At 43.9% G+C, this 121,896-nt stretch overlaps 1 protein-coding gene across 3 annotated transcripts; it reads right to left on the bottom strand.

The window, feature by feature from the left end:
• Positions 1-1,421: 1,421 nt before the first annotated feature.
• Positions 1,422-62,612, bottom strand: PPP2R2A (protein phosphatase 2 regulatory subunit Balpha). 3 transcript variants are annotated; one of them, XM_073622242.1, is made up of 10 exons: positions 62,438-62,612; positions 37,814-37,888; positions 22,897-22,988; positions 14,312-14,474; positions 12,863-12,975; positions 12,526-12,703; positions 9,876-10,040; positions 4,951-5,120; positions 4,477-4,568; positions 1,422-2,490 (listed from the first exon to the last, which is right to left on the bottom strand). In XM_073622242.1, the coding sequence occupies exons 1-10, from the start codon at positions 62,442-62,444 to the stop codon at positions 2,211-2,213; spliced, it is 1,335 nt and encodes a 444-aa protein (XP_073478343.1). In that variant the 5' UTR covers positions 62,445-62,612; the 3' UTR covers positions 1,422-2,210. The 3 variants fall into 3 exon arrangements, with proteins under 3 accessions (XP_073478343.1, XP_073478340.1, XP_073478342.1); XM_073622239.1 differs by lacking the exon at positions 62,438-62,612 and adding an exon at positions 45,401-45,553; XM_073622241.1 differs by lacking the exon at positions 62,438-62,612 and adding an exon at positions 45,425-45,538.
• Between the last annotated feature and the right edge of the window lie 59,284 nt (positions 62,613-121,896).

The following is a 121,896-nucleotide window of genomic DNA, read 5'->3' as shown; positions in this document are numbered from 1 at the left end:
AACCTGTGAAGCTCTGGTGAACTCCATACCCAAGAGGGTTAAGGCAGTGCTGGAAAATAATGGTGGCCACACAACATATTGACGCTTTGGGTCCAATTTGGACATTTTCACTTAAAGGTGTACTCACTTTTGTTGCCAGCAGTTTAGATATTAATGGCTGTGTTGAGTTATTTTGAGGGGGCAGCAAAATTTGCAATGTTATACAAGCTGTACACTCACTACTACTTGTAGCAAAGTGTCATTTCTTCAGTGTTGTCACGTGAAAGGATGTAATAAAATATTTACAATGTTTATGCTGTAAATTGATGGCTATACATTATTGAAGTGTCCCTTTTTCCAAAAATTTGCGTTTAAAACACCGCTGCACAAATACCGCGTGATATAAAATATTGCAACAATCTCCATTTTATTCTCTAGATTCTCTTCTAAAAAAATATATATAATGTTTGGGGGTTCTAAGTAATCATCTAGCAAAAAATACGGATTTTAACTTGTAAACACCAAATTTCAAAAATAGGCTTAGTCATAAAAGGGTTAAATATTTGGAAAAAAAATTGGATTTAGAACCACTTTAAAGAGAAGGTATAGTGTTTTTTTTTTCTTCCTTTAAACCATTCCTTTATTTGGTTTATTCAAAAAGAATAACATTTCTTAAATTTGGAATTCATTAACAAGCGCATTTGATCTGCCTCAAGAAGCTTGCATGAGCGGGAGAAGTGACATAAGCAAAACCCCTTTGAAACGGGCTCTCATATTTTCCACATGTAGAAGCCCATTGTTTACAAAACTCAAATTGAGCTGGAATTTATATAAATCATTACAGTGAGCTATTCCCAATCCAACAGCTCAGGCTAAAGTTTCAGTCAGAGCTCTAAACCTGGCAGCGTCTGCTGGGCTGTCTTTTTAGCCATTTCATAGTGCTTTAGGAATCCTGTATCGTGTAGACTCTGGGTGCTTCATTTGTAAAGGCCATTTTCAGCCTTGAAGTCAAAACTCCATTACCCCTTAAAACATTTTTTGAGGCCATGTATTATGCTTCTCTACCACTGTGGAGGCGACACAACCAAGATTTCAGAACTACAAAGTTAGTAATTGCATATTGAGTACCACGGTTCTAGAGCTCCCTAGGTATGTGCAGGTACCTCTGGGTTTTAAAGGGTCACGTACATTTTCTCACTTTAGGCATACAAGTATTACAAAAGGTAAAATTAAACTGTAAAAATGTATTGGATATGAGAAGTGGGCCACAATTATCAATAAGAACTTAAGGAACTGTATTACTGTGAGTGCCTTATACACTGAAGTAGAGAATTGGAAAGTAAGATTATAAATCGTGAGATACACAGCCAAAACACTTAAAACACTTATAATAACGTCTGTTACACACAAAGCATTTTTTTCACTTGTCTTTTATTCAGTAGTTTTTATCCTTTTTTGGCTTTTTTATTTTTTAAGTCCTTTTTTCCCCCTTTTCAGCGCCAGACAAGGCAAGAAGTGAATACAGTCAGGTCGTCATTATAAATGAGAGACCAGGACACAACTCTCAGTAATAGCCTTGTTCCCCCCCATGCCACCAACCCTGCCGTGGTTAACCCATCTCCCTGTGTGCTTTCTAGCAGTCGGATTTGCACCAGCGCAGGGCAGGATGAGGAAGAGCAGGAGTTGGGAGAGGAAGTAGGGAGGGATGGATACCAAGAAAGAGAGTAAAGAAAAGGAAGGGGGCTAGGAGAAAAAAAAAAAAACAGAAAGAAGCCATGAGAAAAAAAATATGGAGTGAATAAAAAAAAGTAACAAAGATGACTGACTTTGGAAGGGGAAAAATGATTACACCATGAACCCAGCATGATCATTCTCCACCAGAAAGGGCCCCATGGGGTATAGGCTGGCAATGCCATTGACATCACAAAATAAAATAGACAAAGTTAATCTACATATTAGGCAAGATGGTTAAAAAGAAAAACAAAACAAAAAAAAAAGTACAGTAAACCCTGTCGTTAGAAAACGGCAGGAGCAGGGCCCACCCCTGCGCAGCTATAAAAAGGACATTTGATGGCACCTTAAACACTGGAAAAGTCAGACGGGGAGGGACTGGCAAAGTTCCCGCACTGTCAGAAGTTTTTCTTCAGTTTTGGAACAGGGAATTTACGAATTCTAGGCTTGACTATTGGAACTAGGTGGACTAAGGACTGTCCCACTCAGAAAGGCCAGTACTAATTCACTCGGTCCTGGAATATATACAGGTTATTGGTTGTGGCCACAGCAATGATGTTCTCCTTAGGATGCCAGGCTGTGTGCAGGATCTTCTTGTTGAAGTCCAGACTGTCTACCGTAATCTCATCCTTCTTTCGCTTGCCGCTGGCGCACACTTTTCGTGGCTTCAGCACCATGCGTGGCTTGCTGTTTTCCCGCGAGGCTTCCAGAGTAATGTCGCGCTTGGTATTGCGGTCAAACATTCGGAAAAAGTTGTTGTAGGACCCGGTCATAACAACACTGCAGATAAAAAGTAATAGTTTAAAACAAACTTATACATCACTCCAGGTCAGTCCACCCAACTTAATGTGGATGTAAACCCACTCTCCTCATTTCTAAATTACTTCCATGGTGCTGCTCTATAAGGATACACATGCCTCCTGCATGTATCCTTACCTGTCAAATATCTCCCCTTTTGCTGTTTGGCGCCCTATAATACTCCGGATTCCGTGGGCAGGTCTGTTGTCCAGGGCCACCTATATACTCCCCTTCGCCAGGCATCGATATTTCATACAATGAACTTCTGCTGGTCCGTGGATTATGCCCCATGATCACTAACATCCAGTCAAAACCCGGGAAAGTCACCACATGACTTCAGCATGCCCAATTCATGCTCAGGTGCGGAGCAGCCAATCATGGGAGAGCTGGAGAAGGAGGGGGGATGTGAAGTACACAGAATGCCTCTCTCACACACTTGTGCATGAGAAAAGGAAATCACCTATGGCTTACAGCAAGGGGGAAGAAACAGACACCTATTTTTCTGTTTTTATCTTACTGAATAAAGATAAGGAGGATTGCTCAGAGCTGGATTAACTCTTCGTGGCAAGACTGGGCACAGATTAAATGACATCCTCTGTTGTAACAGATATGAGTTTGATTTGATGAGTCAGTCCACTGTAAGCCCCAGGAATAGTTAGGTGTGAGTCCAGCTTGCAACCGCAGAACTTTAGAAAGCAAATATGGATGACTGCACGCCGATGCCCATAAAACGGCAACTCCTTTTTTGTAAATGTTTAAAACATCCACAACATCACAGCAATACAGAATAAGAGAAACGGTTTACGTGTTTCATTCCAAGAGGCAACTAATCATTGAGATTTACAGGCATCAGTGTGCGGTTATCCACATTTGATTTTTGTAGTAGTTTAATACACCTTCTATTCCACACCAAAAATGAAAGTCTTACTATTGGGTCTCTAAACCTGTGTAAAAAGTTAGTCCATTCTTTTCTATTTTTTGAAGGATTTAGATGCAATTAGAAAGGGAAAAGAAAGTTCAGCTATGAACTGCCTACATATTTAGACATTTCGTTCTTGGCATGCACAGGAGTTTAATTATGAAAAGGAAAAAAAAAAAAATGTATGTTCCCCAGAGCAATCAAAACATACACAGTTCTTTCAGGTGACCCCAATTGCTTCCTACTAAACCATGTAGTGTTTAAGTGATCATCTAAATTACCAGCCTCCACATGGACAGAACTGACCATTTACCCGACCTGCTGCTGTTGTCCCAGAGGAAATCTTAATTAAAAGGAGAAGTACAGCCAAAGCACTTTTGGGCCTACTTCTCCTGTGGGTCACAGGAGTGCACTTAGTTCTGCTCTCCTGTGATCCATATTTAGCCAACAGCAGGCTAATGTCCACTGTCAGCTGACATCATCCAGCCAGTCCAGACGCTGAAGGGATTCTGACTTTAATGTCGGGATCCACCCAGATCACATGCCTTATCAACAGCTGGCTCAGCCTCTCAGTGCGCTGCTGTAAGCCTGAGCCAGCCGCTATCACCCCTCCACAGTCTGGTCTTCCAGTGATCACCGGAGGAGCAGAGTAGAGGGGCGGTGTCCGACAATCACTGAAGATCGAAAACTGATCAGTAGTCTTTGATTGCTCAGTTCTCACACTTAAAGCTGGCGGTGAACAGATGCCGCATCCACCTGAGTACGATTGTTTCTCTTTTGTAAATCCCACACTTCTTTTAAATACTCACCTTCCAAAGTCAATAACTGCAGTGGGCAATGTTCCTCCCATGGCTTCCCAATTGACAGTGCTTGGGCCTGGAGACTGGTTCAGACAACGTTCAGTGCATTGCCCTTGGGGACCATGTAGATATGTCCCACGTTAATCTATTGGTTAGAAGTCATTCACTTCCCGGTAGTAGTGTAAAACAGACCCTAGCTTGGGAACTGCTAGGCCAAGCAAATACAAGATTCACTGTCACAAAACTTACTTGTCAGGTCCATTCCAGCAGCACTCAAACTTGTCGAAGATGCAGTCATTTTCATATAAGGAGCACAATTTACTCCTGAGGTATTCATGTACCTGTGGAGGAGACACAGCCACATCACTAATCGTAATGTATACATATTTCTTCTAGATTACAGATCATTCTCAACAACAAATGTCCAAGTCAGAGCTCATATTTTGATACCCCGATTTCCAAATCTAAGACAGAGGTTTCCATACTTGACAGATCTTTGTGACTGATCCAAAAAAATTCTGGAACCCAAAACAGGTAAAAAAAAAAAAAAAAAAAAAAACCAGGAGGAAAGCAGAAACGGTTTTTATCCACAGAAACCAAAATTTTACACTCTCACTGTTCCACCATGCACTAGATAAATAGCTGCCAACTGCTTGTAATGGACACAACCCACATTTTCTTTAAATCTGGGCAGTCCTGTAGCCCAGGTCACATCCAAACTACCTGATATGTTTCCACGGGACGGCTTTCCATGTTTAGGTCCCAGATTTTGACGGACAAGTAATCCCTGGTCATCATATATCGGCCATTGTGGCTGAACTTCACATCTGATATGGAAGAGATGATCTCTGAGAAGAATGACCTATTGCTGGGATCTTCTGGTTCCTCAAACACTAAGGGGATAAAAAATTTAAAAAAAAGGTAAATGAAAGAGTTCAAACAGTACAATGCAAATTAAAGTGGAACTTTAGTTAAAAAAAAAAATCTTGCTAGATCACTTCAGGCTGGCCCCTTTTGCAGGCATAGCTATGTAAAAATAAAAATGACAGTTACAGATCATCTGATAGGATAAAACTAGTAAAGTAATATCTTAAATCTGGGTTACACCACTGGCATCCGTGCAGTTGCTAAGCATTTGCATGCAAATGCTCCGATACCTGAAATCGATACTTTCAGGCTCGGTTCTTTCAGCTGGGCAATGTTTATTAACAACATTGCTCAGCCACTGAAGCCGAAAGATAAAAAGAAACAATTGCTTATTTTTGTATCTTTCGGTTTATTCATCTACAGATGAAAGGGATGAACTTTGATCTGCACATGAAGTTAGTTTAAAGCAACCTGAATCAAAAAAAATTTTGTTTTTTTATTAACCCCTTGGTGCCAACTGCTACCGATGCTTTAAGGGATTTTCTATGTCGGGAGATGGGGTGGGGCTTATGGCCACTGTGATTGGCTGCCACATGATCTGAAAAATCCCGATTGCAAATGGCGATCAGGGACTTGCTGTAAGGCGGCAGGGGCACGCAAAGCGCACACTCTCAGCACATCACTGTCGGCACCAATGCCCTCAAATGTGCGGCCGCTCGGCGCCAAGAGGCCACATATTTGCCTCCGATCGGTTGCGAAGGGGTTAAATGTTCCTCTGCTTAACCCCTTATTAACTCCTAATTTACTCTAATCAGCCTTAAAGAGGAAGTAAAGTCTTCCTGTTTAATTGTACCTACAGGTAAGCCTATAATAAGGCTTACCTGTAGGTACTGTAAATATCCTCTAATCTTGCACCGTCCAGGAGATATTTAGTATATACGCCGCCATCGGTGCATGCGCACTGAAGGAACGCCCAATCGCGCCGTTTCTTCAGGGCCCTGTGCCGTGACTGGCGGCACCCATGCGAGAGTGACGTCATCGCGGGCCCCGGCCAATCACAGCACCGGAGCCCATGAACCTGGAAGAAACTCCGGGGAAAACATAAGCTAGCTCAGCGGTGTGCGGGCGCCGCTGCGAGAGCTTCGTTCTAAGGTATTTGCATACTAGCTCATTATGCCTTTGTCTTAGTTTTTTAAAGATAAGTTGTGCCAATATTCTATACGTAGAAAAAAAAAAATTTACACTTTTTTTTTTTAATCACGGTTATTGCTGTCACAAGGAATGTAAACATGTGACAGTAATAGGCAGTTACCGGTACTCTTTATGGAGAAATCAGGGGTCTATAAGACCCCAAACCCCTCCTCTGCACTTGAAAGTATTAAACGTCAAGATCAGCGTTTTTATATTTTTTAAAACTGGCGCCTTTAAGATGCCAGTAATCAGGGAAATGTCATCATTCCGGGTTACTAGATCCGAGACCTGAACGAAGCATCAGCTTTGTTCGCGTCTTCGGCAAGCCCGCCCGGTGGGACGGAAGAGCCCGGGCGAGCGGCGGAAGGGGGGGATACTAGTGCTGCGGTGTTAACAGGGCACATGGAGGACAATTTTTTTTTTTGTGCCCTTGCAGATTGCATGCAGAAAAAGGGACGTATTTGCACATGGTGTGAAAGAGGCCTAAAAGCTTTGAAGACAATACCCAGGGAAGTTGTTTTTCTTTTTGTTTTTTAACTTCAACTGTTGGGAAAAAAAAAAAAATCAGTAAAACTAAAGTGAAGGTCTCATCAACGCAAGACTTTTTTTTTCTAAGGCTCCATTCACATTTGGTGTTTTGAGATCTTGGGCAGAATCACTGTAATTCTGCCCGCAATCTCTAATCGCACTACAAATCGTAAAACGCATGTTTGGGTGCCATTTTCAATGGCACCTAAATGCAGTGTGGTTTTGCTGCAACTATGGTGCTGCAACCAAAGCAAATTGCATTACGTGAAGTTTGTTGCCCAAAAGAAGCTCCTGCTCTTCTTTTTGGGGTGACACGCTTCACGTGATTTGCTGCAATTTATCACGTGACAAGACTGCAGTGTTTATGCATCACTGAAAACGAATGCCACCCAAACAAGCACGCTGTGTTTTGTCAGCATTGCAGTGCTATTTGGAATTGCAGCGATTCTAAAAGTCGCTCAAGCTATCAAATGCTTGGAATTAAAGGGGTTGTAAACCTTCGTGTTTTTTCACCTTAATGCATCCTATGCATTAAGGTGAAAAAACACCTGGCAGTGACCAGCCCCCAGTTTTATTTACCTGAGCCCTGGAACTTGACCCGCCAGGGACGCGCTGTCTCTCTGCCCGGGGTTCTCGGCTCTTGAATGGATAGATTGGTAGCAACGCAAACATTGACTCCCGCTGCTGTCAATCAAATCCAACAATTTGATTGAAATCCTATGGACGCCGAATGCTGAACTCGGGAGCACCCCCAAAAGGTAACACCCTTGGGGAAGCGCTTCCCCTAGGGGGTTATCTGATGCGGGGAGGACCTGTGACAGCCGGCGGGGGACCCCATAAGAACAGGTTTGGCGACTGTGCAAAACAAGCTGCACGTATGATATGTTTGTTATTTTAAATTAAAAAAAAAAAAAATGAACCCTTACAATCACTTTAAGTTCTCTGCCAGCAGCCTAGACCATTTAGTCATCTGCTCTATGCTGAAGGGAGGGTTGGGTGGATGGAAGGATCAGCCAATATAAACCAGGATTCTTCCCTTCAGCTGAAATTGTGTTTAAATACCTGGCTGCCCTGGGATCTAGCAATAGTGGGATCTTCATAGATTCAGAAATTTTTGAATCTTATGTCTGTGGAATGTCTATGCTGCTGAAGAGAACTCTGCAAGACAGAACATTCATTGGCTGCTCTGGCTCACACAAAAAAAAGGTAGGTGGAAATAGCAGGGAATCAGCATGACAACTGTAGACAGTAAGCAAGTGTTAAGGCACTCTTAGTAGACTGTCCAATCAATATTTGATTACTTTATGTACTTTAGATATTAATGTTAATAATATGTGTATTTTAAAGCGGTATTAAACTCCAAAAAAAAAGTATAATGTATTGCAGCTCACCAATCAGATGTGGTGACTGCATTGGTTTTTATTCCGCTCCATTTCCACCTGGTGATCCGGCCAGTAACACACCTCCTGTATTAGAGCACCTCCACTCTGGATGAAGTAGCACAGGGGGCACTATTGGACAGCAGCATTGTCAGTTTGGGGGGGGGGGGGGGGGGGCAGAGTATTAGATGTTCTAGCAGATTTAGACACACTAACAAATTGTAGCCACTCTAGTAAACGGTTTGCCTCCCAGACTTGTGACTTACTGGCCAGATCACCAGATAAAAATAGAAGAAAGTCGACTGAAAGTAGTTGAAGTAGGCGTCCTAGTGTACCCGTTAGGGGATCTCATCTTGGGAACTTAGTATGGGAGCTGGGGAGGCACATTATTCGGAGCCTTCTCTAGTGATCTCCTCAAGGTTATGACTACTATATAGGTTCAGGCGATTGAACACCGGTTTTCGGGGGGAAAATTCATGATTGTAAGTTCTGAAACATCTACTTTCTTTGATTAAAATAAGTCTTAATTCTGTATCAGGGAATACAATCCCCCCCATATGTCCAACTTGGTTTTCTCCCCCTTCTTACAAGCATACTCCGTATATATTTTCAGATTGTAATTTATTATAATCTGTTGTATGATGTTGTTGACCTCTTTTGTTGGTCTTTATGTATTACATTTTCATAACAATAAAAACATTGAAAGAAAAAATAGAAGAAAGTCTAAAAAAACGAATGTAGCTATCACATCTAAGAATTGGTAAACTGCAATATAATGAATGTTTACTTTTGGGTTCAAGGCCCCTTTCACACAAAGCAGACAGATCGGGTCCATCTGTTTTTAAGGAAGATCCATCCATCGCCCTCTATGAAGCTGAGGGTGTCAACAGACATGTCCGTAGACACCTGCCGACGTCCGATCTGCCAAAAAAAAAAAAAACAAACAGATGGATGGGGGATCCGTTCCCCATCCATCTGGCAGATCGTATAGCAGTCGGTGTAACGGAAAGGGGGTCTGTTCACATCTGACCCCCCCCCCTATAGAGGACAGCGAGCTGTGTGTCCTCTCTACATAAGCGGAGCGGACAAGCTATCCGCCTGCTCAGCAGGGATCAGCGGACAGATTCCCCACTGAGCAGGCGGAGTCTGCCCCATGTGAAAGGGGCCTGACACTCTTATTTAAACTCCAATAACAATTTACCAACCAAACAAGGACGATCCAACCACATCAAGGAACTAAAGCTGTTCTCCCTGTCCACTTATGACATGAAAAGGGGTGAAATGATCTTCCATGTTCTTGAAGCACACACTTTGGCCTCAGTCACACCCATAACGTATATATAAAAACTCATGGAGGGGGGGGGGGGGGGGGGGAATCGCATTTTTATGCAGGCCAACAGGTCTTTTTCCTGTGTCATTTCATTACTTTTCACTTGTGTTTCTGTTGTGCGCATTTATATGCTTTTTACATGTGTTTATGTACATTGCAGTGTAGAAAAATGCAGACACAAAGCACAACTCTGCACCACAAATGACACCAGCATTTTTGGTGTGAACAGGGCTTATAGAAAACAATTGTTGTCTATGTGTCCTTGCAGATACCTGCAGATTATTACTGTCAAAAAATGCAGGTCTATGCACATAGTTTTATCATCCCCTAGAACATGATAGTATATGACTTACATTTAGAATGGCGATCACACAGTGCAGACTCTCGCATGTCACACAGACGGATGGTGCCTTTGCTGCTGCTGTATACAAAAGTATTGCAATGATGTGGGTGGAATTCTGCTGCTGTGATCACCTCTGTCAGCTCTTCCATGTTGGCAGGTTTAATATCTACGATGTCTGGTAGTAGGTAGGTGAAGGAAACCTATTATAATTTTCACCTCCCAGAACAGAGATAAAAACAAATGTAACTAACCGCTGGGATTACACAAGTGCAGGAAGGAAATCATCATCCCCTCAGCACTGCAGACATGGAATTAAAATAGAAGTATTGTAGATGCCTCCTTTTATTCTCAGTCCTGGGTACATGTCACTCTTACAAAGCTCAATTAAGACAAGCTGAAGGTATACAAATCAATTCCAATGTGAGAAGCAGATATGTATGAAAAGGCATCCTGAGAGTACAAGTGAAAACCAAAGAATCCATCTTTACTGTATTAGTAAATCAATCATGCATTAACCAATAAGTCTTTCAGAGTCCCATTGGTAAAACAAAAACAAAAACACAAAAAGAAGATATTAAATATGTTTTTTTGCCAACTCTGGGCAAAGTGAAACAGCCTTTTTCTAGCTCACTGCCCAACACGCCTATACACACCTACATCCACATGACTTCCAGAGTGTTTATCCCCATTCATGACCAGGCCATTTTTTGCTATTCCACACTGAACTACATTAACTGGTAAATGTTGCAACACTGTACCCAAACTAAGTGTATATAATTTGCTCACACAAATCGAGCCTTCTTTTAGTGGTATTTGATCACCACTTTTTTTTTTTTTTTTTTTTTGCTATATAAACAAAAGACCAAAAAAAAAAAATTATATTTTTTTACTTTGTTATAAAACATGTCCAATAAAAATCAAATTTCTTCATAAATTTAGGCCAAAATGTATTCTGCTAGATGTCTTTGGAAAAAAAAAATCTCAATAAGTGTATATTAATTGGTTTGTGTGAAAGTTATAGTGTCTACAAACTATGGTATATATTTTTGAAAAGCGATCAATCTCGATGTACTGACGGCCTAATTTCTTGAGGCCTGAAAATGCCAGGAGAGTACAAATACCCCCCAAATGACCCCTTTTTGGAAAGTAGACAGTCTAAGGTATTTAATAAGAGGCATGAGAAGTTTTTTGAAGAAATTTTTTGTCAAGTATTTGGAAAATGAAGAAATGAAATACATTTTTCTCACTTTATTTTTTTTATTTTACATATTGTCACCAGTGCAGCACGGTGTCGTCATATCACTAGTGTGGCAGAGATCAGAGATACTGACAGTATGATAAAAAAAATAAATTTTTTATTAAATTTTTTTTTTTTTTTACATCCTGTCAGAGTGGTTCAGTGTGATCATAGTGACTACACTGGAGGGGAGATCAGATTTTTTTTTTATTTCACATTTTGATTGCTCTTATAGCGAAGATCACTTTAACAGCAATGTTTTGAACGGTCATGATTGGGTTTCATTCTTAACAGCTGTAATTGGCCCACAGCTTTCAAATGGTACAGGGTGCTTTGATTGTCCCAGGTACCATGCGAAAGCTGTGGGCCAATCACAGCATCACAACACTAAGAAAAGCTGTAATGAATGAAACCTATAACAGTTGCGTTTACATTGTGATCATGTGATCGCACAGCAATCTCGCGATAGCCCGACTACGGGAGCTGAAATTTGCGGTGATCAGTGTACACAACAGTCATGGGAGCGGTGCGCCAGTGCTGGGCGATGACCATGTATGTCACCTGACCTGTAGCAGCCGCTCGCTGTAAAACTTGTGTGGGTGGGCGTATGGGAAGTGGTTAGTGCACACCCCCAGCTCTGATGCTCCCTCCTAAATCATCACAAGTAAGGGGAATAGAAGAGCATGTGACCTCAGATATGGGTAAAAAAAAAAAAAAAAACAAGGCTGGGATGGTGGCTCTGGGTGCTCTCATATGCCACCAGGAGCAGGTTATAGTAGAGAAAATGAACTCAAAAGGAAATCATAACATGGCTCTACACCACCACAAAGTAATGAACAAAATCAACATTGTACTGCAAACATGCAAATATAACACTCAAAATAAGAGCTCTGTGTATTAATAAATGCCAATATAGAAGAACCTCAGGGTTTTTACATTTTTACTGCACTAATCCAGCTTCAGCATAAGTTACCAGGTTTAGAAAGTTGGACCCGTTTTCTACAATGATGTATTACATCAACAGGCTTCTGTTTACAGTATCCAGATAGAATGAAACCTGAAACAGGTATAATAGCAATCAGATAATCACTAAATGGACAAAAAATAAATCCCTGGATGGACTTGCATCTTTATTCAACCTTATAAACGAAATACGTAATAATATCCTTTTTAGGATAACACAATATCAGTTTCTGCTTCTTAACACCTGAATAAATGTAAGGCTGCATCCACTGGACAAAGAAATCAGGTGGATTCCAGGAGAGGATCATTTCATGTTACTAGACAGTGGGGTCTCAAATATAGGCCATCTGAAAAAAAATGTTCTGTTTGAAAATCCAGTCATCTCGCTTTTTTTTTTTTTTAATGAGTTTACACTCATTAAAAAAAAACCCAAGAAAAGCAATTCTGAGTTAAAGGATACTAAAGCTCCTGTCTGTAATTTCCAAGTGCCAAAGGTTGACCCGAAGGTCGTCTGCTGACAAGTACGTCTCATAGTCACTGTTGACTGAGATGGAATTGATGTGATATGTGTGAGCATTGGCAAAAATCCTACGAGGACTTGCTTCAACCATCAGGTCCATGGGGCGGAATACTGGCACCTACAGTGGAACGGAACATATGGTGAGCATTTGCAAAAAGAACAGTCATCCATCTATTTGTGGAACACTGGGTCAAGCCTCATCACCTCTAGGAGACACACACACAGAATTGTTATCTGGTGATAGAAACCTAGAGTACAGCAGTGCAGGAACACTTACCCTGAGTGTGGTCACAGTGGTTGGATCCCTATACCTTCCATTCTCTTCCTTCAGGTTGTAACCTTCTGGTCTCTTGTCACGTTCACTGATTTTCCACAGCTTGATAGTTTTATCTGTGAGAAAAATATGGTCACATTAAAGATGACGTAAACTCTGGTGGGTTTTACTTCCTCTTTATTTCCCTGCAAAGGTAAAGCATAATGGGCTATTATGTATCACATAGTAGCCCATTATGTGTCACTTACCTGAAACCGAAGCCTGCTATGTCACTGCTGTCCCCACTAGCAGCGAGCGTCCATCTTCACCCCTCTTCCTTCCGGGGCTGCAAACTCCGGCTCTGTGACTAGCCGGAGTCGTGTGACGTCACTCCCGAGCATGTGCGCGGGAGCCGGCAGTCACGGCATGACTCCTATTGGAAACGCCACGATGTGCCCTTTCTAAAGTGCGGATGCGCGGCAGACATCGGGCGCATGCGCCATAGTCATCGGCTTTTTTGTAAATATCTCCTAAACCGTGCAGGTTTAAGAGATATTTCACGCACCTACAGGTAAGCCTTAATGTAGGCTTACCTGTAGATAAAAGTGGTTGTACAGGGTATACAACCACTTTAAGGAGTTGCATATAATGGTGTGCGAGACTTGTCACAGAAAATATCTAATGCATTAGAGGAGTTTGGCTGGCTTCACACCGAGGCGGTTTTTATGGCGTTTTAGCGTTAGAAATAGCCTCTAAATTATGCCTGAAAACTGCCTCCCATTCATTTCAGTGTGACTTTTCACACTGGGGCGGTGCGTTTGCGGGACTTTCTTAAAAGTCCTGCAAGCAGCATATTTGGGGCGCTCCCAAAGCACCCTGCCCATTGAAATGAATGGCCAGCGCTTCCAAAGCTCCTGAAAAGCGATACGAAGGTGCAGAACACAGGCGCTTTTAACCCCTTCTTTGGCTGCTAGCGGGGCGCTAAAGCGCGGCGGCCCCAGTGTGAAAGTAGTCTGACGGCTGGTTCACACCACACAGCGTGCGTTATTGTGCATGTATTGCATGTCCTGAACACATGCTGCAATGGGTTGTTGCAAGGCATCGCAATGCTCATTTATTTTTCTCAATCTTGTTAATCCTATGTAATTTTATGTACAGCTGCACACGGCAATGCATTACAGCGGGTCTGAACACGCTGCTCAAAAATAAATCATGCCCAATTTCTTTTTCCAGCACACACCAATGTGCTGCTGGGCAACCCCCTCCTAAATCCAGGGTCTGGTGTGATCGAGCCCTAGGGTCAGATCAACTCTTTAGGAGCCGGTAAGGCTGGGGAACTCAGATCCAGAGATCTCCCCATCAGAGTGAAATGTTACATATGGTTGGACTGGCCCCTTACAACATCCAAAACATCATTTTACATGTGATATTATGTACCTGCTCTTATTCAGAAAAAAAAAAAAGATGACTCACCATTTGTAGACAACAGGAACTGTGCTGCATTTTTCTGTGGTAACCATCGGATCTTGTTGATTTTCTCTTCAATTTCTAAACTCTTCAAGTAGTCAAACTCTGGTTCATGACTTTGGAAAGTGCTATACACACTGTATTCCCCTCTATGATACGGACTCTTACTCTGCAATAAAATTGACTTTGCTTTACAAGAAATTCAGACATAAAATGAAATGCTAAGATCGAACATGCAGGGGTAAAAAAAAAAAAAAAAAAACAGTTCTGTGGGCAGAAAAAAATACTTGAATATGTCATTTTTGTACAGGCGTTTAGTGTTTTTTTTTTTTCTTCCAGAAAACTCCTCAAAAAACGCAAACCAGAACGTTTTTTTTTTTTGCCTCTGAACATCTTAATGTGCATGGACAATTAGAATAACATTAGCTGTTTCTACAGGCAAAATGCACAACTACTGTGGAAGCAGTGATTTTTTTAAGCCCAGTGTGCATGGATCCTCAACTATGTTTCCACCATAGATTGTCCAGAGGGGAATCGAGATCTTTTACAGTTTTGCAGGAGAAAGTTGTGTACAGAAATGATGGTGGAAATCTCATCATTCAATACTCCAAAAGAGGCGATACTCCGATTTGTTATTGAGATCTTCTAAGACTATATTTACATTTTCAAACAGGAGCCACCACTAGATGGCGATGGCAATAGCTGATTTGGACACAACAGTACTGTACATGCTTTTTAAAAGGAGTAAAAGGAAAACTACCAGCAGCGAGACTAAGAAAGCCTCCTGACTGCCACAGTTCATTGCAGAAGAAATCCCAAAGATACAAGGGCTGATCAAGTAATCACAGTGACTGCAATGCCTGATGGAAAAGGGAACCAGTCATAAATGTCAATCTTTAATCAGTATGTCCTCTCCTAAATAGTACCCTTACCTCTCAGAATCACTTGACATTTTAATATTTGTATGTATGTTTGCTATCAGAGCAGAGGTTTTGACTTTAGCTGGCCATTTACAGATTGAAATTCAGGCGGTTTAGCAGGAACTAGCTGAATTTCGATCCATGTATTGGTAGGCTGGTTGTTCTCAAGTAGATAAAGCGATCAACCTTAGTACAACCAGCCAGTCAGCTTTTTGTTTTTTTAATCCGATAACTGCAGACAGCTAAACCCGCAAGCAGTGATCATTGTAGTTGGACGGCTGGGAAACCTCCCGCTGTGAGAATACAATAGCTCCATGCTGTAGTTTAAGGAGTTTATGGGGACATTGAAAGTAAGATAATTGGTAAATGCACGGCCTGCCTAGTGTAAGGCCATCTTTTCCTGTGCCTGAGCTCAGAGCCGATATCACACACTGTTCTAAGGGGCTGTTTGGAATCCATGAAAAAACAAAAGCCTTTGTTAATTGACAGTTTGAGAATATCTGAACAATTTGTAAAATGTGCAGGCATACTATGAGTTAAGTTCAACAAAGTGCATGTCACCTCCCAGACATCTCTCATTTATATCTGGACAATTCTATGGAGCTCCTCTCACTCCAGGGCTCTGAGAGGAGAGAAGCCGTCTCAGAAGTTCTGCCTGCCCCTTTCCTTTGCCGCCCATTCTCAGAAGCCTCTTTTATGAATGAGTTCAGAGGCAGCTGCAAGCAGGTCTGCAGCTGAATGAGCAGAGACCAGAAGGTCCAGCATCGGAGTTCCAGAAATGTAGCAATAGCTATCCTTTCAGAGCTCCATAGACTCTCAAATGGAAATTAAAGAGATAAGTCCATTAGGTGATATACACCTCATTTGACTTGACTTATAGTATGCCTGCACATTTTACAAAGTTGCTGAATTCCTGGAGTTCAGCTTTTAAGCGCAAGTTACCCTAACATTTTAAAAATTACTCATATCTGTGGTACCATATACTTTTATTAAAAAATCTGCTGTTCTCTTTGCATTGCTTCCTTTGTATGAAATACCTGGTGACCCTGTCAGTACACTTGCTTTCCTATTTCAAACTGACCACACCAGGTCATGGAAGCACATCAATCTCAGGATGGCCAGTTGGCCTCTTTGCATTCTCTTTGGGAAGCAGAGCCTGCCTGTAACTTATGGTCAGACTTGAGCAGACTGTCCCACTGCACAGCTCTTCACTGGGAAGTAATGCAGTTTCTCTGCTTCTGCTGACACAACCCCACCAAAAGAAATATTACATATAGATACGCACAGGCAAGTATGTTAACCCCTTGAAACGAACTTTTTCTGCAGTAAGTCACAATAGATGAACACAATGTGCTTAACCTGATCAATTGTAATTTCTCATGTCTTTATTGAGCCCGCCCATTAAACATTCACTGTGCTGGAAGGAAAAGTAACCCTTGGAGTTAACAGCTTGTTGAACCTCCTTTGGCAGCAATGATTTCAATAAGGAGCTTTCAGTAGCTGCACAACATTCAGGAGGAATTTTTGACCATTCCTCTGTACAAAACAGCTACAGCTCATTTGTAGGATGACTGGTGTGCATGGCTCTCTTAAGGTCATTTGACAGCACCTCTATGGGATTAAGGTCTGGGCTCCAGCCGGGTCACTTCAAAAAGGTGCATTTTCTTTTTCTAAAGCCAGTCTGGGGTGAAATTACTTTAATGCTTAGGGTTATTGTTCTGCTGCATCATCCAACCTCTACTAAGCTTTTTGCTGGCAGCCACCCCAACAGTATCCTGAAGAATATTTTGGTAAACTTGAGAATTCAATTTCCTCTCAATGATGGCAAGTGGTCCAGGCCCAGAGGCAGCAAAGCAGGACCAAATTTTGACCTTCTGTCCACCATACTCCACTGTTGGGATGTTTTGAGGTTGGCAAGCTGTACCCTTTTTGCACCATACATAGTGCTGAGTATTCTCCTGGAACAGTTCAACTTTTGTTTCAGCAGGCCACAAAACATTTTCCCAGCAACGTTGCAGTTTGTCAAGGAACTTGTTGGCAAACTTCAGGCGTGCAGCAATGTTTTTTTGGACAGGCTCAGCTTCCTCCACGGTGTTCTGCTTAATGGACACCCTGTCTGTTCATATATTTACGTAATGTAGACTCATGAAAAGGGATGTTTGCCTGTTCCAGTGATGTCTTCAAGCCTTTAGCTGTTACACGTGGGTTGTTCTTTACCTTATTGAGGATTTTGCATTGTGCCCTGGGAGTCATGGCTGGGCACCCACTGCAAGGAAGGGTAGCCACAGTACTAAACGGTCTCCATTTATAGACAATATGTCTTTTGATTGATGGATGCCTGAACACTTTTGAGATTCCTTGGTTTCCCTCTCCAGCCTTATGCAGATCAACTACTCTTGATCGAATGTCACCAGAGAGCTCCTTTTTTGCAAGTCATGGTTCACAACAGCTAATGCTTCTTATGAACAGTAATCTTAAACAGTTTGAGCGTCTTATCAAAGTAGCTCTAAGCCACACCCCCAAACTCATTTCATTAACTACTTCCCGCCCAGCCCATAGCAGATGACAGCCGGGCGGTGGTTCAGTTATCCTGACTAGGCGTCATATGACGTCCAGCAGGATAACATGCCGCTGCGCGCCCGTGGGGGCGCGCATCGCGGCGACCGGTGTGTCAGTCTGACACACCGCTACACCGATCTTGGTAAAGAGCCTCCGCCGGAGGCTCTTTTCCTACTTGATCAGCCGTGTCCAATCACGGCTGATCACGCTGTCAATAGGAAGAGCCGTTGATCGGCTCTTCCTCACTCGCGTCTGACAGACGCGAGTAGAGGAGAGCTGATCGGCGGCTCTCCTGGCAGGGGGGGTCTGCGCTGATTGTTTATCAGCGCAGCCCCCCCTCAGATCACCACACTGGACCACCAGGGATCGCCACTAGGACCACCAGGGAAGGGGCAACATGTGGATGGCCAGGTATGTACCCCATGGCCATCCACATGTGCCCAGTCAGTGCCACTCAGTGCCCACAAACGGGCACTGATTGGCACCATTATGTTGCAGTGATGCCCAGCAATGCCACCCTTAGGGGCATCAGTGCAAACAATCAGTATCAGTGCCACCCATCAGTGTCACCTGTCAGTGCCCATCCGTGCCAACTATCAGTGCCACCCATAAGTGCCCATCGGTGCCACCTATGAGTGCCCATCGGTGCCCAATGCCACCTATCAGTGCCACCTCATCGGTGCCCATCAGTGCCGCCGGTTATTCACTCTCCTCCCTCTTTTTCTCTCTCATCATTTGAAGCCCACTGTATACGTCTATTCTCTCCTACTTCCCTAAGAATTGCTGTGATCTACCGGCCCCTTGGACCATTATCAACTTTCCTTGATGAGTTTTCTGCCTGGCTACCCTACTTCCTCTCTTCAGAAATTCCCACAATCCTTCTCGGTGATTTCAACATCCCTGCTAATACAAACACTCCTGCTACTTCTAAACTTCTTAGTCTAACCTCTTCATTTGACCTAAAACAATGGGTACAGGCTTCTACTCACTCTGATGGCAACACCCTTGACCTTGTATTCTCCTACCTATGCACTCCATGCAACTTCTCAAACAATCCTTTTCCTCTCTCCAATCATCACCTTATTAGTTTCTCCCTCCCCCTGTCTTCCACCACCTTTCCCTCCAATCGCCTAACCATCACCCGTAGAAATTTTCGCAACTTCAACTCCTCTCTCCTCTATTCTGCTACTGACCACCTCTATGACAAAATCTCTCCTCTGTCCTGCCCCAACCAAGCCACGTCCATCTACAATAAATCTCTGTCCTCCACCCTGGACAAGCTCGCTCCCCTCACTACACGCAGAATCAGGCCTCGACCCCTACAACCCTGGCAAACAGATGACACTAAAATTCTCAAAAAACAGTCACGCTCTTGAGCGCCTGTGGCACAAGACTAAGTCTCTCAAAGACTTCAACCAATACAAATCTGCCCTCCAAAAATACTATTCTTTCCTCCACACTGCCAAGCAAACCTATTTTACAGCTCTTATTAACACCTTCTCATCCAATCCCCGTAAACTCTTCTTCACCTTCAACTCTCTACTTTGTCCTCCACCGCCTCCACCCACTGACTCACTCACTGCCCAGGAGATCGCTAATCACTTCAAAAACAAGATACAATCCGCGATGAAATCTCCGCTCTACAGGTATCTCCCCCAGTTAAGACCCCATGTCAACAGGTACAACTGACACTCCCCCTATTCAAATCTGCTACTACAGACGACGTTGCTAAATTCCTTTCTATCGCCCACCTAACCACCTGTCCCCTGGACCCTATTCCCTCTCATATGCTACGGTCGCCCTCTGACTCCATCCTACACTCTCTAACCCACATCTTCAATCTCTCCCTCACCTCTGGCGTCTTCCTCAATGCTCTAAAACATGCACTGGGCACCCCCATACTTAAAAAGCCGTCCTTGGACCCTACCAATCTTAACAACCTACGCCCTATCTCCTTGCTCCCCTTTTCCTCTAAACTCCTTGAACGCCTGGTTTACAACCGAGTGACCACCTCATTAAAAACAACCTTCTTGATCCCCTTCAATCTGGATTTCGCCCTCAACACTCCACAGAAACTGCTCTTTTAAAACTCACAAATGACCTACTAACTGCAAAAATCAATGGACACTATTCTGTACTCCTACTTCTGGATCTTTCAGTTGCCCTTGACACGGTTGACCACCCCCTCCTCCTCAAAAAACTTTACTCCCTCGGTCTCCGTGACGGTGCTCTTCAGTGGCTCTCATCCTACCTATCCCAACGCACCTTCAGTGTCACTTACAATTCTACTTCCTCCACTCCTCTTCCCTTCACTGTCGGGGTCCCCCAAGGTTCTGTTCTTGGACCTCATTTTCAATCTACACCTCTTCCCTGGGTCAGCCGATAGCCTCTCACGGCTTTCAATATCATTTCTACGCTGACAACACACAAATCTATCTCTCCACCCCTCAACTCACTCCATCAGTCTCCTCACGCATCACTAACTTACTAACCGACATATCTGTATGGATGTCACACCACTTCCTCAAACTCAACTTGTCCAAAACCGAGCTTATATTTCCTCCCCCACGTGCCTCTTCCCCTGACTTGTCTGTCAAGAGCAATGGCACAACCATCCACCTGTCCCCACATGTCAGGGTGCTAGGTGTTATCCTGGATTCTGAACTCTCCTTTCGGGCCCCACATCCAATCACTTTCCAAAGCTTGCCGCCTCAACCTCCGCAACATCTCCAAACTACGTCCCTTTCTAACCAACGAAACCACAAAGCTCCTGATTCACTCCCTGGTTATCTCTCGCCTCGACTACTGCAAATCCCTCCTCATTGGCTTACCTTTAAATAGACTATCCCCCCCCTTCAGTCCATCATAAATGCTGCTGCCAGACTCATCCACCTTACAAACCGCTCAGTGTCTGCTACCCCTCTCTGCCAATCCCTCCATTGGCTGCCACTCGCCCAACAAATTAAATTCAAAATACTAACAAGTTACAAAGCCATCCACAACTCTGCCCCCAGCTACATCACTAGCCTAGTCTCAAAATACCAACCTAATCGCCCTCTCCGTTCCTCCCAGGACCTCCTGCTCTCTAGCTCCCTCATCACCTCCTCCCATATCCGCCTCCAGGACTTCTCCTGAGCCTCGCCCATCCTCCGGAATTCCCTACCCCAATCTGTCAGACTGTCTCCAAATTTATCCACCTTTAGGCAATCCCTGAAAACTTTCCTCTTCAGAGAAGCCTATCCTGCCTCCATCTAACAACTGCACTATTTTCTCCATTAGCTCATCCCCCACAGCTATTACCCTTTTGTATAACTTGACCCTTCCTCCTAGATTGTAAGCTCTAACGAGCAGGGCCCTCTGATTCCTCCTGTATTGAATTGTATTGTACTTTAACTGTCCTCCCTAATGTTGTAAAGCTCTGCGTAAACTGTTTGCGCTGTATAAATCCTGTATAATAATAAATAATAATAATAACCAAAAAAGTAAACTTATTTATTGGGATTTTATGTGATAGACCAACACAAAGTGGCACATAACTGAAGTGGAAGGAAAATTATAAATTGTTTTAAAATTTTTTTTTACAATTTTTTTTTTCCCCTTGAGATGTTCAAAGCTTGGGATTTTTTTTTTTTTTTAAATAACCTAACCCTGCTTTAAACTTTAACTTTATCCCTGACCAGTCTGGTGTGTTCCTTGGCCTTCATGATGCTGTTTGTTCACCAAGGTTCTCTAACAAACCTCTGAGGGCTTCACAGAACAGCTGTATTTACACAGATATTAAATTACACACAGGTGGACTCTATTTACTAATTAATTGACTTTTGAAGGCAATTGGTTCCACTTGATTGTAGTTCGGGGTATCAGAGTAAAGGGGGCTGAATACAAATACACGCCACACTTTTCAGATATTTGTAAAAATTGTTGAAAACCATTTGTCATTTTCCTTCCACTTAACAATTATGTGGCACTTTGTATTGGTCTGTCACATAAAATCCCAATATACAACATTTACGTTTTTGGCTGTAACATGACAAAATGTGGAAAGGGACATGAATACTTTTTCAAAACACTGTGTGCACACATTTTGACTTGCACTTCAATTTTAAACTCAATGGGTTGTTTTATAAGGTAAGGTTTCACAAATAGTTTAAAGTGGCGCTCCACCCAAAAGGGGAAGCTCCCCGCTACTGCCGCATTTGTCACTTTTTGGGGGGGTTGACAGGTACCTGCTCTCACTTCCTGGTAAGATGGCCACACGCTGATCTATGTCATGTCCAGTCCCTCCTCCTTCCCCTGGTGCCTTCTGGGACCTGCGTATGTCCCAGAAGACGAGGGGGGGGGGACCATTGAAAAAGTGCAGCGTGACTCGCGCCCCAAAGCCTTCACTGCCCGTTTTCCTTATTTACAATGCCGGCGCCTGCACCCCAAGCCGATGGCCGAATTGCAGTGTTTGGGTGAGGGATGCTTTTGGCCAAGGACATGAAAAACAAGAGACAAATGCACCAATTGTCTCAGATTAAGGGGGACCATCCGATAAGCAGATTTACAAAGTCCACTTCCTCCATTAGACAATTTCAAAGTGGGCAAACCTCACCTACAAGTGAGAAGCTGACCAAAGAATTGATGGAATAATCCAAAGAAAAATAGAGCAAAATAAGCCGAGAGTGATTTCTCTATAAGGGAGAAGAGGTCCATCACCTTGGGACTCTAGCACAAAACTGAGGACTGAGTGGGGTAAGATAAAGGGGGGATGCTAGGGGACTAGTGCTCCAACACTTTCACAGCATCCTGTTACATGATACCAGCCTATAAACCCAGGGTCTATGAATATCAAGCCTATGTCCTGTATTGTATGATAAAAATATGTCAATTGTCTGGCTGTTATTCCTTTTGCGTTATCAACCTAGCACAAGCCTACAGATTAGGTGATGCAGATTCTGCATTTTTAAGGTTAGTAATCAAAAATGTTGAAATTCAGGGATTGCATGACTGGCAGGCAACTAGCATGCTCATCTATAGTGAGTGATCAGCAGTATTACCCCTGTAATTTTTTCACCTGTTCCCCCTTAAATCCTGAATTAGGAATATTTGCAGCACAGTAATAGTACTAACCTCCTGCTGGAAAATGACCACACGTCCTCCCTTATCTCCTGTGGCTAATAACTCTCCAGAATGGTTAAATTCTACTGTAGATATAATATCAGCTGTAATGAAAAGAAAGCACAGGTTACAATCACATACATTGCCCAGCACCACAACAGCAGTGTTTACAGTAATAGACAAGCCATCTCCTTCATCACTGTACCGTATTAACAATGGCCAATATTATTCCAAGGTCTTCAGACTTAGACATAAAGAATGCAAACTTCAATGTGCATCATAAAATGGTAAAAAAACAAAAAACAAATGATGCTTTCATTGTTGAGTATTCCTGCAGCCTGTGGAGGTCACATTCTTTTCTGGCAAAGCCTTTAATCAGTCAGAATAGCAGTGGTGAATTTTTATCCCATCGTAAGAAAATCAACTCTCTGGTACACAATGGCTGGATTGAAAAACTGCTATGGTTTCTCACAGTGTGAACGAGAGCTGAAGGTTGAATAGCCCCTTCAGAGCAGCTGATGGTTAACGTCCTCTACTCAGTATATGGAGGAGGATTAAAACTGATCATATACTAGTTCAGCGGGCTGTAAAGAGAAAAAAAAAAAAAAAAAAAAAAAACAACCCTAACAGATTCCTCCATCCACAAAAACAAGGTGGATGGGGAAACCCCAAACCTCCCCCCACCCCTCACTGGGACAATGTATTCTGACAGCGGCACCCACCGCTGTCAACATACACTGATTGTTGCCTACAGCCGCTGATCAACAGAAGTTTCCCAGCACGACACTTGACAGCAGGGACGGTCACACACTGATCACAATTTGGCCAGTCCCTGCAGAACTGGCTGAATCCTAGGATTGTAAGATTTAATGGAGCAGAGCCCTCCAATTCCCCCTGTACGAAATTGTAATGTAAGACCCCATTCATAATGAGGCAGTTTTCAGGCATTTTAGCGCTAAAAATAGCGCCTGTAAAGCACCTGAAAACTGCCGCTCAAGCCACCCCAGTGTGAAAGCCAGAATGCTTTCATACTGGGGCGGTGCGCTTGCAGGATGGGAAAAAAAGCCTGCAAGCAGCATCTTTGGGGTGATGTGGGAGCGGTGTATAGGCAGCACTTCAGAAACATTGCATCACGGGCGATTATAACTCCTCGTTGGAGGTTAAAAGCGCCCTGCTACAGCCTGAAAAGCCTGACACTAAGCGATTATAATAAAAATACGGATACGTCATTACTTGATTGATTTTAAGAAGCTATAGACAAATGCAATAGGTATGCTGCAGTCAAAAGATCAAAACATTGCAACCATAAGCAAATACATGACACATAAACAGCTTTTACCTTTATGTATTAATGACTATAGTATTGTGGTAGGTGTTAAAGCCACTTTCATCCACTTGTTTGTGGTATACACGTTAAACAGATTGATCATACTACACCAATACATCTTAGCTGCGAGAGAACAGTCTACTGGGACCTTCACAATGGCTCTGGTCCTGACCCATTCCTACTGGATGTGATTGCATGGAGATGGAAGAGTAGGATAACCTGACATGACTGCAAACGCATATTTTCAGTAAAAAAACCCAAAAAACCCCACCATACTAAAATGTATTTGAAATGCTTACATGGTTGTATCAAGTTAATAGATATCAAATGTGTCAAGCCTGAAAACGGTATGCACATGAAACGGGCATAAACTATGAAACCCAAAACTGTCCAGAGAGATAATGCCTTAAAAGCCTTTACAGCTCAATTTAGAGTGAATTGTGAATGATAGCCCTAGCATTACTTCTTGCACACCAATGTTCTCTGTGACACCTCATACGCGGTGTAATAGCCATTTACACAAAGGTGCATGCCCTACACACAAGTTTGCATTCACACTTATGCGCAGAAAGATGAGGCCGTTTTTTTTTTTTTTTTTTAATAATAATTTACATTTTTGAAAAGTTAATTTAACTTTATAGTCATCACAAGGGGGCCAAACAAGTACCTTTTATGATATCATAGGCAGGTCACAGGCTCTATGAATGCACCAGGGATCTTTTAGACACCTAATGTTTCCACTGCAGCTAATGAAGCACAGATTGTGTTTGATTAGCTGCTTCCCTGGCCTCTGCAGCTGGAGGTTGACCGCTTTAAACTCAAGTAATGAAATGCCTATTGTTTTCAGACTTAGTTACAAAGGAGATTAGGGAATGGATGTTACGTGCTACTCCTCTACGGAATCCTGACACTGCTTACAGTGGTTGCAGTCTCCATGAAGGCATGGGAGAGACCACAAAACATGGCAGGTAGAAGGTGGTACTTGAAAACGTAGTAAAAAAAGTAATTTGGCAGCTCTACAGCTACCCAGACCACTTTTACTGAAATGTTGGTCAGCAGCTGGTTATAAACGGCTTATGGACAGCAAATGGTTAATGTAAACATACATGTGTGTAACACAGCTGCATACTGTACAACACACAGCCCAGCCTGCCTTTAATGAAGGTGAGCATTTAAACTTGTGGCGGCAGGTCTCAGAAAACAGGTCTGGGAGTTCCCAAATGTGTGGAAACTAGTGGCTTATGCAGCAAAGTTTCAAAGTAATAGCCAGCTGAGATGATGAAACTGCACACATCAAATGTGATCATTTACACCAGAGGTTCTCAACTCCAGTCCTCAGGACCCACCAACAGGCCAGGTTTCAAGATAGCTGAAATCCATCACAGGTGATATCACTTGCTGCTCAGTGATTGCAGTATTCTAGTCTGCAACTCCTCAAGGTAATACTTAAAATCTGGCCTGTTGGTGGGTCCCGAGGACAGGAGTTGAGAACCACTTATTTACACCGGCAAACAAATACAAGATCCACTAGATGTAATGCCCTGGGTGATGCCAATGGCTGCTGGATAAAGAGGTAGCATCCAGTGCCCTTGTACAATCTCAGTATTGTCAGGAATGGACTGTGGGCACAGTTCAAAAGAGTGTCAAAACAGACAGATAATACAATCTACACAAAACACAGGGAACCAGAGACTTTGCTGGGTACTGCTCTGTACCGTATACTACTATTATTCTGCCACGTTTATCGGGAGCACTTCACGGATGTTAATGGTAGGACTAGGATTCAAGTTTAATCAGTAGTCTTTGTCTCCTTGGTTAAATAAAATGCCCACCCCTATTCAATCCTTTATAACGGATTACTACTTTGTGTAATCAGTAAACTCCTTTTGCTTTACATTAAACTTAGGCAATGCTAAAGTTGGAGACTCCACTGAATTTACTGAACCCAGGCCCTCCATAGACGTCTAATAAAAAAGCTACACATGGGCAGTATGACGACTCTGGAGGGCAGAAGTGGTTCTTGGCCCAGCAGTAGTTCTGACTCTTCTTAGTGTGTCATCTAAGGTCACCAATAGTATGTTGGCAGGTATTCAAGAAAGCAACGTGGCATTTCCCAGATTGCTTGAAAATGCAGTAATCTAAATTTAGTGTAATCTCCTGCAGACACAATTCAAGTACCACTGGGTACAGCAATCAGCCCCATCCAGCTGCAGCATATTTCAGCCTGCCATAAACTGACAGGCTGCAGGGCTGGACACTCCATCTCTGCCTCCCAAGCACACCGAAACACTGAGATTGGACACACTCGGGCTAAATGCCTAATGTGCATGTGGCCTTAAGGATGCATGAACTATAGCTTTTCTCATTAGGACAATAGGAATTGCTCAGGTGGTTAGAATAGTAGGCTGAAATATGCTGCAGCTGGACAGGGCTGAACACTGTATAGAGCGGTCCTCTTTTTTAGAGCCATAAGCATTTAGGGACATGAATGTCGGGCCCCAAAAGCAAGTTCCAAAAGGTACAGCGGTCAGCCCCGTCCAGTCACAGCATATTTCAGCGGGTCATAGACTGACAGGCTGCGGGGCTGGCTGCTGTACCTGTGGCCCCTGGGAGCAGCCCAACGAAAGGACTGGGTGCACATGCTCTAAACATCTAGTGTGCATGTGGCCTTAGGGTGCTTTAACATGAGTGTCTAATGTTTAATCCAAAAAAAAAAACAAAGCGCATGAACGCTGAATCCCTTTAGATCATTTTACACCAATGTATACATCTGTCTTTAGTTCAGTTAAAGTCTGTCTGTCTTTAGTTAAATTGTTACTAGACCAACAATAAAAACTAGTGTGTATTTGCAGTAAAGCATGTTTGACTCACTGTGGAACCTAAGGGGTTAATCCTCTGCATTGTGCAAAAAGGCCGTTTGATCCTGTCTTCTGATTCTCCCCTTCTTCCACTGTCCCCAATCCATCTCCTGATAGTACAGAGGCTTAGGGGTACTATGCAATGTTTGGTGTGTATTGCTAGGGTTTTTTTTTTTTGTTTTTTTCTCTGGAGGGTGCATGTGATCGGCACAGGGCCAATCAGCACTGTCCAGACAGATGGTCAGGGGTCCTGCAGCCTCATAGGACAGTTAGAGGCGAATGAAAACTCATCCTACAAGCTTTAACCAGCCACTGATAGAACTCACAAGACTGCTATATACTGCTGAAGAGAAAAGGTATTTAGCCGTTTATATTTCCTAAAATAATTGCATTTCCACGTACTGTGAAAGACAAGACATAGTGAATACAGGGTCCTGGGTTTAGTAACACTAAGTTTAGTTTACAACAGTATACCTCTGTTTTTCAATTGTTGAAGAGTCAGTGGACAAAGTATAGACAATGTCGTCCCCCCCCCCCCCCCCCGAAAAAGAAGACCCCCAAAATATAATCTTCACCTCAGTGCAGACATCTGAGAAAAGCAGTGAGCCACCCACATAAGCAATGTCCAGGGACATTTTGGACACCAAATGGTACACAAGCGCCATGGTTTATTTTTTTTTCTACAATACAATTTAACTCCAAATTGGCTTGTGTAGAAATTATATAGGTTTTTCATTTTACCAAAGGACAGAGTTTTCCTCTGAACTTCCATGGCAGGCTTTAATCTGACTGATGGCTAAGCAATGACACATCAGCATTTATCCTCTTCAGCATAATGATGAGTCCCACGTTAAGTTGGTTACTGACAAAAGAGAACTGAACTACTGAAGTGAACTAGCACACTATATCAATTCTTGGATGGAAACCTGAAATGTTGAGAATGTAGTCTATGCCATCAAATGCTTCAGTGATTGTAAGCGTGCCATGTGCGATCAAGGTGTTTCAATACATTAAAAATATAGAACCTAGGCCGACTGAAATGAAATGTTAAATAAATGAGGGGAAAAAAACACTAGGTTCTGCTAACAGAAATCATGTACAGAGGCATGAACAGGTTGTTTAATTAATTTGGAAAAAAAAATAAAAATGGGTGGATTTTGGAACAAAATTTGCAATCACATGCAAAGGGCTTTGCTATGATTAATCTCTGTGCCACTCTGTACTCGGCACAAACAGTGAAAATGACATCACTTGCAGCCTTGCTTGTTCCAGAAGAAATTACCAGAAGAGACTCAGGTCACCTCCATCACTTCCTCTCTATGCCTACATCTTTTCAAGCCGCTATCCCAGTGGATATCCTAGTTTAATGCTCAGTCTATAGGGAATTAAATATGTACAGTAAGCCACAAGAGATCAATGCTTCATTCACACTCTTAGGTCTCATGCACACAAACTTTTTTTTAAACCTCTTGGAAGCCAGCAGCGTTTTTGCAGAAAAAATGCCTGATGCTTTTACAGGGGTCAAGAGCTTGGGCGTTAATTTCATTGGCCAGAAAGGATTAGTGTATAAACACACACCTTAATTTTAAGAGGGAAGTTTCAGGGAAAAAAAAAAATGAAAACTACTTACATTTTAAACAAAGAACTTCCAAGCAAAATAAGAGTCAGTGCCTATGAATGCAGTTTCACTATTGCAGCCTGATGCCCATCTGCAGCCTCACCATTGCAAGGAAAATAGACGTCAGATTACACAGAGCGGGGACCTCCCATTTAGTCAGCAAACTCTGTAATACGAAGTCCCGCCTTCTCTAGGACAGGTGCCGTTTATCATAGGAGCCGGTCCAGAAGGCGGGACTTCGTAATACAGCAAACGGGAGATCCCTGCTCTGCTACCTGGCGGTTCCCCCCTCCCTTCCGAGGCAGTCCAAAGAAAACACCCCCCCCCCCCCACACACACACACACACACACACACACACATTATTTGCACCAAAGTTTCAGGGAGGGAAAAAATACATGTTATACCCAAATATGGTAATTTATTCTGGCCATTAAGAAGAAATTAATGAATGAATGCTCAAGCACTAGTTTTTAGGGGCATTTGTCAGCTTCTAGTAGCATCAAGCATTTTTCTGCCCTATTGCTCCTGGATGCACTGTCTTTTTCCTGCTGCTAAAAGCTTATGTGTGCATGGACACAGAGGTGAACATGGAGAGGTATTTAGACGCAGGAAAAATAAAAAGCCAGACGCCCCTAGAAGCATCTGTAAAAACATCCAGTGTGCACAAGGCCTTATGGTTGCACCTCACAGCTCAACTGCAGCACATGGCTTGAGGAATGTCACCTCAGCTAGTAAATCCTATTATATTATGCAGAGACCGTACAATATCAGTTTTAATATGTCTATAGTCAAGCATATAAAAATGAACTGGATAAAAGTCATAGACACACTTTGCTTTAAACGCTTTGAGACTTTGTAGTTAAAAAGAAACTTGTGAGGGGGCGGGAACTGCTGCAGATATAAAGTGCACTGAGAGGTGCCGACAGATACCCGCAGCAGCCTACCAACCCCTATCATGGTTAAATCTCAGGCCATTCTGACACAAACTCCAACACTTCCTGGCAGGGTCTGGGCTTGCTGCTAAGCCTGCTCCTCCCCTCCTTCAGAGGCCAAATGGAATGCATAAGAAACTTTTCCTGTCGCCACTGCATGAGACTCAGCCCTAATGCTTCCTCCTCTATTGGGACAGCGATTATTTTACTATTGGTACCTTGCCAGCAACATGACTGCTGAAACACTGCTCACCTGCAAATATGGCATCACCTCCTTTCTAGCTAAAACGCCACAGAATTTCACTTGTCAGCTAGGAAGAAGTGAGTGTGACAACTCACTGGCTAAATCAGGTGTTTTCATAAACATTCAAAAACCTGAAAAAACAAAACAAAACAAAACAAAACAAAAACACACACACACACACACACACACACACACACACACACACACACAATGCGAAATTTCTATATCCAATTAGAAGACAGGTCCTAGCAAGCTAGCTGCCAGAATCCATGACCGTGGACACTTTTCTCACCGTGCTACATTCCTTGTGCGTTTGCTGCCACAGCTTGCAAAGCTGTCAACCCAAAGTGACGAGCTAAATCTCTGCACAAGCCAAGCAAAAGAGCCCTAAGGAGGTTACTGTAAATATACAGAACCCAGAAGCAGAGGCAAAGGCAATGGTGGGGACCAGAGTGACTGAACCTGTCATCGCAGGAAGAAGGCATTGTGTGAGGCAAGTGTGCATTATTGTGCAAGAATGCGGTACACTAGTTTGCGGATTTCTTGCAGTATCATCTGGTAATTTTCTACAGAGATGTACTGCATTTGTTGTTTTGCCTTTTTTTGTGCCTAGACATTACCTACGGAAAAGATGCACCTGCTCCTCAATGTCAGGTCTTTGGTAGCCATGCCGTTACAGTCAGGGACTAAGAAACAAGATGGCAAACTCACTCGGGACAGCAGATCTGGACGGTCTGGTAGGGTCCAGAGTGCATCTGCTAGAAAGCGTAGTAGGTCAGCTTACCACATCCGCCTGGGCTAATGAGGATTACTGTAAACGCACTTCATATCGGTCTTGTGGAACAGGCAAGGAAGAAGTTTCAGGGGAAATGCATAAACCAGGGTGTCCTGAACCAGCTGAGCAACAGGAGCACCAAGCACTTCTGCCAGCAGATGCCTGCACCTGTATACAATCCTGTCCAGTTTGATTATGATCTTGGAGATCGGGAGGTCCACATTCAGCATACCCCCACCTGTAACACATGCCCTGTAAACCCTCAGGGTAAAAAGACCACTTTCCTGGGTCCAAATGTTGCCGGCAGAACATTTGCCTGCCAATTGTTTACACCTGAAACATACACGATTTACAAGGCAGCAACATGTAGTTCTCCCCAGGACAGGATCCAGTCTACCTCTTACTGCAGTCAGACTTATGGTTCCTCACAGATGGTTAATGTACATCACTACCATGGTATTGTCCAACTCTATCCAGATCCGATGGCCTCCAAGGCAGTTGGCCCAATGCGGGAGACACACCCGTCTCGCTCAAAGCACCAAGATGTTTAATGCACAAAAAACACACACAAGAAGAAAGGGGCTCCTAGCCACCAAAACAGGGGAAGTAATGCTCCAGCCTTAGACATGTACAGCACCAGACCCAGATACTGCAAGCGATGAGATCTAACGTCCATTTCTAAAAGTTCAGGATCTGTTTTTCAACATAGCTTTTGTCTTCTGTTACCGCAAAGGAGGTCGTCTAAGGATCTCACAATGGGGATGCCACAAAAGCACAACAGGGCCAACACTAGAGCCAGCACCTTGGTGAAAATCTTAGATGCCAAAGACAGGCTGAATGGCAGGGCCAAAAACCTGTAGCGCAGAGGCCCTACAGCAAACTTTAGAAAAAACTGCTATGCTGAAAAGATGGGTAGATGCGAGCAATAATCTTATGTCCACAGCAAGTAGAAAATCATCATGGTGAGTAAAGGTAATATAAGATCCGGTTGATTCCATCCCAAATTCGTGGACCCGACAGTACACTGGAGCTCAAAATTAGAGAACAATTTATGAACACTTGATTTTTTTCAGAAATGTAGTAATCTTCATTGCTCAATATTTGATGGAATTTTTGTTGTGGCTATACAATGCTAATAGAACAAATTCTCCCCATCATCCTGTCCTCTCTTGCATTTGTCTTTCGTGGACAAACAGCCTTCTTGGGGGACTTGAATGAGTTTGTGACATTGTAAAAAGAGGCAATATTCTAGAACTCACAGATTTGGAGGGACAAACTTCAATTGCTATGGGTGAAAGGGTCATCCCTTTGACCTTCATCTGGACAACCTACTGCCGGAGGGGTTCACTTTAGAACAGCTCACCATCAGTGAAAACTGGAAAGTTAAGCTGCCAGTTAAAGTTTAAGTTCACCTTTACAGAAAATCTGCAAGGTGAACTTACACTGGACCCTGTCCCCATCGCACCCGATCCCGCTAACCTGGAGTCCGGCAAGCGTCCGTTCTGACACGTTAGATCACCACTTTATCAGTCAGGTGACAGGATGGGCTACGCGGGTTCCGATTGGTCGGTGCCGCCCAATTAGAATGCTCCTAAAAACATACCTCCTGACGAGGTACGTTTAGGACCGATGTGAGTGTGCGATGTATGTGTGGAGCGCTGCATAAATTGACGGCGCTATATTGGTACCTTATATAAAAATAGGGATAATTGTAGACACGCACCACACTCACTCAGGTTGAACTGGATGGACTGGTGTCTTTATTCAACCTTACTAACTATATAACTATATTCTCCAATTCTGATCTCCAGTGTAGATATTAATGGTTTTGAGGTCTAGGATGAGGTGAATATCCCCATTGGGTTCTGGGTCAGTGAACAGGTTGGATCAAAGTCCCTATAACTGTTTTACAACAGAGACCATAGCTACAGAATCTTGTTAACCTGATAAAGATCTGCCAGTTTGTGTGGAGACGAGTACAAAAAGGCAAAGAAAAGAGTTTAATGGGAAATGCTTTGCTGCTTCAGAGACACTATATGACCCTAGGCTGAAAACGGCAGAAGCAACAGGCCAATCCACTAGTTTCAGGGTGGTGCATGCAGCATTAGTTAGGGCTAAAATGATCTCTTAACTTGGGAGCAATAGAAGTACTCTGTGGTGGATACCTCAGTAGCTAAGGCTGCAATTAAATCAGGTACAGAACTGCACAGGGGCATGCATATGGCCTTGTGATCGGAGTCAACAAATAATTTGGAGAGGGGAAAGACTTCAACAGTAGGAGGACAACATGACTCCAGGCTGCATACATAGGCACCATCTGTAGACGCGCTGCGAGCAACAATCAATGTTATTAGAAAAAAAGCTGGGGGGCCCCGATATAGCGAGCTACCAGAAAGATTTCTGAAACTATTGCTGCCATTTTCAAAGAACACACATAATACAGTTAACAGACAAAGCTACTGAAAAACATGAAAAGCCTCAAAGCATAACTTTAGGGTAATTTTGTCTACAAGCCTAAAGAAGTCTCTGTAATGCAAAAACAAGTTCTAATATGATTATACTATAAATCTTGTTTTGCAAATCTCAAAACAGAACTAAACAGCAAATATTTTTTCTGTAGACAAATTCAGCGTGACTAACGCAGAACCCCGCCCATTCATTGCCCTGGGAAGCGGGCATAGAGAAACATTCCCAATATAAATGGGCTTGCACAATGTATGAGAGGAAATGTCACCTAACAAGTTTAAATAAACACCATAGTTCACTTTATAGTTACACCCATGGGCAATCTGTCAGGATAGAAATATAGGAACAGCAACTGCTGACTTTATTTTGAAGGTGCAAACTCCAGGCTGTCATCCTGAACCTTTTTTTTTTTTTTTCTTCAATAACAGCTGCTGACCCTAAACAAATTTGTGCATACCAAGTGTCCTAACATTTGACAATCACATTCTTATTACAGGCCAATAACCCACCAAGGACGAGGAGGGCAGTCTTGGAGCTTCCACCAGCAATAATAAGTCTGAGTATAGTCTAGTGCAAAAATTTGAAGTGATCACCAAAAAAAAAAAAAAAAATGAAGTGTTTGTCTGGATTCAAACATAGGCGCAGCTTTGGTTTTAACAAAAAACAAGATCCATGGTGAAACCCCTTTATCCTTGATTACCAGAGGCCATTGATCTTATATTAAAGGAGGAAGTTTACCTTAAAAAAAAAAAAAAAAAAAAAATTTATTAAAAGCCAGCAGCTACAAATTCTGCAGCTGCAGACTTTTATAAATGGACACTTACCTGTTGTGGTGCCCGCAATGTCGGCAGCAGATGACGAGCAATCGCTCGGTTCTCAGCTGCTCCCACCGCCATCCTCGGTCAGGGAATCAGGAAGTGAAGCGTTGCAGCTTCACTGCCCGGTTCCCTATTGCGCATGCGCAAATCGCGCTGCGCGTCTTTACTGGTCCCTGTTGTGTTCTGGGAACTGTGTTTCCCAGAACACAACAGGGGTAGGGGCGGGCATCTGCGGCTAGCTATTCCCGGAAGTGGGTGCAAATACCTGTATTATACAGGTATTTGCACCCCCCTCCCCCCTGAAAGGTGTCAATTGTGGCACCGGAGGGGGGGGGGGAATCCGATGAGCGGAAGTTCCACTTTAGTTTGGAGCTCCGCTTTAAGCATACAGCCAGCAAATTGTTGGGAATACACACATGCTCTCCCTAGATTAAGGACACGCATGGTATTAATGAAGGAATAAGGATGACAAAGCGGTAGAAAAACGCTGGATTTTTTTTTTAAAACCTGCAAGGCAATGTCATAATGTGCTAGTATGCATCACATACTAGCACATATGAAACCTACCGTGGAACAAAGCCCTCCAGCGGCGCACTATCACCACTGAAGGCGCTTCCATTTTCACAGACTCTGGCTGTGTGAGTGGCCTGAGCCACAATGAGGTCACTCCCGCGCATGCGTGCGGGAGCCACCGTTCATGGCAAAGGGAATGCCGTTCCTTCAGAGCACATGTGCCCATGACATCACCAGCTGCATCCAAAGTAAATCTCTGCACGTTTAGGAGATATTTACAGTACCTTATAGGTAAGCTTTAGTATAGGCTTACCTATAGGTAAAAATCCTAGATGGGATATTTGAACAAAAAAATAGTTGAGTTGACAGAAAGAAGCCTTTACTGCGCCAATGCCACTAAAAAGTGCAGATTATAATATGCCTGGCAACACCTCACAGCTTCTGGCACACTGTAATCTGGAGTAAAGGCTTCTTTCTGGTAACTAGACCATGCAGCTTATTTTTGTTCCAAGTATTGTCGTATCGTGCTCCTTGAAACAACCATGCCGTCTTTTTCCAGAGCAGCCTGTATTTCTCCTGAGGTTACCCATGGGTTTTTCTTTGTATCCCGAACAATTCAGTTGTGGCTGCAATCTTTCCTGGTCTGCCTGACTTTGGCTTGGAATCAATCCCCAAACGTTTCACTTCTTAATAAGCGATTGAACTGGCATATGCAAGGTTTTGGATATGTTTCTATATCCTTTTCTATCTTTATAAAATTCGATTACCTTGTTTCACAGGTCTTTTGATAGTTCTTTTTTTCTACTCCCCATGGCTCAGTATCTAGTCTGCTCAGTGCATCCACACGAGAGCTAACAAACTTATTGGACTATATATACACAGACACTAATTCCAATTTAAAAAGCCACAAATGTGGGAAGTTAACCTTTAACCACTTACGGACCGTCCACTGTGGATATACGTTGCTACTTTGACGTTAAATACCATTGTTATGGCAGCGGATAGATGCCATAACCCCGGTATTTTTCTCCACAGCGAGCGGTCCCCTTTCACATAAAAGTGGTCTCAGCGGCAGTTTCACGACAATATCATTTTTCTGGGCAACGGGAGAGGTGCCCCTCCAGGTCCGAGGTCACTGCCATTTACCAGAGACGCTTGAAGCAACGGAGACGATCCGATCTTGTGGCCTGATGAGCAGGAATTCGAGTGAGGGCATGATAGCCCCCACTCGATTCTATGCCCTTGGAGGACCAGAGCTATGTCAAAACGTCACTTCAGCCCAACAGCCTTAAAGGGACAATTTCATTTTTTTTTTTGCTTTTAAAGTGGATGTAAACCCACTCTAATCATTTCTAAATTACTTCCATAGTGTTCATCTATTAGGATATACATGCCTCCTGCATGTATCCTTGCCTGTCAAATATCTTCCCTTTAGCTGTTTGGAGCCCTGTAATACTCCGGATTCTGTGGGCAGGTCTGTTGTCTGGAGCTTGGTGGGTGAAGTCGTGATGTCAGACTCCCCGCCCACCTCTACACTCCCCTTGGCCAGGCATCGATATTTCTTACACTGAACTTCTGCTGGTCTCGTGGATTATGCCCCATGATCACTAACATCCAGTCAAAACCCAGGAAAGTCACCACATGACTTCAGCGTGCCCAATCATGCTGAGGTGTGAAGCAGACAATCCTGGGAGAGCTGGAGAAGAAAGGAGGGATGATGTGCAGTACACAGAATGTCTAACACTTTGTGCATGAGATAAGAAAATCACCTGTCACTCACAGCAAGGGGGAAGAACAGACACCTATTTCTCTGTGTGTCCCTTTTCATCTTACTGAAACAAATATAAGGATTGCTCAGAGCTGGATTAACTCTTTGTGGCAAGACTGGGCACAGATGAAATGACATCCTCTGCAGTAACAGATATAATTCTTAATTAAAAAAAAAAATTGGGGGGGGGGGGGGGGGGGTTTACATCCACTTTAGGTGTAAAATGTGAAATCTGAGGTCTTTTTGACCCCAGATCTCACATTAAAGAGGTCCTGTCATGTCTTTTTTCTATTACAAGGGATTTTTACATTCTTTGTTATAGGAATAAAAGTGATCCAAAAATTATTTTTTAAAAAGGGACAGTGTAAAAATAAAATTAAAGCGCCCCGTCCCTCCGTGCTCGTGCGCAGAAGCAAACGCATAAGTAAGTCGCGCCCACATATGTAAACTGTGTTCAAACCACACGTGAGGTTATCGCCGCGATCGGTAGAGCGAGAGCAATAATTCTACCAAAGGACCTACCCTAACTCAAAACTGGTAACCTGTAGAAATTTTTGTGGAGATTTTGAAGATTTTTTCAGGAACGTCCCTCAGAAGGAGGGGGATCGCGCGCACACGCAGCCCCAATGTGTTCGTGTCACCCGGACATGGCGCATCTCCGATCAGCAGGAGGACTCTGTGATTGGCCTTCCTGATCACATGACTGTTGTGTACAATCACAGCCGTCATGTGATGTAAATAGAGAGCCGGTTGCTAGGCGATAGGCTCTCCTCCTCCTGCAGCCGGCCGGTGATCAGTGAGTGTGAGCTGTTTTTTTTTTTTTTTTACACACTGATCACCGACCCAGTGTCCCTACACAATTTAAAAACACACAAGTCCCCAAAACAGGTCCACACACACACACACACGTCCCCCACACAGTAAAAACACCTGTCCCACATATGTAACAGTAAAATCACATGTCCCAATGATCATCTGCACGCATATGTCCGTGATCACCTGCGCACATCTGTACATGATCATCTGCGTACATATGTCCGTGATCACACCAACTAACCAAACTAACATCAACCAATTATTGTACACTTAATGGGATTTTTTTTTTTTTTACCAAAGACATGTAGCAGAATACATTTTGTTTTAAATTTATGACAAAATTTGATTTTATTGGATTTCTTTTAAAATAGAAAAAAGAAAATTTTTTTTTTTTCTGCTCCTTTTTCGCTTATATCGCAAAAATACAAAAAACGGATTCGTGAATAAAGTTGTGGGAACAAAATGATAAAAATTTAATTTGGGTACAGTGTAGCATGACCGCGTAATTCTAATTGAAACTGCGAGAGCGCTGAAAGCTGGTCTGGGAAGGAAGGGGGCAAAAGTGCCCGGTATTGAAGTGGTTAAAACAGCTCCCATCCCCCTTGCAACACCTATACTAGCTACCCTGTAGAGAAAAGGAAAAAAAAAAAAACCCACACAATTTTTGAAGATTCTGTTGACAAGGACACAAAATGAATTTAGATGGGATAGTCATTTTTCAATTAACCTTCTCAGAAATCTAAGCAACTGCACTTCATAATTACTTTGTAATTGGAAGAGGAGGAGAACCTACCTTCTGAAACATCATCCTCTACTGCTCCTTTCACCTGAGAAAAACACCACTGAATATCATTGCCTCCACCAGCTCCTGAAAAGCAAATATTAAAAAACAGTTAATACAAGATCAAAAAACAAAACATTTAGGCTAGGTTCACACTGTGAACTGCATGTGAATAGCACAAGGATCTTACCGCATTCCCACTCAATTCACATAAGATTTGGTGCACTCATTTTAAATGGGCTCAATTTGCATCGCACCAAAGACATGCATGCAGCAATTTTGGAACCGTACTGCAACCAAATTGCATTTTCTTTATTATGCGTTCCAGTGCCAGCAAATGCACTGCATTTGTGGTATCGTTACAATTGCACTGACACCCACTGCAGATCGTAAAGGCAGTGCAAATTCAATAAGGTGCGGGAAATGCGCACAGGTCGCAGCATTTCCCGTAGCGCATTAGTGTGAATCTAGCCTTAGAGCATTTGAATGCATTTTTTTTTTCTCTTATTGATAGGGCCCTAAAGCTGCACAAAGCGCATCAAAAGCTCATCAGTGTGAAAGGGTCCCAATTGCTTTGTTGGAGTTAGATGGCGTTAATTACAGCCAGCCTTAAATAAAGTGTTTCCCCATTAAGGTCAGACCTGAAGACCTGCACCGAGACAAAGTGGCAATACACAACCACTGTGCAGTACTACTAAATAGGAAGCCAAAACATTATGTGTAATGACCAAATATAGTTGGCATCATGCACATATATATGTTTGTAAGCTATACATACAAGGTTTTCAAGAACACGTTTCATCGAGACTAATTACATGGACTGGTCACACTCACACATCCATACACATTGTAAAAGGGCTATTATATAACTTCAAAATACATTTTTGACTATAAGCAATCAGAACGTCAGCAGATACTTCATTGATAGAAGATCATAGAAAACTAAAGCAATAAAACTCCTATAAATCCTGGAGTTCTACAATGACCTACAGTTGATTTTTTTGGAATTTGCTATAGGCAGAGTTGAACTTTTCTTGAGAAAAAAAAAAAAAAACACATTCCCCTCTGGGTTATCTATGTGCATTACAAGGATTTTAACAAATTTTGTTGCAGATTCCTACCTTTTGTTTTTGAAGAAATCACTGTGTGTTTCTCTGTGCCCATGTGCAAAGTGAGTCTAATGGGAGTGGATTCATAATTATCACCTGCAGGGCACCAATGAGGAAAGCTGCTGGGCCTTCATCCTTAATGCTGGCCATACACTATACGAAAAATCGGCCGAAAAATCGTTCGTATGGACACTTCGTTCGTTTTTCGGCAAGTTAGTGGGTACAAATCGATAATCGTTTGTGACGTTTTTGTGGAAAAAAAAACGAACGGCATGTTTGGAAAATTTCTGCCGAACGTACGATAAATTGCAAGGTTAATGTGTTTCCCGTCCGAACTGCCTGCACTAGGTATATGTAAAAAAACGAACACAAAATTATTTATTCATGTCCACTGAACAGATTATCGGACATTATATGATGGCACGATCGTTTGCGGTCACGGTCGAACGTTCGTTTTTCGAAAATGGGTTCGGCCGATTTTCTGTATAGTGTATGGCCAGCATTAGATGTGATTTCCTATAGGAAGTATCTCATCAAAAAGGACATTTTTGTTGCAGGGGATGCCTGAAATCTGACTTGTATCTTAGGCAGACTTCTGGGAAAATGAGTGAGCCAATCACACAAGCAGGAAATAAATCTGGGGGGTATTCTGTGTACAGAACACCCCCGGGTAGCAATATTGTATTTTCAGGAAAATTTTACAGCAGGTGCATATTGAAAAGGAAAGATAATTTTTAACACTCAATTACAATCTGTATGGGGTTGCAATTGTATAACCTATATTATTTTTTCTTTATTAGCTCTTTTTTTCCCCCCTCGAAAGTGGCATTACCCTTTAATGACCTTATGAAGATTTGATATTATGCGAGAACACATATGGAATATAATGGCATGAACATTTTGCTGTGGCGCTATAGTATGAATTCTAATTCACACTCCCACCTACAAGGAAAAAATATTTAGTAGGGGAATTTCTGACACCTGGCTGGCACAATGAATAAGCTGCTTGGCCTAAATTTCATGACACCCCCTACCTCATGTCTGAGACTATTTTCCTAATAAAAGGTCTAGTCTGCCTAAGGCCCCTTTCACACTTGTGCGACTTCAAAGTCACACGATTTTACAGCAATTTTGTGGCCGTGATCTTGCCGCTATTTTACTGCGATTTTGCCGTGATTTGGGATCAGTACTACTTTGTGCGACTTTGCCACAATTTTGGCATTAACCAATGAAAACATACATGTTGTGAGGCAATTCCTTTTCCTGCCATTCCTGTAAGCACAGCTTGTGCTTACAAAGTCGTAACATTGAGGTCTATGGACATCAACTCACATGGAAGTTGGACCAAAGTAGTGCAGGGACTTCTTTGAAGTTGGCACGTCTTAAAGTCGTGCCAATATGAATGGTAGTCATTGAAAATCATGGAGAATGACTTGTCATGCGATTTTGCAGTACAAAATCGTGGGACAAGTCATATAAGTTTGAAAGGGGCCTAAAACAGATTTCAGTTTTGGAAGGACATTTGTAGGCCAAATCAGCATTAGGCTTCTTCACCATTGAAGTTCATAGGTATAAGCCCTTCCCACCTGTGTTCTGCCCTCATCGCCCTGCTACAGCTGGAGTTGCGAGATACAAAAAGCCAAAAGTGTAATTCAAGCCCCATTCACACTTTAGCGCTGCGCTACGTTACCATGTGTTGTATGTTAACTTGCACTTAACTTGAGTTAAAGTGAAACTTTAGTCAGAAAATTAGATCACATCATGCTGGCCCCTTTTGTAGGTATAGCTATGCAACATTAACAATAAGTGCCTATCTTGTTTAAAATCCAGTGATGCACGGTCTCACACTGCTCTGCACATGCTCAGTTGCACTGTGCCGAAAATGTTGAGTCCAATCTGCTGACAGGCTAAAGATTTACTGCTGCTCAGGGGCTCTGGGCTTCAGCAAAATGATATCCTCCAGCAAGAAGAAACAGGAGCAATGTTGGAGGCAATTTACAGCACACACACTAATTTGGGTAGCATAATTATTAAATGTACGCTTCTTGCTAAAAAAAAAAAAAAAAAAAAAATTTCCCCCTACCAAAGTGGTTATGGGTAAACTTCCGCTATAAGCAGACAACACACAATTGATCAGACATGACCAATTTTTTCTGACACAGGGCACCACAACACACAGCATGTGGTATGCTGCAGTGTGGGTGTGTTGCCCAGTTTTAGCACATTAATAGTGGTAGTAAACTCTAGAAACCAACTCAGTGCAATTTCAAGTACAGTAGTAGCTGGCTATACCATTATATAATTGTCCTCTTCATTTTCCTTTAGATTTACCTTAAACTATGTAGTACAAGGGCCTGCCTAATTGCATACAAATTGAAAGTGTTTAGGTCTGACCTCATATTATAGGGTTTTGGTAAATCTAAAGGAAAATTGTATAAGAAAATTGTATAATGTACGGCCAGCCTTACTAGTAGGGTCTTCAAGATGCACTGATGAGATATTGCCCTCTCCTTCTGTCCATTATGTCAAACATGCAGACTGTAAATCTACTGAGTATGCCATCTATCAGCACATCACGTGCCGTGTTTATGTCATTGTAATTCCTCGGCACAGTGTAAACCAGCGAAGTGCCGAGAATGATCAGTTCCTGAAACCCCACATGAAACCGATGGCTTGGCATGCACGAGATTCCCAAAAGTGTTGCATGCGTATGGGTGGAAGTACTGTTGGGGAAGGCATTAGGAAGCTTCTGCAAAAATGGCAGCTGCTTAGGTAAAAGAATAGACCAATATAACAATAACCTGCAAAAATAGCAAGATCATTGACATGACACTCTAGCCTATCCCTTTGTGTTTATAACTGCATTATATTGTGGTATTACGTTTACTGTAGATTTGTTGTATTGAGTTTACTACTGCTTTAAGGGGCCATTAAAAATAAAATGCAATGTCTCACGTGTTACCACAACGCAAATGTGAATAGGCACCTAAAGTGGTAAAAAAGGTTAAATTTAGTTTTTTAATAAAATAAACATGTTATACCTACCTGCTCTGTGCAATGGTGTTGCACAGAACAACCCTGAACCTCCTTTTCTGGGATCCCCCACCCGTGCTCTCAGCTCCTCCTCTTCTCTGTGATGCCCCCATAGCAACTGCTTGCTCCTGAGCCAGGCTGTGTGCATCTACAGACACGCAGAGCAGCTTGGCCTCGCCCCTACTCAGAGGATTTGATTGACAGCAGCAGGAGCCAAGTAAGGAGAGGAATGGAGAGCAATGCTGCTACAGACGGGCACAGTGCTGGATCGAGACTGGATGCATTGAAGGTATAAAATGTTCTGCCTTTAGAACCACCACAAAATATCAATATTACCCAGATATCAATGTTGGGCCGGTTAACCCACTAAGAAAGTCAGTTCTGTAAGTGGACACATTTTAAATGAACGCAATCCTTACTCACAGCAGCAATACAGCAAATGGCCAATGACAATGGAAACAAATTTTATTCCCAATTTTTGCAAGTTAAAAAAAAAAAAAAAAACACACACAACACACACTCTGTGTACAGCAGGTTAACATTTGATAATCACCCAACAGCTTCCAAAAATTTCCAAAGCTTCGGAACTTTGGGTGAACTTTTTTTTTTGCACTCATGCAACTGTAAGTGCAGATGCACTAATAATGAAGGGCTGCCGCAAGTTTTTAATGGGACCGCAAGTTTTACTTTAAATTACAATTGACACTACCATCCGCTGTTCTCATTCATGCTCCCCTCCCCCCATTGCCCAGAATATCACCAGCACATCCAAACTGAACCAGATATGGTTGGTATTTGAATACCCTTTACCCCAATGTAGTATTGCTCATGACAAAGCTGTATTGTGGGAGGGCAGGGAAAGTTTCAATTGTCCCCTGATCCATAGGGATCAGGATGTTAACCCTTTACCTGCCATCGTTGTAAAGCTTACATCAGAAGCAGCACCAACCTATAATTAGGCTCCTGACTGCTTTAGCAACCAGCCTTTTGTTTCCGTTTTCTCAGTGGACTGTCTGCTTTCTTCAGGAAGTGAACCATGCTGCAGTTCCTCCTTGGTATCCGGAACCATCATGCCAGAGCATCAGCAGACCAGCTGTGAGAGATGATACCAGAAGCAATCAGCCCTGATCACATCCAGATTCAGTCACCATGGAAGGGAAGGCCAGGGAAGAAGCTAATTAAGCACAATCTGTGCTTAATTAGCTAATTAGATACACTTTTTTTATGAAGCAGCAACTGTGCCACGCATTATAGGTATTGCTGCACACGCTGGAATATTAGTGATACTTTTAAGGCCAGTCACTATTAACTAAATTTACTCAACACAACTTCATTTTTTTTGTAATGTATAAAAAAAAAAGGATTAAATTGCGTTTGCAAGCACTAAAAATATTTCAGTGTATATTTTTTTTTACCCATACTATGGGTTTGATAAACAATTCCACCAATCTAATAAGACATAAAAAAAATATTACTGCCACCATTTTATTCTACAGGGTCTCTGTTTTCAGAAAATATATAAATATTTTGTCAAGTAATGAGGCCTAAAATGTACATTTTACTGTGTGCAAAAATAATTAAAACATCAAAAGGCAGCACAAGGGTAAAACACAGCAGACAGAATTGGGCCAGTAAGCAGCTGTGCCAAGGGTCATTTAAGGTATTGGAGGGCGTTAAGCACACCTTGGGGGGGGGGGGGGGGAGAAGGGAAAGGGAAAGGGAGGGAGGGGAAGGGAGGGGGAGGGAGGGGAAGGGAGGGGGAGGGAGGGGAAGGGAGGGGGAGGGAGGGGAAGGGAAGGGAAAGGGAGGGGGGGGAAGGGAAAGGGAGGGGGGGGAAGGGAAAGGGAGGGGGGGAAGGGAAAGGGAGGGGGGGAAGGGAAAGGGAGGGGGGGAAGGGAAAGGGAGGGGGGGAAGGGAAAGGGAGGGGGGAAAGGGAGGGGGGGAAGGGAAAGGGAGGGGGGGGGAGGGAAAGGGAGGGGGGGAAGGGAAAGGGAAAGGGAGGGGGGGGGGGAAAGGGAAAGGGAGGGGGGGGGGGAAAGGGAAAGGGAGGGGGGGGGGAGAGGGAGGGGGGGGGGGAGAGGGAAAGGGAAAGGGGGGGGGGGGGGAAGGGAAAGGGAGGGGGGGGGGAAGGGAAAGGGAGGGGGGGGGAGGGAAAGGGAGGGGGGGGGATGGGAAAGGGAGGGGGGGGGGGAAGGGAAAGGGAGAGGGGGGGAGGGAAGGGAAAGGGAGAGGGGGGAGGGAAAGGGAGAGGGGGGAGGGAAAGGGAGAGGGAGAGGGGGGGAGGGAAAGGGAGAGGGGGGAGGGAAAGGGAGAGGGAGAGGGGGGAGGGAAAGGGAGAGGGGGGGAGGGAAAGGGGGAGGGGGGGAGGGAAAGGGAGAGGGGGGAGAGGGGGGGGGAGGGAAAGGGAGAGGGGGGGAGGGGGGAAAGGGAGAGGGGGGGAGGGGGGAAAGAGAGAGGGGGGGAGGGGGGAAAGGGAGGGGGGGAGGGGGAGGTTTTTTCTGTTCCTCAAAAGACAAGTTTGCTTTAACTTGTGTTTTAGGTTTGTTTCTTTTCCCAGCTACACACAAAAATCATAAGTTCTCTGCCTCTGGGAAGTAGTAAAAATACAAGCAAAAAGGGCTCCCACAACTCTTACTACATGGGAAAAAAAAAAAAAAAAAAAGTATGTTTTTCAGACAAAAAAAATGTAAAAACATCTTATAGATCAACGTAGACTCACTTGAGAATGCCACTTGGTACATACAAAAAAAAAAAAAAAAACACAACATCCTTTGTCTCCACTAAACATTGAACACTTTCACCTGCGCCTTGCTGGCCTTATTAGCCATGAAAAGCAGAAGACTAGCAGACCTTTCATTGTCCATTCCCTACAAACCAGACATTTGTGTTGATGGGAGAATTCCCGGCACATTCCATGAATAAGAAAGAAAAAAAAAAAATAGAAAAAAGTTCCATAAATCGCAACAACCAGCTTGGAGTTTTACCAGCACCTGACCAGTGAAAGATGAATTCTGATCGATTGCTCTTTACCTCACTGAATGCCTGATGGACACAGGCCTAACCAGGGAGGAAAGGTCCAAGAAACCAGAAAATGCTTAAGGACACCCAGATGACATGATCTTCATGGCTTTTTGCGATTGTTAACTAGAGTCAAATTATCCCAAAATGCCACAAAGTACACTGCAGCAAATGACATGTACAGAAAAAGAATTTATAACTATTTTCTTCAAATATCTCTTTCCTCCAACACAACAGATCTGACAGGTTCTAAAGACAAGCCTGGATGACAAAAGGCCAAGAACAATGCGTCAACCCCAGTCACCACAATACTACAACTGAAGATCTCCAACACATGTAGCTAGACGTCTTCCTATCAAAAACAGATGCTTGTGAAAAGATACACAGATGTAAAAGGTTTACAACAAACATTAGGAGTGAAATACATCATAGCAAGCACCTGACTTCATGTGAGAAAAGCTACCCAGAAAAACAGCTCTCGGAGAAAACTTCAGGAACATCGACTGCGTGCGTCAACACAGCTGCCATTCACCGAAATCCTGCACCGCCCTCCCAGAGTTCCTAGTTCCGCTGAAACAGGAAGGAGCCGTGTCTCAATCTTCTCACCCCTGGGCACGATCTGAAATCAACCACGTAACAACATGCCCGGGACAACTTCTTCATCTCTCAGATGATCACACAACAATTTGAAGGATCGAGAAGAGCGTTGCATTTACTGCACCGCACATCAGGCAGGCACCGTCTGGTCCATGAAAGGGTTAAGCCTTGGTGACCGATGTGCTTTGTCAGATCCTTCACAAGGAGAGGATGTGCTGAAAGGATGCAGTGATGCTACTGGATGGGGGTGGGGTAGAGGGGTAAAGATTCAAGCACAATGTACATGCTAATAAGGAGGACCTCCCCCCAGGAAGAAATTGCTGGGGGTGGTGGAAGCACGCATCCGCTCCACAGACGGCTTTCTGCTTTTTCTCATACTTGGATGGGATAGAAATCCCTAGATTTGTCTGGGAGGTCACAGAGGATGTGAGAATCCCTGACTAGTCACACAGATGGGGAAAGGACTATGTGTATTAATAGGAGGAAAGTCACATTACACATATTACGTGAGAAGGGCTCGCTCTCTCTCTACAACACAAAGGGGTATTGGCAAGTACCAGGCCTCATGTACAGACCTTTATTACCTGAATACTCCTCAAATGTTAAATCCCTGATGCTTCTCTGTGCCCAGGAACCCGCAGGTGCAGTGGTCAATACAAGTGACCGCCCGTCGTCAGTTTACCCACATATGTGTGTGCGGCAAATTTCCCCAAACACACCATTTGTACTGATGGCCATACGCAGCATCCTGGGCATGGGAAAGTGCCAGGGGATTTTATGATTGAGTTTTTAGCAATGATCTATGTACATGAGGCCTTAGCCTAGGTTTACATCGGTGTCTAAATTGCTGCTCCTCTGAAAAATGATTTGCACTCAGATCTCTTTTCAGAGCCATTTGCCAGGGGGAGAAGCCTACTGTCTGTTTTAATCCCATATTTGTCATACAAATGCACTGCAATCATGTGCATTGCACATATCTATGGGACGTTGACAGCGAGCGGGGGATTTCCCCCACCTCCTGCTTTCCCTATTTGAAAATAATGGCCATGCAGGGCTCTGCCCACACAGCCGTGTCATTCATCCACAAACTACAACTACCTTCATCCATTGCAGCTGACAGCTTGTAGTTTTGAATAGACTGCTGATGAGCGGCCTCGTAGTTCACACAAAAGCCCTGTAGCTTGTAAACAGACAGGCCATATGAAGGTACAGGCTGAAAGCTGTAGAGCTTGTCTGCAGGAGGCTGGCATTGCGTCCCGATCCACTGATCACAGATGCAATGCTTTCCAAGCTTCTTAGGAAAAACATAATAAAATGTATTTGTTTTGCTGCAAGGTGCATTTATATTCCCCCCCCCCCCCCAAAAGGTGTAATTATCCTTTAAAAGACAGATGCAAAAATGCATTGCTTTCTATCCACCTTCAACAGTAAGGCCTCATGCACTTGGGCTTATGAAACTAGTTTCAGAATTTGGCAGAAAAAACGGCTATAATGTTACAATAAGTACACACGTTTATGCACATATGGCGTTTGTATTATATTGGCCAGAATATTTTTTTTTTTCTGGCCATATGAATACACTTACACACACACACGTTTGGACGTTTATGCACGTACATGCGTTTTTTCTGTTCAAAAGCTGCTCCAAGAACACGCCTTTGGTGCTTTATTTTCCCCTGCCTGTAAACGCACCTCTTTGAATACACCTGTAAATGTCTATGCGAATGGCCACATAAGCTAACAGAAGAGCTTTGAGTGCCGGTTCACACAGGGGCGGCTTCAAAGTCGTCCGACTCTGAAACCGCCCCGCACAGCATGGCTTGCTTAAATAGAAGTCAATGCAAGCTGCTCCAAAGTCGCCCCAAAGTAGTGCAGGAACCTGCGTCTTGAGTCACTCCAATTAGAACGGTTCCATTGCACTGCATGGAGCGTGACTTGTCAGGCAGCTAGGTCGCCTGACGTGTCGCCCCTGTGTGAACTGGAACTTACAGGCATAAAAAAATAAACACGTTGAACACCTATATAATTAGTTTTTTTTTTCAAGCTCCATGTGCATGAAGTCTAAAACAGAACACAGCTGCACAGACCACCAATTCTCTGAATCCTTATGCACAAAGCTGAGTGACTGAAGGTCAATCTATGAAAGTGCAACTTCATTCAGAGAGATGTAAACATCAATAGTGTGTAAACAGCAGCGTGCTGACTTCATAGTGTTATGTGGATCATGAGGAGCAGCAGTGCATGAAAACAGCACAAAAGGGTTACACGTGTACAGTCTAAATTACAATCTAAATATAGACTGTGAGCAAAGTTTTTTTTTTTTTTTTTTTTTGTTTGTTTATTGCTGCTCAATGTAGCTGGGTGAATGGGCTCATAGCCTTCTATACTGCTGCATACAAATCTATACACATCTGCATGCCTTTGTAAAGGAGCCCTTTTGCTATACGGTTTCTAACCACTGCAAAGACTTCATATATCTCACACCATTTACAAATCTTAAGTGTAAAAAGACAGAATTTTACAAAAAAAAAAAAAAAAAAAAAAAAAAAAAAAAAAAAAAAAAAAAAGGATCTGTTTATTAAACAGATACAAATTTCATATTTACTACAGTTAGGGGCTTATACCTTTAGCCCAACTTTCAAAAGAGGCCTTCCCTATATCTGGCTGATTCTGAGCAAGCATTGGGCTAGTTTTAAATTTTAAAAGGCAACCATTACTACAGGATGCTTTACTATCCTTAATACCAAATTTTGAGGGAGAACCCAGCATGAACATGACATGCAACCAACCTCATGTATTGATAACATTATTACACTATATTATTCAAATGGTGAAATCCTCATCACACTCCATAAAAGTAAATACCAAAACTAGGATCAGCAGCCTGGAAAATTCCACTGCAAAATAAAAAAAGGCCAAGGCACATTATTACTGTGGTACTATGAACCCAACAACAACTGTCCCTTCTTACACAGGATGCAATGTGGTATTTTTTCCAGGTCTGTTGCTGAGCAGCTATAAACAAATACATGTTTGGAGAGAAGGGATGAGCGCTATGAGCCAGGAAAGCATTAATGCCGCATTTGCATTGTATGCTATAAAAATCTTGATAGATGTGTGGACCTGTGTGAACAAGAAGCCATGCATCAACCCAAAAGAGAGAAGAAAAAAAAAAAAAAAAAAAAAAAAAGACTGAAGTATTTTTTGCCTATTTACTTGGACTGTCATACTGAATGTCCACTACTGTAGAGGGACGGATCCACTACACAGGAAGAGGAGGGGAAGCAAGATCCATGGAGCATACACCTCCACTCTACAGAAGTGACAATGCATCAGAGATTGCTAACTCTACATAGTGATGTACACATGACCCATTCCACACAGGTAGCATTAGGCTGCACAGACGATTGGCTGGTAGCAAGAGTCCCTGTAAAGCATCTGAACTCACCCGCTTATGTCTGTATGAGCTGAGATTCATACATTCTATGCCAGAATGGCTGAAGGTCAAGGTCGTTCTGCACCTGCACTGCTGCCTTCATATTTATATGTTGATTCTGAATTATTATTACTATACATGATTTATATAGCGCCAATAGTTTACGCAGCGCTTTACAGTGTGTGAGTGTGTGTGTGTGTGTGTGTGTGTGTGGCGCAGCATGATTCAATACAGAAGGGACAGGGCCCCGCTCGTAGAGCTTACATTATATAGGAAGGGGGTGGTGGTACAAAAAGGTAGTGGCTGCGGGGGATGATTTGATGGGGGTGGCTCTGGGACAGTTCTTAGGTGTGGGATAGGCTTCCCTGAATAAATGAGTTTTCAGGCATATCCTAAAAGTTGGACAGGTTAGAGGGCTGAACTCACTAGGCCATAGCACAAAGTCTTTGCATGCAAGCATTAGCACAAACGTTTACACGCATAAAACAGAGAACACAATCAAAATCAGACTTAGAATGCAAATTTGTATAGTTCTAGTTTAGGCAGCTAAACACTAAGCAGCATGAATAAGACAACATGCAATACTGCTGCTTTCAGGTCTGTATAAATTATCAACTGAATGCAGGTGTTTGTGAGCCAATGTGCATGAGCCATTTACCTGTCCTAGACTAAATGATCATAATTTTAAAGTAGAATTCTAGCTTACATCATTTTACTTGAAATGGATTGCTTGGATCAAGTCAGACCAAATGAACCATTTCCATTACATAACTATGGCCACCGTGTGGGCTGCAGGGTACTTTAGTAGCATTAGCACAATGCAGTACAGATGACTTCCCTTCTGCTGATGGTATGAAAGGGAGACAGCTGAGTTCTTTCCCCCCCATTCAAAAGAAGCATTGTATTTTTACCCAAGAATACAAGGTGAAGTGACAGACGGGTGAGATCACAGTTTCCATCTCAGCCAACCAGAAAAAGCCTGGTCTATATTGATAAAAATACAAGTCTCCTGAATGGCAGAGAAGCACTCAGGCCAACTCACACCTGGCGTTCCCTTGCCCTGCCCTGTTGGTATGATGCTTCAGTTAACGCTCCTGCTGTTAATACTTTGCCTCCACCATCGCAAGAGCATGAGCTCCCAAATTCAAAACCCCACGAATGCGCTTACTCTTCTGTCATTGTAGCGCTGAGCCCAGTGTTGCAGCAAAGGGGCAGATAGCATAATTCACATGCACAGCATTTGAATCAATTCGCTTTCTATGTGCCCTGTATAAACCTTATCAATGAGATGAGGTCCGTTGCAACAAGCTATGGTGCATAGAGTGGAATGAAGTGCCATATTGTGACACTTCAATAAAAGATTAAAAAAAAAAAAAAAGTGGTAAGCAGACTTAGTGCCGAGCTTTATTATTTTCTATTTCAGCAAGTCCATGCAGAATTTAGTAAGTATAAATTCATATAATTCTAGGGGCTAGGAGGCCTCTGCTTCCACTGACAGTAGAGCCGCACGATTCTGGCTAAAATGAGAATCATGATTTTTTTGCTTAGAATAAAGATCACGATTCTCTCGGTGTAACATCTTCTTTCACATTATATCAAAAAATTTGCCCAACTTTACAGTTTAGTTTTTATTTGAATTCATTAAAGTGTTTTTTTTTTTTTTTAAATTGCTGCGCAAATACAGTGTGACATAAAAATATTGCAACCACCATTTTATTCTCTAGGGTCTCTGCAAAAAAAAAAAAAAAAATATCATGTTTGGGTGTTCCAGGTAATTTTCTAGCAGAAAATAATGATTTTTACTTGTAAGCAACAAATGTCAGAAAAGGTTTGGTCTTTAAATGGTTAAACTTGCCTCATTTATATGCCAGAGTTCTTTCCTTTGATAAAAGAACTAAAGTGTTGTGATAAAACTTGGCAGGCTGCCTGGATTTTTTAGTATTTTCTTTTCCCAGCTGCGAGAATCCGGACATGCTGTTTTGAGGATCGGGAAGGGAAAAAGATCACAATTTTGATTCTTCTTATTATTTGTGCAGCTCTAACTGACAGCAATAGAAAACGGCTCAGAAACATTAGATCCAAACAAACAAGTTCAAACCACTAGCTACCTAGTTAAAGCAGAGTTCCACCCAAAAAGTGAAACTTCTGCTTATATATCATCCCCCCTCCCCCCCGTGTCACATTTGGCCCCTTTCAGGTGGGGGGGGTGGGGAGCGAGCAGGTACCTGTTTTTGACAAATACCCTGTTCCCCACTTCCGTCCATCAGAAGGTCGACCCCCCTCCTCCTCCTCCTCCTCTCCCTGCTCCAGGCCAGTAAGAGAGCGCAGCACGCTTCTTTGCAGTAGGGACCCAGCTGTGAAGCCGCAAGGCTGCAGTGCCGACATCGCTTGATTCCAAGACAAGTAAGCGTCCTAATATTAAAAGTCAGCAGCTACAGTATGTGCAGCTGCTGACTTAATTTTTGGAGGGGGAGGCAGGAACACTGCTGTAAGGGGATTTGTTCAGCCTTGCTTGTGTAATATTTTGAAATGAGGCAATGACGGTGGAACTATAAGTCTAAGCACACTACCTGAAAAAAAAAAAAAAAAAAAGGAGGCCTGTGAGAGCAATGTAATTTTACAACTGCAGCTCGGAATTACATAGCTGGCCTCATTTCAGCAATGCACGTCATCTGACAGAACCAGAAGTACACGTTGTACTTCGCACTTAAATATGTCACGTCATTAAAATGGAACTAGGAGACTAGCAGGTATTGCACTATGATGGTAGTAAAACTTCCTATTCAATTTTGCGTTGTACTTCTGCAGAGAAGTCGGGAAATACAGCAACCATTTTATTTCCAAAGGGGATGTTCTCCTTCTCTCTGCCGAGATGCAGGATGGTATCTCTATCTCTGAAGTTGAGGAGCTTCCCAATGAAGGTGCGGGGGGGGGGGGGGGGGTGTGCTCCGATCGGTGGTAATCTTCCCGACATACAATGCACTCGTTCGACGAGGAACGTGGGGAGAAAGCCTCCTTCCCATAAGTGTCACTCCACCCCCTCTAGCAAACCAATGAACATGAGGTTACAGCGGCTGAGTCTGTACTGGATGTCACCTTGTTTCTGTAGAAGCTGGTTCACTTGCAGCTGCATGGCGTCCATGGAGTTCTGAAGGGGAGGAAGAGAATCCTCCATGCTGCTGAGGCGGCCTCTGCAACTCTCTCCCTCAGCTTTTGAAAGTCCTGTCTCACCAAGGATATATCGACTTTTACCTCTTCAATCCTGGCTGTGAGGTTTGTCTGGCAAGTTGTAACTGCCTCCTGGCAGGCTGTGATGGCCTCTAGCACTTTCGCTGTGTCCGCCCTCATGAATGTGTCCTCCTCTGTTGGATCACCGCCATCTTGGTCTTGGAGGTCCTGTTCTTGGGGGCGATATTTACCGAGCTTAGCCACTGCATCCAACCCTTATTTCGGTGGGGACATGTTCCCGACAGGTTCCCCTTGCGGAAGTGGTCCTTGGCCGACCTCTGTCAGTGTACCGAGTCACAGGATTAACAACGCAGGACATTCGGCCGGCGGAGCTCAAATCCCTAGCGTCCTATCTCATGCTGCTCCAGGCCACGCCCCTCCTTCCTATTCAATCTTAATAAACTACTCTAGTGCATTCAGAAGTCCTCCTAATTGGCCCCCATATCTGACACCATCAACTGCATACACTGCAATGCTCAAAGCCAGAACTACCTATGAGAGAGCCTGGGGAGGCCATGTGAGGGGTGGGAGTGCTTTGGATATGCAAATACAGACTTGAGAAGGTCATTATGTAGGCAATAAAAAAAAAAAAAAAAAGCCCTGGGCTGAGTTGAACTGACATCTAAAAGGTAGGTTACACACTATCAGGTTTTTTTTTTCCACTCAACCCAGTGGGCCGAAAAAAAAAAAAAAAAAAAAAAAACACACCACACACCTTAGGAGCTTGATGTACTAACAATCACTGACCTCCCCACTGAGCTATTGTGTTCTGACATGTCCTCCCACCAGAACACACCGGTCAGCCATTGGCTGAGAGCACTGATTGGATGCTGAACGGCAGATTTTCAGTCATGCCCCTTTGACAGAAGCTGGACAGGCTGCTGTACACAGGGGCTGAATGTCGGCCGGCTTCCGTTAAACTGGCCGATATTTGGCCCATGTGCACAGGGCTTAAACATGACAATTTAGACAAATCTCACAAATGATATTGCATAAAATTGGATTGCTTAACTAAACTACAAAATCACTGGAAATGCTATGACACAGCCCTTCCACTGAATGCAATTGCTCTAATCTGAACAACTGCTTGTAAGAAAAACTTTGCAACTATTTAATGATGTGGTCTTCGGGGTGGCCATAGACTGCACATTACTATTACAAGAAAAACAAGCAACAGCTAGGGGCAAAATGCACCAACACCTATCATGATTATCTTCTTAATTTGGATATTTACTTAGAATTGGCTGCCAACTCTTTTTTTTACAAACAGCCCATCACAAAGCACAGTATGCTGTTGTGGTGCACTTCATTGCTGGTCCACTGACACCTACTATGCTTTGGGGTGCTATTCTACATAAAACAAACACCCTTTACAATTTGTTGATCACAGACAGCCTCATTGCTCCCAAAGCACTAATGACATCCCTCCATTGTGGGTACAGTGGGTGCCGGTTACTTGAGCCTTTTCCCGCTCTGTGCAAACAATCCAAAAGCAAGGTGCTGCACCATGATGAAGCCCCATCCCCCAACAAGCATTCAGCTGAAAAGTACATTCTGCTAAATCCTGATCTCGAGCCCACACTGACGTATTTCACTCTTACAGGCTTAGTTGTAGAGATACAGCGTTACTGTAACACAGGTGTAATGCCAGCCTGTCACAACCAATGCAATCAGTTGCATCCTTTGCTTTCATCATACCACATAAAGCAAAGCATTAGGCTACAGCAACAAGGATTTTTTTGGAAGCTCAACTATCCTAAAAGGCTTCAATGCTGGTTTTCCTTTACTCGCAAGCCTGGCGCCTGCACCCAAACCTGATAGTCAAATTGGCTTGGGGTGCCGACAACGTGAGAACGCTGGACAGGCAAGTGTCCTATTAAAAATTAGCAGCTACAGTATTTGTAGCTGCTGACCTTTAATTATATATATATATATATTATATATATATATATATTATATATATATATATATTTTTTTTTTTTTACAGGCTGGAACTTCCCTTTAACTATTTTACACAGGGAGCAATTTGTTCCATAAACAAAGTAAAATGCACCCCCAACCCCCCCCCAAGTTTTTCTATAAAGCGTTGTGATCACAAAGCTCCTCTGTGGCTGATGGGAGTGAATGCTCTCCCCCTCCGACTACGCCTAAAGCCATGGACACCAAAGGATGATGTCACTGCAATTAAGCCCAGTTGTTGGACCTCCACATTTACCTCCGTATCTGTTTGTATTGTGTTGCTCCCTCAATGGCTGAAACGCTGCAGAGTTTCTCTTGCCAGGGAGGAAGCAACATAGCAGGAACAGGAGAGTGGTTTTGTTGCCCTCTCTGGCAATGTCGTTGCCAGCCTTAGGGCTATGGCCCTCTAGTAGTTATTTGCAGCAATCATTTCTCGCTAAGGAAATCAGTTATTCTTTTATGGAATCTAATTTTCCAGCGGTCTGTAGCTCAGTGATTAAGATAGTGCAGCGTTTCATGTCAGTGATAAGCTAGCCAACAGCAATCACTCTGCATTCACCTCCATGGCTTAGCTACAGTCACTGAAAGAGCGATTTGTAGCAGCAAATGTCAACATAATGATGTAGCAGGAGCATAACCTGGCAAAAAACAGCCCGTGATCATGTCACTAGAGTTCATTTCTAGCAGTGATTAATCGCTGTTACAAAAATCGCCCGTCTGACACAGCCCTTAGCACAGACACAAAGTGGTTAGACACAAAGTGTGCTTTTGACCAAAGCACAGATGCTTTTTTGAATGATCCTGTTATATGTGAGTGGCCTTTTCAAACCAGGGGGGCACATTTATGCACTCGGCAGGCGTCCTTATCTTGAAGAAAATAATTACTAAAACAATCAAATCTGGGTTACTGATGGTGTGTCTGAAGAAGAAATAAAGTTTTCAAATGCCAAGCAGTCATCTCGGGTTTACAGGAAGCCTTAAGCTAGCCATACATGTTTGCTGAACAAGAGAAATAAATACATTCCCCCATCCTTAATCAACAGCATGGATGGAGCAATCTCTGTTTCTGGCTATTGTATTAACCGAACTGCGATATCTGATTGGCTGCAGTCACCTGGCTGATAATTTTCCACCTTGCTCCTTCGATTTTTCAACTTTTTTGGAGCCAAGTGGTGTCATAAGGACCAAACAAGGATGTGCGTACTTACCTATTTTTAATCCACTCTGGTCACATGATCACACAGCTCCGGGTTCCCCATCTCAGTGAGCAGCTGCTGCAGGAAAGAGGAGGGAGTGCCGACAACAGATAGGTCATCAGAGCCTATGAGTGACGCTGCCAAATTCCCAGCCGTTGTCAAGCGCTCCCTGAGCTGGATATGCAGGTCCCTGAGCGGATTAAAAAAAGGGAAGCATACATATTTTTTTTTATATCTGTTAGGCGGGAAAGGTGGGGGGGAAACTTGCAGGAAAAGTGAATTTATTTATTTACACTGCAGCCTGTAAAGCATTCCACCCACGATCCATGGATAATGGGTGCAATGTCAGGCTCCTGCAGACTCTTGAGTTTAGCTGTCTGCCCCTACCTCCCCATACAGACAGTTACTGAATTGCAGAAAGAAACAATGAACTACAAGAGCGCTCACCAGTGTCCTCACAGTTCATTGATAACTACAAGCCATCTGCCGCAGTAGAAGATGGGCCTTGTAGCTCATTCTATTCACAGATAGCTGTGCTGGGACTGGAGCACAGTAACATTTACACTCTACATATGGGTGTAATTTGTTACAAAAGGTGAACTTATCCTTTAAGTCGTGTGGATAAAAATCTCTGTACAATATACCAGTCCTAATAGATACAAAACCATAAAGCACTCCACTCCAAATAAATGTGTTTCACATATTTATTGTGAATAGAGATGAGCTTGTGTGTCCCCCAAGTTCCTCTCTAACCCAAACAACTGTACTCCAAATAGCTATGGGTCATGTTATTCCCTGCCCTGCAGCTCAATGGAGTTCAGGCAGGAGATAAGCTTGGGGATGCAAAGCTTATTTATCTCTATGAGCTCATACACAAGGTCATACTCATCTGTACAAAGGGCTGGCACATGATGCACAGGTGTTATGCATTTGTGTGCAGTCCCATTCATGGGATTCAATGACTACATGGGCAAAGCTGCTGGTCCCAATTTGACAGCCATGAGGGGTGTGGGCGTACCCCCCTCAAACACACATTGTTTACATTTGGGGACACGCATCTACACGGCTGACAAATTGGGACCAGCGACGGTGTCCTTGCAGCCACTGTGTAAGAGAGGTGAACGGGAGTGTCTACATGGCATGCTAAGATACAAAACACATCCTGCGTGGACAAAGACAGTCCTTAGTAAGGGTGAACAGATAATTATGCCCATGTGGATGAGACCTCAGAGATGAAAAGGAAGGTGGGAGTTTGGGTTAAGTCCAATGAGCTGTGAGACCCTTATATGGGTTTCCGGGGATAGGCATACCTGTTGCCAAGGAGGTCTAATTGTGAAGACAGCCTCATAAGTTATTAGATGGACATTTTGGGGCATCACAGGCTCGCTTACTCAAAGCAAAAACACTGTTCATGTCAACTTGAGGAAGGGACCCTGTGGGGCTCCAAAACATCAAAGTCTTATTACATGAGATGCTGTCTCTACAGGGGGTCATGCATACAGACGCATGTGGGCACACAGTACATTGTATTTCTGTGATGGGAAATCACTAGTCAGCGTAGGCCATCAATGACAGGCTGTCAGCTGCCATGGCTGTACACCTATGTTCGTATATCTTCGTTACATAACGACAAGGATGGGTGGGCGCAGACCTTCACAAACGGGGCTGCTCATCCATCCCTGTACAGCCATTAATTTGTGCTGGCTGTACGCCAACACCCGTGATTCCCAGGCGTAGAAATAAGCTGATTTCTTGAGGAGTATGTGCCAACACGTGCATGAGCCCCAAACCTATGTTCACACTTGTGTGGGTTGCAAAGTCACACGCATCCCACAGGCAAAATGCGCTGCTCTTTAGCAGACATGAAGCAGAACGTCACCCAAAAGAGAAGTTACGCTTGTTTGCACCCCAACTGCCATATTTGGCACTTTTTTGGGGGGTGAATCAGGTTTTGACTGGTACCCGCGCCCACTTCCAGTCAGACGGCTGCAGCGATCTGTGCAGAAGTTCGCCTCCCCTGAAGCTTTCTGGGACACATCACAAATCTCAGAAAACTGTATGAGGACATCACTGGATCCCTGGATAGGCAAGCGTCCTTATATTAAAATGGTAGTAAAACACACCTTTTTTAAAAAAACCCTGCAAGACAATGACATAAGGTGCTAGTATGCATCGCTAACTAGCACATTATGCAATACTTACCTTAGAACGAAGCCCTCCAACGGAGCGCTGTCAACACTAATAGGGCCTCCATCTTCACCCGGTCTTCCGTCTGGGTTCAAGTGTTCCGGGCCGTCTGAATGGCCGAGCCACAATGACATCACACCCACGCAGGAGTTACAGTATGGAGCTCACGGGTATGCCATCCCTTCAGAGCGCATACGCCGGTGATGTCACCAGCTGCATGCAGTGTGAATATCTTCTAAACAGTGCATGTTTAGGAGTGATTCACTGTACATACAAGAAAATTAAAAATGTACTACCACTTTAAAAGTCAGCAGATACAGTATTTGGAGTTTAAAACTCTTAAGGTTGAGGTTCACACATCACGGGTCAAGAGCTGGTGCATAATCACACTAGTTCCTGACCCACAGACAAAATACGCTGCTCTTTAGCAGACATGAGGTGGTACCATTAAATCTTAACAGCACCCCCATCCATCAGAAAACATTGTGTGTTTTGGGGTGCAGGAAATGGCATGGTGCCTGAGCACCATGAGGTTCTGTGTGGCTGCATGTTCGAAAAAGGGGTTGGGGCCTTTTTCCCCAAGTACAGCAGCTTGTTATGCCCATGCAAATGCATATGCACAAAACACGGAAGTGTAAACTCAGGCTAATGGCACCCCCACGCATGGCAAACTGCCTGTGTTTTTGTACGCGCTAGACCACATGGTGCCGCAATTTTGAACAAAAGGGTCTGGGCTTATTTACCCACTTTTCTGTGGGTAGCGCAGCGCATTGAAATGCCCGGCTGCAGAATGTACAAGTGTGCACCCAGGCTAAGGCTGCCCTCACACTACTGTGGGAAGGGGTATATACTAAGTGCGTTCCTGAACCAAAAACACGCTATTTAGAAGATGTGCGGGGGTGCCATCAACCTTCCTGGCGGTATTCCCAAGTGTGGCTCAGGGTGAATTTTTACTACCAAAAGCGGTGACCCCGAGCCACAGGATTGCAATGCAGGATCTATGTACAGCACACTTGCCTCGTCCCCAGGATCCTGTGATATCCCCCCGCTGTGTACTGTGCCAGACCATTCGCCCGATATATTACTGTTCCGGGCTCTGTTCCCTGCGAGCGTCACGTAGGGGCGGAGCCTGGGGGCAAATTCAAAAAGTGAAAACACAAAGTAATCTGTAAGATTACTGTATCAAATCATTTCACCTCCCTGTTGTCCCTAATGCTTTGTCCAGTGCCCTGCCTGCACATTTATATTATATATACTGTTCCTTCTCTTTAGGTCAAAAGTGGTTTTAGACCAGCTAGAAAACAGCGATAGTAAATTAGAATCACTTGCAGAATTGAGCGATAGTGATTTGTGGGGAAATTCATCATCAGACACTGAAAGTAATGACAGCAACAATTCTGCAACTGAGCTAATTTCTGTGTTTTTGATTTCATTACATTATTGAATAAAGTGTATTATTATTATATTTGTTATATTTAAAATTATATTATAATTTATGATTTCGGAATTCAAACTTTATCATGCCCGGGATGTCTACTAGACTCTTGTTTGGACAGACTTAAGTGCGTTATTCCTAAGAATTACAGGCCTACAATATAAAACGCCAAATTTCCATGCAAAACAATGTACCTCTTTTAGCATCAAAAATCTGACATATAGCTGCCATAACCCCGGTATTCTCTTTTTCGGTTGGTGGTCCGGTTTCCAATAACAGTGGTCTCGGCGGCGGATTACTGGAGCCGTCGGGTCCTCTCACGTCAGTGGCATGGAGACGAGTGAAGATGGCCCTCACCCGTCTCCATACCATAGCAGGGGCGGAAGCGACATCAAAACATCACTTCCGCCCATCGCTCTTAAAAAAGGGACATTTTTTGTAATGACAATTTTTTTTTTCGTTATAAATTGCATTTTAGTGTAAAAATGAGATCTGAGGTCTTTTTGACCCCAGATCTCATATTTAAGAGGTCCTGTCATGCTTTTTTTCTATTACAAGGGATGTTTACATTCCTTGTAATAGGAATAAAAGTGATACAATTTAAAAAAAAGTAAAAATAAAAAAAAAAAAAAAAAAATTTAAACACGCCCCATCCCGCCGAGCTCGCGTGCAGAAGTGAACGCATACGTGAGTAGCGCCCGCAAACCACACGTGAGGTATCGCCGCGATCCGTAGAGCGAGAGCAATAATTCTAGCCCTAGACCTCCTCTGTAACTCAAAACATGCAACCTGTAGAATTTTTTAAACATCGCCTATGGAGATTTTTAAGGGTAAACGTTTGTCGCCATTCCACGAGCGGACGCAATTTAAGCGTGACATGTTGGGCATCAATTTACTCAGCATAACATTAGTTTTTACAACATAAAAAAAAATTGGGCTAACTTTACTGTTGTCTTATTTAATTAAAAAAAAAAAAGTGCGTTTTTAAGACTGCTCTGCAAATAAGGTGTGACAGAAAGTATTGCAACGACCGCCATTTTATTCTCTAGGGTGTTAGGAAAAACTATATATAATGTTTGGGGGTTCTAAGTCATTTTCTAGCAAAAAAAAATGTTTTTAACTTGCAAACAAATCTCAAAAAGAGGCTCGGTCCTTAAATGGTTAAAGTGAAACGAAACCCTCTGATTCTTTTCAGCCAAGCAAACTGCCATCTTGGCCTCTGATCTGTAACACATGTGGTCAGTTATGACATCAGCCATCTGATGGTTTGACAGTTTGGTTGAGAGCACAACCAATGTGACAGTTAGCAGTAAAACCTCTTTCACACTGGAGCATTTTTCAGGTGCTAAAGGGCTAAAAATAGCACCTGAAAAACGCCTCCCCTGCAGCCCCAGTGTGAGAACCCGAGTGCTTTATTAACACTGGGGCGGTGCTCTTCCAGGACGTTAGAAAAAGTCCTGCAAGCAGTATATTTGGAGCAATGTATACAGCGCTCCTCCACCGCCTCTGCCCATTGAAATGAATGGGCACTGCTACCGAAGCACCTGCAAAGCGCTTTGGCAGCAGCGCTTTTCGGGCGCAGTTAACCCTTTCTTTGGCCGCTAAAGGGGGTTACAAGAGCCCCACTAGCAGCCAAAAAAGGGCAGCTGACGCGGCCCGCTGGCAGTGTGAAAAGGCTCTAACTTGTTTTTTTTTTTTTAAACGGTTAAATTTAATGGGTTTAGTTCCGCTTCACCCCTTAATGGTGACCCCCAACGCATTAAAAATCACGGCACATTTTCCCAGGGGGTGTTGCAGCTGCAGTATAGGGTTGGGGGACGTTTTCTGTGCGTTTCCCGCAGGTGCAGCACACTGTGCCCCTAAAAATTCTCCTAGAAGCACAGAGGTGAACCGAGAGAAACGACATGAAACACGTTTATTTGGGGCGCGGTGACTACGGCTTCATCCAGACACCCTCCACTCTACATGGGCTTGGTACGGTGAGGAGGGTGGCTTCTACGGGGAGCTTTGTAGCCCTCGCTGGCCCCTCCAATGCTGCAGAACGTCAGTCACTGGTGAGGGAGTGTCACAGCGCCGACCTGGTGACGGGGAATGACCGATGAGCGCCCTCCAGGTGATGGGGAGTGACATGGTGCCGGCCTGGTGACGAGGCGTGAGTGCCCTCCATGTGATGGGGAGTTACAGGAGTGTCTGCTGAGCACCCTCCAGGTGATGGGGAGTGACAGTGCGCTGTGATGGAGAGTGGGCGCCCTCCAGGTGATGGGGAGTGACACAGCGCTGTGATGGAGAGTGGGCGCCCTCCAGGTGATGGGGAGTGACACCGCGCTGTGATGGAGAGTGGGCGCCCTCCAGGTGATGGGGAGTGACAGTGCGCTGTGATGGAGAGTGAGCACCCTCCAGGTGATGGGGAGTGACAGTGCGCTGTGATGGAGAGTGGGCGCCCTCCAGGTGATGGGGAGTGACACAGCGCTGTGATGGAGAGTGGGCGCCCTCCAGGTGATGGGGAGTGACACCGCGCTGTGATGGAGAGTGGGCGCCCTCCAGGTGATGGGGAGTGACACCGCGCTGTGATGGAGAGTGGGCGCCCTCCAGGTGATGGGGAGTGACATCGCACTGTGATGGAGAGTGGGCGCCCTCCAGGTGATGGGGAGTGACATCGCACTGTGATGGAGAGTGGGCGCCCTCCAGGTGATGGGGAGTGACACCGCGCTGTGATGGAGAGTGGGCGCCCTCCAGGTGATGGGGAGTGACATCGCGCTGTGATGGAGAGTGGGCGCCCTCCAGGTGATGGGGAGTGACACGGCGCTGTGATGGGGAGTGGGCGCCCTCCAGGTGATGGGGAGTGACACCGCGCTGTGATGGAGAGTGGGCGCCCTCCAGGTGATGGGGAGTGACACGGCGCTGTGATGGGGAGTGGGCGCCCTCCAGGTGATGGGGAGTGACACCGCGCTGTGATGGAGAGTGGGCGCCCTCCAGGTGATGGGGAGTGACACCGCGCTGTGATGGAGAGTGGGCGCCCTCCAGGTGATGGGGAGTGACGCTGTGATGGAGAGTGAGCGCCCTCCAGGTGATGGGGAGTTACATGGTGCCAGTCTGGTGATGGGGAGTGAGCGCCCTCCAGGTGATAGGCGGGCACTGTGCTGAGTCTATAGGGGGATCGATGACCGTGAGCTCCCTCCATACACACACACACTATATACACACACACAAGTCCCTCATATACAATGCACACAGTCCTCAGACCTCATCACACACATCCCCGCACACCCTCCCCGGTCCCCCCATTCATTCAATCCCTCCCCGGTCACCTCTCTCTCTCTCACACACACAGATGGCCGGCGGTGCCCGGTGTAGAGGTGGAGCGCCCTGGCCGCACACACACATATTATCTTCCCCCCATTCCTCCGCCATGTTCCCCGCCCTGCCCCTGTCTCTCACCCGCCATGCTGCCCTGGCCAGTGCAGGTCCCGGGCTCCGGATGGAGGCGGATACCGGGGAGGCCGCTGCCCGGGGCGGGAGGACCGGACTCTGACGCCGCGGCTTCAAGATGGAGGCCGTTAGCACGGTTGCGTCACTGGGCAAGGACCGGAGGGAGGAGTTAGGTGGGGAGGGCGGGAGCCGGGCGGTGACGTCAGGGCGGCTGAGAAAAGGATGAGAGTTTTCGTTTTCGGTGTGTGAGAGCGTGAAGGGGAGAGGAGAGCTGGGTGTGTGATATATGGGGGGAGAGAGGAGAGCTGGGTGTGTGATATATGGGGGGTGGAAAGGAGAGCTGGGGGTGTGATATATGGGGGGTGGAAAGGAGAGTTGGGTGTGTGATATATGGGGGGTGGAAAGGAGAGCTGGGTGTGTGATATATGGGGGGGGGGGGAGAGAGGAGAGCTGGGTGTGTGATATATGGGGGGGGGGGAGAGGAGAGCTGGGTGTGTGATATATGGGGGGGGGGAGAGAGGAGAGCTGGGTGTGTGATATATGGGGGGGGAGAGAGGAGAGCTGGGTGTGTGATATATGGGGGGGGGGGGAGAGGAGAGCTGGGTGTGTGATATATGGGGGGTGGAAAGGAGAGCTGGGTGTGTGATATATGGGGGGGGGGGGGAGAGGAGAGCTGGGGGTGTGATATATGGGGGGGAGAGGAGAGCTGGGGGTGTGATATATGGGGGGAGAGGAGAGCTGGGGGTGTGATATATGGGGGGGGGGAGAGCTGGGGGTGTGATATATTGGGGGGGGGGAGACCTGGGGGTGTGATATATGGGGGAGAGGAGAGCTGGGTGTGTGATATATGGGGGGGAGAGGAGAGCTGGGGGTGTGATATATGGGGGGTGGAAAGGAGAGCTGGGGGTGTGATATATGGGGGGTGGAAAGGAGAGTTGGGTGTGTGATATATGGGGGGTGGAAAGGAGAGCTGGGTGTGTGATATATGGGGGGGGGGGAGAGGAGAGCTGGGTGTGTGATATATGGGGGGGGAGAGGAGAGCTGGGTGTGTGATATATGGGGGGTGGAAAGGAGAGCTGGGTGTGTGATATATGGGGGGGGGGGGGAGAGAGAGGAGAGCTGGGGGGGAGAGAAGAGCTGGGTGTGTGATATATGGGGGGGAGAGGAGAGCTGGGGGTGTGATATATGGGGGGGGGGAGAGAGGAGAGCTGGGGGTGTGATATATGGGGGGGGAGAGGAGAGCTGAGTGTGTGATATATGGGGGGTGGAAAGGAGAGCTGGGTGTGTGATATATGGGGGGGGGGTAGAGAGGAGAGCTGGGGGTGTGATATATGGGGGGGGGAGAGCTGGGTGTGTGATATATAGGGGGGGGAGAGGAGAGCTGGGTGTGTGATATATGGGGGGGGGAGACCTGGGGGTGTGATATATGGGGGAGAGGAGAGCTGGGTGTGTGATATATGGGGGGAGAGGAGAGCTGGGGGTGTGATATATGGGGGGGGGGGGAGAGCTGGGGGTGTGATATATGGGGGGGGGGAGAGCTGGGGGTGTGATATATTGGGGGGGGGAGACCTGGGGGTGTGATATATGGGGGAGAGGAGAGCTGGGTGTGTAATATATGGGGGGAGAGGAGAGCTGGGGGTGTGATATATGGGGGGAGAGGAGAGCTGGGGGTGTGATATATGGGGGGAGAGGAGAGCTGGGGGTGTGATATATGGGGGGGGAGAGGAGAGCTGGGTGTGTGATATATGGGGGGGGAGAGGAGAGCTGGGTGTGTGATATGGGGGGGGGGTGTGAGAGCAGCAAGGGGCAAAGAAGAGTGGGGAGGGTGTGATAAGGAGAGGAGCCTGGATATGTGGAATATAGAAGGGAGAGGAGCTCTGGATGTGTGTGGAAGTATGAAGAAAGGAGAGCTAGGTGTGTGTGTGATATATCACACATCCAGCTCTCCTCTCCATTATACCACACTCTGATATGTAGGGGAGAGGAGAGACACTCTGGATTATGTGGGAGCATGGAGAGGAGCCTGGATGTGAGAGAGGGGCAGTGGGAGTATAGTAGGGAGCGGGGCTCTGGATGGGTGGGAGTATAGTAGGGAGCGGGGCTCTGGATGGGTGGGAGTATAGTAGGGAGCGGGGCTCTGGATGGGTGGGAGTATAGTAGGGAGCGGGGCTCTGGATGGGTGGGAGTATAGTAGGGAGCGGGGCTCTGCCACCCTATTGCATAACACAGCAGAGCTCCGCAGGTGCAGGGCGCTGCTGACTTTTTAGCCCTCATGCACACAGGCTGTTAAAAAAACGTTATGAAAACGCCAGTATCTTTGCAGTGAATTTTTTTAACTTTTTTCAGCTTTTTTCAGCGTTTTTGCAATAGCGTTTTTTAGCGTTTTTGAGCGTTTTTCCGCGTTAGCGTTTTGAGCGTTTTTGAGCGTTTTTAAGCGTTTTTGAGCGTTTTTCAGTGTTAGAACGTTTTTACAGCTGAAAAACGTCTTTCAGAACGCACTGGTCCTGGGTTTTTTTTACAGCTTAAAAACGCTTATGCCACTTGCAGCTCAAAAACGCCTAGGTGGGCATGAAGCCATAGACTAACATAGACAGGCCTTTTTAAGCTGCAAAAAAAGCTCAAAAAAGCAGCTGTAAAAACGTCCATGTGCATGAGGACTAAAAGTTCCTTGGTGTGGGCCTTTTTCCACCTGTGTGCAGCAGATCGCACTGTTGCTGTTTGCAACTTATGTCTGAAGCAGATCAAGCGTGGCCAGAACAGCAGCCACTTGGACACCACATGCTTGACCAGACATGACGACCTGCCATGCAGTCCATTGGCAACAACACTTGAAAGACCCACATCAAAGAAAAAGGCTGACTTCTCCTTGCGCCTCATCTGGGATCTCCAACCCTACTATACCTCCAGTGCTCTCAAAAACCTGCACTGAGAGGAATGAAGGTATAGCAATAGGTGTCCCAAGTACTTGTAGCCAATCTGCTAGTAGTACACCACCATCTGATTTTAGCAGGCAAATTTCCTTACCCCAGTTGTTGAACCGTAAAAAGAAATTCTGTCCCAGCCATCCACATACTCAGCGTCTAAATGCCAGCTTGGCCAAATTGCTAGCACTGCAACTGCTGCCTTTTCAGCTGGTAGACTCTGCCCCCTTTTCTGAATTTGTGGAATGTGCTGTACCTCAGTGGCAGGTTCTAAAATGCCATTTCTTTTCACGGAAGGCCATTCCGTCTCTCTACCGGCATGTAGAAGGCAATGTTTTGGCCTCCTTGGACAGGGCGGTCAGCAGTAAGGTTCATATTTAGGGATGAGCTTGATATTCGGGTCGAACAAAAGTTTGACTCGAACAACGGGTGTTCGCCGAAGAACAAACGTTATGGGACGTTCGCGGGGAAATTCGAACGTCCCATTATGCACTGCGAGATCGCAGTGCATTGCTGTATGATGATTGGCTAAATCATGCACCTGACCTGCATGCTTTGGCTAATTCCAGCGCCCTCTGCTAAGAGAGCCATAATTGGCCAATCATGGCTCAGGGGGACTAAGTCAACACCCCACACTATACAAGGCTGCCTACATGGCGGCCCTGTGTAGTGTTGTTGGCGTGAACAGAGAGATAGTGTGATTTAGATTAAGCGGGCAGGTTATTCAGTTAGTGGCAGTGTATTTGATATATATATATATATATATATATATATACAGTCAGTCTAATATATGTGTGTGTGAGTATGTATTTATATATATATATATATATATATATATATATATATATATATATATATATATACTCTGTAGTAACCAGTGTAGTCTATATCTATAGTGCATTCCGTGGTGTAATATTTCTAATCTACTTCAAGCGGTGTATTTGATATATATATACAGACAGTCTAAAATATATATATATATACACTCTGCAGCATCCAATGTAGCCTATATCTACAGTGGTGTATTAATATAAATATACACAGTCTAATATATATATACACTCTGCAGCATCCAGTGTAGCCTATATCTACAGTGCATTCGGTGGTGTACTGTTTCTACTACTTTTCTAATGGTGTACACAATATAGTGCAGTTTATACTACTTTTCTGGTGGTCTACACAATACAGTGTAGTGTTGCAAAACAAAATCCCCATCGTGTCCAGAAGGCCACCAAGGAGAGACAGGCCACTAAAAGAGGGCAAGCAGGCTCTGTGTCTACAGTCAACAGTGCTGGTCGTGGACATGGTGCATCCTCTGCAGGTGGTCATGGGGCACGCTTGTCCTTTTTTTCTGCTGGTGGTGCCACAACACTGTAACCCTTCACAGATACTGTTAAACAGGGACAGAAAAATTGGGCCTTAGGCAGTGGTGGTGCCCTAAACCAAAAATATTGTTGGAAGCTAGCATCATCAAGATTGAGGAGGAATAGGATAGTCACTCAGCATAGACAGTCTTCAAGGGATCCCACATCCATAGAAAAATCAATCAGTTACATCAGCATCAGGTGCTTGATTCATTTTTATGAATGTGAGCCTATCAACAGAGTCTGTGGACAGGCACACTCTATGATCCGTTACAAACCCTCCAGCAGCACTGAATGTGCATTCAGAAAGAACGCTGGATGCAGGACAGGCCAGTAGCTCAATTGCATATTGAGCTAGTTCTGGCCAGTGGTCCATCCTCAAAACTCAGTAATCCAGTGGATGCTCTGTTGGAAAGGTCTCCAAGTCTGCTCTTGTCCCTAGATATTCCTGCACTATGTAATGCAGACGCTGGGGATGGTTGCTTGAACTGATCAGGCTTTGGCGCTGAGGACTGAAAAATTGTCTAAAGGCATCGGTCAGCCGGCCACCTTCTCCACCACTCTTCCTCTGACTGAACGAAGCCTCAGCAACACGTCTCATTTTAGTCTCATCTAACCAGAGCACTTTCTTCCACAAGTTTACTGTGTCTTCCACATGGCTTCTCGCTAACTGCAAACAAGACTTCTTATGGCTTTCTTTCAACAATGGCTTCCTTCTTGCCACTCTTCCATAAAGGCCAGATTTGTGGAGTGAACAACTAATAGTTGTCCTGTGGACAGATTTTCCCACCTGAGCTGTGGATCTCTGCAGCTCCTTCAAAGTCTCCATGGGCCTCTTGGCTGCTTCTCTGATTATGCTCTCCTTGCCTGGCCTGTCAGTTTAGGTGGACGGCCATGTCTTGGTAGGTTTACAGTTGTGCCATACTCTTTCCATTTTTGGATGTATGATTGAACAGTGTTCTGTGAGATTTTGGGATCTGGGAAGCTTGGGATATTTTTTTATGACCTAATCCTGCTTTAAACTTCTCCACAACGCTATCCCTGACCTGTCTGGTGTGTTCTTTGGCCTTCTTGATGCTGTTTGTTCACTAAGGTTCCTTAACAAACCTCTGAGGGCTTCACAGAACTGCTGTATTTATACTGAGATTATATTACACACTGGTGGACTTTATTAATTAAGTGACTTCTGAAGGCAATTGGTTCCTCTAGTTTCTAGTTAGGGGTATCAGAGTAAAGCTGGATACACACTATACAACTTTTGTTGTTCGATTTCCTTCAGATTTACCTTCAACTATGTAGTACAAGGGCCTGCCTGATTGCACACAAATTGAAAGTGTTTAGGTTTGACCTCATATTATATGGTTTTTTAAATCTAAAGGAAAAAAATCTAAAGAAAATTGCATAGTGTATATCCAGCTTTAAGGGGCTGAATACAAATGCACACCACACTTTTCAGATATTTATTCGTAAAAAAAAATTGAAAACCATTTATCATTTTCCTTCCACTTCGCAATTATATGCCACTGTGTTGTACCACATACAATCCCAATAAAATACAATTACGTTTTTGGTTGTAACATGACAAAATGTGATAAATTTCAAGGGGTATGAATACTTTTTTAAGGCACTGTAAAAGGCAAAACTTCTTTAGTTTTAGATTATGGAGATTCATCCTTTCTATTTGTCCTGTTTACTATTATCATTGAAAGGGAAAGTAAAAGAAAATCCCATATTTTGGGTTGTTCCCAGAAAAGTAATAGAGGGGAAATCTTCCAATAGGGATGCTAGTTCTGGTGGCCAGGGGGTGGTCCCCAAAGGATTCCTTTAATTTCTAGGCATTTCTTCTCACTTCCTGTTTTTGCTATGGGACAGGAAGTGAAGGTAAATCTCCCCAATGGGGCACAGATGGCAAATAATAAATCAACAGGGGTTATAACCCTCCCTTACTCGATCCAAAATGAAAAGAAAAAGTTTTGCCCATAGTTTTACTTTAAATAAACACATAATTACATAAAAATAATAAGCAAAGCAGAGTTCCACCCAGAAATGGAACTTCCGCTGTTCGGATTCTTCCCCCACTCTGGTGTCACATTTGGCACCTTTCAGGGGGAAGGGGGGAGCAGATACCTGTCAAATCCAGGTATCTGCTCCCACTTCTGGGGAAAGATCTACGCAATGTCTGGCAAATCCTCCTCCCCCTCGCTGACTTCTGGGAGATACACAGGTCCCAGAAGACAGCAGGGACCAATCAGAACGCGCAGCGTGATGCAGTAGGGAACCAGGAGTGAAGCCGAAAGTCTTCACTGCCTGGTTCCCTTACCAGGAATGGCGGCAGCACCCAGGAGTCGATCTGAAGATCGGCTGGGTTGCTGACATCGTGGGCTCCCTGGACAGGTAAGTGTCCTCAAATTAAAGGTCAGCTGCTACAGTATTTGTAGCAGCTGACTTTTAATTTTTTTTTTCCACCAGAGGAACTCCGCTCTAACCCTTTCACTTCCAGGTCTGTACATACCCGCAGGTGGCCAAGTCTGTACGGACCTCATTTCTCCCTCTCCCAGAAGCTTATTATCACTTCAATGACCATAAGCTTATAACAGAATTGTTCAGCAGACTCTGCTGAACAATTCTATAACTCTGATCAGCGGATTACAACCTGCTGATCAGAGTTATTAACCTGAAATATGAACCCCCCCCCCCCCTCCATGCTGCCGCTTTGCTGCCCCTGGCTTTTATACCTCCCGCCGCTAACTTTCACCTTAAACTGCCCCCCCACACTCTCCTTCCCTATCCTTCATCCCCCTTCTCCCCCCCAGCACTGATAAACCCCCCTCCACCCAATCGGACCCCCGCAAAGGTTTCCCCTGCAGCTACCTTTAGAAGCCGGCATCCCTCCACTGTCACTCCTGCCAGCTTCAGATGGGGCTTGGGGGTCCAGATGTGTCACCCCCAGAACCGCCCCCCGCACCCACCGATCCATGCCTGCTCCAGCGGCATCCCTCCTTCCCCTCCCGCAGCCTGCAGATGCTGGCTGCATTGATCTCTGGCAATCTGACAGGCTGGGGATCGCAGGGGGAGGGAGGGGTGCAGGTGGGGGTACGTTTTGGGGCTTGAGGGGGCTTAGTAAAAATGCGTTTACTAAGCTCCCCTCCTGTAGTACAGTGGATATAGGCAGCGATCGCTCCTATATCCACTGACAGCTGATATATAGTAACCACGAATGTTGCTATGTATCAGACTGTCATTTTAGGAATGAATGAGAAATCTCTATACAGAGTCCTCATTCATTCAAGTAAAGTGCTGCAGTGAAAAGGGACTATTTTCAGTCCCTTACTCTGTCTCAAAAAAAGAGATATGGGGGTTTCTTTAGGCCTCTGATATCTCACCAAAGACACCCCCCCAAAAAAAAAATTAATTAAAAAATAACTAAAAAAAATGTAAAAAAACCCACAAACATAGTAAGACCCCCCAGGTCCACCCGCACTCTCCCCTCCATGGTGACGGTCCCCCATCCCCCCGCGCTTACCCCTCCACGGCTTTCTCAGCTTCTCCTCTCAGCCATCCCGATTCATCCTGATTAGCCACGAGGAGAAGCCAGAAGACGATAGCGAATATTAATTCGCTATTGTCATAAGTGGGTGAGTTCGGGGTGCAATGCTCTGCTCCCCGAGCCCAACCTTTTTCAAGCTTAAAATGGAGCGGACTCTGTCAAGCAGATCTGTCTACTCAGCGAATGGGATCTGTCTGCTGATCCCTGCTGAGCAGGTGGATGAGAAGTCCATGTCCACTCCGCTGATGCAGAGAGGACACGGACACAGCCCGCTGTTCTCTATGGGGTGGTCGGATGGAAACAGACCGCCTGTCCATTTCCATCAGATACCATCCGATCTGCTAGATGGATTGGGGATGGAATCCTCCCTGTAGAGAACAGTGGGTGGTCTGCTTGGGCCCGCCTGAAAAATGGACAAGCTGACTGTGTGAAAGGGGCCTAAGGCCTTGTTAACACAGGGCATACGCAGCGTACCTTTACCGAGACGCACAGGTGTTCCATGCATCTCTGTCCAGGCAGTCCCATTGGTGACATTTGGGATGTAGCAACTGCATAAACAGAGCCGTTGCTCCCAATTTTACATCTATGTAGGTCCGCATGCATGTCCCTGAGCTCACACTGTCTGTGCTCGTGGTCATGTACCCACACCCACACGGATGTCAGATTAGGAACGGCAGCTATGCCTGTGCAGCCGTTACATCCCAATTCACATAAATGGGCCTGCCTGTATGGGAGTGCATGGAGCATGTATACATTTAGTATGCCACATGTGAACGATGCTTTAGTAGCAATTTAGCAGAGATTTTGTAAGTTATGTTGTGTTTATGTGTATTATTAATGATTTTAGTGTATTTTTAGCGAAAATATTGTTTTGATAAACATTTGTGCAAATATTGTGCTGCCTTAAAAATCAGTAGCACCTTCTTTTTATTCTACTGGCCACGTGCTTTCAGAAAATGTATGGTCTTTTACAAATTATGAAAGCTGTACCTGAAAAAGGAAATCCTCCAGATTTTCTAAGAAACTTTTGCGTATGTTTACAAATATTTGTTATTTATTAACTCAATACAGGTTAAGCTTTTATATTTAGTAGGAATTTTGTCAAATTTGCTGTGTTTATATCTGCTAATAATGATTTTAGTATATTTTTAGCGAAAATATTGTTTGGTAAACATTTGCGCAAATATCGTGGGGCATCAAAAATCAGTAGCACCTTCTTTTATTTTAGAGGCCATATGCTTTCAGAAAATATATGATTTTGGGGGCCTTTCACAAATTCTGAAAGCTGTAAGGGAAAAATGTAAACCTCCAGATTTTTCGAGAAATGTTTGCGTATGCTTGATTTTAACCATTTTGCAAAAAGGCGCAATGTAAAAATTACAAATATTTGTTATGTATTAACGCCATACAGGTTAAGCTTTTACATTTAGTTGTAATTTAGCAGGAATTTTGTAAAATTTAGCTGTGTTTTTATCTGCTAATAATGGTTTTAGTGTATTTTTTGGGAATATATTGGTTTGATAAACATTTGCGCAAATCCCACGGGCTCTAAAAAATCAGTAGCACCTTCTTTTTATTCTAGAGGTCATATGCTTTCAGAAAATATATGGTTTTGGGGATCTTTCACAAATTCTAAAAGCTGTAAGGGAAAAATGAAAAGCCTTCAGATTTTTAGAGAAATTTGAATGTTTACATTTTTGCGTGCAATCGATTTCCACCATTTTGCAAAAAGGCGCAATTTAAAATTTACAAATATTTCTTATTTATTAACTCCATACAGGTTAAGCTTTTATATTTAGTAGGGATTTTGTAAAATTTGCTGTGTCTTTATCTGCTAATCATGATTTTAGTGTTTTTTTAGCAAAAAAATTGTTTTGATAAACATTTGCGCAGATATAGTGGGACCTTAGAAATCAGTAGCACCTTCTTTTTATTCTATTGGTCATGTGGTTTCAGAAAAAGATATGGTTTGGGGGGTCCTTTACAAACTCTGAAAGCTATAAGGGAAAAATAAAAAAGCAAAGGAAAAATTGCAAAAAATGGTCTCGCCACCTGAGTGTACAAAATGGAGCACAGGGCCTGACAGTGAAATGGTTAAGCACTGGGGCTTTTTTGTAACATGTATTTTGGTGTGTTTTTTAATGCACATTTTGGTGCAGTTTTTTAAAACGCACATTGTGGCACATTCTTTAAATTCATATTTTGGTTCTTTTTAATGCACATTTTGGCACTTTTTTTTAGCACGCAATTTGGTGCAGGTTTTTAATTGTGCATTTATTTGCTTTTTAAGCACGTGTTTTGGTGCTTTTATAACGCACATTTATGTGCAGGTTTTTTATCATGCATTTTAGTGCGGGTTTTTTTACATGTATTTTGGCACTTCTTTTAAGCCAAGGTTCACATTGGGGTGATTTGGCATGCGATTTGACATGACAAATCGCATGCAAAATCAGCAGCTGTTGCCAGCAATGGCACCGTGGGGGGGGCACGATTTGTATAGACATCTGTGCAGGAACCCGCACAGATGTGTCTTAAATTGCTCCCGAAGTCGGACTGACATGCGTGTATGAAATCGTGCAAGTTGAACTCGCACAATTTCTAACCCGCAGTCAGTGTGAACTTAGGCTAAAACTTATTTTGGAGGTCTTTAATGCATATTTTGGTGCTGTTTTTGGAAAATCTTGCATCTGCTAGCCACGTTTGGGGTGTCATTAACAATGAATTGTGTCATAGGCGGGACATGTTTTGGAGTGCCATTAACAATAAATGGCACCCAGAAGCGCGTTGGCAAAGAACTCTCTGAGGAACTGAAAAAAAGAATTGTTGCTCTACATAAAGATGGCCTAGGCTATAAGAAGATTGCCAAGACCCTAAAACTGAGCTGTAGCACGGTGGCCAAGACCATACAGCGGTTTAACAGGACAGGTTCCACTCAGAACAGGCCTCGCCATGGTTGACCAAAGAAGTTGAGTGCACGTGCTCAGCGTCATATCCAGAGGTTGTCTTCTGGAAATAGACATATGAGTGCTACCAGCATTGCTGCAGAGGTTGAAGTTGTGGGTGGGGGTCAGCCTGTCAGTGCTCAGACCATACACCGCACACTGAATCAAATTAGTCTGCATGGCTGTCGGCAGAGACGGAAGCCTCTTCTAAAGATGATGCACAAGAAAGCCCACAAACAGTTTGCTGAAGACAAGCAGACTAAGGACTTGGATTACAAGTTAAACCTATTTGGTTTAGATGGTGTCAAGCGTGTGTGATGGCAACCAGGTGAGGAGTACAAAGAGGTGTGTCTTGCCTACAGTCAAGCATGATGGTGGGAGTGTCATGGTCTGGGGCTGCATGAGTGCTGCCAGCACTGGGGAGCTACAGTTCATTGAGGGAACCATGAATGCCAATATGTATTGTGAGATACCGAAGCAGACCATGATCACCTCCCTTTGGACACTGGGCACTGATTTTGTGTGTGTGTGTGTGTGTGTGTGTATATACACACACACACACACACACACACACACACACACACACACACACACACTCAGTGCCCAGTGTCCAAAGGGAGGACATATATAGATATATATATCTATATATATATTATAATATAATTTTTAACCTTCTGGTGCTGATATATAGAAAGAAAGAAGTCTTCTTCCTCACAACCCACCAGCTTCTCTTCCAGATTCTCCAGCTCCTGAGTTGGAGAATCTGGGATGGAGAAATTTCACACTAACAGTCAGTGAGATCCTCAGATCTCACTTTCATAAACTGCCGTTTGGACTACTACTGGTTGACAATCCTCCTTTATCCATGTTACAAGGGGAAAGTTGCAAAGCATCCTGCCCTCTTAGAAGATGAAAAAGAATGCTTGTTGTACTCACTGTGGAACCTAAGCGGTTAATCCTCTGCATTGTGTAAAAAGGCTGTGTGATCCTGTCTTCTCAGATCCTCCCTTTCTTGCACTGACTTAAAGACTTGTCCAGATAAGACAGAGGCTTTGGAGTCAGGCTGCACATGCTCAGTTTAGTGTGTATTGCTACAGAGTTTTTTTTTTTTTTTTGGGGGGGGGGGCAGTGCATGTGATCAGCACAGGGCCAATCGGCACTGTCCAAAGGGTCAGGGTCCCTGCATCCTGATAGAACAGCCAGTGCAGTATGAAAACTCCTCCTACAAGCTTTAACCAGGTACTAATAGAAGTCACAAGACTGCTATATGCTGCTCATGAGAAAAGGTCATAAGAACAGTATGATTTCTAGATTATGTATCGGAAAAATAACGGTCTGAATATTACTTTCTAAAATATAACTTCTGCCTGCATCTTTTCTTAACCACTTCAATACCGGGCACTTTCAGCCCCTTCCTGCCCAGGCCAATTTGTAGCTTTCACTTTGAATGACAATTGCTTAGGCATGCAACACTATATCCGTATGAAAGGTTTTTCAATTTTTTTCACACAAATATAACTTTCTTTTGATGGTATTTAATCACCACTGAATTTTTATTTTTTGCTAAATAAATGAAAGAAAAAAGACCTAACATTTTGAAAAAAAAAACGCGTTTTTCTTTGTTTCTGTTATAAGATTTAGCAAATAAGCTTCATAAATTTAGGCCAAACTGTATTCTGCTACATTTGGTGAAAATTACCCAGTTAAGTCTTTATTATTTAGTCTTTAGGAAAGTTATAGAGTTTACAAAGGATGGTACATACAGTGGGGACGGAAAGTATTCAGACCCCCTTACATTTTTCACTCTTTGTTATATTGCAGCCATTTGCTTAAATCATTTAATTAAATTTAATTTAATTTTTTTCCTCATTAATGTACACACAGCACCCCATATTGACAGAAAAACACAGAATTGTTGACATCTTTGCAGATTTATTAAAAAAGAAAAACTGAAATATCACATGGTCCTAAGTATTCAGACCCTTTGCTCAGTATTTAGTAGAAGCACCCTTTTGATCCAATACAGCCATGAGTCTTTTTGGGAAAGATGCAACAAGTTTTTCACACCTGGATTTGGGGATCCTCTGCCATTCCTCCTTGCAGATCCTCTCCAGTTCTGTCAGGCTGGATGGTAAACATTGGTGGACAGCCATTTTTTAGGTCTCTCCAGAGATGCTCAATTGGGTTTAAGTCAGGGCTCTGGCTGGGCCATTCAAGAACGAAGTTGTTGTGAAGCCACTCCTTCGTTATTTTAGCTGTGTGCTTAGGGTCATTGTCTTGTTGGAAGGTAAACCTTCGGCAAACCTTCGGCCCAGTGTGAGGTCCTGAGCACTCTGGAGAAGGTTTTTGTCTAGGATATCCCTGTACTTGGCCGCATTCATCTTTCCCTCGATTGCAACCAGTCGTCCTGTCCTTGCAGCTGAAAAACACCCCCACAGCATGATGCTGCCACCACAATGCTTCACTGTTGGGACTGTATTGGACAGGTGATGAGCAGTGCCTGGTTTTCTCCACACATACCGCTTAGAATTAAGGTCAAAAAGTTCTATCTTGGTCTCAGACCAGAGAGTCTTATTTTTCACCATCTTGGAGTCCTTCAGGTGCTTTTTTAGCAAACTCCATGCGGACTTTCATGTGTCTTGCACTGAGGAGAGGCTTCTGTCGGGCCACTCTGCCATAAAGCCCCGACTGGTGGAGGGCTCTAGTGATGGTTGACTTTCTACAACTTTCTCCTATCTCCCGACTGAATCTCTGGAGCTCAGCCACAGTGATCTTTGGGTTCTTCTTTACCTCTCTCACCAAGGCTCTTCTCCCTCGATAGCTCAGTTTGGCCGGACGGCCAGCTCTACGAAGGGTTCTGGTCGTCCCAAACGTCTTCCATTTAAGGATTTTGGAGGCCACTGTGCTCTTAGGAACCTTAAGTGCAGCAGAAATTTTTTTGTAACCTTGGCCAGATCTGTGCCTTGGCACAATTCTGTCTCTGAGCTCTTCAGGCAGTTCCTTTGAGCTCTTGATTCTCATTTGCTCTGACATGCACTGTGAGCTGTAAGGTCTTATATAGACAGGTGTGTAGCTTTCCTAATCAAGTCCAATCAGTATAATCAAACACAGCTGGACTCAAATGAAGGTGTAGAACCATCTCAAGGATGATCAGAAGAAATGAACAGCACCTGAGTTAAATATATGAGTGTCACAGCAAAGGGTCTGAATACTTAGGACCATGTGATATTTCAGTTTTTCTTTTTTAATAAATCTGCAAAAATGTCAACAATTCTGTGTTTTTCTGTCAATATGGGGTGCTGTGTGTACATTAATGAGGAAAAAAATGAACTTAAATGATTTTAGCAAATGGCTGCAATATAACAAAGAGTGAAAAATTTAAGGGGGTCTGAATACTTTCCGTCCCCAGTTTATATCTGAAAATTGACCAATACCGATGTACTGATGGCCTATCTCATTTCTCGAGGCCCAAAAATGCCAGGATAGGACAGATATCCCCCAAATGACCCCTTTTTGGAAAGTAAACAGTCCAAGGTATTTCATAAGCTGTATGGCTTTTTTTTTTTTTAACGAGAGCAGAACCTGACCAGAGCAATACAGTGTTACCATAGTAACATTGTACTACTCTGGGGAAGTGATCAGACATGATTGCTTACACCAATGAATTTCACTGGTATAAGCAACCATTTTTACTGAATTAAATTGATTCATTTAGTGTGTAGTGTTATGATTAGCTCTGATTTGCCAGATGAGCTATGATTCGCCCTGTCTGTACTATGTGATCACTGTGACCAATCAAAAGCTAGCAACACAATTGTACACAATGAATGGCATGAATCAAATCCATTTTATTGTTTACAATTGTCATGTGCTCTTCAGTACAAAGATCATCTGCACATTTTTACCACCTCCCAAACATGAGCCCTTCAAATCAGACTGAAACCTAACTTTAAAATCTTAGTTGTCTTTAAGATTTGTTAAAAGAATAATTTCATGTTAAAAACAGAGGTGAGCGAGGGCCTATGAACAAGGGGGAAAATGTTTTTTATTTCTGCTGGTGTGGTTGGGGTCCTTAGGTGGTGCACTAATGGTGATGCTAAGTGGCTTCCAGACACCCCCAGTTCAAGAAGGTGAAAACTTGAGGAAGAACTCGTCAGAAAAAACTTGAAAAAGGCTTAACAGTAATGGGGGTGTTAGGTGCATCTGAGCTAATAGGTTGATCCAGAACAGGTGATGTGGCACTGCTCAGTGGGATGCTGCATGAGTACAGTAGTGCCTAAGGAGCCAGATGGGAAACTGTGTTGGCTAGAGTCTTGCTTTGTTTTGTGGTACAGTGTTTAGTGGGTTGGCAACCCTCTTACCAATCCTGCGCTTCCGATGTGGGTACCGATGGCAGAGAGGTCCCTTATGGATCAATGGCTTGACTTCGGAGAACACGTTCTTTATGGCTGTAAATGCAGATGAAGACCTGCAAATCCTCTGTGTGTGGCTGATAATGCTGCTGCTCCAGCCGCACTGGAAGGTGAGTACCTCTGGACATCCATTTCCCTCCCTGACCTGGCATCAAGTTCCCCTCTGTTACTGACTCTTGGGCTAGAAGAGTGGACTAACAGTGGTCCTTACTCCTCGGGATCCTGGGTGCAAAAGCCATGAACTTTCCCGGACAGTACAGTAACATCCACTCTCCTCCTCTTGGTGTCTCCCAGTCTACTGGGATCTGTAGTTCTGTAGATATCCTCCAGAGTGCAGCAGTCTCTCCAAGGAATTACATGTCCCAGTGTGCAATGCAGCAGCTCAGTGTCTTGCTCCTTCTGAGTCTGAGACTATCTGGATATGTAGTTCAGAAAATCAATTCCTGCATTATAGAGATGCCGTTTTGGACTATCTCTCCCATAATCCCAGATGCTCTGCATTGCAGCTTGAGATCACTTGGCTAGCTCTCCTGCTCCCTGCTTGATCCTTTACTCTGCCAGAAAGGGAGGAGTGAGTTGGGACAGAAGTCTCACACAGAGCCGCTGCACAGCCAGCATGAGAGGAGGATTTTACACAGGCTGCTCTAGCTCCCAGCATAACAATTTAGTTGGGGGAGGGGAAGGCAGAAGAATCGACAGCTATATGGAAGAGCTGGAATCTGGCTACATGAAATAAGGACAAATAGTCACGTGACTATCAGAGCATGGCCCTGTGCAGCCAATGGCAAAGGAGACAATCGGAGACAATCAAATTGCAGTGACATGTGCAGGACATGATGTATGACCTATAATGGGAATCGGCAAATATATACTGAATGTTTGAAGTGTATGTTGGATGAGTGGACAATTGTCTGGTCATCTAATCCTTCATTTACAAATAATCAGATTGTGTGTAAAAATCATGTTGGTGGTCCTCAGGATTCAAAATTGCGGGTATAGTGGTCAGTGAGATCCGAAAGGTTGGCAACCACTGGGATAGAGGAATCCCCCCTGTCGGGACATGTATTCTGACAGTGCAACTCGACTCTGTCAGAATACACTGATCAGCAGCTGCAGACAATTAGGTAAAGTTTTTTTTAGCATGTCCCTTTGACAAAATTTGATCAAACGATTGGCTTCTGTCGAACAGAGATGGCCACACACTGATTGAAATTTGACTGGTCCCTTCTGAACTGGCAGAATTTCAATCCATCTTTGGCTAGCTTAAGACTACAGCTGGAGGTAGACAGGCAGATTTCTTCTCAAGAATAAGCAGGCTTAGTCCAATTCTTGAACATTCTCTGTGGGTGTGTTTAACAAGTGACCCAAGAAATGGAGGTGGCTATCTACCACTTAGACAAAGATCAGTCACATCATGCAAAAATGTTCTAAAAAGTAAAAAAATCTCTGTGAGCAACAAACATTTCTAACATCGTAAGCTCTTTTTATTGGCTTTGTGTATCCTTAAATGGTCTGATTTTGACTTGCAAGACTGCAGCATTGGAGCTGGGGAACTGTGCCTACTCCAGGTCATTATTACAATATATAGTACAGTATCTCACAAAAATGAGTACACCCTTCACATTTTTGTAAATATTTTATTATATCTTTGCATGTGACAACACTGAAAAATTACACTTTGCTACAATGTAAAGTAGTGAGTGTATAGCTTGTATAACAGTGTAAATTTTCTGTCCCTTCAAAATAACTCAACACACAGCCATTAATCTCTAAACCACTGGCAACAAAAGTGAGTACACCCCTAAGTGAAAATGTTCAAATTGGGCCCAATTAGCCATTTTCCCTCCCCAGTGTCATGTGACTTGTTTGTGGAACAAGGTCTCAGGTGTGAATGGGGAGCAGGTGTGTTAAAATTGCTGTTATCACTCTCGCTCTCTTATACTCGTCACTGGAAGTTCAACATGGTACCTCTTGGCAAAGTACTCCCTGAGGATCTGAAAAAAAGAATTGTTGCTCTACATAAAGATGGCCTAGGCTATAAGAAGATTGCCAAGACCCTGAAACTGAGTTGCAGCACGGTGGCCAAGACCATACAGCGGTTTACCAGGACAGGTTCCACTCAGAACAGGCCTCGCCATGGTCGACCAAAGAAGTTGAGTGCACGTGCTCACCGTATGAGTGCTGCCAGCATTGCTGCAGAGGTTGAAGGGGTGGGGGGGTCAGCCTATCAGTGCTCAGACCATACACCACACACTGCATCAAATTGATCTGCATGGCTGTTGTCACAGAAGGAAGCCTCTTCTAAAGATGATGCACAAGAAAGCCTGCAAACAGTTTGCTGAAGACAAGCAGACTAAGGACATGGATTACTGGAACCATGTCCTGTGGTCTGATGAGACCAAGATAAACTTATTTGGTTCAGATGGTGTCAAACGTGTGTGGCAGCAACCAGGTGAGGAGTACAAAGACAAGTGTGTCTTGCCTACAGTCAAGCATAGTGGTGGGAGTGTCATGGTCTGGGGCTGCATGAGTGCTGCCGGCACTGGGGAGCTACGGTTCATTGAGGGAACCATGAATGCCAACATGTACTGTGATATACTGAAGCAAAGTATGATCACCTCCCTTCGGAGACTGGGCCGCAGGGCAGTATTCCAACATGATGATGACCCTAAACACACCTCCAAGATGATCACTGCCTTGCTAAAGAAGCTGAGGGTAAAGGTGATGGACTGGCCAAGCATGTCTCCAGATCTAAACCCTATTGAGCATCTGTGGAGCATCCTCAAATGAAAGGTGAAAGAGCACAAGGTCTCTAAGATCCACCAGCTCTGTGATGTCATCATGGAGGAGTGGAAGAGGACTCCAGTGGCAACCTGTGAAGCTCTGGTGAACTCCATGCCCAAGATGGTTAGGAGAGTGCTGGAAAATAATGGTGGCCGTACAAAATATTGACACTTTGGGCCCAATTTGGACATTTTCACTTAGGGGTGTACTTACTTTTGGTGCCAGCAGTTTAGACATTAACTGTTTCAGGCCTGGAAGATTTTACCCCCTTCCTGACCAGAGCACTTTTTACGATTCGACACTGCTTCGCTTTAACTGACAATTGCGCGGCCATGTGATGTTGTACCCAAACAAAATTGTTGTAGTTTTTTCCCCACAAATAGAGCTTTCTTTTGGTGGTATTTGATTTTTATTTTTTGCGCTATAAACAAAAAAAGAGCAACAATTTTGAAAAAAAATCAGTATTTTTTATTTTTTGCTATAATAAATATCCCCAAAAATATATATAAAAAAAAAAACGTTTTCCTCAGTTTAGACCGATATTTATTCTTCTACATATTTTTGGTAAAAAAATTGAAATAAGCGTATATTGATTGGTTTGCGCAAAAGTTATAGCGTCTACATAATAGGGGATAGTTTTATGGCATTTTTATTATTCTTTTTTTTTATTAGTAATGGTGGTGATCTGTAATAAAAATGCACTGATTACTGTGTAAATGACACTGGCAGGGAAGGGGTTAACCACTAGGGGGCGATGAAGGGGTTAAGTGTGTCCTAGGGAGTGATTCTAACTGTGGAGGGGGGGATTTGGGCTTCAACTCATGTGACAGCGATCACTACTCTCGATGACAGAGAGCAGTGATCTCTGTCATGACACAAGCCAGAACGGGGAAATGCCTTGTTTACATAGGCACTTCCCCATTCTGCGGCTCCGTGACACGATCGCCGGGAGACTGGTGGACACCGAGTCCTTTGGTCCCGCGGGTGCGGTCACGCTGTACGCGCCGGGTGCGCGCGCGTGCCTGCTATCCCCGCCTCTTAAAGGGGACGTACAGGTACGCCCATTTGCCCACCGCTGCCATTGTGCAAGTCGGCAAGTGGTTAATGGCTGCGTGTTGAGCTATTTTGAGTGGACAGCAAATTTACACTGTTTTACAAGCTGTACACTCTGGTGAACTCCATGCCCAAGAGGGTTAAGGCAGTGTTGAAAAATAATGGTGGCCACACAAAATATTGACACTTTGAACCCAATTTGGACATTTTCACTTAGGGGTGTGCTCACTTTTGTTGCCAGCGGTTTAGACATTAATGGCTGTGTGTTGAGTTATTTTGAGGGGACAGCAAATTCACACCGTTATACAAGCTGTACACTCACTACTTTACATTGTAGCAAAGTGTCATTTCTTTAGTGTTGTCACATCAAAAGATATAATAAAATATTTACAAAAATGTGAGGGGTGTACTCACTTTTGTGAGATACTGTATGTAATAGTGTCCAGAGTAATTAAAAGAGCAAATCTATTTACCCACTACATTTCACTGTCCCTGCTGGGATTCATCTTCTCTAATTGCCCTTATGTTATGGAAATCCTAAACGTTATGGTTGTTATCAGAACAGGGGGTGAGGGGAGATCTTCCAAAGGAGACAACTACTCTGGCCACAACTCTCTAAAAAAAGATTTTTCTTAACTTAGAAGAGATTTCCTTTCACTTCGTATTGTTGGGACAGTGTCAAGAAGGTAAAAGAGATGGATTCTAATAAAAATGAATGATAACAATTTTGGTGCAGCACTTTACAATATTCAATATATTGGATAGGCGGATCCCTTGAGAATGTGCATGCACATGAAACGCTTCGGGAGGGGCCTACATGCTGACATCATTGCGGCTGCACCCTCGTGCTTGGGAGCGGCAGCTATCTCTTGCCAGTTCCTTATGAAGTCCACCTCTGAAAACATGTGGTGTGGCTGTTTCAAGATGCACAATAAGGAGGCACTTGAAGAAAGATGGGCTGCATGGTCGAGAAGAAGAAAGCCATTACTACTCAAATGCCACAAAGTATCCTGCTTTCAATACGCCAAACAGCACAGAGACAAGCCTTAATCCTTCTGGCACAGTCATTTGGAGTGATGAGACCAAAATTTAGCTTTTTGGCCATAGCCATAAACGCTTCATTTGGAGAAGAGTCAACAAGGCCTATGATAAAAGGTACACCATTCCTACTGAGGTGGATCGCTGATGTTTTGGGGATGTGTGAGCTACAAAGGCACTGGAAATTTGGTCAAAATTGATGGGAAGATAAATGCAGTATGTTATCAAAAAATACTGGAGGAACATTTGCATTCATCAGCCAGGAAGCTGGGCATGGGACGTACTTGGACATTCCAACATGACAATGATCCAAAACACAAGGCCAAGTCGACCTGTCATTGGCTACAGCAGAATAAAGTGAAGGTTCTGGAGTGGCCATCTCAGTCTCCTGACCTCAATATCATTGAGCCACTCTGGGGAGATCTCAAACGTGCAGTTCATGCAAGACAGTCCAAGAATTTACAGGAACTGGAGGCTGGGCTGGGGATGGGCAGCTTTACCATCTGAGAAGATAAAGAACCTCATCTGCAAATACCATAAAAGACTTCAGGCTGTCATTGATGTTAAAGGGAGCAATACACGGTGTTAACAACTGGGGTATGTAAACTTTTGACCAGGGTCATTTTCTGTTTTCATTATGATTTAAAAAGAGTAAACACAGTTGATTGATAATAAATGGCTTCAGCCAAACACTAACCATGAGAGAAAGAAAAGTGTTTGTGTTATCATTCATATTCTCTGAAAAATGGCCAAGAAATCATAAATTCTGCCAGGGTATGTAAACTTATGAGCACAACTGTATATACCTCTTATGCCGTGTACACACGGTTGGAATTTCCAACGACAAATGTTGGATGTGAGCAAAAATTTGAGCGCTGGTTCTCAAATTTTCTGACAACAAAATCCGTTGTCGGAAATTCCGATCCTGGTTACACAATTCCAACGCACAAAATTCCACGCATGCTCGGAATCAAGCAGAAGAGCCGCGATGGCTATAGAACTTCATTTTTCTTGGCTTGTCTATTTGTTGTACGTTACCACGCTCTTGGCGTTCGGAATTTCCGACAACATTTGTGCGACCGTGTGTATGCAAGGCAAGTTTGAGCCAACATACGTCGGAAATAAATCCAGGATTTTGTTGTCGGAATGTCCGATCGTGTACGTGGCATAAGATTGTAAGCTCTAACTAGCAGGGCTCTCTGATTCCTACTGTATTAAATTATATTGTAACTGCACTGTCTGCCATTATGTTGTAAAGCGATGCGTAAACTGACAGTGCTATATAAATCCTGTATTATAATAATATTAATAATACTGTCTGAATCTGCCTAAACTGCTGAGAATATGCGTAAATTCCCCCCTTGATCTTCTTCTTCAGAGTGTGAAAAAGGGCTAAATTTGGCCTCACAATGATGAGCCCTCCTTCCTCCCCATGGTATAAAAAAGGGGTGTAATCTTCTGAAAAATTAAATGATCAAAATACAAAGTAAAATATTGATCCAAGGGTTTACAATTACAGGTCAGCATATATAATTAAAAAAGGTCTTATGAGCACAATTGTATAGTTCTGTATATGATGTCACTAAGCTCTATGTCAGTGGTTCAAGGCTTGTAATGTCTTGCCATTTGGTGAGTGTGTAGATTGGTGAAGAGATACCATGGATAAGGAGCACTGGGTAACACTTTGGGTTCAAGTGTTTATAAGTGAATGCTGGATTTTGTTTGCTATCAGGTGAATGTTTTATCACATCGCACTGTCACAGTGGGCTCTTTGAATCAAGAAAAAATCCTCAGTTCACGTTATTTGATTACATATAGGACTTTATTTATTTAACACATGGAAATTTATTTATTATTGTAAAGCGCCATACCAAAATTGTTATGTGTTTTATTGGAGGTTGTATATTCACCTTTGTGTGTTCTAGCTGCTATATTACTTTCTTAGCGCTCACTTACTTTCATTTATTAATAAAAATGAATATTTGCAGTCCCAAAGTAATAAATAAAGCAGAAGTATCAAACTGTCCGATAAAATTAAAGTGGTTGTAAACCTCAGATACGAAACATGAACATAGCATATCCCTCTATAGTGTATACTTGTCTCAATTAAGAGCAATTAGTGCCACTTTTTTCTGCTGCTTCATTCCTTTGCTATCAGCATGAGTCACTTCTGACAAGTTTTCGTGACACCAGGAAAAAAATGGTAAAAGGGGTGGGGCCCCCAGCAGATTCAAAGTCTCAGCTCTATTCCTGTGTGCTCTGTGTAGGGGGTGTGTCTCTTTCCTCCAATCAGCTCTCAGAGCTCTCCTCACTGAGCTCTGCAGAGTGTAACTTCAGCTCTCCACCCTCTTTTTTTGACAGCTCACACAAGTTTTATAAATTCTGAACTTTGAATGGATGTAGAGAAGAGAATACTGCAGATAAACAGGTACAACTTATGTAGGAGGATTTGTTTCATCTCTGTGTATCACCTGAGGCCAGTCACCTCAATGGGTATATGTAAGGGTTTACAACCACTTTATACTTCACACATAAATAAAAAAAATAACAGTGTCAGAAGGGCCATCTTAATAACATCATGGGTCCCTGGGCAAAGTAATGCAGTAGGGCCCCTTCCAGGGAGATGGTGACCTACGGCACGCTATGCGCACCATGGCATGGAGTGGGTGTGGCTAAAGAATGCTACACATTGGGCATGGCTTTTTAGTCTGATTAGAATCAACAAATACAGACAACTAGGGAATTATCTCAAATTAAATTCACCCCTATACACACTGCCCCGCCCTCTCTACACACTGCCCCCCCCCATATACACTGACTCTTTTTCCCTGTACACACTGCCCCCCTGTCATAAATGCCTCTCCTAGCCTATCAGCGGCCTGTATTTATGTATGACTGTACACAGTATGGGGGGTGGGGGCAGGAGGGCACAGTACAGGGGGGTTGGAGGACACAGTAGAGGGGAGGTCAGGAGTGTACAGTATCAGGTGTAGTTATGTATAGTGTCCGGTTTGGGTAGTATAGGAAGGTATAGTGACAGGATTGAATAGTATAGCGAGGTATAGTGACAGGATTGGGTAGTATAGGGAGGTAAAGTGACAGGATTGGATAGTATAGGGAGGTATAGTGAAAGGATTGATTAGTATGGGGGGTAAAGTGACAGGATTGGATAGTATAGGGAGGTATAGTGGCAGGATTGGATGGCATAGGGAGTTTTGTGACAGGATTGGATAGTATAGGGAGGTATAGTGACATGATTGGATGGCATAGGGAGGTATAGTGACAGGATTGGATAGTATAGGGAGGTATAGTGACAGGATTGGATAGTATAGGGAGGTATCGTGGTAGGTCTGGATAGTATAGGGAGGTATAGTGTTAGGTCTGGGTAGTATACGGGGGTATAGTGGTAGGTCTGGATAGTATAGGGAGGTATAGTGGTAGGTCTGGGTAGTATACGGAGGTATAGTGGTAGGTCTGGGTAGTATACAGGGGTATAGTGGTAGGTCTGGATAGTATAGGGAGGTATAGTGGTAGGTCTGGGTATTATACGGAGGTATAGTGGTAGGTCTGGGTAGTATACGAAGGTATAGTGGTAGGTCTGGGTAGTATACAGGGGTATATTGGTAGGTCTGGATAGTATAGGGAGGTATAGTGGTAGGTCTGGGTAGTATACGGAGGTATAGTGGTAGGTCTGGGTAGTATACAGGGGTATAGTGGTAGGTCTGGATAGTATAGGGAGGTATAGTGGTAGGTCTGGGTATTATACAGAGGTATAGTGGTAGGTCTGGGTAGTATACGAAGGTATAGTGGTAGGTCTGGGTAGTATACAGGGGTATATTGGTAGGTCTGGATAGTATAGGGAGGTATAGTGGTAGGTCTGGGTAGTATACGGAGGTATAGTGGTAGGTCTGGGTAGTATACAGGGGTATAGTGGTAGGTCTGGATAGTATAGGGAGGTATAGTGGTAGGTCTGGGTATTATACGGAGGTATAGTGGTAGGTCTGGGTAGTATACGAAGGTATAGTGGTAGGTCTGGGTAGTATACAGGGGTATATTGGTAGGTCTGGATAGTATAGGGAGGTATAGTGGTAGGTCTGGGTAGTATACGGAGGTATAGTGGTAGGTCTGGGTAGTATACAGGGGTATAGTGGTAGGTCTGGATAGTATAGGGAGGTATAGTGGTAGGTCTGGGTAGTATACGGAGGTATAGTGGTAGGTCTGGGTAGTATACAGGGGTATAGTGGTAGGTCTGGATAGTAAAGGGAGGTATAGTGGTAGGTCTGGGTAGTATAGGAAGGTATAGTGGTAGGTCTGGATAGTATAGGGAGGTATAGTGGTAGGTCTGGGTAGTATACGGAGGTATAGTGGTAGGTCTGGGTAGTATACAGGGGTATAGTGGTAGGTCTGGATAGTATAGGGAGGTATAGTGGTAGGTCTAGGTAGTATACGGAGGTATAGTGGTAGGTCTGGGTAGTATACAGGGGTATAGTGGTAGGTCTGGCTAGTATAGGGAGGTATAGTGGTAGGTCTGAGTATTATACCGAGGTATAGTGGTAGGTCTGGGTAGTATAGGGAGGTATAGTGGTAGGTCTAGATAGTATAAGGTGAAATAGTGTCAGCTTAGTGCTGTATGCAGTGACATGTGCTCAGTCACTTACTGCATTCCTGGATATGGACACTCCCCGGGCTGCTGTAGTCTCTCCTCCTCAGCCTGTGTGAACAAGTGTTTGGGAGGAGTGGAGGAGGCAGCCACACCCCCAGCTCCGCTCACCAACTCGAGCTGCCTCGGGATATATTGAAGATCTATCGTTATTAAATGAGAGGGGAGTATTACAGGCAGCCTCCCCGCACCGCTGATGCTCCTACTGACCCAATCAACTTGAAAGCAGTATATGTTTACAAAGCTGTAAGGGGACAGGGGAAGTGCAGGGGCCCCCCATGCTGCTAGGGCCCCTGGGCAGTGCCCAGGGGTGCCCGCTCATTAAGACGGCCCTGAGTGTCAGCATAAGCGGCAAAATGTGCAAACAGTGCACATTGCAAATAATGAAACTAGTGTTGGAAAAAGTCTCTCCAAATAAAGTTCATTAAAATGTTCTAGAAAACATAACCCATGCTCTACCATCTGATCTTAAAGCGGAGTTCCACACAAATTTTGAACATTATCTCTATGCATTCTCTTCCTTGCCTAGATGCTGACATGCTGTGTAAAAAAATTTAAATCGCCGTAATTACCTTTTTTTTTTCTAATCTTCTTAGCACTTCCTGGTTTTCCTCCCATAGGAGTAGGCGTGTTTCTAGCCTCTCCCAGACCTCCCACAGTCCCCTGGGAGCTAGTCTCAGGCTTCCCAGCATGCATTGTGCAACAGCATCATTACAACATCTCGGTGAATGCTGGGAGCACAGCATTCACAGCATCCAGGAAATACATGCTTGTGGGCTTCAAATGCCCACAATGAAGATGGAAACCACCTTCAGTGAATTTTATAAGTTATTCTTTACAACAAAATCGGACACAGGCGGACTTATTACACAGAACATGTGAGTAGATAATCATGAGAAGAAAAGTTTTTGAATGAACTCCAAAAAAAAAAAAAAAAGATAGATAGGTGGACCCCCGCTTTAAAGCATAACTATATTCCCCTTGGCTCCAGCCGTGCGACATCCTGGAGCTCCCCACCGGCCACTGAGATCTTCCAGCAGCTGGTTTCCAGGTATCGAACGCCGGCCTGTCATTGGCTGGGAGGGAATGATGTCACTCCCACAAGTTCTGTTGTCTTCGGCCGAATTTTCACAGTGAGCTGTGCGTCCTCAGCTCACAGGACAGGCAAGTAGTCATTTTAATGCAGAAGTGACAAAGCAAAGTCTCTGCTGCATTAAAAATCCTGCCTGTTCGCCCATTTTTATTTTTTACCTAAAGATCCTCTTAATTGATTGCAAATCAAGCGTATGCGCATTCCTACAGGTGGCAGTGTGTACACATACACTTGAAGATTTACAACCAATTAAGATAAGATGGTAAAGGATTAGTTACATTTTATAGAATATTTTAAGGAACTTTATTTGGAGAGACATTTCTAACACTTGTTTCATTTTTTGCAAGTTTGTGCATTTGTATCTATTTTGACACTTTAACTATTTTTTTGTTATGATTTTTATGATTTATATGTGCGGTTTAATACTATTGGACACTTTGATGCGTTATTTCTTTCTTTGTCACTGAAAATGTTCATTTATATGTTTAGTGAGTGACTCCCCTGTTATTACAGTATAGAGTAAAACCTTGAATTGAGAGTAACTTGGTCTGAGAGTGTTTTGCAAGACCAGCAACATTTTTTTAGAAACTTTGACTTGATAAACGAGCGATGTCTTGATATACAAGTAGCGTCATGTCACGACTGAGTATAAAAGAGAAGAGAGGAGCCTCTAAGTGTAACAATATGGTTACATTTAATGAAGGTACAACATTTAGCAACTCACATGGTTGACGATTAAAACAGGCACATCTAAGTATGCAGGCATCCGGGGTAAAGCTGTCCACATAGAACATCCTCCGCATCCACGCCATCCCTTCCATGCTGCGCTCCACTAGCGCTTTAAACCTCTCTTTCAGATCACTCTACTGCAGGGTAGTCTTCCCGGTCACAATTGCAGACCTATCAGCGGTGAGAGCTGGCAGTGCGGAGGACGGTCTATCTATGTGGACAGCTTTACCCCGGATGCCTGCATACTTAGATGTACCTGTTTTAATCATCAACCATGTGAGTTGCTAAATGTTGTACCTTCATTAAATGTAACCATATTGCTACACTTAGAGGCGCCTTTCTTCTCTTTTATACTCTGTAGCTCCTGGTTTTTACTTCTAATCCCCTTGTGGAGGCTTCCATTTGTGGATGGACATTTTATGGATACACAACCTATCACATTGCTATAATCTTTTTTTACGGACTATAAACTGAAGGACTTATATAAATGGTTGTGGAACAAATCATTTGAGTTTCCATTATTTTTTATGGGGAAATTTGCTTTGATATACGAGTGCTTTGGATTACAAGCATGTTTCCCGAAACAAATTTTGCTCTCATTTCAAGGTTTTACTGTATGTGGTAAACATAGTCTGTCACAACTCCGTACATTTCTGAATGAAAATAAATGCACTTTAGTTTGTAGTCTGTACTACGTCTGCTATTTCTGTCTGTTACTTCACCCTCCTTTATCACAGCTCCAGCCTTGCAAGCCCAAGAAAATCAATGAGCTTGTAAGACCAGCTGCATTGCACTAAAACAAGCTGAGCAATACCTTTTCATCTGGCTGACTCAGAGTTGCTGTGTTGTGGCCTCCAAACAATTGCTGGGAGAGGAGCATTCCTTGCCTTGCACTTCTCTGATAAAAATGGAGCAGAGAACGATACTAGGAACATGTCTCCTCTTACTAAAATTGGCCATATATGGGTAGAATTTTAACTGAAAATGTATACAAAAACAAAGTTCTAAGAAAGTTCCTTTTTCTAATCAGTGGGTCAAATCGACGTTCATTTTCCACCACACGCCAATATACATCCTAACTTTGAAGAGGGATATCTTTGTTATGGCAGCAGCTAGCTGCCATAACTCCGGTATCCTCTTCTTCGGCCAGCGGTTCAGTTTCCGATAATAGTGGTCTCTGCTGCGGATTTGCCGCAAGATCACTTTTATCAGTAGCAGGAGAGGGGCACCCCTCCCGCCGTGCTCCGGTGCCCTCCGCCCCTTACCGGAGCCGTTGGCAGCGGCGAAGGCAGTTGGGTCCTTCTGCTGGCTGGGTATGGAGACAAGTGAGGGGAAGATGGCCCCCACCCGTCTCTATACCATTGCAGGGCGGAAACGACGTCAAAACTTCACTTCCGCCCATAGCGGAATTTATTTTTTCAAATGACAATTTTTTAAAAAAATTTTTAATTGCATTTTAGTGTAAATATGAGATCTGAGGTCTTTTTGACCCCAGATCTCATATTTAAGAGGTCCTGTCATGCTTTTTTTCTATTACAAGGGATGTTTACATTCCTTGTAATAGGAATAAAAGTGACACAATTTTTATTTTTAAAAGAACAGTGTAAAAATACAAAATAAAAGGTAAAATAAATAAGAAAAAAAAAAAAAAAATTGTAAACGCGCCCCGTCCCACTGAGCTTGCGTGCAGAAGCGAACACACACGTGAGTGGCACCCGCATATGAAAACGGTGTTCAAACCACACATTTGATCGTGTAGAGCGAGAGCAATAATTCTAGATAATAACCCTAGACCTCCTCTGTAACTCAAAACATGCAACCTGTAGAATTTTTTAAACATCGCCTATGAAGATTTTTAAGGGTAAAAGTTTGTCGCCATTCCACGAGCCAGTGCAATTTTGAAGCATGACATGTTGGGTATCAATTTACTCGGCATAACATTAACTTTCACAACAAGAAAATGGGCTAACTTTACCGTTGTCTTATTTTTTAATTAAAAAAAGTCTATTTATTTCCAAAAAAAGTGCGCTTGTAAGACCGCTGCAAATACGGTGTGACAGAAAGTATTGCAACAACCGCCATTTTATTCTCTAGGGTATAAAATGTATAATGTTTGGGGGTTCTAATTAATTTTCTAGCAAAAAAAAAATTGTTTTTAACTTGTAAACAACAAATCTCAGAAAGAGGCTCGGTCCTTCAGTGATTAACCCAGGGGTCGTCAACCACCGGGCCGCACCATGAGAGCCGGGTGGGTGGCATTAGACAGCCAAGCGGCCATCATATGAGAGACGGGTGGATGGAAGAAGCGAGCGGGCGGGCAAACAGAGATGATGTCATCTCTCTCCACCCCCCGCATCAGCGCTCTTCCGCCCTCACAACCGGTGCTTTGTCAGCCTCAATGTCGGAGGTGCGGCGGGGAGCAGAGAGATGACATCATCTCTCACAGCCCGCCCTGCATCACCGCTCTCCTGCCTTCATTTGGAACCCACCACTGCACAGAGGCCTGGCTCTGTGCTAAATGGACCAGTGCTGCCACCAATGCAGTGGTGACAGGCAGCTTGGCAAATGACATTCCACATCTGGTGACAGGCAACGTGGCAAGTGACATTCTGCATCTGGTAACAAGCAACATGGCAGGTGACATTCCGCATCTGGGGACAGGAGACATGGCAGGTGACGTGGCAAGTGACATTCCGCATCGGGTGACAGGCAGTGTGGGAGGTGATGTGGCAAGTGACATTCTGCATCTGGTGACAGGCAATGTGGCAGGTGACGTGGCAAGTGACATTCTGCATCTGGCGACAGGCAACGTGGCAAGTGACATTCTGCATCTGGTGACAGGCAACGTGGCAGGTGACGTGGCAAGTGACATTCCGCATCTGGTGACAGGTAACATGGCAGGTGACGTGGCAAGTGACATTCCGCATCTGGTGACAGACAACGTGGCATTTGACGTGGCAAGTGACAATCCACATCTTGTGGCAGGCAGCGTGGCAAGTGACATTCTGCATTTGGTGGCAGGGAGCATGGCAGGTGACATTTCGCATCTGGTGGCAGGCAGCATGGCAAGTGACATTCCGCATCTTCCACTGATTATGCATTATGGTGTGTTGAACTATTTAATTTATTACTACAATGTAAAAATAGAAATAATGCGCCTCAATCACCTTGACACCATATCAAGCATGGTGCCATGATGACTGAAGCGCCAACACCAGCCATTGCCCGTGAAAAATCGTTTACCACGCGTGCGCCCCCACCCCCCTGTTCCTTGGCACAATTTTCTTCCACGTAGCCGGTCCCCGGTGCCAAAAAGGTTCGGGAACCGCTGCTTTGACCCTTCTTGCCTAAATGCAGTCTTCCTGTGGCTGTAAAAAAAATAAAAAATAGTCCCAGAAAGTCTTCTCAGTTAAAGCCTAATAAGACAGCTGAGGTTTGTAGTTCTGCAAAAATGCAGACTTCAAAGATGGTTTGTTTTGGGGTATTAAAGTAGGTGTGTACAGAAGAACTAACAATTATGTAATCATATGACATATCTTAATGGTTATTATTGCTACTATTAAATTAAGAAAAGTTCATTCCTTGCACTGCTGCTCTTTTCTGACAAATTCTATCCGCAGCACAACTCCCTAGTAAGGTACTGACTATGCTGATAGCTCTCCTGCTGCCACTCCCTGATTTAGGTATAATTTATGGTCGGGTCAGTGACAGTATTGTCACAGGTGACACTGCCAAGTGCCACAGCGAGGTCACTCGGGGATCCACCAAAATTTTGCTATTGAGCCCATGATCTGTAGTTGTGCTTCTGTAGAGAATGTACTGGAATTAGAAAGTAATCTCCTTATTTTACAAATACCATAGTGGACCTGGTGTGCTCTATTACGCAAATTGTGATGACAACTCTAAAGCTTACTGGTTGATAGAGAGCTAAGGGGTGGGTCATTGCCCAAACCTCTGAGCTCTTTTAGGAATTTGCATAATAGATTTAGATTTTTCCAGTGTGCCTTGGAAATAAATAAAGTTGCATACAGATAGTTACTTGTAGAGCCTATGACCAGTTTAAAGCAGAACTTCACTCAAACAACTTTGGCTAGTGTTAATCCTAATGCTGCTAGCATTAGTAAATAGATAGGAAACTATATTATATTTACTTGCTTTAATGTTTTAAACTTTTTTTTTCTTCAGTTACTTTCTGGTTTTCAGGCCTAGGCAAATGGAGTCATACAACCCAGGAGATTTCAGGAGGAGAGGAGGGGCTTTCTCTACTAAGCACACCCTTCTAAATGCATGCCTGAGCTAAGGGCAGTTGGGTTCCAGAATGTAAATACTACATGAGTCATCTGCCCTTACTCAAGATGGTCACAGCCAGAAATCTGAGGGGGGTGGTTTTCAAAATGGTTTCTCAAAATAAGCAGGAAGACATGGATGGATGGGTGAGTTTGCTTTAAATATTACAAATGAATTAAATAGCGTTTTTGGTTTGTGATGCAGCATTGGTCTGGCACAAGTTTGCTTTTGCAAATGTCATTGCAAGATTTGCATAGATTGCATTTTTTTTTTACCAATTCTTACTAAGAGGTATACCTAGTTGTAAACACTGATCGGATTAAACTTTCGGCTCAGTTCCCACTGGTCGATGTGGAAACCCTGAAAATCCAGTGCAGGTTCCCGCATCGCAGTGTGAACTGTCAATTCAGACAGGAATCGGATCGCATGGGTGTGAACACCCATGCAATCCGATTCTGGTGCAGACAAAAAAAGGATCCTGCACGAGTTTGGTCCAAATGAGATGCAAATTCAGCCATACGATATGTATAACTGAATTTGCATGGCAGAGACATCGCATTTGATCTGCACATGCCTTGTGAACCACATGCGATGTCTGGCATTGCTGCAGTGTGAACCGGTCCTTACTGTCAAAGCATATCTGGAACCATTTAAAATTATCAGTGTATTTACAATTAAAAACCATGGCATCATCACTACTGTTTTGAGACACAGTGATATGTCAAGAGTTCCAGTTCTATGCAGCCTGATTTTTTTTTTTTTTTCATAAAGAATTTTATTAAGCTCAATAAGTGTACAAAGAGTTGACAAGTACAATGTCAACATGAAAGAGATAAAGCAGGATTACAGCACACACAATGCTTGTTAGAGATAGTAAGCATTAAAGTTGCCAATATACACATTCCCATAAGCAGTATATCGTAATGACCTTCAACCCCACTGCTTTTTATACTACTGTTATCATCGGCAAATCCAGTAAAAAAAGTCAAAGCCTATATTGGAATTGATTTACTAATACTGGAGAGTGCAATATCTGGTGCAGCTGTGCATGGTAACCAATCCGCTTCTAACTTCAGCTTGTTCTTAAAGAGGAACTGTAGCCTGCTCACATATTTTGTAATAAATACATTCTGAACCTTCCCTCCAACCACTTTGCATATTTGTTTATATATACTGTGATTCTGTACTTGCCAAATATGCTGCAGAAATCTCCCTCCACTGAGTCTGGTTGCATCCATTTAACTGTGGGCAGCTGAAGCTGCTGCCTGTTCACTTCCTGGATTTACACAGACACACAGAGGCACACCTCCAGCTCTGCAGCTCTGCAGCTTTCATTTGGCCCTCTTATGACTCATCCCCCCTCACTTCCTGGCAAACTCTCACAAGAATGAGAGAGAGAGCTGTGCATTATGTCATACGCCTAGGCTAATGACCAGAAAAGAAAGAGGAAGTGGGCTGTATAAGGTTTTTACTGGCAGAAAAAATTGTATTATTATCCAAAGTTAAAACAACAAGGGCAGAAGATTTAATAGATGGAAAGTTGAAAAAATGACTGAAGGTCCTGTTTGACAAAAAAAAAAACACACAAAAAAATTATGGAAGCTGAATGGTTTCTATGCAGAGCTGCACAGATTTTTCACTCTCCAGTTTTAGTAAATCAACCCCAATGTGATTAGGTTATGGAAACAATTCTGTAGCTATTTCTGCTTGAACCACAGTTTTTATCTCCTTTCTTACTGATCACTGTACAGTATTTGTACTATAGGAAATAAAGCCATTTGTTCAGTTTGCTGAAACATGTTTTTTTTTTACACAAAACAGAATGTTCCTTTATTGAAACAAAAAGTCAAGGTATGTCCAAATTTGACAGAGAATGGACTAAATCAAAAGACAAAGTACAGGCGAACACTTTGGGCAGGTAACACATCAAATAAGCAGCAACCCTTAATAGCCAAGGTTAAGCCCCAAAGAAGACTACACTCCACATCCAGCTTTGGCTAGGACAATAGCAAGGCATAACAGCCCCACAGTGCTGAAGTCCGCCTACAGGCAATAAGTCCTTCCTAAGCCGCCCATGGCTTCCATATCTTATTGAACTTCTTGGGGCAGTTCCTGTTGATGTAAGTCAGTTTATAAAGTGGTAAAACAGCATTTATTGATTTTTCCCATGAACCCACAGAGGGACGGGAAGGGGCATTCCACCGTAAAACAATGTCCCTCTTGGCAAAAAAGAAAAACTACGCTAGTAACTAGGGTTGTCCCGAGACAGATACTAGTATCGGTATCGGCACCGATACCGAGCATTTGCCCAAGTACTTGTACTCGGGCAAATGCTCCCGATGCTTCCGCCGATACCTGTACAGTCAGCAGTGATCGGCGCATGGGGGAGTTACAAGCTTCTCCCCCAGTGGCTTTCAGCTGCTTAGTGACATACAGCGGTGATCGGTGCTTGTAACTCCCCCACACGCGATCACCACTGACTGTCACCGCATCCTCCATGCCCCCTTTGTTCCGCTGCCCCCTCCGCTGTCCCTCTTCGTTCCGCTGTCCCCCTCCGTTCCTCTGTCCCTCTTCGTTCCTCTGTCCCCCTCCATTCCTCTGTCCCCCTCTCTTCCTCTGTCCCCCTCTCTTCCTCTGTCCCCCTCCGTTCTGCTGTCCCTCTCTCTTCCTCTGTCCATCTCCGTTCTGCTGTCCCCCTCAGTTCTGCTGTCCCCCTCCGTTGTGCTGTCTCTCTCTCCATGTCCTCCTTTGTGAATGGACAGAGTCAGCTGACTCTGTCCATTCACATAACTGAAACATTGTAACCTCCTGTGAGGAGCTGCTGTCTTCTCTCCATTCATTCTCAGTGCAGCTGAGGCTGCAGAGAAAGGGACTGGGGAATCTCTATCCTCGGTCTCTTTCTCTGTCTCAAAGGGGAGATATCAGGGGTCTGTTAAGACCCCAGATATCTCACCAAAGCCCCCCAACAGGGCTAATTTTAAAAAAAGAAAAACACATATTGCAATAAATAATAAAAAAAAAAATATTATTGTAAAAAATAATAAAATTGTAAATAAAAAAACACACAGACACCGTTCACCCCCTCCCCCCCACCCCCCCTAAAAAAAAGAAAAAAAAAAGAAAGCATTGTCAAAAAAAAAAACACCGTCACGTGACATTAAAAAAAAGTATTGGTAATCGGTATCGGCGAGTACTTGAAAAAAGTATCGGTACTTGTACTCGGTCCTAAAAAAGTGGTATCGGGACAACCCTACTAGTAACAGTTTAGTACAACGAGGCCTCTGATCATCGTCCTGGATACCCAAAAGAGCTAATTCCGGGGAAACAAAGAGAGTCAGCTGGAGGCGGCCATAATAAGCTCCACTACCTCCTCCCAGTATCGGACAATCATCTGGCAGCTCCAAAACATGTGAATATATGTTCCCACACCATTTCGACACCTAGGGCAGTCCTGCGATCTCTGGGGATACACCCTGCGCAGTCTCTGGGTGGCTGTAATAAACTCTGTGTAAGAATTTAACCTGTATTAAAGCGGGGGTCCACCTATCTATCGTTTTTTTTTTTTTTAGTTCATTCACAAACTTTTCTTCTCAGCATTACATACTCACATATAGTGTGTAATATGTCCACCTGTGTCAGATTTCGTCGGAAAGAATAACTTATATTATTCACTGCAGGCGGTTTCCATCTTCATTGTGGGCATTTGAAGCCCAAAAGCATTTATTTCCTGGATGTGGTGAATGCTGTGCTCCCAGCATTCACTGCTCGTTCCCGCACATGCTCAGTGGCATCCTGGGAAGCCTGAGACTAGCTCGCAGGAGTCTGGGAGAGGCTAGAAACACGCCTACTCCCACGGGAGGAGAACCAGGAAGTGCAAAGAAGAATAGAAAAATAAAAGGTAATTACGGCTATTTAAATTTTTTTAAACGGCATGTCAGCATCTAGGCAAAGAAGAGAATACATACAGATGTTCAAAATTTGGGTGGAACCCCGCTTTAACTTTTCTTTTGATGAGATCAACAAGCTAGCACTATCTTCTAAACAGTCCTCCCAATCTTCTCTGTCCAGGTCTGGAAGGTCAGCTTTCCACTGATGCCAAAGCCTATCTATTTTGGGAGATTCAGCTCTCAGTAAATCCAAGTATAGGGCGGACAGGTTTTGACAGCTGTTCTTGAGCTAACAACTCCTCAATGGGATCATGCCTAGCCTTGGAGGGGCCAAGAACTGGACCCGAGCTGTGTGTCGTAGTTGTAGGTACCTAAAGTACACCCACCCAGGTAAATGATATTTGGCTTTAAGGGTTATGAAGGGGAGTAAAACACCTGCTGAGAAAATATCCCCAAGTACTATAACTCCATATCAAGCTCAAACCTGGGGATCAGGAAGAGATTGGAAATGTGGGAGGTTAGGACTTCCCCAAAGAGGGCAGAAGAGGGACCATATATTGGGACTCATAAACCTCCGTCTAGCCACAGCCCAGACCTTGAGGGTTGTTCTAGTAGGGTGCAGAAGATTACCGTATGCCCAATGACCTCTATGAACTAAATTGCCCAACTCCTGAAGTGATCCCAAGACATCCACCTCGAGACACACGGCGGAATTCGATCGTAAAAGCACATATCACCACCTGACCATCACTAGGACAGCAGCCCAGTAGTAGGTCCGGTAATCCGGTAAAGCTAGTCCTTTGCAACGGACAGGAAGAGTCAGAGTCAATCTAGACAATCTAGGAGTAGCTCCCCACCAAATAACTGTACCAACACATTTATCCACTTCTGCAAAAAAGGAGTTGGATATCAAGGTTGGACAGCAGTGATAAACATAAAGAAATTTAGGAAGAAATAACATTTTTAGAAGGTTTATACATCCCATGAGATTCAATGGCAAGGAGGCTCAAGAGGCACACCTGACCTGAAGCTGGGATAGAACTGGAAGCAGGTTGAGTTCAATAAAGCTTGTCAGATCCTGCCGAACCTAGATACCCAAGTACCTAAATTGATCCACCCAGAGAAATGAGACCTCTGCATTAGGCACTCGAGCCTGGAGATTTAAAGGGAAAATAGTCGATTTAGGCCACCTTCAAAGACCCGTCCGCATCCTGAAGATATAAGAGAGCATCATCTGCATACAGAGAGATTTTCTCCTCCAGGGAGCCCACCCTCAGGCCCCAAACCCTTTTAGAGTTCCTAATTAAGATGGCCAAGGGCTCAAGAGCCAGGGCAAAAAGAGCCAGGGACAAGGGACATCCCTGTTGCGTACCTCTCTGTAGTGGGAAGGACCAGGGCCGTCTTTAATATTGATTGGATCCTGGGCAAACATTTTCTTGGGCCCCTCTTCCACGCAATTTCGCTCTCCTCCACACGCTTTGAGACATACAATAAATAGCAGCTAAACTCAAAATCAGTTTACTGAATCAGATCAGGCAGCAATTGCGATTGGTTGCCAGAGGTTACAGTGTATCATTACCGCTCACTGACTGGCTGCTAGAGGTTACAGCACACATTATGGCTCACTGTTATTTTCTAGAGGTTACAGCACATGACTTCTGCTTGTTGATTGGTTGCTAGAGATTACTGTACATCAATACTGCTCACTGATTGATTGCTAGAGGTTATTGAACAGCTATACCACTCACTAATTGGTTGTTAGAGGTTACTGCACATTATTACTGCTCACTGTGCTCATTGCTCGGTTGCAAGAGGTTAGTGCACAGCATTACTGCTCACTGATTGGTTGCTAAAGGTTACAGCACATCATCTCCTCACTGCCTGCCTGTATATTCACATGCACCAAAATTCAGGGTGCTGTGGCACCATGTTATTTTGAAGAAGGGTTCCACCTCCAATTTGCTTACTTTTGCTTACTTTTGCAGAACAGGCTGATGCTAGGCTTAATGACTACAGTTGTAGGCAGGACTTTCAAGCATGCTCCTTTACCTCCCCAGTGGGCAGCATTCAGCAGAAGTGATGGTGGATGTGACCTTAGGGGGACATGATATACATATGAATGCTGCCTCTATTTACATATCAATGCTGCGGTCCACAGCTATTTACATATTAATACCGCCACTATTTACATATGAATGCAGTATTTACATGTAAACACAGGGTCTGCAGGTGAGTCATCTGTACATGGCAATAGGGCAGAGCTGGGCAGCAGCAGCAGAAGAAGTTTACACTGAGATATCGGGACACAGCATGGGACTAAAACTTCAAGGAATAAGGGAATTTAAACTGGGATAGTTGGCAAGTAAGAGGCAGCTGCTTTGGGCCCCACTACAATGATAGGGCCCAGGGCAGCTGTCCCTTTTGCCCTGCCTTAAAAATGGTCCTGGGAAGGATGCAGATAGCCTATCTTTAGTTTGAATACAAGTCTTGGGCACCCGGTAGAGCATACGTAGCCACTGAAGAAACCTAGGCCCAAAACCAAAACGGCGTAATGACTCCCACAGGAAAGTCCACTCTACGGAGTTGTTAAGGAAATTTGTAAGTTCTGTATATAATTGTATTATATTTTGTATGTATTGCACTCTGCCCTCACTGTGCACACGGCACTAATAATGTTTTCAGTACATGTTTACATTCTTTTGAGTCCTGATTAGAATTAGCCTGCCTATGATACACCCCTTGTTAACATAAACGTACAATTGTAATATTAATGTGATACCTACATAATCATGTGTATAAAAAACTTCAATTGTGTCATAATAAAGCAGAACAGTTATTTGGAAAGATGCTGAGCGTATCTTTTGTGTCTGTTCCCTACTGCAGTAGTTATTAATAAATTTAAACCACTAATCAATATGAGGATAGGAGTTGCCTATCTATGTCCAGGTCAGGTGGCGAGCCAGCCAGGAGGAAGATTTACAGGTGACCCTGAGTATCCGAAATGAGGAGCTTGAGACGATCCGGGAATTTCTGATAATCAGCCAGCTAAGGTAAGCCTTTTGCTTACATTTCAGTTATCAGACTTCCTTGATCGATAAGGCATAAGGTACCTATTTTACTCCCCTTAATTGAACTGTATTGATTGATGGTTATATGTTATATTGTCACTGTCTACTGTCCATCAGAGTGTTATAGATAAGAAAGGGAAGAAAAGTGCTGTTCACAGGTATATGTAGTACATCTGCTAAATAAAGTAGTTTAGAGGCAAGAGGGTATAGGCACATGTAGAGAAGACTGGCCAGTCATTATGGGCATTAAATTAAGTATGGGAAATGAAGGGTAAGAGACCCTCAAATATGCCCAGCGCTAGAGGAAAGAGGAGCGCTATATATGAACCGAAGGTGTGGTTCCGCCTATACTGAGCCCCTAGATTAATGGTTAAAGTGGACAGGGATCCACAATGGGTAACTGGGTTACCACCAAAGTCCACAAGGACTTAGAATCACGCAGAGTAAACAGCTAGAGAAACAGCTATCTATGTGAGCAGGATGGATCAAGGGTGACAATTAACACTAGCCAGAAAGGGACATTTTGTTGTTAAGTTGTGCGATGAATTTGGGGTCAGGCACTACAACTAGTAAAGTAAAAACGGAATACTTTATATGTTGTCAAAGAGGGAATATGGGTTGAGCACTATGGCTGCCCATCTGATCATAGAAGCTAGAGTATGTGAAGTATGGGATTACAATACATGGGATGCAAAGGATATCAGAACAAAATAAGGAAAGCAGAATTTAAGCAGGGAAATATTAAAGAGAGTTAAAAGAATGTGAGATAAGGCTATGCATGTGTTGTTTACAAATGGGAAAAATGTAAGTGATTTTAGAGAGATATTCATATATGTGTGTGAATTCTGGAACCTTTAGTTCTATCTCTTGTGTGTGTCATGTATGCAGATGTGCCCCCCTCCTTTGCCCTCTCATGAAAGAATGTAGCTGGGATGAGAGGTCAGTGATAAGCTGCAAGGACACCATGCCAATTTTAGTTTTTTAGACAAAACATTTATAACAAAATGTGCCGGGTTAATTAATCTAATGATAAACAATGTGATCACAATGATTTTGAATCTGTTTTCTAAACATGGTAAAATGAAGGTTACATTTAACCGTGTATTACACAAACTGAATATCCTTTGATAGTGGAAAATGACCTCCTTTAAGGAAATTTATCTGTGGATATACTGTATATTAGTATTAGTGTGTGATATTGAGATTATCATTTGAGTATTCATTTCTGATATGAGTTTAACAATTTTATTAATAATATAGATATATTGTAACTGGTTTAGACAACCTTCGGTTGGAAATGAAATGCAGGTTATTGGGGAAATTTGTAAGATGGGATTAGTTTAGTTTAAGATAACAATTTTGTAATTTTACATTTATACAATAAGCCCTTATTGAGAGAAAAAAAAAGATTAAGATGAATTTGTTATTTGGAATACAGCTGCCATAATATTTAGCAAAGCCAAGATGCATAGGATACATAAAAAGTTTTTCTACAAAAATGAAATCTAAAGGTCTGATAATAACTTGATGTGCGGTCCATGATGTGAGAGTAATAATAAATAAAATTTAAAAATAACATACCCATCACATCAAGTCCACACACCCTGTTAGGATAGATGCCACCTGCAGCCAATTGTATAGTTTTTGATGTGGCTGAGAGCTTTCTGGTCCATCATATACAGGTTGTTGGTCCTTTTGTTTTTATTTATTTTTATTTTTGAAATCCAAAGCAGAATGTGTGGATTGTGAAATGATGTGCCCCTTTTCCTTGTAAGTGCAGTGGTATAAGCAGAAGAATATTTTGGACTTATGGACATCTCTGCATGACCGCAGGGTATTGTTAGCATTTATTATAATATTGCCAGGAAAAAAGTTGTCTTTTTGAAACATGAAACTGGAGTTCTTACACAAACAGCATGATAGAAAACAAGCCATTGTAACATATTTATGCAAGCTGGACCCAGTGATGAAGGGTTCACCCCGATATATCAGAGCTGTAGCTTTTATGCAAAGGTGCTATTAGACAACGTTAGACATTATTTTGGTCAAATATTTAATTTTTAATGGTCCCACATTCTGCGCAGCAACTATACATACAGCTAACTAAATGTTTGTCTAATGAAAGGTTCAAAATATGAATTTGTTTTGTTTGTTAATGTACACATCTAACAATGAAAAATGCGTACATTTGAATCCAGCCACCTTATTGCCTCTATTGGAGGAGGCTGTAGACAAAGAAAAAACAAATGTGTTACATTGATGACGTAGGAATCAGCTGCTGTGAGCCCAGTGCAGGACACACTCCCTGAAGACGCAAATATTTAATTTTTTGTAGAGTTATTCCCAGTTTTATACTGAGGATGTAGTTTATCACCCAGAAGGGTACTCTGTAGTCAGAGTCATTGGATCCTTTTTCCCCAGCTCAAGAAGCAGAGCTTCATGTTTTAGCAAACCTGTGAGCTAAAAAAAAAGAGTATATAATTATATAGATAGTCGAGATATAGAGAGATTTTGGTTCCATTTGCAGGGCCAGAAGTTTTTACTTTCGGCAGGAAAACCAATAAAGCATGCCAAGTTAATTGCTTGGCTGTTTTCAGCCTTCCAGCTTCTTGCTGAGGTAGCCATATTAACATTAAAACTCACACATGGAAGCAGACCAGGCGACTAAGGATGCTGCATTTACAGCCCTGGATACTTGCTGGGTCTGTGCAACTCACAGATTCCACCCTAGTTCTGGCCCAGTATAGCTGGGATTAATAATTCAACTTTAAGGACCCCAGAACGAGAAGAAGAACAAGTAGTCCACAGGGGGGCAACTTCTTATGAAACAGGACTTTGGAAAAGGTGTTCATTTATGTCTGCCAGCCACTCTTTTCTCTCCAGCTTGACACATGAACCCTGTCACAAGCAGTTATGGCTGCCTTAGTAAATGAGCATGGGATAGAGCCAGGGTTCTCCACAGTTGTTTTTATAACATACCACTTCTTGTTTTACCTGTTACCAAAGGTGTTACCAAAAGCTGAACATCCCTTCCAGAGATTACAAAAAGATATACAGTATCCAGATGCCCAAGTCAGGATCTTATGAGTATGCATTTTGTCTGTATGGACATGTTTTCTGGATGTCCAGTGGCAAATGCTACTGCAAAGGCCACAGTAAAAAGTGTTATCAGAAGTAGTTTGTAAGTACAGAGTGCAGAATCTACAGAGAGTAACAGAGGAAATAATTTTTATAGCAGAATCCTTGCTAGAAGTTTTGAGGTTTTATTTTTATACCCCCCACTGTCTACAATGTAGCGGAAAAAATAGAGTAAGGAACTAGAAAACTTTTTCCTGAATGTTTTCTTATATTTTATCAAGCCCCTAAGGGGATGTTGGACTCTCTCCCTATGGGATTTGGTTTGGGAGTGTGTTACTCACTTGCTTATATTTTGTCTCAGCAGCTGAAGTCCTCCATTTGGATCTCACAGAGAATGTTGCTGATCTTTTAAGGTTTTTGATAAACTCATTTATGTGTTTTCTCCCCAATTCCAGATCCTAAAAGTTTGGAAGGATCTAAAACTAAAGCCAGGTGACTTGTGGATTGTTAAGAGACATTTATATATAAGGAAATGTTTGGAGACTCAATACAGCATTTATTTCATGTTCAGTTGTGCAAAACTTGAAGGAAAGGTCACCTGAATCCACACCAGACACTGCAAAAGTGACTAAATTAAAGAAATCTCTCTGATTTGTTTCCCTCTTGCGATCACAGTCTAGAGTACTTTTTGACTCAATGACTTTAATTGTAAGGGATATATATATATCCCTTCAAATGTGATTTGAAAAGTAGTTTAGCCATGTTGAAGTCATATTTGTCTTTTGTACGTCTTCCATTTTATGTAGAATTGTCTGTGTTTACATGTGCTGATAAGTCAGCATGTCAACAATTAAGCTAGAAGGCCATTCTGGCCACAGGAGTGTACAGCCAGTACTCTGTAAATATGTCTTATCAATCATTTGTTTTCCACAATGAAAAGTTATTATTAATTTGGAACCACTAATCAATATGAGGATAGGAGTTGCCTATCTATAAAATGTCCATGTCAGGAGTCAAATGCCTTTTCGGCGTCTAACAAGGAGATGACCCGACTTCCACTATTAGCATGGGAGATCGAAAGGTTAAAAAAGAGGCGGCGGAGGTTGATATTGGTGCCCTTCCCAGGCATAAACCAGTTTGATCAGCATGAACTACTTCCTCCAAGACCGTAGATAGCCTATTTGCCAGAATTCTAGCCAAAATCTTGGCATCTACATTTATAAGGGATATCGGCCTGTAGGAGGAACAATCCTCATGGTCCTTGCCCGGTTTGAGAACCAACACCACCACCGCCTCAGACATGGAATCAGGAAGAGCCTCTAGTGAGAAAAACTGGTCAAAGAGGGACACAAGCCTCGAGGCCAACAGGTCTTGATAGTGGGAGTAAAACTCAGTTGGGATGCCATCCACCCCAGGGGTCTTTCCAGCTTGAAGTTGTGAAAGAGCAATCTGCACTTCCTCCAGGGTAATATCAGACTCCAGGCACAAGCACATCTTCTCGCCAAGAGTTGGGAATGTGACACCGCCAAGATATGAGGACAACTCTTGAGGAGTATACGGTAACAATAACTGTGAGCGCAAGGTACAATGTAATATAGAACAAAACAATAGTAATAAAAAAATCACTATTACTGAGTCTGTATTAAAAGGGAGGTCATTAGTCCATAAGCACAATAATAGTCGTCCAAGAATACAAATAATGATGGGATGATAAGGGCGGCTGCTGTCCTCAGAAAGCTGGCTCTGTACACAGAAATAAAAAGGGGAGAACAAAGGAAGCGGCACCTAAGTGCAGTATTAGAAGCTGATTTTTAATGGCAAGGTATACATAAACACTCACAAGAAGTAGGGAGGATACAGGCTCATCTGTGTAAGTAGTCCTGAGGGCTCCTCGAGTCCGGAAAGGGTTCCTGGTGCGTGGTGTGTTAATGGCAGGTCTGCAGCACGTCCTGTGGCCACAGGAAAGGAGCCAGAACCAGCGTGGAGCGCACGGAATTGACGTCACAGGATCACATCCGGAGGAGCTTGTCACAGGACAAGAAAAGAAACTGGCAGGCTACACGCTTGGAGCTTTAGCTCCTTCTATTGGCCTGGATTGGATTTGGCTGAATGGTGCTATTCATATGTCCATGCTGTGGGACAACAAATCACAGCGCGGACTGGTCTCTGAACAGCCACAAATCTTCTCTAAATGATTACAATGGGGTGATAGATTTGACATGGATTGTGGCATAAGCTTATACATAAAACGTGATAAGAGAATTAAACGATGGAAAAATAATATTCGATTGGCTAACAATATATATATACAGTATATGCACATGACAAGTTAATATATGCCCATATACATACACATATACACAAGATCATATATATACACATACATATATACTACAGTAAAAGTCATATGGACATATTAGCTAGCAGAGAATACCAATATTAGAAAACAACCAATAAAAACTCACTTTTAAAATAAGATAATTAAAAGTTGTGAATATATAGAAAATAATAATAAATAACAATAAAAATAAGTATAAATTAAAAATAATTTATAATAAAAATGACACCCTATTATTGACCACAAGGACACAGTAATAGATAAGGGGCTAAAATTGTAAGGTTGATGTGTCAGGAGAATTACTTGCAAAAGGGCAGAGCCCATGGGTATGTTAAGAAAGACACATTTAGGTATATCTAAATGGCTTAAAGGGAGGAAGGGTCATGCATATTTGAGCCAAAATTACAACCTATATGCACATATGTATATCTGTGTGCATGAGCGTACATAACCATACATACACATATGCGCGTATGTCCAGCATGTAGAGAGCAATTGAAATATTAAACACGTAAAACAAAATTGTTATTATCACTATGTAGGCCTTAACGATACTGTACTTACTATGGTTGTGGGTCACGGCTGTAATATGGATGGGATGGGTCTGCTACATGAAAGACGACATAGCAGAGGTATAAAATTCTTTTAGTGTGTAGTTTTTCCCTTTTGCTGTGAAAGTTTTTTGACCATGGTGAATAAATTTACATGTCAGACAAAGAGGTTTTTTGCACTGATACATCCCCACTAGTGGAATGAGAACCGGTAGTGCAGAAATAGATCGAGTGGGCTTAATTTTACTCAGGCCATTCAAATTTTGATGTTTCTCACCTTTCTTTGTGCTATTTTAGGTTTGATGGCAACTGTAGTTTTTAGATGAGGATCTTCAAGTAGAATAGACCAATATGTGGCTAAGATTTTTTCCATTTTCTTGTATTTGGTATGAAATTGTGTAATGAATCTCGTGGCTTGTTTAGCAGTTGGTGGTGATGGTATACGAGAATCAGTTGGCAGGCTACGATAGTTTTCAAAGGCCTGATCTACTAATGAAATAGGGTAACTTTTATCAATACATTTTTGTGAAAGGAGTTGGCCATAATGGTCGCAGTCTGTGTCCCTAGTGCAATTATGGTGAAGCCAACAAAATTGGCTACGTGGGATGTTACTGACCCATCTGATGATGACAGCTATTGAAATGAATAGAAGAATTCCCTGCTGTGGGTTTCATAAAATTTTTTGCATAAATAGCTCCATTATCGTGACATAACTCCAAGTCCAGAAAGGCTAGGGTATTGGGATCAGCAACATGGATGAATAATAGGCCCAATGAGTTTTGATTGCAATATTGCACAAAGGCATTTCTGTCCTGAGATGAACCATCACATATGATCACTATATCATCGATGTAACGACCATAGTAGATCACATGGGCGTCAAAGGGATGATTGGCAGTAAGATACATATGTTCCCAAAAAAACATCGTAAGATTGGCATAGCTGGGGGCGAAGTTAGCCACCATAGCTGTGCCATTGATCTGAAAAAAAAATGGGTACCATCTGATTCAAAATAATTATTTTTAAGGCAGAACTATAAAACCTCCAAAATAAATGAGAGGGCTGTACTCACTTTTGTGAGAAACTGTATATGATCTTGTGTATATGTGTATGTATATGGGCATATATTTACTTGTCATGTGCATATATATATATATATATATATATATATATATATATATATATATATATATGGTATATATATTCTTAGCCAAAATTTTTTCCATCATTTAATTCTCTTATCACGTTTTGTGTATAAGCTTATGCCACATTCCATGTCAAATCTATCACCCCATTGTAATCACTTAGAAAAGCTTTGTGGCTGTTCAGAGACCAGTCCGCGCTGTGATTTGTTGTCCCACAGCATGGACATATAAATAGCACGATTCAGCCAATACCACTCCAGGCCAATAGAAGGAGCTGAAGCTCCGAGAGAGTAGCTTACCAGTTTCTTTTCCTTTCCTGTGACAAGCTCCTCTGGATGTGATCCTGTGACGTCACTTCCGTGCATTCCACGCTGGTTCTGGCTCCTCTCCTGTGGCCACAGGGCGTGCTGCAGACCTGCCATTAACCACGCACCAGGAACCCTTTCCAGACTCGAGGAGCCCTCAGGACTACTTACACAGATGAGTCTGTATCCTCCCTACTTCTTGTGAGTGTTTATGTATACCTTGCCATTAAAAATCAGCTTCTAATACTGCACTTAGATGGCGCTTCCTTTGTTCTCCCCTTTTATTCTTGAGGCGTATACGCCACCCTGGAGGAGTACAGGTGCTGGTAGTATTGCAAAAATCTCCCATTTATGTCACTAGGTGATCTCATCACTACCCCCTCAAAGTCCTTCACTCCGCTAATATGGGTAACAGCAAACTGTCCCTTGGCCAGCCATGCCAACAATTGACTGTTCTTTTTCCCATACTCAAAGATCCTCTGAGCAGTATTTAAAAGTGATTTCTGTGTCATCTCTACCCTACATAGGAATACCTCTCTCAGAGCAAATTCCCAGGCTCCATAGGCTACCAGATCGGGATGTGCTACATATGCTGCCTCCTTTAGTTTAGCTTCCTCCTCTAGCCACTCCAGAGACTGCACAGATCTCTTACGTGCCACAGCAATTTGGGATATATATTCCCCCAGTCCAGCCCTTTAAAAGTGTCCCACGTTACCAGAGGGGTAGCAGAGTCAGCATTTGCCAGCCAGTAATTACAAATTCCTTCCTGAACCGCCCCCTGAATCCCTTCATCCTCAATCCAGTATCTGGACTGCCTCCATAGCCTTACCCCAGGGGGCCCAAGGGACAGTTTAAGTAACAAGAGGGCATAGTCTGAAATGACCCTGGATAGGATAGCAATATCATTGACTTTCCTGAGCAAAGAGTGAGTGGCATAGATCACATCAATACAAGAAAGAGTGCAAAACATAGAGGAATGGCATGTCAGGTCAGGGACCCAGCGGAATGCAGAGTGGAGTCTGTCCAGATCCAGGCAAGGAGTCAAATTGAAATCTCCCAGCGCTAGTATATCCTCCACCCCATAACTGAGCTCTAACTGCATAACTGTAAAAAGCAAGGCAGAGTCTGCCGGAGATGGCAAATAAATTCCCACAAGCACATAAGAAACATTATCAATCAAAATATGTATGACAATATATCGAACTCCAGGGTCTGTCCTGATATCCAAGAGTTGAAACGGTAACTGCTTGTGTATCATTATATTGACCCCCCTTAAGGTTGCTGAAGTACGTGGTGTGATAGTGTGAGCTCACCCAGGCCTTCTTAAGGCTCAGGATCCTGGAACCAAGGAGTTGGGTCTCCTGCAAAACACAAATTTGGGGGGGATATTTACGAAGGAAATGAAAAACCAATGATATTTTATGGGAATTAAGCCCCCGCACATTCCAGGAGACTATAGAAACCTGCGCCATGTTGGTGTGGATGAGCAATGACAGCTACAGTCAGGTCTATAAATATTGGGACATTGACACAATTCTAATCTTTTTGGCTCTATACACCACCACAATGGATTTGAAATGAAACAAACAAGATGTGCTTTAACTGCAGACTTTCAGCTTTAATTTGAGGATATTTACATCCCAATCAGGTGAACGGTGTAGGAATTACAACAGTTTGTATATGTGCCTCCCACTTTTTAAGGGACCAAAAGTAATGGGACAGATTAACAATCATCCATCAAACTTTCACTTTTTAATACTTGGTTGCAAATCCTTTGCAGTCAATTACAGCCTGAAGTCTGGAACGCATAGACATCACCAGATGCTGGGTTTCATCCCCGGTGATGCTCTACCAGGCCTCTACTGCAACTGTCTTCAGTTCCTGCTTGTTCTTGGGGCATTTTCCCTTCAGTTTTGTCTTCAGCAAGTGAAATGCATGCTCAATCAGATTCAGGTCAGGTGATTGACTTGGCCATTACATAACATTCCACTTCTTTCCCTTAAAAAACTCTTTGGTTGCTTTCACAGTCTGCTTCGGGTCATTGTCCATCTGCACTGTGAAGCGCCGTCCAATGAGTTCTAAAGCATTTTGCTGAATATGAGCAGATAATATTGTCTGAAACACTTCAGAATTCATCCTGCTGCTTTTGTCAACAGTCATATCATCAATAAATACAAGAGAACCAGCTCCATTGGCAGTCATACATGCCCACGCCATTACACTACCACCACCATGCTTCACTGATGAGGTGGTATGCTTTGGATCATGAGCAGTTCCTTTCCTTCTCCATACTCTTCTCTTCCCATCACTCTGGTACAAGTTGATCTTGGTCTCATCTGTCCATAGGATGTTGTTCCAGAACTGTGAAGGCTTTTTTAGATGTTGTTAGGCAAACTCTAATCTGGCCTTCCTGTTTTTCTAATCTGGCCTTCCTCACCAATGGTTTGTGGTGAACCCTCTGTATTCACTCTGGTGAAGTCTTCTCTTGATTGTTGACTTTGACACACATACACCTACCTCCTGGGGAGTTTTCTTGATCTGGCCAACTGTTGTGAATGGTGCTTTCTTCACCAGGGAAAGAATTCTTCGGTCATCCACTACAGTTGTTTTCCATGGTCTTCCAGGTCTTTTGGTGTTGCTGAGCTCACCGGTGTGTTCTTTCTTTTTAAGGATGTTCCAAACAGTTGATGTCCAAACCTAATGTTTTTGCTATCTCTCTGATGGGTTTGTTTTGTTTTTTCAGGCTAATGATGGCTTGCTTCACTGATAGTGACAGTTCTTTGGATCTCATATTGAGAGTTGACAGCAACAGATTCCAAATGAAAATAGCACATTTGAAATTAACTCTGGAGCTTTTATCTGCTCCTTGTAAATGGGATAATGAGGGAATAACACACACCTGGTCATGGAACAGCTGAGCAGCCAATTGTCCCATTACTTTTGGTCCCTTAAAAAGTGGGAGGCACATATACAAACTGTTGTAATTCCTACATCGTTCACCTGATTTGGATGTAAATACCCTCAAATTAAAGCTGAAAGTCTGCAGTTAAAGCACATCTTGTTCATTTCATTTCAAATCCATTGTGGAGGTGTATAGAGCAAAAAAGATTAGAATTGTGTCAATGTCCCGATATTTATGGACCTGACTGTATGTGGAGCCCAGGGAAGAAGTACTCCAGCCCTCCAAGGGAACCCGCCATCAAACCGACCTGCCCAGCTAAACAGTCGGCCGCCTCCATCTAGCCAAGCCCACCCAGCACTATAGTCATAAGTCCAAAGAGGAAATCCATGCCGTAAAGGAACATAAAATACATTCAAAATTGAAACTACATACCCACATAACATACCATCAAAAAAAATTAAATATTCCCAGCAACAGCTGGCAGCCCATTCCCCTGCTCCGCAGATCCCACCCAAGGTGTGGCTGCATGAACCCCAATTAACCAGCCCGAAGGAAACCAGTGACTGAGAGGCATGTGTGTAGATGCAGAAAGTTAAGAAGCCAGCATCGCCTAACCTCCAGAAAACAAGAAAAGAAAATCAAAAAGAAAAGTTGCTGTAATGTCATCGGAACCGGGTTTGTAAGGAAAAATCTGGGCTGGGCCAGAGGCACATCACTTGGTAACTTGTAATCCAACAGGATAAACAGCACAGTAAATGTCGCTATTAGCCCTCATCTATTGCAAAGCATATGAAAACATGGCCTAGCAGCAAGGGGGTCAACCAACTCTCAGATATCAATGGAATGCTGGCCAGCTTTGCATGAGAGGTAGAGACAGCCGGTAACAAAGCAAAAGTATATACACACCCATGGGAGTGGGAAATTTAGATGGTATATCGGCAGAACATCAGCCCAAGGGGGTATAGTCTCCAGCCAGTCCGTGGCATCGCTCGGGAAGGTAAAAAAACAGATTGTTTCACCATCAATCACCTGCAGCTTGGCCAGAAAAAAAACACGGTATTTAATCCCCTTGGAGCGGCGGAGCTTCTGGGCCACCATAGAGAAATCCGTGAATAATAGGGATGAGCTTCGTGTTCGAGTCGAACCCATGTTCGACTCGAACATCGGCTGTTCGCCCGTTCGCCGAATTCCGAACTTTATGGGCCGTTCGCGCTAAATTCGTGTGGCGCGTCACGGCCCATAATTCACTGCGGCATCGCAGTGCATTGCTGGCTGATGATTGGCCAAGCATGCACTATGACCCGCATGCTTGGCCAATCACAGCGCCGTCAGTAGAGAGAGCTGTAATTGGCCAAAGCCAGGGTGGCTTTGGCCAATTATGGCTCAGGGGATTTAGTACACACCCCACACTATATAAGGCCGCCTGCACGGCGGCCCTGTGTAGTGTGTGTTCCGGTGTGCTGAGAGATAGAGAGAGAGAGAGACAGTGTCATTTGATTTGAGTTAGATAGATTAGGCAGAACAGTCAGTCAGTTAGCTGCACTTACAGTGTATTGTGTATATATATGCATCCCAGGTGTTGCATATATATATACACTGTATTCAGTTTAGCTAGATCCGTTCCTGTTATCTTCTATCTAGACTATTTACATTTAATGCAGTGCGTCCTGCTCACAGTGTTCAGCTAGATCCGTTCCTGCTATTTACATTTAGTGCAGTGCGTCCTGCTCACAGTGTTCAGCTAGATCCGTTCCTGCTATTTACATTTAGTGCAGTGCGTCCTGCTCACAGTGTTCAGCTAGAGCCGTTCCTGCTATTTACATTTAGTGCAGTGCGTCCTGCTCACAGTGTTCAGCTAGATCCGTTCCTGCTATTTACATTTAGTGCAGTGCGTCCTGCTCACAGTGTTCAGCTAGATCCGTTCCTGCTATTTACATTTAGTGCAGTGCGTCCTGCTCACAGTGTTCAGCTAGATCCGTTCCTGTTATCTTCTAGACTATTTACATTTAGTGCAGTGCGTCCTGCTCACAGTGTTCAGCTAGATCCGTTCCTGTTATCTTCCTACTGACAGGCAGGCTTGTCTGGTTACAGTATATAAAGCTACCTGAAGAAAATTACAGGTGTTCTATTTGATCCTATTAGTACCACGGTCAGGCAGCTAGACTATTTACATTTAGTGCAGTGCGTCCTGCTCACAGTGTTCAGCTAGATCCGTTCCTGTTATCTTCCTACTGACAGGCAGGCTTGTCTGGTTACAGTATATAAAGCTACCTGAAGAAAATTACAGGTGTTCTATTTGATCCTATTAGTACCACGGTCAGGCAGCTAGACTATTTACATTTAGTACAGTGCGTCCTGCTCACAGTGTTCAGCTAGATCCGTTCCTGCTATTTACATTTAGTGCAGTGCGTCCTGCTCACAGTGTTCAGCTAGATCCGTTCCTGCTATTTACATTTAGTGCAGTGCGTCCTGCTCACAGTGTTCAGCTAGATCCGTTCCTGCAATTTACATTTAGTGCAGTGCGTCCTGCTCACAGTGTTCAGCTAGATCCGTTCCTGCTATTTACATTTAGTGCAGTGCGTCCTGCTCACAGTGTTCAGCTAGATCCGTTCCTGTTATCTTCCTACTGACAGGCAGGCTTGTCTGGTTACAGTATATAAAGCTACCTGAAGAAAATTACAGGTGTTCTATTTGATCCTATTAGTACCACGGTCAGGCAGCTAGACTATTTACATTTAGTACAGTGCGTCCTGCTCACAGTGTTCAGCTAGATCCGTTCCTGCTATTTACATTTAGTGCAGTGCGTCCTGCTCACTGTGTTCAGCTAGATCCGTTCCTGCTATTTACATTTAGTGCAGTGCGTCCTGCTCACAGTGTTCAGCTAGAGCCGTTCCTGCTATTTACATTTAGTGCAGTGTGTCCTGCTCACAGTGTTCAACTAGATCCGTTCCTGTTATCTTCTAGACTATTTACATTTAGTGCAGTGCGTCCTGCTCACAGTGTTCAGCTAGATCCGTTCCTGTTATCTTCCTACTGACAGGCAGGCTTGTCTGGTTACAGTATATAAAGCTACCTGAAGAAAATTACAGGTGTTCTATTTGATCCTATTAGTACCACGGTCAGGCAGCTAGACTATTTACATTTAGTACAGTGCGTCCTGCTCACAGTGTTCAGCTAGATCCGTTCCTGTTATCTTCCTACTGACAGGCAGGCTTGTCTGGTTACAGTATATAAAGCTACCTGAAGAAAATTACAGGTGTTCTATTTGATCCTATTAGTACCACGGTCAGGCAGCTAGACTATTTACATTTAGTACAGTGCGTCCTGCTCACAGTGTTCAGCTAGATCCGTTCCTGTTATCTTCCTACTGACAGGCAGGCTTGTCTGGTTACAGTATAAAAAGCTACCTGAAGAAAATTACAGGTGTTCTATCCCAGCTTAGTGCAGCTACAGGCCATTAGTATGTCTGGAAGGCCAAGAAGGAGAGGCAGACAGTCACAAGCCAATAAGAGAGGGCAAGCAGGCTCTGTGTCTAGTGCTGGTCGTGGAGACGGTGCATCCTCATCAGCACGTGGCCATGGGACACGCTTGGCCTTTTTTTCGGCAGCTGGCCGTGTTGAGCCGCAACATGCGGAAGACTTGGTCGAGTGGATGACCAAGCCGTCCTCATCCTCCTCATCCTCTCTCACCCATGCCCAGGGTGCTTTATCTGGCAAAGCAGCGGCCTCTTCCCTCAGCTCAATGTCATCAGTGACTCCTTCCCTAGCTCCACCATGTCCTCATGAGGATTCCCTCGAACTGTTTGACCACAGTGTTGGGTACATGCTCCAGGAGGATGCCCAGCGTTTGGAAGGCTCTGATGACGATACTGAGCTCGATGAAGGCAGTAACATGAGCACGGACAGAGGGGGTGCCCAAGAAGGACAGCAATCTGGCAGTCATGCTCCCCCTGCTGCAGCATACTGCCAGGTTTGCTCCAGTGATGAGGAGGGAGGGGATGATGAGGTCACTGACTCAACGTGGGTGCCTGATAGGAGAGAGGAGGAGGAGGAGGAGGAGGAGGAGGAGGAGGCGGCGGCACATCACCAACGAGGCAGGATGCCCTCCAGGGGCCAGCCTAAGGGCAGCACATTGACTGCATCACACCCTAAAGCTCCACATGTGCAGGGCGCTGCAGTCTCTGCGCGTTATTCAAAAAGTTCTTTGGTGTGGGCCTTTTTTGAGACGAGTGCATCAGATCGCACCGCTGCTATTTGCAACATATGTCTCAAGCGTATCTCGCGTGGCCAAAACATCTCCCGCTTGGGTACCACATGCTTGACCAGACATATGTTGACCTGCCATGCAGTTCGTTGGCAAGCGTATCTAAAAGACCCACACCAAAGAACAAAGAGGATCTCTCCTTGCTCCTCATCAGCTGAGATTTCCAACCCCACTAGACCTTCAGTCCTCTCTGAGACCTGCAGTGAGAGGAATGAAGGTGTAGAATTAGGTGTGTCACAGCCAAGTACTTGTGGGCAATCTGCTTTTGGTACACCAACGTCAGATTGTACCAGGCAAATTTCCCTGCCCCAGCTGCTGCACCGCCGAAAGAAGTTTGCTCCCAGCCATCCACATGCCCAGCGGTTGAATGCTAGCTTGGCAAAATTGCTAGCACTTCAACTGCTGCCTTTTCAGTTGGTAGACTCTGCCCCCTTCCGTGAGTTTGTGGAATGTGCGGTTCCTCAGTGGCAGGTATCCAAACGCCACTTTTTCTCACGGAAGGCGATTCCGGCTCTCTACCGGCATGTGGAAGGCAATGTCCATGCCTCGCTGGACAGGGCGGTCAGCGGTAAGGTGCATATTACCGCTGACTCATGGTCCAGCAGGCATGGACAGGGACGTTACCTAAGTTTCACGGCGCATTGGGTGACTCTGCTGGCAGCTGGGAAGGATGCAGGACAAGGTGCAGTAGTGTTGGAGGTTGTTCCGCCACCACGCCTCCAAAATGCTGATTGTGACACACCTCTCTACTCCACCCCCTCCTCTTCTTCTTCCTCCATGGCCTCTTCCTCGGAACTAGCGGTGCTCCGTAGGCGTTCAAGGGGCTACGCAAGTACGCAGGCCAAAAGATGCCATGCAGTGCTTGAGCTGGTGTGCTTGGGGGACAGGAGCCACACTGGGGCAGAGGTTCTGTCAGCTCTGCAGGGGCAGGTTCAGAGGTGGTTGACGCCACGCCAACTTAAGGCAGGAATGGTGGTTTGCGACAATGGCACCAACCTCCTCTCTGCCCTCCGACAGGGACAAATGACCCATGTGCCCTGTTTGGCTCACGTCCTTAACTTGGTGGTGCAGCGGTTCTTGGGCAGGTACCCGGGCTTACAGGATGTCCTGAGGCAGGCCAGGAAAGTCTGTGTGCATTTCCGCCGGTCATATAATGCCAGTGCTCGGCTGACGGACCTCCAAAAGGAGTTTAACCTGCCCAAGAACCGCCTAATCTGTGACATGCCCACCAGGTGGAACTCAACGTTGGCCATGCTGCAGCGGCTGCACACGCAGCAGAGGGCCATCAATGAGTACCTGTGCGACTATGGCACCAGGACAGGGTCAGGGGAGCTTGGTTTTTTTTCCCCACGCCAGTGGGCCATGATCAGGGATGCATGCACTGTCCTGTCACCATTCGAGGAGGCCACGAGGATGGTGAGCAGTGACAGTGCATGCATCAGTGACACTGTCCCCCTTGTCCACCTGTTGGAGCACACGCTGCGTGGAATAATGGACAGGGCACTTGAGGCAGAACAGAGGCAGGAAGAGGAGGACTTCCTTAGCTCTCAAGGCCCCCTTTATCCAGACAGTGTTCCTGCGTGCCCGCCGATCACACAGAAAGAGGACGAGGAGGAAGAGGAGGAGGAGGAGGAGGAAGATTGTGTCAGTATGGAGGTGGAGCCTGGCACTCAGCATCAGCAGCAGTCTTTAAGGGATCAGTCCCAAGAAACACATGGACTTGTACGTGGCTGGGAGGAGGTGGCTGCGGACCATGTCGTTCTTAGTGACCCAGAGGACTCCGGACCGAATGCCTCAGCAAACCTACGCTGCATGGCCTCCCTGATCCTGCAAAGCCTGCGTAAGGATCCTCGTATTCGTGGTATCAAGGAGAAGGACCAATACTGGCTGGCAACCCTCGTTGATCCACGTTACAAGGGTAAGGTTGCGGACCTTATCTTGCCATCGCAGAGGGAGCAGAGGATGAAACATCTTCGGGAGGCCTTGCAGAAAGGTCTGTGCAACGCGTTCCCAGAGACTGGGAGGTTACAAACTCCTGTTTCTGGACAACGTGTTGCTGAGGCTTCGGTCAGTCAAAGAAGGAGCGGTGGAGAAGGTGGCCGTCTGACCGATGCGTTCAGACAATTTTTTGGTCCGCAGCCCCAAGGTATGATCGGTTCCAGCAACCATCGCCAGCGTCTGTTTTACATGGTGCAGGAATACCTAGGGGCAAGATCAGACTTGGACACCTTTCCCACCGAAAATCCTCTGGGTTACTGGGTCTTGAGGATGGATCACTGGCCAGAGCTTGCACAGTATGCAATTGAGCTACTGGCCTGTCCTGCATCCAGCGTTCTTTCGGAACGCACATTCAGTGCTGCTGGAGGCGTGGTAACCGATCACAGGGTGCGTCTGTCCACCGACTCGGTCGATCGGCTGACCTTCATAAAAATGAATGAGTCTTGGATCACCACCAGCTACCAAGCACCTGATGCTGATGTAACCGAATAATTTTTTTTGAAATCTCAGATCCCTTCAAAGACTGCCTATGCTGATGCTGAGTGACTATCCCTGAGTAATTATCCTCTTCCTCCTCAATCATCACGCTGATAGCTTGTAAGAACATTTTTGGTTCTGGGCGCCACCACCAGTGCCTAAGGCACAATTTTTCAGCCCCTGTTTAACAGGGGCGTGTAATTACAATTTTTGATGTAATACTTTGCAGCAGGGCTCGTTCCTGCATTCCAACTAGAGTGTCTGTGAGGGGTTGCAGTGTTGTGGCACCAGCACCAGTGCCTAAGGCCCAATTTTTCTGCCCCTGTCTAACAGGGGCGTGTAATTACAATTTTTGATGCAATACTTTGCAGCAGGGCGCGTTCCAACTAGAGTGTCTGTGAGGGGTTGCAGTGTTGTGGCACCAGCACCAGTGCCTAAGGCCCAATTTTTCTGCCCCTGTCTAACAGGGGCGTGTAATTACAATTTTTGATGCAATACTTTGCAGCAGGGCTCGTTCCTGCGTTCCAACTATAGTGTCTGTGAGGGGTTGCAGTGTTGTGGCACCAGTGCCTAAGGCCTAATTTTTCTGCCCCTGTCTAACAGGGGCGTGTAATTACAATTTTTGAAGCAATACTTTGCAGCAGGGCTCGTTCCTGCGTTCCAACTAGAGTGTCTGTGAGGGGTTGCAGTGTTGTTGCACCAGCACCAGTGCCTAAGGCCTAATTTTTCAGCTCCTGTTCAACAGGGGCATGTAATTACAATTCTTGATCTAATATTTCACAGCAGGGCCCTGTGAGGGCTTACAGTGTTGTGGCCACAGCAACACCTAAGGCCCAAATTTCTGCTGAGTATATAGGGCAGGACCCTACTTTCAAACATCTAACTTACAAACGACTCCTACTTGCAAACGGAAGGAGACAACAGGAAGTGAGATGAAATCTACCCCTAGGAAGGGAAATTCTCTCCTGTAAGAGTTAATATGGGAAAACAATTTCTCCTTTCCACTGATGCTTTCCAATCCTTGTTCCACAAAAAAACCCAAATTTTCAAAAAACATTTTTCATTGGGACAAAAAAGTGAGGTGAAATCTTCTGAAGAGGAGGAAAGACAGCAAAACAAATGTCACAGGGGTGATAACCCTTCCCTATGTTTTCCAAAAAGCTTAGAAAAGATTTTTTGGCTGGAGCTAAACACGTTAAAAATGTTCAAAATTACAAAGAGATTCTACTTAACAACAAACCTACAGTCCCTGTCTTGTTTGCACCGCCTGTATACTGCTGTTCAGAGTATATAGGGCCTGGTGGCCCCACACCTTTCCTTATTTTAATTTGGGTGCGGGGTTCCCCTTAATATCCATACAAGACCCAAAGGGCCTGGTAATGGACTGGGGGGTACCCATGCCGTTTGTCTCACTGATTTTCATCCATATTGCCATGACCCGACATGACATTAAACCCGCAAGCAGTTTTAAATGAGATTTTTTCCTTTAAAAATGACATTTGGTGCAGGGACTGTTCTAAACATGGGAAACACGCGTCACTTTACAGGCATACTATAGACACCCCCCAGGTACGATATTTAAAGGAATATTTCACTTTTTTTTTTTTTTACTTTAAGCATCATTAAAATCACTGCTCCCGAAAAAACGGCCGTTTTTAAAAGTTTTTTTTGCATTGATACATGTCCCCTGGGGTAGGACCCGGGTCCCCAAACCCTTTTTAGGACAATACCATGCAAATTAGCCTTTAAAATGAGCACTTTTGATTTCGAACGTTCGAGTCCCATAGACGTCAATGGGGTTCTAACGTTCGTGCGAACTTTCGGTCCGTTCGCAGGTTCTGGTGCGAACCGAACCGGGGGGTGTTCGGCTCATCCCTAGTGAATAACATAATACCAAACTCACCCGCCACTCTGGCGGCCTTGAGCAATTCGTCCCAATCTCTGGAGTTAAGGAGGAGCATAATAAAGGTACGAGGGGGGGATCTTTGTGGGCTGGGTTGTGGTGGCATACGGTGGGACCTCACCACCGTAAAGTATGGGGATAGTTGAGCCGCAGGGAGTAAAAAACGGATAAGCGCCTCTGCAAATACTGTGGGATTCTTACCCTCCACGACCTCTGCCAGGCCAATGAGACGAATATTATTCCTTCGACGTCTGTTTTTGGAGTCCTCAGCCCTGTGTTCCAGCACCTCAACTCTGGATTGAAGGGAGCGGATCACGCCAGTGATCCACGACATCTTCTACATGCCCCCCCCATCCTTCAGCCACGGACAACCGGGAACGGACTTTGTCCAGGTCTTGTCAGATGAGTCCAACGTCCAGCTGAACCGCCTCTATTTTGGAGGTAAGGGCAGCCTGGCAAGAGGCAACAGCCATCTGGCAGGTGGCGATAGCCACCATGACCTCCGGTATCCCTTATGCAGAGCCTGCAGGTCACTCCAGCGGGTCCATCTGGAACACCATGTTTGCATGTGGTGACTGCTCACTGTACCGCCGAGGCTCTGGACTGACTGCAAGAGGTATAACTGGGGGAAATATCTGAATTTCGTGGTTTTTTTTCTTTTTTTCTCTTAGAAAGCCTTTTGAAACTAGAAAATACTTTTTTTTATATAATTTCTACAGTGATCTAGTTTTACATTAGACTGAATGATTGCAATAAATGGCGATTGACAGGGTAACTATTGTGAGACTGTGACTTTCAGGCTGCTATCATAATAGATGAGACAATGGTGTGACTATTAGGAGTTTTTCTGACTTGGAAATTACACCTTGGAACACTCGTTTCTTTTGTCAAATGGAAGAGTGTTGAGAATATGGTCTGGCATAACTGAAAATAATGACGGTAATACACATTCTGGGAAGTTTTGTTTGAGATACAGAATGTTCTGGGTAGAATGTTCTGGGCAGAATCCAGTTAAGAAATTAAACTAGAAGTCATTGTTAGGATTTTGGAGTAGAGTTTGGAAGCACACAGTTCACCACCTGTAAAAAGTTTATATTTTAGCAAATGCAGGATAAAGTTTAATAGGTTTGTATGACACAAGTGAAAGATATATGCCCAGTGGGCTTTCTTCTCTTCTGAAGTCAAAAAGTGAGCCATATGTGTGTATAGTTATTACTAGGGTCATTTAAACACACATAGAAACTTTCTTAAGGGCTCTTTCACACGGGCAATCTGCCTGGCGGACTCCGCTTTGCTCAGCCTGGCGGACTCCGATCTGCTGAGTGGGCGGATGACAGGTTTGTCTCCGCTCACTGTGCTGAGACGGACCTTTTAGAGCCCCGCTCTTCTCTATGGGGAGATCGGATGAAAACGGAACGCCTGTCCGTTTTCATCCAAATCGATCCGCCAGTCGGATTGAAAATAGGGTCTCCATCCGTCTGGATTTTACAGACAGGATCGGATCAGATATCGGCGGATGTCAGCGGACATGTCACCGCTGACATCCGCAGCTCCATAGACGTGAATGGAGCGTCCAATCAAGTCCACCTGAAGAACTGACAGGCGGACCTGATCGGAAAGCCCGTGTGAAAGGGGCCTAAAGGATTATTCCATTAAACAATATTTATATAGCGATTTTTATATCCCCTGTTTATTAATTTAGTTACCTGCCTTTGAAATACGTTCTATAAATTGTTGTGCTTTTTACAATGTGTTGGCCACAAATGGACTCCATATTCTAGAAGCAACCTTAAAAATAATCCATGCAGATGAAATAGAATGTGTTTTATCACCCAGAGGCCTAACTAGAACCTTCAGGGCCCCGGTGCTAGAAATCATGAAGGGCCCACCTGGCCAGGGCCCTTCCCTCCGAGCCCAGAGGCAGAATGCCCAGGCCCAGGTCACAAGTGCGACACAGATCACAATAAGAACTTAAGAAGAATAAGACAGGGGTACTAATCCTTTTCTACTCTATTAAAAACTTGCTTTCCAAAGGCAGCCAGCATCGGTGGAAGAACATTTTGTTTTATTTTTAGCTGGTCAGCGGCGGTGGAGGAAGAAGAATCACCGGAGGGAGAGGACAGCAGAGGGAGAAGAGAGCGGAGGGAGAAGAGAGCAGAGGGAGAAGAAACATTCAGGTGCAGAAAAATGAATGCCATTTTTCTGCACCTGATCAATGCCAGTCCCTTATTCACAATTCACAATGCCAGTGTGATGTGGGGTGCTGAAAAATGCAAACATGCAGCATATACAGCATAAAACATTATAACATGGAAACTTAATTGGAATTGGACTTTGTACACTCTCAATAAAGTTTAAAAGAAAGGAAACTGTGTGATGTGCTGAAACAGGTCATCCTACTGCTCCTTCACCTCCCGGAAAAATGTACACCAGCCTGCACACTAAAAGCAGAGCATTTTAGCATGCGGCTTGTGTAAAGAGCCCAAATGCTTTGCAAATAAAAATTTGCTATGCAATCTTTCACATATTCATCACCTCGTATATAAAACCTTACACTTCCGTCTGTCATTTCCTGTGTTTGGGTTAGGTGTTTCTGTACTGTATATCCTGCTTGGACCTGTTTTGGTTCCAGCTTCTGATCCTGTTTCTTTGCCTCCACTTTCCTTCTTTTCTCTCTGTTCTATTATGTTCCTGTCTATATGTTTGCAATTGTCCAGCTAGGC

The sequence above is a fragment of the Aquarana catesbeiana genome, linkage group LG03 (assembly GCF_042186555.1).
Source record: "Aquarana catesbeiana isolate 2022-GZ linkage group LG03, ASM4218655v1, whole genome shotgun sequence".
Lineage (NCBI taxonomy): Eukaryota > Metazoa > Chordata > Amphibia > Anura > Ranidae > Aquarana > Aquarana catesbeiana.
Note: the sequence above shows the minus strand (reverse complement) of the source record. Positions and strands in the feature narration are given on the sequence as shown.

Coding starts and splice junctions, on each gene's coding strand:
- PPP2R2A (XM_073622239.1), bottom strand. CDS start 45,461: ATGTTCCTGAAGTTTTCTCCGAGAGCTGTTTTTCTGGGTAGCTTTTCT. Junction 12,976..14,311: donor GTTCCTGTTGTCTACAAATG/GTGAGTCATCTT, acceptor TTTTTCTCACAG/ATAAAACTATCAAGCTGTGG. Junction 2,491..4,476: donor TGCTGGAATGGACCTGACAA/GTAAGTTTTGTG, acceptor TTTTATCTGCAG/TGTTGTTATGACCGGGTCCT.